This window comes from Pristis pectinata, chromosome 3 (genome assembly GCF_009764475.1).
Source record: "Pristis pectinata isolate sPriPec2 chromosome 3, sPriPec2.1.pri, whole genome shotgun sequence".
NCBI classification, from domain to species: domain Eukaryota; kingdom Metazoa; phylum Chordata; class Chondrichthyes; order Rhinopristiformes; family Pristidae; genus Pristis; species Pristis pectinata.
The window spans coordinates 1757871-1892113 of NC_067407.1; the positions used below are offsets into that span (position 1 = coordinate 1757871).

General features: G+C 46.8%; 2 protein-coding genes across 5 annotated transcripts; both read left to right on the forward strand.

Annotated features, from left to right (window-relative positions):
- Nucleotides 1–3910: 3910 nt before the first annotated feature.
- On the forward strand, nucleotides 3911–49661 carry acadm (acyl-CoA dehydrogenase medium chain). Of its 2 annotated transcripts, none has more exons than XM_052011901.1 (12): nucleotides 3911–3998; nucleotides 19213–19321; nucleotides 22563–22660; nucleotides 24277–24346; nucleotides 26569–26669; nucleotides 31075–31155; nucleotides 31245–31375; nucleotides 35497–35605; nucleotides 40014–40154; nucleotides 41100–41195; nucleotides 42419–42667; nucleotides 49284–49661. In XM_052011901.1, the coding sequence occupies exons 1-12, from the start codon at nucleotides 3981–3983 to the stop codon at nucleotides 49353–49355; spliced, it is 1275 nt and encodes a 424-aa protein (XP_051867861.1). In that variant the 5' UTR covers nucleotides 3911–3980; the 3' UTR covers nucleotides 49356–49661. The 2 variants fall into 2 exon arrangements, with proteins under 2 accessions (XP_051867861.1, XP_051867860.1); XM_052011900.1 differs by lacking the exon at nucleotides 3911–3998 and adding an exon at nucleotides 5021–5065.
- Nucleotides 49662–62782: 13121 nt separating this feature from the next.
- rabggtb (Rab geranylgeranyltransferase subunit beta) lies at nucleotides 62783–105714 on the forward strand. Of its 3 annotated transcripts, XM_052011905.1 has the most exons (10): nucleotides 62824–62840; nucleotides 76853–76960; nucleotides 82299–82369; nucleotides 84079–84276; nucleotides 89974–90079; nucleotides 93822–93874; nucleotides 94448–94558; nucleotides 97805–97930; nucleotides 101356–101505; nucleotides 102662–105705. In XM_052011905.1, exons 4-10 carry the CDS (start codon nucleotides 84088–84090, stop codon nucleotides 102800–102802), a joined length of 876 nt encoding a protein of 291 aa, XP_051867865.1. In that variant the 5' UTR covers nucleotides 62824–62840; nucleotides 76853–76960; nucleotides 82299–82369; nucleotides 84079–84087; the 3' UTR covers nucleotides 102803–105705. The 3 variants fall into 3 exon arrangements, with proteins under 3 accessions (XP_051867862.1, XP_051867865.1, XP_051867864.1); XM_052011902.1 differs by lacking the exon at nucleotides 82299–82369 and having other exon boundaries at nucleotides 62783–62840; nucleotides 102662–105714; XM_052011904.1 differs by lacking the exons at nucleotides 62824–62840; nucleotides 82299–82369 and adding an exon at nucleotides 62934–62955.
- The last annotated feature ends 28529 nt before the right edge of the window (nucleotides 105715–134243 follow it).

Sequence of the window (134243 nt, forward strand, 5' to 3'; positions counted from 1 at the left end):
TTTGTGCACTAACATTTTAGAGTCTGTTCGGATGTCATGATCATGAAAGACTCTTGTTCAGAGACGGCCAAAAGCTGTTCCAGCGCATTTAAGATGACGAACGTCTGCCGAAACAAATCTTCTACTCCTAGCTTAAAGTAGGCAAACGTAAAAGAGGCAGACAACAGAAGAGATTCAAAGACGTCTTAAAAGCCAACATGAAGGAATGTAACATCGACATCAACAATTGGGAAACCAGTGCTAAGGACAGGAAACTCTGGCAAACCATCATCCGAGAAGGAACAGCAACCTTCGAAGCTGACAGATGTGCAGAATTAGAGAAAAAGAGAAGAAAATGGAAAGAGAGGCAGCCACAACCAAAGCCCGATCTGCCGTCTGGAACTACCTGTCCTGAATGCGGAAGAACTTTCAGAGCCAAGATTGGACTCATAGGCCACTTGAGAGCCCATAAATAGATCAACGGAATGAAGACCATCATCCTCGTCCTCCAGGGATAGCCACGACGACTAGCATGGATAGAAGATTGGCTGACTGGCAGAGGCAAAGAGTGGGAATAAAGGGGACCAGTGACTAGTGGTGTTCCCCAGGGATCAGTGTTGGGTCCGCTACTTTTCACGTTACATGTTAATGATCTGGATGACGGAATTGAGGGCTTTGTGGCCAATTTTGCAGATGATACAAAGATAGGTGCGGGGACAGGTAGTGTTGAGGAAGCAGGGAGTCTGCAGAAGGACTTGGACAGGTTGGGAGAATGGGCAAAGAAGTGGCAGATGGAATACAGCATAGGGAAGTGTACGGTCGTGCACTTTGGTAGAAGGAATAAAGGCGTAGACTACTTACTAAACAGGGAGTGAATTCGGATGTGCAAAGGGACTTGGGAGTCCTAGTGCAGGATTCCCTAAAGGTTAACTGTGTAATGAATTGACCTGCACGAACGGTATGCAAGACAAGTTTTTCACTGTACCTCGGTACAAGTTACAATAATAAACCAATACCAATACTTGCAGGTTGAGTCGGTAGTAAGGAAGGCAAATGCAATGTTAGCATTCATTTCGAGAGGACTGGAATATAAAAGCAAGGATGTAATGCTGAAGCTTTATAAGGCGTTGGTCAGACCACATTTGGAGTATCGTGAGCAGTTTTAAGCCCCATATGTAAAGAAAGATGTGCATTGGAGAGGAGGTTTATGAGAATGATCCCGGGAATGAAAGGGTTAACATATGAGGAGCGTTGGTTAACATATGAGGAGCGTTTACTGGCTCTGGGCCTGTACTCACTGAAGGATGAGGGGGGGGATCTCATTGAAACCTACCGAATATTGAAAGGCCTGGATAGAGTGGATGTGGAGAAGGTGTTTCCAGTAGTGGGAGAGTCTAGGACCAGAGGGCACAGCCTCTGAATAGAAGGACATCCCTTTAGAACAGAGATGAGCAGGAATTTCTTCAGCCAGAGGGTGGTGAATCTGTGGAATTCATTGCCATAGACGGCTGTGGAGGCCAAGTCATTGGGTGTATTTAAAGCAGAGGTTGACAGGTTCTTGATTAGCAAGGGCATGAAAGGTTATGGGGAGAAGGCAGGAGAATGGGGAAATCAGAGATTTAATAGGGAAAAATAAATCAGCCATAATCGAATGGCAGAGCAGACTCGATGGGCCAAATGGCCTAATTCTGCTCCAATGTCTTATGATCTTATGACCATCCACCTTATCTGTGTCCCTCATATTTCTGTAACCCTCTGTAATGTCACCCCTCAGCGTCCTTTGCTCCAGGGAAAACAGTCCCAGACTCTCCTCACAGCTCAAGCCCCCCAGTACCGATAACATCCATGTGAACCTCCTCTGAACCCTCTCTCATTAAATCACATCTTTCCTATAATGTGGCACCAACATCTTGTACAACAGTGCATGACATGCCCATTCCTGTACTCAATGCCACAGCTGATGAAGGCAAACGTGCCATATACGTCCTTCACCATCTGTCTACCTGTGTCACCACCTTGAGGGAGTCATGTACTTGTTCCCCTAGGTCTGGCTGTTCAATAACAAGAGAATGCCGATGCTGAAATCTGGAGCAAATTCTAGAGGAACTCAGCCGGTCAAGCAGCATCTGTGGAGGAAAAGGGATAGTTGACATTTCAGGTTGAGACCCTTCTTCTGGACTAACACTGCTGGAAACTCTGAGTTCCTCCAGCAGTCTGTCAGAAGCTTTGAAGGTGAAGGTTAGAGCTAACCAAAGGGGGCGGTCTACAGCCACAGAAGGGGGAGACCCCCTTCCCCGTCAGTGGCTGTGATTCAAATCCCAGCACAGAGACGGGGTTCAGGGCATTGACTACATTGAAGCTCCATGACTCCCTTGTCCCTCCCCACGTGACCTGCCACCTATTCCCCACCCCTTCCCTTTATTCCATGGTCCATGCCCTCTCCTTCAACCCTTTGCTTCTTCTGCCTATCACCTCTCAGCTTCTTACATCTCCCCATCCCCACCCCACCCCCACCCCCAGCTCCATTCCCAGCCCGTCCCCACCCCAACCCCCACCCCCAGCCCCATCCACACACCCACCCTGACCCCCATCCCCACCCACACCCCTATCCCCAGCCCATCCCCACACACACCCATATCCCACCCCATCCCAACCCCCACCTATAGCCCACCCCAATCTCCACATCCCCACCCCATCCCCACCTATAGCCCACCCCCACCCATATCCCAACCCCATCCCCACCCCCACCTATAGCCCACCCCCACCCATATCCCAACCCCATCCCCACCCCCACCTATAGCCCACCCCAATCCCCACATCCCAACCCCATCCCCACCCCAACCTATAGCCCACCCCCACCCATATCCCAACCCCATCCCCACCCCCACCTATAGCCCACCCCAATCCCCACATCCCAACCCCATCCCCACCCCCACCTATAGCCCACCCCCACCCCCACCCATAGCCCACCCCCACCCCCACCCATAGCCCACCCCAATCCCTACATCCCAACCCCACCCCCATCTATAGCCCACCCCCACCCATATCCCAACCCCATCCCCACCCCCACCCATAGCCCACCCCAGTCCCACATCCCAACCCCACCCCACCTATAGCCCACCCCCACCCCCAGCCCATCCTCACCCCCACCCCCCTCACCTACCTTCCCCCCTTCTCACCTGGACTCACCTATCCCCTGCCAGCCTCTGCTCCACCTCCTCCCCCGACATTCCAGCTTCTCCCCTCTTCCCTTCCAGTCCCGATGAAGGGTCTCGGCCCGAAACGTCGACTGTTTACATCCCTCCACAGATGCTGCCCGACCCGCTGAGCTCCTCCAGCATGTTGAGCGCGTTGCTCCGGATTCCAGCGTCTGCAGAAACTCCGGTGTCTCCGCCTTCGCGTTGCCTGTGAATGCGATCCAGAGGGGCGGGGCTTCTACCCGAGGCTTCCCTTCAGGGGCGGGGCTTTACCCAAGGCTTCCCTTCAGGGGCGGAGCTTCTACCCGAGGCTTCCCTTCAGGGGCGGAGCTTCTACGCGAGGCTTCCCTTCAGGGGCGGGACTTCTACCCGAGGCTTCCCTTCAGGGGCGGGGCTTCTACCCGAGGCTTCCCTTCAGGGGCGGAGCTTCTACCCGAGGCTTCCCTTCAGGGGCGGGGCTTCTACCCAAGGCTTCCCTTCAGGGGCGGAGCTTCTACCCGAGGCTTCCCTTCAGGGGCGGGGCTTCTACCCGAGGCTTCCCTTCAGGGGCGGGACTTCTACCCGAGGCTTCCCTTCAGGGGCGGGGCTTCTACCCGAGGCTTCCCTTCAGGGGCGGGGCTTCTACCCAAGGCTTCCCTTCAGGGGCGTAGCTTCTACCAAAGACTTCCCTTCAGGGGCGTGGCCTGTCCCAAACGTGTTCCCTTCAGGGGCGGGGCTTCTACCCCAGGCTTCCCTTCAGGGGCGGGACTCCCCCCCCGCCGAGACGGCGTCATTCGGGCTGTCAGCAGACGGCCTGAGGCTACGATGTGGCGGCGGGCGGAGGTGAGGCGCAGCCAGGCCTCGGGACGGAGGCCGGAGGCCCCGTTACTGCTCAGGGGCGGCGCTCCCGCTCTGTGAGGCCGTGTCCGCGGGGTCCAGGGCACAACTGAGGGAGCGCCGCACTGTGGGGGGGCGGTGAGGGAGCGCCGCACTGTGGGGGGGCGGTGAGGGAGCGCCGCACTGTGGGGGGGCGGGGAGGGAGCGCCGCACTGTGGCAGGGGCGGTGAGGGAGCGCCGCACTGTGGGGGGGCGGTGAGGGAGCGCCGCACTGTGGCAGGGGCGGTGAGGGAGCGCCGCACTGGGCGAAGGGCGGTGAGGGAGCGCCGCACTGGGCGAAGGGCGGTGAGGGAGCGCCGCACTGGGCGAGGGGCGGTGAGGGAGCGCCGCACTGCGGGAGGGGCGGTAGTGAGGGAGCGCCGCACTGCAGGGGGGTGGTAGTGAGGGAGCGCCGCACTGTGGGAGGGGCTGTAGTGAGGGAGCGCCACACTGCAGGGAGGGGCTGTAGTGAGGGAGCGCCGCACTGTGGGAGGGGCTGTAGTGAGGGAGCGCCGCACTGTGGGAGGGGCTGTAGTGAGGGAGCGCCGCACTGCAGTGGGCGGTAGTGAGGGAGCGCCGCACTGTGGGAGGGGCTGTAGTGAGGGAGCGTCGCACTGTGGGGAGGGGGGTACTGAGGGAGGGTCACACTGGGAGGGTTGGTGCTCAGGGAGCATCGCACTGAGGGAGGGGTGTGAGATGAGTCCCAATCTCTTGTGATCTTTTGACTGTTGGAGTGTAGGAGACTGAGGGGTGATATTACAGAGGTGTATAAAATCAGGAGGGGCATAGATAGGGTGAATGCACTCAGTCTGTTTCCCAAGAACTAGGGGGCACAGGTTTAAGGTGGGAGGGGAGAAATTTAATAGGAACTTGAGGGCAACTTCTTTACCCAGAGGGTGGTCAGTTTATGGAACGAGCTGCCAGAGGAAGTGGTTGAGGCAGGTATATTAACATCATCTAAAGGGATGAAAAACACGAGGAACTCAGCAGGCCAGGCAGCATCCATGGAGAAAAGCAGGCGGTCAACGTTTCAGGTCAGGATCCTCCTTCAAGGAAGGGATTGGGCTATGGGGCGGGGCGGTGTGCAGGGTGGTGTTCAGGTACGAGGATACGAGCTCCGTGGGGCAAGGTGGAGCTTGTATCCTCGTACTTGGACACTGTCCTGTCCCCCCACTCCAATCCCATCCCACCTACGTCCGTGACACATCACAAGCTCTCTAACTCTTCCGTAGCTTGAAGTTCTCCGACATGCGCAACCTCACCTTCACCATGGAGGTCTAGTCCCTATATACCTCCATTCCCCATCATGACAGCCTCACCACCCACCGCTTCTTTCTTGACCAGAGGGGAAGGGAATAGGCAGGTAGTGCAGAGTACCCCTGTGGCCGCTTTGGGGGGGATAACCTACCGGGGAAAATCTGCAGTGACCAGGTCTCTGGCACTGAGCCTGGTTGTGTGATGCAGAAGGGAAGGGGGGAGAAGAGGAGAGCGGTAGTGATAGGGGATTCCATTGTAAGGGGGGGGGGGTAGATAGGAGATTTTGTGGATGTGAAAGAGACTCCTGGATGGTATGTTGCCTCCCGGGTGCAAGGGTCAGAGCATTCTAAAGGGGGAGGGCGAACAGCCAGAAGTCGTGGTAGATATTGGCACCAATCACATGGGTAGGAAAAGAGATGAGGTCCTGAAGAGGGAATATAGGGAGCTAGGTAGGAAGCTGAAAAGCAGGATTGCTGCCTGTGCCACGTGCCAGTGAGGGTAAGTATAGGTTGATTTGGCAGATGAATGTGTGGCTGAGAAATTGATGCAGGGGACAGGGCAGGCATGGTAGTGTAGCGGTTAGCATAACGCTTTACAGCGCCAGCGACCCAGGTTCAAATCCGGCCTCTGTCTGTAAGGAGTTTGTACGTTCGCCCCTGTGTGTCTGCGTGGGTTTCCTCCAGGTGCTCCAGTTTCCTCCCACGTTCCAAAGACATGCAGGTTAGGAGCTGTGGGCATGCTGTGTTGGTGCCGGAAGAGTGGTGACACTTGCGGGCTGCCCCCAGAACACTCTACGCAAAAGATGCATTTCACTGCGTTTCAATGTACATGTGACTAATAAAGAAATCTTATCTCTTCAGATTTGTGGATCATTGGGATCTCTTCTGGGGAAGGAACGACCTGTACAAAAAGGACAGGTTACGCCCAAACTGGAGGGGGACCAATATTTTTGTGGGCAGGTTTGCTAGAGCTGTTGGAGAGGGTTTAAACTGGTTTGGCAGGGGGATGGGAACCAGAGTGATAGGTTAGAGGTTGGTGCATTTATTGTACAAGTAGATGTAGCATGTGGAAAGACTGTGAGAAAAGATAGGCAGTTGAAAGGGCAAAATTGCCGTCAGTTGGATGGGCTGAAGTGTGTCTACTTTAATGTGAGAAGTATCAGGAACAAGGCTGATGAACTTAGAGTGTGGGTAAATACATGGAACTACGACATTGTGGCCATTATAGAGACTTGGCTGTCACAAGGGCAGGAATGGCTTGAGGTCCACGTCCATAGATCCCTCAAGATTGCCGTGCAGGTTGATAGGGTTGTTAAGAAAGCGTATGGTGTGTTTGCTTTCATTAGTCAGGGGATTGGTTAGACCACACTTGGAGTATTGTGTTCAGTTCTAGTGGCCTCATTACAGGAAGGATGTGGAAGCTTTAGAGAGGGTGCAGTGGAGACTTACTAGGATGCCGCCTGGATTGGAGAACATGTCTAATGAGGATAGGTTGAGTGAGCTGGGGCTTTTCTCTTTAGAGAGGAGGATGAGAGGTGACTTGATAGAGGTGTACAAGATGATAAGGGGCATAGATCGAGTGGACAGTCAGAGACTTTTTCCCAGGGCGAAAATGGCTAACACAAGGGGACATAATTTTAAGGTGATTGGAGGAAGGTATAAGGGGGATGTCAGGGGTAAGTTTTTTACACAGAGAATGGTGGGTGCGTGGAATGCACTGCCGGCAGAGGTTGTGGGGGCAGATACATTAGGGCCATTTAAGAGACTCTTAGATAGACACATGAATGATAGAGAAATGGAGGGCTATGTGGGAGGGAAGGGTTAGATAGATCTTAGAGTAGGATAAAATGTTGGCACAACATTGTGGGCCGAAGGGCCTGTACTATGCTGTAATGTTTTAAGATAAGATATCTTTATTACTCACATGTACGTCAAAACACACAGTGAAGTACATCTTTTTGCGTAATGTTCTATGTTTAGAGGGATAAGGGCCAAATGAGGGCAATGGGGTTAGCTTAGGTGGGAATCTTGGTCGGCATGGACCAGTTAGGCCGAAGGGGCTGTTTCCTTGCTGTCTAACTCTATGACTTTATTGCTGGAGGGCTCTCCTATATATTGTCTGGACAATAATTATCCTTTGACCAATATGACTATACTTCCTTTGACTCTATTACCTTGTTCTTTGTGTGAGCTTGTTATATACTAATTAACTGCAATATTTCCAACCATCCTGCACTAGTTGGCACTGTTAAATATCCAATTCGCTGTGAGTTTTCATCTTTCAGTTGACTTTATCTTTCATCTAAATACTGTGTAACAAATAGTTTAAAGACATAAGACCTTTAAACTCTTCAAGTTTGTGTGTAAACAGAATATGTGGCAGAGGGTTGAATCATTCAGGCCAAAGTTCGTGTTGGAATGCGGTAGCTGATCTCAAACAGTGGGTGCAGCCTGTCATTGCTGCAGGCAGTGTTGCCGCCTCACATACCCAGGTTTGATCCTGATCTTTGATCCTGATCTTTGATCCCGTGGTGTCCTCCCACATCCCAAACACACGTAGGTTTGCAGTTGAGGGATAGAATCTAGGGGAAGTTGATGGAAACATGGAATTAGATTTATTATCATTGACTTAGATGGCGTGAAGTGTGTTGGTTTGCAGCAGCAGTACAGTGCAGAGACATCAAATTACTAAAAGTTGCAAAAGTAAAGAGTGCAAAAAGAAAAGGAATAACAGGGCAGTGTTCATGGCTTCGTGGACCATTCAGAAATCTGATGGCGGAGGGGAAGAAGCTGTTCCAGAATTGTTGAATGCAGGCCTTCAGGCTCCTGTACCTCCTCCCTGATGGTAGTAACGAGAAGAGGGCATGTCCTGGATGGTGAGGGTCCTTAGTGATGAATGCCACCTCTTTACGATGTCTTTGATGGTAGAAGGTGGTGTGTCCATGATGGAGCTGGCTGAGTCTACAACCCACTGCAGCCTCTTGCGATCCTGTGTGTTGGAGTGTCCGTACCAGGCTGTGATGCAACCTGTCAGAAAGCTCTCCACTGTACATCCATAGAAATTTGTGAGAGTCTTTGGTGACCTACCAGATCTCAAACTCCTAATAAAGGAGAGCCGCTGGCGTGCCTCTTTGTGATTGCATCAATGTGTTGAGCCCGGGACAGATCCTCTGAGATGTTGACACCCAGGAACTTGAAGCTGCTCACCCTTTCCACCGCTGACCCCTCAATGAGGACTGGTGTGTGTTCTCCCAACTTCCCCTTCCTGAAGTCCACAATCATTTCCTTGGTCTTGCTGACGTTGAGAGCGAGGTTGTTGTTGCGACACCACTCAACCAGCCGATCTATCTCACTCCTGTACACCAGCTCATCGCCATCTGAGATTCTGCCAACAACAATGGTGTCATCGGTGAATTTGTAGATGACACTTGAGCTGTGCTCAGCCCTACAGTCATGAGTGTAGACGGTGTAGAGCAGTGGGGAGAATAGAATGAATTAGTGTACATAGAACACTACAGCACAGTACAGGCCCTTCAGCCCACAATGTTGTGCTGTCATTTTATCCTGCTCTAAGATCTATCAAACCCTTCCCCCCCCCACAGCTCCCCATTTCTCTATCATTCATGTGTCTATCTAAGAGTCTCTTAAATGTCCTTAATGTATCTGCCCTTAGAACCTCTGCTAGCAGTGTGTTCCACATACCCACCACTCTCTGTGTAAAAGAAAACTTACCCCTGACATCCCCCTTATACCTTCCTCCAATCACCTTAAAATTATGTCCCCTCGTGTTAGCCATTATCGTCCAGGGAAAAAGTCTCTGATTTTCCACTCAATCTATGCCTCTTATTATCTTGTACACCTCTATCAGGTCACCTCTCATCTTCCTTCTCTCCAAAAAGAAAAGCCCTAGCTCACTCAATCTATCCTCATAAGACATGCTCTCCAATCCAGGCAGCGTCCTGGTAAATCTCCTCTGTTGTCTACGTGGATTTTAGTAAGGTGTTTGACAAGGTCCCTCATGGGAGGCTCACCCAGAAGATTAAGATGCATGGGATCCACGGTGAGTTGGCCATTTGGAGTCAGAACTGGCTTGCCTGTAAAAGAGGGTAGTGGTTGATGGGACTTACTCTAGTTGGAGATCTGTAACTAGTGGTGTTCCTCAGGGATCCGTACTGGGACCTCTGCTGTTTGTGATGTATATAAATGACCTGGATGAAAACGTACATGGGTGGGTTAGTAAATTTGCAGATGATACGAAGGTTGGTGGTGGTGTTGATAGCATAGAAGACTGGCAAAGGATACAGCAGGACATAGATCAGTTGCAGATATGGGCGGAGAAATGGCAGATGGAGTTCAACCCGGCCAAATATCAAATGTAAAGAGAGAATATGCTGTTAATGGCAAGACCCTTAACAGCGTTGATGAGCAGTGGGATCTTGGGGTCTAAGTTCATAGCTCCCTGAAAGTGGCTACACAGGTTGATAGGGCGGTAAAGACGGTATAGGGCATGCTTGCCTTCATTAGTCAAGGCATTGAGTTCAAAAGTCAGGAAGTTATGCTGCAGCTTTAAAAAACTTTAGTTTGGATGCATCTGGAATATTGCATTCAGTTCTGTTCACCCCATTTAAAGGAAGGAGGCTTTGGAGAGGATGCAGCAAGATGCTGCCTGGATTAGAGGGCATGTGCTATGAGGAGAGATTGGACAAACTTGTGTTGTTCTCTCTGGAGCAGCGGAGGCTGAGGGGAAATCTGATAGAGGTTTATAAGGTTATGAGAGGCACAGATAGAGTAGACAGCCAGTATCTTTTTCCCAGAGTTGAAATGTCTAATACCGGGGGCATGCATTTAAGGTGAGAGGGGGTAAGTTCAAAGAAGATGTGTGGGGCAAGTTTTTTTTAATACAGAGAGTGGTGGGTGCCTGGAATGTGCTGCCTGGGGTGGTGGTGGAGGCAGATATGATAGGGGCATTCAAGAAGCTCTCAGGCACATGGATGTGAGGGAAATGGTAGGATATGGACATTGTGTGGGCAGAAGGATTAGTTTAGTTGGGCATTTTATTACCAATGTAACTGGTTTGGCACAATATTGTGAGTGTATAGAACATACTGCACTCCAAGTCAGCCTCAAGCCCATTATAATTACAGTCAGCCTTGCTTGATCAATGCGTGTGCCTTCCAGAGTTGACTCTGCTTCTTACATCGGGGAAAAATCTGCTGGGTCTTATTGTAGTGAATACTCAAAAATCACAGCATGCAAGCACACTGTGACCTTGACGGATCAGTGAGTCCATGCCTGAGTATCTCGGGCAGCTTGGCGTGACATCAGTGGGGAGGAGTGGGGATGGGGATGGTGTGGCCAGATGCTCTGAACATGTATTTTCCTTCATCTCCTTGACAGCTTTTCCTACAGCTACAGTGGCTGCCATTGAGCTGCTTCTGGATCTGACTCACTCATACTTGTATCGACACAGGAGGAGGCCATTCAGCCCTTTGGTTCCATGCCAGTTCCTATCAGTACCATTTCCCTCTCTCCTTAATTCCCTGCAGGCTCGCGACTTGTTCTCCCTCACACGTGCCCGTAACTACAGGGGTAATTTACAGCAGCTAATTAACATATCAACAGACACGTCTTTGGGATGTGGGAAGAAACCGGAGCACCCGGGGGAATCCCACATGGTAACAGGGAGAGCGTGCAAACTCCACACAGGCAGCACTGGAGGTCGGGATTGAACCAGCTGCATTGCTGTGGGACCCAACACTGATGCAGTAGTTAGTCTGAGCTGGTGCAGATCAGGTGCTAATGAAGCAGAACTGGAGGGGGAGAGAGGAAGTAGTGATAACTTGTAGGTAAACCTTCCACAGTGATGCAGCTGGTTGAACTGCTGGTCCAATCTGGCTAAATGCAGCACACTCCCAACGCGTTAGGAGTAAGAAAATCCTGCTTCCAGCTGCAGGTCTCTTGGAATACCCATGTTTCCCAATCTCCTGATAATAAAACATGCTGGAAGCAGCAGATCAGTGAGCATCTGTGGAAAGAGAAAAGGTTAATGTTTCAGGTCAGTGACATTCCATCATAACTGGGAAGTGTTAGAGAAGGAATTTTGCTGAGAAGAGGAAGGGTGGAAAGAGGTTCAAGCCCAGCAGAGACTGCCTGACACATTTTTATTGATACTGGCTGAGAGAAGGTGGTGAAAGCATGTTAATTGGAATAAAAACAGAAAACGTTGGAAATGCACAGCAGGTCAGGCAGCATCTGTGGAGAGAGAAACTGAGGTAATGAACTGGGAATGAGAGATTTAAAAAAAACAGGTTTTCAGGAGGGATAGACAGGACAAAGGAAATACCTGTGATAGGGCGAGGCCATGGTTGCTATTGAGATAAGTTCTGGGAGTCATCTGGTCAATGGGATACTGGGGAGGTTAGAGAGTGATGATGCAGACTGCAGGTCAGGAAAAGCGTAAAGTGTAGGTGTACTTGTGTAAACTGCAGGTTAAAGTGTAATGTGTTGTTAATAGCAGGGCAGGCAGTGGGATATGCCCAGCAGGGCAGGGTCTACTCATGAGAAAGAAGAACTGAGACGATATCACAGGTGGATGATTTACAGCAGAAACGGCTGGCTCTGATACCCTCAGAGAACGTGAGTTAGCTAAAGTAGCAAAATTCGACTGACTCTGGAAGGTTCCAAAGTGCTCAGACTGCAACAGTGCAGGAGGCCACAGTCAGTTAGTGGGAATGGGATGGGGAACTAGGGAGCAAAAAACAAGCTGCTGGAGGAGCTCAGTGGGTCGGGCAGCATCTGTGGACGCAAAGGAATAGCCGCGATCCTGCAACAGGTTGGGGGAATTAAGGAGGCAGACAACAGGAAGCTCAGGGACACTCCTGCAGACTGGATGCATAGTGATCACCCAATCTGTGTTCAGGTTCTCCACTGTAGAGGAGACTGCATTGTGAACTAACTTGCAGATGATCTGTCTAGAGAATGTGCAAGTCGAGAAGGAAGAGAGGGGTTACAAAAACAACTGTGAGATGCAAAGCACTGCTTTGTTCCAACATAAGCTTAAGGACTGTATCTGGTTTTCCAACGAGACACGTTACAGTCCCCAGAACACACACTGAAGCAACAATTCCAGACAACCAGCCTTTCCAGTATAGCTGGTTCTGATGTAAGGTCATCAACCTGTAATGTTAACTGAGGCTTTTTTTCTCCCTGGCAATACTTCCTAACCTGCAGTCTGTTATCTGAATTTACTTCATATTTTGAGCATCTGAAATTTTTTTCCTTTTCCAACCTCAGTGTTTCCCTCATGGTCCTCGCATGCAATCAGAGAAATCGTTGAGTTATTTATAGAATCTCACAAATGCTTGAAAGTTAACATGCAGGTACTATAGAACATGGGACAGAACAGCACAGGAACAGGTCCTTCGGCCCACCATGTCTGCATCATACCATGGTGCCAGTCCAACTAATCCCATCAACCTGCACATGGTCTGTATCCTTCCCTCCCCTGCCTGTTCAAAGAGTCGCAGAGCAATACAGCATGGATTCGGCCCAACGAGTCCACACCAACCAAGCTGTCCACCTAGCTAGTCCCAACTTCCTGCATTCGACCCATATCCCTCCATGTACCTATCCAAGTGCTTAAATGATACTATTGTACCACTTCCTGTGGCAGCTCGTTCCATGTACCCACCACCATCTGCATGAAAAAATTGCCCCTTGGGTCTCTTTTAAATCTGTCACCTCTCACCTTAAACTATGCCCCCTAGTTTTGGACTCCCCTACCCTGGGGAAAAGACTGTTACCATCCGCCTTACCTGTGACTGTTCATGTGCCTGTCTAAATGCCTCTTAACTGTTGCGCTCGTATCTGCTTCCACCAGTTTCACTCCTCCACTTGTTTTCCTGTAACTTACTCTCTCTGATGTACCCGAATGTAGGTGAGTGACAGGAGAATCAGAGGGGAGTTATAGCAGCCTATTTACCTACCGATCAGCATGCCCTGGGGATCTGGGAGGACACAAGGGCATCTGGAGGAAGTCCAGGCGGTCACAGGGAGAACGTGCAAACTTCACAGAGACAGCACTCGAGGTCACAATCGAACCTCAGGACTGAAGCTGTGTGGGAGCAGCACTAACTGCACTTCGATGGGACAAGGGAAGGATTACATGGAGTCATTCACCTGCACCACTTGGTTCTAAAATCAGATACTCACAGGGATAGACATGTGATGTTTTTGAAAGCACAGTGACACAGCTAGTACAGCCGCTGCCTCACAGCTCCAGAGACCCGGGTTCGATCCTGACCTCCGGCGCTGTCTGTGTGGAGTGTGCACGTTCTCCCTGTGACTGGTGGGTTTCCCCGGGGTCGTCTGGTTTCCTCCCAAATCCCAAAGACTTGCTGGTTGGTAGGTTAATTGGCTGCTGTAAATTGCCCCCAGGTAAGTGTGAGAATCAGTGGGGAAGGAGGCTGGGGAGAAATTGTTAGGAACATAGGGAGAATAAAATGGGGTGGGGTAGAACTGGTGTAAAAACGGATGCTTGGTGTAACTCTCAGTGAGCCAAAGGGCCTGTTTCCATGCTGTATCTCTCTATGATAACGTGACACACTAACCCCATTTTGTTGAATAGTCAAGACTTAGGCCAGACTGCACAAAAATTATGAATACAACCATTCACAAAAATTGCAATACACCTTCATTCACTACCCCATCCTCCCTGCCAAGAAAAGGGCAAGCAAGCCAGATATGAAACAGTGACAGCTCGCACAAAATGAGGGTTGTCCCACCCTGTACAAATACACAAAACGTTCATGAATGTGGGATTTGTAAATGAGTCCTACGCACCAAAACCAACTGTGGGAATCTCAGCTGACATCCAAGTTTAATGCAGCTCAATTTGAATGAAAGGGCTGTGTTGTGATTTGTATGTCTGTACCGTGCAGCCGTCAGCATGGGGTGTTTCCCCAGGGTAGGGGAGTCCAAAACTAGGGGGCGTAGACTTGGGGTGAGAGGGGAAGATTATGGATTAAAGATTAAGCCAGTATATGGAATGAGCTGCCAGAGGAAGTGGTTGAGATGGGTACAATAGTGCCATTGGAGGGGTGGGGCTTAGAGGGATATGGACCAAATGCAGGAAATTGGGACTCGCTGGGTGGGCACTGTGGTCGGCATGGACTGGTTGGGCCGAAGGGCCTGTATCTGTGCTTTATGACTATCCGAAACCGAGCCAGCCTGGGTGTAGCCCATTAACTGCACACATTTGAGCAGCTGGTAGAGGCAATGTGGTAATGGTTACAATGCACAAAGGTAGCAAAGAAATCACCACATTCCAGTAGGTAATAATGTGCTGCACCACACAGATTTCATAACCTACATTCCATCAGACAGGTTAAGTGCGTGGAAAATGGAATTAAAATAGTCATTGCCCCATTTAGAAATGCAAGACAGCTCCGTTATCCATCTACACTGACAGTGTAGCCTCACAACAGTCAGTGAAGTGAGCAGCGGTTCTTTGGTCAAGACATTTCCCCTAATGATCGAAGTGGATACCCTATCCTGTTACAAGGGTTAGCCCAGAACTACTTGTCCTTTTGGGCAGCACAGAGGTATAACTAGTAGAGCTGCTACCTCGCTGCGCCAGAGACCCAGGTTCAACCCTGACCTTGGGTGCTGTTTGCATGTTCTTCCTGTGGCCATGTTGGTTTCCTCTGGGTGCTCTGGTTTCTTCCCACATCCCAAAGGTTGGTAGGTTAATTGAACATAGAACATAGATCAGTACAGTACAGGAACAGGCCCTTCGCCTTGCAGTGTCTCTGTGCTAACCATGATGCCAATCCAAAATAATCCCTTCTGCGTGTATGTGATCCATATCCCTCCATTCCCGGCCCTTTCATGTCCCTGTCTAAAAGCCTCTTAGCAACAGCTATCATATCCGTTTCCACCGCCTCCCCTGGCAGCACGTTCCAGTCACCTACGTGTGTAAAAAAAAACACCTCGCAATCCTCCTTTAAACTTTCCCCCACTCGTATTAAAGCTCTGCCCTCTAGTATTTGACATTTCCACCCTGGGGGAAAAAAACTGACAATCTACCCTCTCTATGCCTCTCATCATTTTATAAACTTCTATCAGGTCTCCCCTCAGTCTCCGACGCTCCAGAGAAAACAAATCAAGTGTGTCCAACCTCTCCTAGCTAATGCTGTCCAATGCAGGCAGCATCCCTTCTGCACTGTCTTCAGAGTCTCCGCATCCTTCCTGTAATGAGGTGACCAGAACTGTAAACAATTCTCCAAGGGTTTTGTGCGACTGCAACTAGCCTTGCCAACTTTTATAAACAACACTCTGACTGATGAAGGCAAGCACACCGCATGCCTTCGTTACCACCCTATGCTCTTGTGTTGCCACTTTCAGGGAGCTATGGATTTGCACTCTGTACATCAATTCTCCTGAGGATCCTGCCATTTGCTTTATATATTCCTCTTGCATTTGACCTCCTAAAGTGCATCACCTCACACTTGTCCAGATTAAACTCCATCTGTCATTTGTCTGCCCAATTTTCCATATAATCTACTACACTTTTGTTCAAATTATATATATAAGGGTCCCAGCACTACTCCTTGCAGAACACCACTGTTCTCAAACCTCCAGTCAGGAAAAAACATCCCTCCAACACTACTCTGTCTTCTGTGCCCAAGCCAATATTTGTTTCCTTTTACTGAAAGAGAGTTAGATTCTCAGAGGAAGCTGCAAATATATAGGGTTCCAGATTACTGCACACCCTGACCCCGAGAACTGTGGCTGTGCTGTCAGAGCAGGTCAATAGATTGTGGATGCTGAGGAATCGATTGAATGAGTTTGAGAAAGAAAGTTGGGCAGAAGTTCAACCATGAACTTAATGAACAGTGGGTCAGGCTCAAGGGGCCTTGTAAGTTAGTCCCACTCTAGTTATCTTGTCCTTGCTTTGAGGTCCTTGTCTTGTTGGAGCTTTGACATTGGTGTCAACACGTTTAACATTGGTCTCATCTGAAGGAACAGTGATTATAACGATGGAATGATACGTCACAGGTGGTGGGTGCATTCAGTCCATCATGGCTGTGTCAGCTCTTTGAAAGAGCTCTCCAATTATTCCCACAATCCTATCTTTTAAATATACAACAAAACAGCAGTGGGGGAGACCACTCAGCCCCTCAGTACTGTCCCACCATTCAATGTGATCCTGGCTGATCTGCACCAGACCGCATCACCATCGGTTCCCTGATCTTTCAAACATTTATCTCCCTCCTCTTTAAATCCCCCCAGTGATCCAGTCTCCACACCCTCTGGGGCAGAGAATCCCACAGATTCCCCTCCCTCTGTGAGAAGAAGTCCCTACACATCTCAGTTTTAAATGTCCACCCCCTAATCCTGTAACTGTGTCCCCTCGTTCGAGACTCTCCCACTGGTGGAAACATTTCCACATCTCCCCTGTCCTGTCCCTTCAGGAACTTGTATCCTTCCAAAAGATGACGCCACACATTTTAGGCACCAATTTTCCGTTGTTCACAGTATTCTTGGTTTGGAGACTGTGCTGGTTCAATCTGTGCACGTATCTGCAAAAGAAGCTTGCATTGTGCAGCACCTTGAACATAAAAGTTGTCCCAAGACACATCCAAGGAGTGCTTATCAAACAAACTGTTATCCGGTCACATTTTCAGGTGGATGGGGAGAGGCTTGGAGAGGGGTGTTTTTATTTGGTCACAGCCCAGTGTTTTTCTCCCATCCCCAATTGTACTTTGAGCAAAGTGCATTGCTAGGTTATTTCAGAGGGCAATTGATTCATTGCTGGGGATCTGAATAATCTCAAAAACTATCATAGCACCAAATTTCCCTGAAGGATATTAGTGGTCCAGTTTGGACTTTGGTTATTTTTACACCAGTTTTAGTTAATTTACTGCATCAGCCCAAGTATCTGCCTGATGGAAACAGTTTCTTATTTCCTGGAGAGTTGGGCAGAGCGAGGGCAGATGGATGTTAATCCAAACAAGTGTGAGGTAATGCACTTTGGGAAGTCCCATTCTGGTATTGGTTTATTATTGTCACTTGTACCGAGGTACAGTGAAAAACTTGTCTTGCATATCGATCGTACAGGTCAATTCATTACACAGTGCAGTTACATTGAGTCAGTACAGAGTGCATTGATGTTGTACAGGTAAAAACAATAACAGTACAGAGTAAAGTGTCACAGCTACAGAGAAAGTGCAGTGCAGTAAGGTGCAAGGTCACAACAAGGTAGATCATGAGGTCAGAGTCCATCTCATTGTATAGGGGAACTGTTCAATAGTCTTATCACAGTGGGGTAGAAGCTGTCCTTAAGTCTGGTGGTACGTGCCCTCAGGCTCCTGTATCTTCTACCCGATGGAAGAGTAGAGAAGAGAGAATGTCCCGGGTGGGTGGGGTCTTTGATTACGCTGGCTGCTTCACCAAGACAACGAGAGGTAAAGACAGAGTCCAAGGAGGGGAGGCTGGTGTCCGTGATGCACTGGGCTGTGTCCACAACTCTCTGCAGTTTCTTGCGGTCCTGGGCAGGGCTGGTGAAAGGGACATTTGGTATGATTACTTTCATAGGTCGAGGTATTGAGTGGAAGAGTTGGGATGTCATATTGCAGTTGTACAAAACATTGCATAGACTACATTTGGAGTATTGTGTCCAGCTCTGGTCACCACACTACAAGAAGGATGTGGTAGCAACGGAGAGAGTGCAGAAGAGATTCGCCAGGATGTTGCCTGGAATGGAGGGCTTTCCTTATAAGGAGAGATTGGATAGGCCAGGTTTGTTCTCACTGGAACATTGGAGGCTGACGGGTGACCTTACAGAGGTTTATAAAATTGAGTGGTGTAGATAGTCTTTTACCCAGGGCAGGGGAGTCTACAGGGCACAGGTTTAAGGTGGTGGGAGAAATTTAAAGGAGATCTGAGGTGTAAGTTTCTCATACAGAGTGTGTTGAATATCTGGAGGGAGCTGCCAGAGGTAATGGCAGAGACAAATTCAGTTACAACATTTAAAATGCATTTGGACAGGTACTTGGATAAGAAAGTTGTGGAGGGATCCAGGCCTAATGCAGGCAGGTGGGATTAGCATAAATAGACCACGGTCGGCATGGACGGGATGGGCCGAAGGGCCTGTTTCTGTGCTGTTTGCGTCTTTGATTCACATGTCTGTTTTGCATTGAAGTGCAAACTGAGGTTTAATAACTTAATCACTCTGTCGGTGTGGCTGGTCCTAAAGAATAGGAAGGAAGGAGAAGAGAGAGGTTCAGGGAGGGAATTTCAGAGTTATGTCAAAGTTGACAGCAGATTTGCCTACACTACAATGTGTGATGTTACAACGTTGGCTGGAAAGAACTTGGAGACATCCTGAGCTAGAAAAGAGGACCATTGGAATTGATTTATTATTGTCACTTGTACCGTGGTACTGTGGAAAACTTGTCTTGCATACTGGTTGTACAGATCAATTCATTACACAGTGCATTGAGGTAGTACAGGGTAAGACAATACAGAATGCAGAGTTTTAGTGTAACAGCTACAGAGAAATTGTTTGCCTGTACTGCACTAAGGTGCAAGGCCATAATGAGGTAGATTGAGGTCAAGAGTCCATCTTATTGTACTTGGGAACCGTTCAATAGTTTTATAACAGTGGGGTAGAAACTGTCCTTGAGCTTGGTGGTACGTGCTTTCAGGCTTTTGTATCTTCTGCCCGATGGGAGGGGGGAGAAGAGAGAATGTCCAGGGTGGGTGGGGTCTTTGATTATGCTGGCTGCTTTACCGAGGCAGCGAGAGGTATAGACAGTCCATGTAGGGGAGGGTGGTTTCCGTGATGAATGCAATACAATTTCTGCTTGGCTCTTCCAATGGGGTGATCCGTGGTGTAATCCGATTTCTGTTTCGTATTGAAGCGTGCGCTGAGGACCAGTCTCTGTGCTCATTTGCGATGCCAGTCGACCAGCAGCCAGGCTTCTGCTGCTGCATCCAGGACAAACCCGGCGCGACATGGATTCAACTTTGGTAAGTTGTCTTCCAAGTAAGTTAACGTCAGCCGGGTGTGTGGGTACTGAGCAGCCGTGCTCTGCTGCAAACAATAAAGTCGAAAGAGCGCCGGGAGCTGGCCAATTAGTCATCGAGCAATACCGTGTGGATACAGGCCCTTCGGCCCAACCAGTCCATGCCAACCACAGTGCCCACCCAGCTAGTCCTAATTTCCTGCATTCGGCCCATATCCCTCCATGTACCTATCCAAGTGCTTCTTAAATGATACTGTTGTACCTGCCTCACCCACTTCCTCTGGCAGCTCATTCCATACACTCACCACCCTCTGGGTGAAAAAGTCGACCCTCAGGTCCCTTTTAAATCTTTCCCCTCTCACCCTAAACCTATGACCCCTAGTTCTGGCCTCCCCTACCCTGGGGAAAAGACTGTTACCGTCCATCTATGCCTTTCATAATTTTAAACACTTTTATAAGGTTGCCCTTCATTTTCCTATGTTCCAAGGAAAAAGACCAAGCCTCAGAATCAGATTTATTATCACTGACATATATCGTGAAATGTGTTGTTTTGCAGCAGCAGTACAGTGCAAGACATAACTATTACTATAAGTTACAAAAATAAATAGTGCAAAAGAGAAAGAACAAGGTAGTGTTCATGGTTCGTTCAGAAATCTGATGGTGGAGGGGAAGAAGCTGTTCCTGAATCGTTGAGTGTGGATCTTCAGGCTCCTGTACCTCCTCCCTCATGGTTGTAACGAGAAGAGGGCATGTCCTGAATGGTGAGGGTCCTTAGTGATGGATGCCACCTTCTTGAGGCACTGCCTCTTGAAGATGTCCTCGATGGTGGGGAGGTTTGTGCCCGTGATGGAGCTGGCTGAGTCTACAACCCTCTGCAGCTTCTGCATTGGAGCCTCCGTACCAGGCGGCGATGCAACCAGTTAGAACACTCTCCACTGTACATCTGTAGAAATTTGCAAGAGTCTTTGGTGACACACCAAATGTCCTCAAACTCCTAATGAGGTAGAGCCACTGACGTGCCTTCCTCATGATTGCATCAATGTGTTGGGCCCAAGATAGGTCCTTTGAGATGTTGACGCCCAGGAACTTGAAGCTGCTCACCCTTTCCACCGCTGACCCCTCAATGAGGACTGGTGTGGTGTTCTCCTGACTTCCCCTTCCTGAAGTCCACAATCAATTCCTTGGTCTTGCTGACGTTGGGGAGAGAGATTGTTGTTCGACACCACTCAACCATCTGATTCTATCTCACTACTGTATGCCTCCTCATCGCCATCTGAGATTCTACCAACGACAGTGGTGTCATCAGCAAATTTATAGATGGCGTTTGAGCTGTGCCTACCACAACCTCTCCCTATAACTCAGGCAGCTTTCAACAAACTGCACTTGTCGGAGTTGAGCTTGAGCTTTGGACCATATATCTACTGCCACCACTGAGACCTCAGTTCCCACCTCTGCAACATTTCTCCCCACTCTCCCAAGATCTGCTGAAGTCCTCATCTGTGCCCTGGTTACAGTTAGACCTGACTATTCCAGTGCACTCCTGGCCGACATCTTTCATTTTACACTCACGAGTATGCATTCATCCGAAACTCTGCTCCCTGTATCCTAACTTGCACCAAGTCCTGACCACTCATTACGCCTCTGCTGGTTTGGCAAGCCACTATTTTAATATCCCATCCCAGTTTTCAAGACCCTCAGTGTTAGGTTTAAGCAACTCCTGATATCCTCTGGTCCGATAAATTCCCCCGAGATCAGAGTGCTCCTCCACTTCAGAGGCCAGAGGTTGTTTTCATTGCTCCACCAATGGTAGCCAGGCCTTCGCGTTCCCTCTCTAAATCTCTCTGCTTTTCTTTCTTGCCTTATGAGAGGGGATCTTATAGAAAGGTATAAAATGATGAAAGGGATAGATAAGATAGAGGCAGGAAGGTTGTTTCCACTGGTTGGTGAGACTAGAACTAGGGAACATAGCCTCAAGATTCAGGGGAGTAGATTTAGGACGGAGATCAGGAGGAACTGCTTTTCCCAGAGAGCAGTGAATCTGTGGAATTCTCTGCCCAGGGAAACAGTAGAGGCTACCTCATTAAATATATTTAAGACACAGTTGGATAGATTTTTGCATGGTAGGGAATTATGGGGAAAAGGCAGGTAGGTGGATCTGAGTCCATGGCCAGATCAGCCATGATCTTAATGAACGATGGAGCAGGCTCGACAGGCCAGATGGCCGACTTCTGCTCCTGTTGTAAGGACACCTCGCAAAATCCAAAACTGCTGGAAACACTCAGCAGGTCAGGCAGCATCTGTGAAAGAGAAATGGACCCAATATTTCAGGTCTGAGACCTTTGACCCGAAACATTAACCCTGTTTCTCTCTCTCACAGATACTGCCTCAGCTGCTGAGTGTTTCCAGCATTTTCTGTATTTATTTCAGATTTCCAGCATCTGCAGCTGTTTGATTTTTGCTTCTTACAACCAACCACTTATGCCAAGTTTTGGTCGTAGTCATAGAGTAATACAGCACAGAAACAGGCCCTTCGGCCCAACTCATCCATACTGACCAGGGTGACAATCTAAGCTAGCCCCTTCTGCCCGAGTTGGCAAGTACAGAAACTTTGTAACCAATCTGTCTTTCCTTGAACCATTCTAGAAAATTCTTTTCTGCACCCTCTTGAGCTTGCATATCCTTCCCACAACAGTCCATTTGTAAGCCTAACCCACATTTGACAGGTCAGACTGAAGACCAGCTAAGGGTGCATAGAATCACTGGCAAAGTGTTGGCTGCAGTATGGTGTGTTATACTGACCCGAGTCATAGAAGGATACAGCTCTTCGGCCCATCGAGTCCCTGCCGACCATCACCTACCCTACGCTGATCCCATTTCATTCTCCCCACATTCCCATCAACTCCCTCCAAATTCTACCCCTCACCCACACTCTAGGGGCAATTTACAATGGTCAATGAGATGTGGGAGGAAACCCACGCCGTCACAGGGAGCATGCAAACTCCACACAGGCAGCGCCAGAGGCCACGTCTCTGGAGCTGTGAGGCAGCAGCTCTACCCACTGTGCCGCCTTCCGTAGTTCAGGATCAATTGTTGGAAAGTGTTTCTGTGCAGCACAGTGTGACGTTTTTACTGTTGGAGGTGCTCTGCAATTGGAAAATGTTGCAGCAAATGCTGAAGCAGCTTCTGTTTAACGTTAGACCAGTGAAAAGACCCCTCACCTCTTGCTTTTACCCTGAATGTTACAGAGCTCACAGCAGAACAGCGAGAGTTCCAGGAGATGGCGCGGAAATTTGCCCGGGAGGAGTTGCTTCCAGCAGCCGCTGAGTATGACAGGACTGGAGAGGTCAGTGATCTGTACTGGGCACTTTCTGTGATCCTGACCTCTGTACATGCACGGCCACTCCCACACAACTCCGCACCGTCCCCCCATCCCACCCTGGACTAATGACCGGGGTGGACATTTGACCTGATGCATTGAAAGGTAAGCACAGGCCGCATCAGTGGAGAACATGGCGTGTGTGATGGGCTGAATTGGTAATTGGTTTATTGTTGTCACATGAATTGAGATACAGTGAAAAGCTTTTGTTTACCTGCCATCCAGACAGATCATTCCACACATGAGTACATCGACATAGTACGAAAGAAGAACAAGAGTGCAAAATGTAGTGTTACAGTTACAGAGAAAGTGCAGTGCAGGCGGACAATAAGGTGCAAGGGCCTAAAGAAATTTGGCATGTCCCCTTTGACCCTCACCAATTTTTATAGATGCACCATAGAAAGCATCCTATCCGGATGCTTCACAGCTTGGTACGGCAACTGCTCTTCCTGGGACCGCAAGAAACTGCAGAGAATTGTGGACATAGCTGAGCACATCATGGAAACCAGCCTCTCTTCCTTGGACTCTGTCTACACTTCTTGCTGCCTCAGTAAAGCAACCAGCATAATCAATGACCCCACCCACCCCGGACATTCCCTCTTCTCCCCCCCTCCCATCGGGCAAAAGATACAAAAGCCTGAAAGCACGTACCACCAGGCTCAAGGACAGCTTCTGTCCTGTTGTTATAAGACTATCGTCCACTAGTACGATAAGATGGACTTTTGACCTCACAATTTACCTCGTTATGACCTTGCACCTTATTGTCTGCCTGCACTGCACTTTCTCTGTAGCTGTGACACTTTACTCTGCATTCTGTATTGTTTTACTTTGTACTACCTCAATGCAGTGTCGTAATAAAATGATCTATTGTAATGAAATGAAATGATGGATGGTATTCAAGACAAGTTTTTCACTGTACTACTGACAGTCATAAACCAGTTTACCAAGGGCCATGACAATTGAGAGATCAAGAGTTCATCTTTAGCATATGAGAGGTCCATTCGGAGTCTTATAACAGCAGGATAGAAGCTGTCCTTGAGCCTGGTCATGTGTGTTCTCAAGCTTTTGTATATTTTGGCCGATGGGAGAAGAGGGAGTTCCCAGGGTGGGAGGGGTCCTTGATTATGTCGGCTGCTTTTCCGAGGCAGCAGGAAGTGTAGACGGAGTCCATGGAGGGGAGGCTGGTTTTCATGATGGACAGGGCTGTGTTCACAACTCTCTGCAAGTTCTTATCTTGGGCAGAGCAGTTGCCGTACCAAGCCGTGATATAACCGAATAGGATGCTTTCTATGGTGCATCTGTAAAAATTGGTGAGGGTCATCAGGGACATGCTGAGTTTCCTTCTGAGGATGTAGAGGTGTTGGTGCGCTTTCTTTGCTGTAGCATCCACGTGGCTGGACCAGAACAAATTGTTGGTGATATTTATACCTGGGAACTTGAATGATCTTTAGCTACACCCTCAAAAACCTGGATAATTCTATGTTGCAAAGTGAATTATTCAGGTTAAAGAATAATGAGATCCAGTGAAGATCTGTGTTGGGGGACAGTGTCACTCTGCTAACAATGCCTTTCCTTCTCTTCAGTATCCTGTTCCACTTATTAAGAGAGCGTGGGAGCTGGGACTGATGAACACACACATTCCTGAGAGTTGTGGTAAGCAGGGAGAGGATGAGGGAAACTTTTAAAAATGGGAAACTGCCGGGAATGTCGATAGAACCATTGTTTTCTGTACAAGGAGCTGTTGGGGTAATGTGTAAAGCAATGAGTCCTCGCCCCCGTCTGGCCCTCGTGTGACTCCAGGACCACCAAGGTGGTTGACTCCTGACCACCCAACAAAATGGCCCGAGAACCGTTTAGTTCAAGGCTACTCGGTGATGGATGTTAGTTTTGCTAATAACATGGGGAGTTCTAGGTCAAAAGTAAGGCTCTTAGTAGGACTCACTGAAGCTAAAGGAGAGGAGACTGATGGGGAGACTAATGGGGAGACCCGTTAGTCAAACTCCATGTATGATAACATGAGGGTCAGATTAACAAGTGAAACCAGAAGAGCTTGAGTTATCAGGACAGGTTGGATGGGCTAGGTCTTTTTTGCTTTGTGCGAAGGAGGCTGAAAGGTAACACGATTGAGGTATATAAAATTGTGAAAGGCATAGATAGACCAGTGTCTGTTTCCCATGTTAGGCGTGAAAACTAGACGGCAGAGGTTTAAGGTGAGAGGGAGGAGGTTTAAGGGGATCTGAGGGGTAACTTCTTCATACAAAGAGTAGTTATTATTTGGAACAAGCTGCCAGAGGAGGCACGCACAGTCACAACATTTAAGAGGCAGCTGGACAAGTACTTGAATGAGCAGGGCAGAGAGGGATATGGAATTAATGTAGGCAGGTGGAATTAGTGTAGATTGGCATGATGGTTAGTATAGATGCAGTGGGCCGAAGGGCTGTTTCCATTCTGTACACCTCTGACTCTGCGAGTCTAGCCCCACCAGAGTGGCGGATTATCAGGTTTTTACAGAGATAACAAATAAAAAAAACTTCATTGACTGTAAAGTATTTTTGCAATGTCCTGCAGAAATGTAACACTTGCAAAGCTGCTTCTATTGAAAAAGAATAGCCAAAGATGGCCTTATTGCGGTCGTTAAGATTATGTGAGTGTTGGTGAGAATAGATGTGGAGGTGTTTCTGATTCTGAGCCAAAGCACCAAAAGGGACCCATCAAGATCTTATCTTGAATCCAGGAAGAGTTTCTGGAGGACCTTGTAGAGAAAGTGTGGTGAGGATGTGGAACTGGGGAACATAGACAAGGAGAGAGAAGTAGAAGGATATGGGGAAGAGGAGAAGGGGAGGGGTGGGGGGAAGGCTTGGGTAGAGCAGAAACATTAACAGAAACCTGTCGGGAAAGTGGATAGAAAATCTGGAGCACTGTTCCCAAAACTCTGAGGCCAAGAATTCATTCAATGCCGAAATTAATGTAAAACTAGAAAATGTTGGAAATACTCAACAGGTCAGGTGGCATCTGTGGGAAGAGAAACAACTGACATTTTATGTCAGAGACCCTTCATCAGAATTGAAGGAGATTTAAAAAAACATTAAGCTGCAGGGAGGGTGAGGAGGGGGGTGTCTCTGATGGGGTAAAACCGGGGTGACCATGGGGTAAAGCTATAAACACAGTTATCTGGTTTTTTATCTCCTTCCCAGTTCTGACAAAGGATCTTTGACCTGAAACACTGATCCTTTCTCTTCCCACAGATGCTGCCTGACCTGCTGAGTGTTTCCTGCATTTTCTATTTTTATTTTAGATTTCCAACATCTGCAGTTTTTTTGACTTTCACCCAAAACTGTGATAGTTTTTCAATAAAACAGAAAATACTCAGCAGGTCAGGCAGCATCCGTGGGGATGGAGACTGTTATTGCTTCAGCTCAGTGATGCCATATATGCTGCCTGACCTGACGAGTGTTTGTAACGTTTTCCCTTTTATTGCAGTATCACTTTAAACTCGGGGCGCCATTTCCCATCATCCCTTTAAACTCACTGGGATCCTTGAAAATTGATCCTAGTGTAAAATCTGGGAAAAAGTGAATCAAAAGCATGTTGTGGATATTAATGAGAGTTAACATCCAATAATCCAGAAAATCTGCAAGTCTAGCCCTACCAAAGTCCAAATAGCACCACCAAAGTCCAGAGAGTGGCGGATTATCAGGTTTTTACAGCTAACAATTTTTTAAAAAAAAGCTTCATTGACTGTAAAGTACTTTTGCAATGTCCTGCAGAACTGTAACACTTGCTTTTAGCCCATAACATTTTCAGCAGCTCCTGTTGAATCTGCTCTCATTGACTGCGTTTCCATCCCCTCCCCTTGTTTTTGTTTTGTCTCCCAGGTGGATTGGGACTGGGTATTTTCGATTCCTGTCTCATAACTGAAGAATTAGCTTATGGCTGCACTGGTATTCAAACTGCAATAGAAGCCAACTCACTGGGGGTAGGTTTGGAAGGTTCTTTGACTTTCTTCCTTCCAGTGAGTAGTGTTGTCACTGTAGCTAACAGATTGGAGGTGGGACAGACTTGTGCCTTAAATTTGCCCATATCTAGTCACTGAATGCCTTGGCTATTTCTGATGCAGATATTTACAGTTGATGTTAAATATAGTTACGGTTAAATATGGTTCATGTGCATAAAATTAGTAAATTGGTTTATTATTGTCACATGTACCATGGTACGGTGAAAAGCTTTGTTTTGCATCCCATCCACACAGATCATTTCATTGCGCAGTACACTGAGGTAGTACAAGGTAAAACAATAACAGAATGCAGAATATTGTGTTACAGTTACAGGGAAAGTGCAGGGCAGGCAGACAATAAGGTGCAAGGCCATAAGGAGGTAGATTGTGAGGTCAATAGTCCATCTTATAAGATTTCTTTATTACTCACATGTACATCGAAACACACCGTGAAATGCATCTTTTGCGAAGTGTTCTTGGGGCAGCCTGCAAGTGTCGCCACACTTCCAATGCCAACATAGCATGGCCACAACTTCCTAACCCGTACGTCTTTAGAATGTGGGAAGAAACCGGAGCATCCATAGGAAACCCATGCAGACACGGGGAGAACGTACAAACTCCTTACAGACAGCGGCCGGAATTGAACCCGGGTCGCTTGCGCTGTAAAGTGTTACGCTAACCACTACACTAGGGGACTGTTCAATAGTCTTAGAACAGCAGGATAGAAGCTGTCCTTGAGCCTGGTGGTATGTGCTTACAATAAGGTGCAAGGCCATGACAAAGTAGATTGTGGGGTTGGTGTTTGACAGGATAGATCCCCCATCTATTCCACTAGCCAGTTATCACCTGTTCCCTTATTTTTGTTAAATAGAGTCATAGAAAGACACAGCAGAGCACTTCGGCCCAACTTCGGCCCAACTTATCCATACCGACCAAGATGCCCATCTAAGCTGGTCTCATTTGCCTGTGTTTGACCTATATCCTTCTAAACCTTTCCTATCCATGTACCTGTCGAGTGTCTGTTAAATGTTAATGTACCTGCCTCAATCACTTTCTCTGGCAGCTCATTCCATATACTCACCACCTCAGGTCCCTTTTTAAATCTTTCTCCTCTCACCTTAAACCTAGTTTTTTGTTCCCTTTCCCTGTGCATTCACCCTGTATGTCCCTCATGATTTTCTACACCTCTATAAGGTTGCCCCTCGGTCTTCTACGCTCCAAGGAATAAAGTCCCAGCCTGCCCAACCTCTCCCTATAAACTCAGGCCCTTGAGTCCTAGCAACAGTAATGTTCTGGGGATCTGAGGAGGATTTCTTTTCACCAGAGGGAGGTTGGAACGTGGAACACACTGCCTGAGGGGATGGGTGAGGCAGAGACTCCCATGACGTTTAACAAGTCCCTGGACCAACACTTGAATCACCAAGGCAGAGAAAGGTATTGATGAAGTGCTGATAAATGGGATTTGTGTAGATGGGTACGTGATGGTTGGCATGGACATGGTGGGCCAAAGGGCCTGTTTCTGTGCTGTGTGACTCTATTCTCAGTTCTCCCTTCTACCAACATAGGCCCCCAAACAGTGTCTCACAGATCAGGTCATATTCCTGTCCTTGACAAATGCACATTCTGTTTTCACTAATTTATTCATTAGCTTCTGGTGTCACAGCAAGCATTAATTGCCCTTGAGAACAAGGTTGCTTATGATGATGAAAATGGGCCATATCAATTGGAATGAAAACCCACCAGTTTCTCTTGCCTCCATTGGTGATCCACATCTTCTGCCCGCTAATACATTTGTTGCCTTGATTCCAGTCGCATCAGTTCTTCTGGTGAAGGTCTTGCTTCGGTGCTCTTGGGGATGGAGTTCCATGGTTAAGATCCAGTGATACATTTCTGAGTTGGAATGACGTGTGCTGCTCGGAGGGGAGCCTGCAGACGTGGTGTCCCATGCACCAGCTGCCCTTGTCCTTCTTGAAGGTAGAGGTCATGGTGTGAGAAGTGTGAGGCTTGCCTTTGAGGAGGACGTCCATACTATTGCTTCTTTCAGCACTAGGATAACCACCGGCGGTCTGGTCTCTTGTTTCATTCCCCGTTTTCTTACCAAAATTTGGTTGTCTTAAAGTTGTACAGCACAGAAGCAGGCCCTTTGTGCACCATATCCATGTTGATCAAGCACCCATCTGCACTAATTCCATTTGCCAGTTGATCTGTAGTCTTCTATGCTATGGCATTTCATGTGCTCATCTAGATACTTCAAGTTTATTGTCATGGGCATGCATACAGTGTGTAAATGCTGTGAAAAGTAGCTTTTTGCAGCAGCAGCACAGTACATTACAAACGTAAGTTAACATAAACTTAAATTACCCTAAATTATACATAACCTTCACAACAAAATAAACATAATAACACTAGTGCAAGTTGTGAGAGAGAAATAAATCTAGTCTGAGATAGTATTAGGGTTTTTCAGGTCGGTTCAAGAACCTGAGGGCTGTGGGGAAGAAGCTGTTATTGAACCTTGAGGTGTGGGTCTTCAGGCTCCTGTACCTCCTGCCTGATGGCAGCATCGAGAAGAGGACCGGATGGTGGGGGTCCCTGATGATGGATGTTGTCTTCCTTGAGACATTGCCTCTTGTAGGTGTCCTTGATGATGGGGAGAGCTGTACCTGTGATGGAACTGGCTGTGTCCACTGTTCTCTGTAGCCTAGAGAAACAAAGGACTGCAGGTGCTGGAATCTAGATGAAAAACACGATGATGCTGGAGGAACTCAGCAGGCCAGGCAGCATCCGTGGAGAAAAGCAGGCGGTCAACGTTTCGGGTCAGGAGCCTTCTTCAGGACTGAAGACAGGAAAAGGGGAAGCCCGATATATAGGAGGGAAAAGCAGAGCAGTGATAGGTGGACAGAAGAGGGGAGGCGGGGTGGGCACAGGGTGGTGATAGGTAGATGCAGGTAAGAGACAGTGATAGGCAGGTGCGGGGGAGGAGGGGAGAGCAGATCCACTGGGGAGTGGGTCAAAGGTAAGGCTGAAAAAACAGGGTAGAAAAGAAAAAGATGGGCTATGAAAGGGAAGAAAAGAAAAGATGAGGCATGTTTGGTCGGGGGGGGGGGTGGGGTTGAGGGGATTACATAAAGTGGGAGAATTCAATGCCATTAGGCTGCAAGGTTCCAAGATGGAAAATGAGGTGCTGTTCCTCCAGTTTGCGCTTGGAATTCTGGCAGTGGAGGAGGCCGAGGACTGACGTGTCTGTGATGGAGTGGGAGGGGGAGGTGAAGTGACCGGCAACTTGAGTTCCTATGCATTGGAGTTTCCATACCAGGCTGTGATGCAACCAGTCAGAATGCTCTCCACTGCACGTCTGTGGAAGTTTATCAGAGTCTTCAGTGGCATGCTAAATCTCCTTGAACTTCTAAGAAAGTAGAGATGTTGATGTGCCTTCTTCATGATCGCATCTGTGTGCTGGACCCAGGATAAATCCTCTGAGATGTTGACACCCAGGAGCTTGAAGCTGTTCACCCTTAGCACTGCAAACCCTTCAATGAGTACTGGTGCATGTTCACCTGACTTCAGCTTCCTAAAGTCCACAGTCAGTTCCTTATTGGATGTTGTGAGGGTCTCTGTTTCCACTACCCCCTCAGGTAGTGCATTCCAATCTCACCATTCCCTGCATGAAAACATTTTTCCTCATATCCCTGCCTTCTGGTCATCGAGAACTCTGCTATGGGGAAAGGGCTTCACTATCCACCCTATCTGTTTTTCAGTCTCAATCAGTTTGCCCCTCAGCCCTCTCTACGCCAAGGATGCTCAGTACAACTGTATTGTCTCTGGACCTCTTTCCCATCAGCACAGCTTGGCCTTGAACTCTCTACCAGTGAAATGGGGCAACACAGTGGTGCAATGGCTAGAGCCATTGCCTCACAGCTCCAGAGACCCGAGTTTAATCCCGACCTCCGATGCTGTCTGTGGGGAGTTTGCACGTTCTCCCTGTGACCACTTTGGTTTCCCCCGAGTGCTCTGGTTTGCCCCCCACATCCAAAGATGTGCGTTCTGTTGGTTAACTTCCTAACCGCACGTTGTTGGGCTGCTGGAGGTTGTCCCTTAGTGTTTATTATTAGCAAGTAAATTGATGGGCCTGTGTGAGGGAGAATAAGTTGCAGAGGTACAGGGAATTAAGGAAAAAGGGGAATGGACCAATGGGGTTGCTCCCCTGGAAACAAGCATGGAATTAATGGGCTGAATGGCCTTCTGTGTAAGTAAGTAATAAAGTTCAGTGATCACTATCTGTGCTTTCAGGGGATTATTGTTAGGGACCATCATTATTAGATTATGATAAATCATTGGGGGACTCTGGAGAAACTGTCTTCCTGTAACCTGAAGCCTCTTTCCTTTTAAGCAAATGCCGGTCATCCTGGCGGGGAACGAGCAGCAGAAGAAGAAGTACCTGGGCCGGATGACCGAAGCTCCGCTGATGTGTGTGAGTTCAGATAATTGTTTGTCAGATCCTTTGCTGCAAGGAAGCGAGCATGCACACCCCTCACTAACTGAGCTCTTCTGTCTGCTCAGGCCTATTGTGTGACGGAGCCAGGTGCCGGCTCCGATGTGGCTGGAATCAAGACCAGAGCCGAGAAGAAAGGCAACGAGTATGTTATCAATGGGCAGAAGATGTGGATCACCAACGGAGGCAAGGCTAACTGGTAGGTCTCCATCCAACTGATAGAAACATGGAAAACCTACAGCACAATTCAGGCCCTTCAGCCCACAAAGCTGTGCCGAACGTGTCCCTACCTTAGAAATTACTAGGCTTACCCATAGCCCTCTATTTTTCTAAGCTCCATGTACCTATCCAAAAGTCTCTTAAAAGACCCTATCGTATCCGCCTCCACCACCGTTTCCAGCAGCCCATTCCACGCACTCACCACTCTCTGAGTAAAAAAAACAACTAACCCTTGACATCTCCTCTGTACCTACTCCCCAGCACCTTAAACCTGTGTCCTCTTGTGGCAACCATTTCAGCCCTGGGGAAAAAAAGCCTCTATCTACCCGATCAATACCTCTCATCATCTTATACACCTCTATCACGTCACCCCTCATCCTCCGTCGCTCCAAGGAGAAAAGGCCGACTTCCCTCAACCTGCTTTCATGCATGCTCCCCAATCCTTGTAAATCTCCTCTGCACCCTCTCTATGGCTTCCACATCCTTCTTGTGGTGATGCAGCCGAACCATGGCAACTTCCATCGCTAACACTGTAAGCAAAAAATCCAGGCAACAGTTTGATGCAGAATGATTCAATTTAATTAAATTTGTACTCCTAGAACTGTACACTGTACAAGGAAGCCATTGGCCCACCATCCCTGTGCCAGCTCTGGCAGAACTCGTCCATTCATTCCTGCTCTTCCTGTCCTTTACCCAGTATTTATAACTTTTACCTTTTAAAGTATTTATCCACCTCTCTTTTGAAAACTGCAATTGACTTGGGCTTTCACAGTGATTTTTGATTTACAAATCTTCAGAATTCCCTGCCCCGTAGGATTTTGGATCCTATGTCAGACAGGAATGTGAACTTGGGAACATGATGACGGTGACGTTGAATGGCAGAGCAGCCCCAAAGGGCTCAGCAGCTTAGTTCAGCTCTGATGCATTTGTCTAATAAAGTGAAGGATGTTCCAGAGAATTGCTTCACTGCAAAACAACCACAGTAATTTGATAGCCCCCATGCCACTCCTGAAATGCTATTGAATGTGTCACTAAGGCATTCTATCTGTCTCTTGCTAGCTGTTGCTTGCACACTCCCCCAGCGTGCCGTCTCGCTCTCGCTGTCTCTGCCTAACTCAAACCCAGTTGTTTTACAGATGTTCTCACATAAAGCTGCCACTCAGCCAGGCCTGGCCATCCTGCAACTCCCGTCCCAAACCAATGCAGTTAAATCTTAATTGACCTCTGAATTGGCCAGACAAGTCCTTCTAGTTCATCAAAACTGAAGAATAAAACCAGGAAATGCCTGGCTGACTGTAAACTACAAGCAGACTAATGCACAAGAAAGGAGCACGCAGTGCACTTGTCCCCACACCACTCCCAATGCCTTCAGCTGTGGCCCAACTGATGCTTTATACCTGTCTAGTATGGCCTCTCTGCTCCTACCTTGTGACTTAGTTGATAAAGACAAGCATCTCCTGGACATCTGTCACCTTGTACACTGTTCTGCTTCCTGTGGGCTCTGCGGACTCTAATCCCTCTGTTCCTCTGCACTGTTTTCCTCCAGTTATCCTCTGTTCCTTGCCTTGTTTGCTCTCCCCGAGTGCATGACATCACACTTCTCCAGACTAATTCCATTTGCCACATTTCCATGTGTCCAACTAACCAGCCCATTGATATGTTTTTTTTTACCCACAGTTCCTCACCACGTAAGAGGCCATTTGGCCCACCAAGTCTGTGCCAGCTCATGAAGCAATCCCATTCCCTCACTATAATTTTCCTTGTGGTTTCCCACATTCCATCAACTCCCCCTAGATTCTACCCTTCACAGGGAGAAACGTGCAAACTCTGCACAGACAGTGCATGGAAGCTGGGATCGAACCCAGGCCTCGGGAGCTGTGAGGTAGCAGCTCTACCAGATGCACCACTGTGCCAGCCTCCTGTATCCTAGGACTTTCTTCTTCACCATCAACCACACTGCCAGTTTTGCTGTTGTCTCCATAATACTTAAACAAGTCCGCACATTTAATGCTAGGCTAACTGACCGTAACTATTCAGTCTTATCTCTGTCTCTTCGTTTTTTTAAAAGCCATCATTAATGGCAGTCCAGCAACACCAAGTCCATGTTGGACAGGACTGGGAAATAATGATCAGAGCCTGCATTTCAGGAATCTGCGATGCATTTTATTATCCAGGATTGATATTTGACACACATTTAAGTTTCTAGTAACTCCTCTCTGTTTGAGGTAGTATGGGATTTAAATTCAGTGACTAATTGGGGGAAAAAATTAGTTATTGTAATTGAAAATCAAAATAAGCGCAGATGTGAGAAATCTGAAATAAAACAGAAGATGTTGGAAACACTCAGCCAGTCAGGCAGCATCTGTGGAGAGAGAATATTTCAGTTCCAAGGACTTTCGTAAGAACTGTTCCCAGTTTGTCATCTCTACTCTAGATATGATAAGGTACCTTTATTAGTCACATGTACATCGAAACACACAGTGAAATACATCTTTTTGCGTAGAGTGTCCCGGGGGCAGCCCGCAAGTGTCGCCATGCTTCCGTCGCCAACATAGCATGCCCACAACTTCCTAACCCATACATCTTTGGAATGTGGGAGGAAACCGGAGCACCCAGAGGAAACCCAAGGATAACCCCAACTTCTCCTGAATCCCCACTGGACCAGACCACACCTCTCTCCAAGACACTTCCAAAGTGGGGATCCAGAAAGAATATTTCCATGAGACAGCTGTGACTGTGAAGTAGGGTGTCCCAGTGAGATGGAGGGGGTTCAGTGACTGGGGTGCAGTCTGTCACTCTTGAGTCAGTTGGGGTGCTGTAGTGAAGGGCATTCATAAAATGAGGAAAATATCTCTAAGAACTGAAGCAAAATGATGAGTTGGATATGGATGATTCAGGACAGCAAGTTCAACATGAAAAAGCAACAAGATGCTGGAGGAACTCAGCAGGCCAGGCAGCATCTGTGGAGAAAAGCAGGCAGTCAATGTTTCGGGTCAGGACCCTTCTTCGGGACTGAAGATAGGAAAAGGGGAAGCCCAATATATAGGAGGGAAAAGCAGAGCAGTGATAGGTGGACAGAAGAGGGGAGGCGGGATGGGGACAGGGTGGTGATAGGTAGATGCAGGTAAGAGACAGTGATGGGCAGGTGTGGGGGAGGAGGGGAGAGCAGACCCACCGGGGGATGGGTCAAAGTTAGAGAGGCAGGCGGCACGGGGGCAGAGGAGCAGAGGAAAAGGAGAGTGAGAAAAAGAGAGGCTAGGAAAGGGAAGGAGAGAAGAGGCAAGATGGGGGGAGCAGTGTTGGTTTACTTGAAGTGGGGGAATTCGATGTTCATTCATTAGGCTGTAAGGTCCCAAGACGGAAAGTGAGGAGCTGTTCCTCCAGTTTGTGTTTGGACTTCTCCTGGCAGCGGAGGAGGCCGAGGACTGACATATCAGTGATGGGGTGGGAGGGGAGTTGAAGTCACAGGCAACGGAGACATAACTGACTGACGTGGCCGTCCCCCCCACCCCATCACTGATATGTCAGTCCTCGGCCTCCTCCGCTGCTGAGAGAAGTCCAAACACAAACTGGAGGAACAGCACCTCATTTTCCGTCTTGGGACGCCTAATGGATGAACATTGAATTCTCCCACACCCTTTCCCCACCCCCCCCCACCCCTACTTTGCCTCTTTTCTTCCCTTTCCTAGCCTCTCTTTTTTCTCCTCACTTTTTTCTCTCTCTCCTTTTCCTCTGCTCCTCTTCCCCCCCCATGCCGCCTGCCTCCATACCCTTGACCCATCCCCCGGTGGATCTGCTCTCCCCTCCTCCCCCGCACCTGCCTATCACTATCTCTTACCTGCATCTACCTATCACCACCCTGTGCCCACCCCGCCTCCCTTCTTCTGTCCACCTGTCACTGCTCCGCTTTTCCCTCCTATATATTGGGCTTCCCCTGTTCCTATCTTCAGTCCTGAAGAAGGGTCCTGACCCAAAATGTTGACCGCCTGCTTTTCTCCACGGATGCTGCCTGGCCTGCTGAGTTCCTCCAGCATCTTGTTTTTTCATCTAGATTCCAGCATCTCTTGTTTTTCTACAGTAAGTTCAACATTTGTTTCCAAGGTACTTCCTCCTGGCTCGCACAAATCCTGATCCCAAAGCGTCTGCGGGCAAGGCCTTCACTGGATTTATCGTGGATGCCGATTCCCCTGGAATCCAAGTTGGAAGAAAGGTATTATTCTGTACGGAGAAGAGCTCAAATTATTTGTTAACTCTTGGCTCTCTCCAATTCTGAGCTTGTGACCACCCACAGTTTTAATCACTTCAACGATGATGACCATGCCTTTGGCTCCCAAGCTCTGGAATCCCTCCCTGCACCTCTCTGCCTGTGTCCCCCTTTCATGTTCACCTCCGTTCTATGCCCCTTAGTTCTCTACTCCTCTGCGAATGAGAACAGTTTCTATCTCCTCTGTCCACACCCCTTCATGATTTTAAATCCCTCCATCAGATCCCCTCACAACCTCCTCTATTCCATGGAGAACAACCCCAGCTTCCCCAGTCTGTTCGTAGAACCAAAGTTCGTCATCACTGGAATTGTTTCCTCTCCAAAGCTTTCATATCTTTCCTGAAATGTGCTCTGAGAACAGGACACGTTCTTTCATTTGTGGCCGGACCAGTGTTTAATAAAGCTGGTTGGTAATAATCTTGCTCTTGTAATCTATCCCTGTAGTTATAAAACCCGGGATCAATGTGACTAGTGCAATATGTGCTTGGGCTTCAGGTATTCATCATGTACGTAAATGATTTGAATGAGGAAACAGAATGTAATAGATTGAAGTTTGTGGACAACTCTAAAGTGACCTCTGAGGAGGATGCAAGGAGGCTTCAAGGTGACTTGGATTGAGCAAGTCAGCAAAAACTTGGCAGATGCAGGAAAATGGATAAATGTGAGCAATACAGCACGGATACAGGCCCTTCGGCCCAACCAGTCCATGCCAACAACAGTGCCCACCCAGCGAATCCCATTTCCTGCGTTCGGCCCATATCCCACAAAGCCCCGCCCCTCCATGTACCTATCCAAGTGCTTCTTAAATGATACTGTTGTACCTGCCTCACCCACTTCCTCTGGCAGCTCGTTCCACACACTCACCACCCTCTGTGTGAAAAAGTTGCCCCTCAGGTCCCTTTTAAATCTTTCCTCTCTCACCCTAAATCTATCCCCCCCTTAGTTTTGGAACCCCCTACCCTGGGGAAAAAAGACTTACCGTCCACCTTGTCTATGCCCCTCATGATTTTATAAACTTCTTTAAGATCACCCCTCATTCTCCTATGCTCCAAGGAATAAAGACCTAGCCTGGCCAACCTCTCCCTGTAACTCAGGCCCTCCAGTCCTGGCAACATCTTCATAAATCTTTTATCTACCTCAGTAGGATAAACAGAAGGACGGTGGATTATTTAAACTGTGTTAGATTGGGAAGTGTTGGTGTACAGACAGACTGGGGCATCCTTGTACATCTGTCACTGAAAGTAAACCATGGAACTGAAGCAGGAAGGGAAGAAGCCGGGTGGTACACTGGCCTTCAAAGCAAGAGGATTTGAGCGCAGGTGTGTTACACAGGACATGCGATGGTGAGACCACACCTGGAGTACTGTGTGTGCTTTTGATTGCCTTGCCTAAGGACATACTTGCTATAGAGAGAGTGCTCAAAGATTCACTAGACTGCTTCCTAAGACGAGAGATTGGATTAACTATTTCACTACTTTTGTATTCACTGTAGGTTACAAAAGTGAGAGGGGATCTAATTGAAACTTTAAAGATTCTGATGGGGCGCAACAGACCGAACGTGGGGAGGATGGGGCTATGACCTTCAGCATGGAGATGAGGGTTTTTTCACTCAGGGTGGTGAACCTGTGGAATTCCCCACCACAGAGGGTAGAGAAAGGATAGCCAGTCCCTCACACTTGCGGTCCTGATGCGGGGTTTCAACCTGAGATATCGACCATCCCTTTCCTCCCACAGATGCTGCTCGACCCACTGAGCTCCTCCAGCAGTTTTTGCTCCAGATTCCAGCATCTGCAGTCTCTTGTGTCCCCAGATCTCTCTGTTGTTTTACCCCTTCTAGAGATGTGACCTCTGGTCTACATTGTAATCGTAAGAGCACTTTGTGTCCCAAAGTATAAACCCCATTCCTCTCCGAATCCCATTATCCTGGCAAAAGCTTTTCCTGTCTGTGCCTTGTGACTAATGTCAATGTAAAGAACGCTGGTAATCAGGCATCCGATTGTTGGGATATCCTGACAGTTCAGCATTGGCTTGCTCATCAGTTGGGAATGTGGCTAAGGCAAGGGTCGTACTCTGAGCCGGTGTGCAGCTGGAGTCTAAAACACCAAGGATCAGGAACATTGGTAAATTTGTAACTGGAGCCAGTGTCTGGAGTTTCCCATGCTGCCTGTAAACTCACTGGGTTCACAGGAAAGGTTATTATTGCACAGTGTAACACGTAAAGGTGAAATGTGTGTTTAGGTATGACAATAGTCCAGAAAATCTTCCAGTCAGCACTGCCACTGTCTGAATAGTGGGACTTGCATCTTTCTCTGATAGGCTAATGATCATAGAATCATACAGTACGGAAACAGGCCCTTTGGCCTAACTTGTCCATGCCGACCAAGATTCCCATCCAAGCTAGTCCCATTTGCCCACGTTTGGCACATATCCATCTAAAGCTTTCCTATCCATGTACCTGTCCAAGTGTATTTTAAATGTTGTAATGTACCTGCCTCAACCACCTTCTCTGGCAGCTCGTTCCATATGTGCACCACCCTCTGTATGAAGAAGTTGCCCCCGAGGTCCCTTTTAAATCTTTCCCCTCTCACCCTATGCCCTCTAGTTTTCGATTCCCTTTCCCTGGGACAAAGACTGAGTGCAGTCACCCTATCTACACCCCTCGTGATTTTATACACCTCTATAAGATCACCTCTCAGTCTCCTATGCTCTAAGGACTAAAGTCCTAGCCTGCCCAACCTCTCCCTATAACTCAGTGCCTCAAGTTAAGATCTCTTTATTAGTCACGTACATCGAAACACACAGTGAAATACATCTTTTGTGTAGTTCTGGCAACATTCTCATAAAGGAGACACAAGAGACTGCAGATGCTGGAAGAACTCAGCGGGTCGAACAGCATCTGTGGGAGGATAGAATTCCTTTCCTTCCACAGGTGGTGCTTGACCTGCTGAGTTCTTCCAACATTCTCATAAATCTCTGCACTCTTTCCAGCTTAATTGTCTTTCCTATAACAGGGTGACCAGAACTGTCCACAATATTTCAGGTGCGGCCTCACCAACGTCTTGTACAACTGCAGCATAATGTCCCAACTCCTATATTCAGTGCCATGATTGATGAAGGCCAGTGTGCCAAACACCTCCTTTACCAGCCTGTCTACCCGTGACACCACTTTCGGAGAACCATGTACTTGTACTCCTCGGTCCTTTTGTTCTATAATATTCTCCAAGGCCAGACTGTTCACTGTGAAAGGCCTACCCTGGTGTGACTTCATGAAATGGACCAAAATCAAAAAATGTGCGTTTAAAATACCTTTCTTCTTATCAAGAAGGCAGCAGTGGGAAACGCTTCAGAAATTTACCTCAGACCAACTTGTGACTGGAGTGTGATATGGCATTGTGACAGGCATTGGCTTAAAATGCAATGTTTAATATTGGCACCATTGAGATGCATTTCAACAGCATCTTTACTGAGCTCAGGATGCCCAAAACATGACAGCCAATGGAATATTTTTTAAAATGTAGATTGTATCAGAATGTTGGGAAACGCAGCTAATTCGCTAATCGATCTACAAATCTTATAATAACCAGATCTTTTTGTCAAATGATGTTAACATTGGGTCATATACAAAACAGAAACAGGCCCTTCGGCCCACCATGTCTATGCCAACCTTTTTGCCCATCTACACTAATCCTTCTTGCCTATTTAAATGTCTATCTGTCTCTTAAACACAGTGTCTGTATCTGATTCCGCCACCTCCTCTGGCAGCGAGTTCCAGATATCACCCGCTCTGTGTGTTTAAAAAAAAACTTGCCCTCAGATCCCCTTTAAAACTCCTTCCTCTCACCTTAACCCTATGCCCTCTTGTTTTTGATACCCCTCCCATGGGGAAAAAGATTGACTGTTGACCCTATCAATGTCTCTCATAATCTTATATACTTCTATTGTCTCCCCTCAGCCTCCTCCCTTCATTCGGGGGAAACAAGCCCGGCCTCTTCAATCTCTCCCCGTGACTGCTGTCCTCCAATCCAGGCAACATCCTGGTGAATCTCCACTGCACTCTCTCCAGTGCAACCACATGCTGACCGGGATGTATACTGTTCATCCTCAGAACATTGCCGGGGCCTTTCCCATTGCCCAGAGTGTTCTCTCAGTGGCACACTGAAGTAGTAGCCTACATTTTTCCCTTCTTTCTTAGGGATAGGACATGAAGGTACAACCTTCTGACTCGGAGACAAGAGTGGTACCAACCAAATCAGACCAACCAGTGGCGTTAATGTCTGTAGCGACGTATGACTGTAAAGTGTAGTGGCATGAGTTCTGTTCTTCATAGCTTCTGATGTACATGTTCTTGCACTAGGAGCTCAATATGGGTCAGCGATGCTCAGATACCAGGGGTATTGTATTTGAAGATGTCCGAGTGCCCTTGGAGAACGTCCTCATTGGAGAGGGAGCTGGGTTTAAAATTGCCATGGGAGCTTTTGATAAAACCAGACCACCGGTGAGTGACCTTAAGTTCTAGTTCAACACTATAGCTATAACCAGAGATCTCACTGCTTCAACTCAGTGGGAATATCAACTAATTTTGAAGAAGAGAATTATATGTGAGTTAACACAATTCTGAATTAGGAGTGGGAGTAGGACGTTGAGCCCCTTGAACCTACTTCACTAATTAATAAGATCATGGCTGACCTTACTGTAATTTCAACTCTGCACTCCTGCCTACCCCAGTCACCTTTTACCCCTTGGCTTACGGAGAACCTGTTTCCCTCTGCCTTAAATATTTCAAAAACTCTAAATTGTATAATGACACAGAAGAGGTGGCAGTGTGGTGCAGGGGGTACATCCTCTGCCTCACAGCTCCAGAGACCCAGATTTGATCCCAAGTTTGCATGTTCTCCCTGTGACCCCGTGGGTTTCCCCTGGATGTTCCAGTTTCCTGCCACACCAGGTAAATCCCTGGATTGGAAGCAGAATAGATTAGTGGGGCGAAATTCCTGTAATCGTGCATGCTCTGTTCTGTCAATGATGCAGCATTCCATCAGGACTGCCCTGTTCAATGGATCACTCCCTCCCCTACTCGCCCCCTCCCTCCCACCATCTTTCTCCCCCCACCAATCTGGCACAGCTGCCCACTCTGTGTGCTTCACTTTCAGACCAGTTTATTGTCCTATACGCCAGGGTGCAACGAAATTCCTTGCTTGTGTGAAGCTCAGTGTACGCGGTAACAATAAATACAGCGACGGACGCAAAACAACAGAATGGGGCAAAGATTGCAGTGGAATCTGAGGTAGTGCAAAAAGAAATGAAGTGACAATAACAGAAGAGGTAGAATTAAGAATCCGAGACCGTGGCAGCACCAGCGGGAAGGGGCTGTGACTGCTTCAGGAGTCAGGGAGTGGCCAGGGTGGCAGATACATTTGAGCGTGCTCCTATCTAATTGCAGGTTGCTGCTGGAGCTGTGGGTTTAGGCCAGAGAGCTGTGGATGAAGCCACCAAGTATGCTCTGGAAAGGAGAACTTTTGGAAGGTTGCTGGTAGAGGTAAGGGCAGGCACCGTGTCAATCGCTTCAGTGTTAATCTCCCACCCTGTTCTCTGCCTCCCTTCTCTTTCCCATCCCATTTCTTCTGTGTTCACCTTCCTCTGCCGGCTCCCCATCCAGCAACATCTCAGACAGAAAACTGGAAAATATTATCATTGCAGTGTGGAACAAGGCCATTCTGCCCCTCAAATTCACATTGCTGCTGTTGTCCAGTCTGTCCTATTGTCCAGGGCACTGCATTCATTCTCTCGTATCCCGATTCTCATCCTCTGTGGTTTCACCTGTTCTCTCTGACCCCATCTGGCCCCTACACCCCTCCCCGTCTCTGTAACCCCCTTCGACCCCTACACCCCTCCCTGTGTCTGTAACCCCCTCCGGCCCCTACACTTCTCCCTGTCTCTGTAACCCCCTCTGGCCCCTACACCCCTCTGAGATCTCTGTGCTCCAGTTCAAGCCTCTTGATTTTAATTACACTCCCACGGGCAGCCGTGCCTTCAGCTGCCTGAGACCCAAACTCTGGAATTCCCTCCTCAATACCCGCTGCATCTTTCTCCTTGTCTAAAACCAACCTCTTCTGTCCGTTTCCTGTAGCTCAATGCCTGATTTTGTCTCGTTATTGCCCCTGTGAAGTTTTTACTTCCATTAAAAGTGCTACAAAGATCCACGTGGTTGTGTGTTTCAGCCACCAGTAATGGGGCAGGTGGGAGGGACATTAGTCAGCTGGACAAGCTGGGAAAGTCAGCGTTCTCATCCTCAGAAATGTGAAGGACAGATTTAATACTGGGGTTTAAAAGTGAAAATGAGGAGAAACTCTCGATAACCAAAGAACTTGCACGTTCTCCCTGTGACCGCGTGGGTTTCCCCTGGGTGCTCCGGTTTCCTCCCACATCCCAGAGACGTGCGGGTCAGGGGGTTAATTGGCTGCTGTAAGTTGCCCCCAGTGTGTGGGTGAGGGGTAGAATCTGGGGGGAGTTGGTGGGAAAATGGGGAGAATAAAATGGGATCAGTGTAGGGTTGGTGTAACTGGGTGGGTGATGGTCGGCATGGACTCAGTGGGCCTGGTTCCATGGTGTATCACTCTATGACACAGGTACTGTGTGATTGGGCTAACACCACACTCAGCTATGGCTTGCTTTTCCCTCTCTCCCCCTTCACCCTACCTCTCCCCCATCTCTCTCACACCTTCACTGCCCCCTCTCCTTTGTCTCTCCCCCACCTCCCAGCATCAAGCAGTTTCCTTCCTCCTGGCAGAGATGATGATGAAGGTGGAACTGGCTCGCCTTGCTTACCAGCGGGCAGCCTGGGAGGTCGACCAGGGGAGGAAGAACACCTATTACGCCTCCATCGCCAAGGCCTTCGCAGGGGACATGGCAAATCAGGTCGCCAGTGACGCCGTCCAGATCTTCGGCGGCAACGGGTTCAACAGTGAATATCCCGTGGAGAAACTGATGCGAGATGCCAAGATCTACCAGGTCAGTGGACGGTCCCGCACCACAGAGTCTACCTGCCGGGTTCCAACACCACTCAGCAGCCGTGTCTGAGCTCACACTTCTGTTTCTGCAGGGCCCCTCACAGAGTCCTGAGGAGCTCTGCAGCCAAGTACTGAGGGAGGGGCGGTACTGAGGGAGGGTCACACTGTGGGAGGGGTAGTACTGATAAAGTGTTGTTCCATTGGAGATGACGTCCTTCATATGGGATGTTAACCACGGCCCTGTCAGCAGATGTGAATTGCACCGCACAATTCTAAAGATTAGTGGAGTGATCCTCACTATCCTGTGACTGTGTTTACCCCTTATCCAACATCACTTAACAATAGTGTCACTTCAGTAAGTAAATCTGTGAGCCATCTGATCTCTCTCCAGCCAACAGCAGAGCACCTGAGCAATTATCTGGTAACACGGTTTGTGGGTGCTTGTGAATTCTAGCTGCTCAAGCAGTTCAGAAGTCCTTCATTGGCTGTGAATCTCTTTAGGATGTCCTAATACAGTAAAATGTAAGCTCTTTTCTATGACAACTGAATTGATGACAACTGAATTGATGACAACTGTGGATGGAGCTCTTTTGAAGATCCAATCATGTGCAGTTTAGGGTTGTTGAATGAAAAGATTGCATTCATTTATACAGCAGAGTTTGATATCTGGCGCTGTCTGTGTGGAGTTTACACATTCTCCCTGTGACCGTGGGGGTTTGCCCTGGTGCTCTGCTTTTCTCCCACATCCCAAAGACGTGCAGGTCGGTGGGTTAATTGGCCACTGTAAATTGTCCCCAGTGTGTGGGTGAGGGGTAGAATCTGGGGGGAGTTGATGGGAATGTGGAGAGAATAAAATAAAAGGATTAGTGCTTGCTGGTCAGCACGGACTCAAGTGGGCCGAAGGGCCTGTTTCCTGGTCTCTCAGTATAACTGTGCATCTACCAGACCCCTGAAGACCCCACCAATGGTGCTTCTGGATAATCCCCCAAATCCACTGGCAGGAGGAGCAAGCCAAGGGCAGCACCCTCTCCCAGCACTGTCACCCCAATTACAGTCGGCTGACTCCAGTGGGCAGGCCACGTCACTCCCCTTCCTGAAACAGGCGCTCCATTCCCAGCTCTGTCACAGGAAGAGTTTACAAAGGAAAATGTCAAGTTCTTAAAGCCTCTCAGAAAGATGTAACATCCTCACTGAATCCTGGAAATCCTTGGGAATATTCTGCATAGCACTGAGTACCTCAGGTCCGGGTTGCTGGGAGCACACAGAAGGTGCCTCGTGCTAAACACCCCACCTACAGAAGAGCCTGCAGGTCCCACACTGGCCTTATCACCCACCTCAGAACCCACAGGGCCAGAACAGAAGCAAATCGTTCTCTTTTGATAAACTAATAAACCCCAGCTAGGGTTTAACCCCAATGGATCACCATAACCTGTTTTTTGTACTTTATTCATTTGTTCATAATGTTATAACAACCTTCTCGTCTTTAAAAGCTTTTATTTACATGTTGAATATAATTTGAAAGCACAACATCTACGCTAGCTAACAGACTACAGGCTAACCTCTCCCTTTTGTCTGAGACTATTATGTTTTCTCAGCCAGTTACTGGTGGGGAGTGTAGTGGTGGGAGGGGTGGGGGGAGGTTGGGTACAATGGTTCGGTTGGAGAAGTAGCATTCTGGGGTTGTGCACCACTGAACTGGTGACACAAGTTCAAATCCCACCACAATTTAAATTCTGGTGATTCAATAGATCTGGAATTTTACATGAGTTAGTCTCGGTAACGATAAGCATGATTGTGATAAAAACCCATCTCATTCACCACCACTCTTCAGGGTAGGAAATCTACCACTGGTCTGGCCTTCAGACCCACCAATGGGGTAGACTTGAGTGCTGCCTCAGTTCAGTGGTAACTAGGAATGAACAATAAATGCTGGCATTGTCAGTGATGTCCCCTTGCCATGACCAAGTTAAGACAAAGTCATCTTGACTCTCCTGTTTGTGTGATCCTGCTGTGTGCACTGGGTACCACACCTCCCAACGTGACAGCAGTAGAGAGGTTTTGAGATGGTGAGAGGTGATGCGTGAAGCCACATTATTCGCCCTTTCTACGTGGCTTCTCAAACGCCGATGGTGGTGGGTCCGAGGGGATCTCTCACTGCTGTCAGTGCCTTTGACGCTCCTGCCTGCTGTTGTCCCCTGGGATGGAACGCTGCACGACTGATTGCTGATGCGCCTGCCGCAGTAGCCTCACTGAATCTGCCGCTGAATCACTGCACACATTGAGATTGAGTGCCATTCCTGAGTGGTGATTAGTCACGTAACCAGACAGTGTGTAATGATGGAGCCTGAAGTACATTGTGGAGATTGTATTTTGTTTCTGCTGGTTTATGGGTTGTTTTACTTCTTTAACACATGGTCTTCCAAAACCCTGCTACCTGTGTCCAAGCACACGTTGTGTCCTGGTGACACAGGAGACTGCAGATGCTGGAATCTTTCTTTTCAATCTTTTTATTAATTTTCAAATTAGTACAAATTTATATATATATATTTCTATGTCTATATATATCTATATATCTATATATAATATATATATAAAACATTAGTAATTCTACATCTGGTGCAGAGAGATCAGGAGAGCAACTATAACAGTTCATATATATAATCACAAGGAGTCAAAAAAAGTAGTCTAGACCTCCCGCTCTCTTATTAAGTGAACATAATACAGAAGGAAAATTGAAAAGAGATTTAATTATATGAAAAAAAAACCCAAATCAAAAAAAAATTAATAATAAACCAAAAGAAACCAAAAACTTCAAAAAAAAAAATTGGGATGATATTTCTTCAATTAAAAAAAAACATTATTGTGTCGTTAACTCCACTCCTCTGTATTCAAGGGTTATTCAGAGAGATCTGAAAAAGGTCAGCTTATATCATATGGAAATATTGAATAAATGGACTCCAAACTTCCTCAAATTTAAGTGAAGAATCAACAGTACCACTCCTAATTTTTTCTAAGTTTAAACATGCTATAGTTTGAGAAAACCACTGAAAAGTGGTGGGGGGGCATTGGATCCTTGCATTTGAACAAAATGGATCGCTTGGCCATTAATCTAACAAAGGCAATCATACGACGAGCAGCAGCAGATAAATGGCGAGATTCCATCATTGGTAACCCAAAAATTGCAGTGATTGGGTGAGGTTGTAAATCAATATTCAATACAGATGAAATAATGTTAAAAATGTCTTTCCAATATTTTTCCAAAAGGGGACAGGACCAAGACATATGTCAGGGAAGCCAACTTTGAATTTCATCTGTCACATATAGGATTTATATGATGACAAAAACAGGCTAACTTGTCCTTGTACATATGGGGCCTGTGAACCACCTTAAACTGTATCAAAGAGTGTCTGGCACACATAGAAGGTGTATTAACTAATTGAAGAATTTTCTTCCATGTCTCTGTGGGTAAAAGTATCTGGAGTTCTCTTTTCCATTCATTCTTAATCTTATCAAGTTCCCCTGGGCATATTTTCATAATCTGATCATAAATTATTGCTATCAGGCCCTTCTGATAAGGATTAAAACCTAAAATTTTTTCCATAATTTCAATTTTATATGGTGTCGGAAAAGAAGGTAAAGTAACTTTTAAAAAATTTCTAATCTGTAAATATCGAAAAAAATGTGATCTAGGCAAATTGTATTTATTAGACAACTGTTCAAAAGATAAAAAACAGTTATCAACGAATAAATCACGGAAACGTTATTCCCTTCATTCTCCATAAAGAAAAAGCTGAGTCAATTCTGGATGGTTGAAAGAAAAAAATTGGATTGAATGGGGCTTGATAAAATAAATTTATTCAATCCAAAAAATTTATGAAATTGAAACCATATCCGTATTGTATGTTTAACTATTGGATTAGTCATTCGTTTACTCAATTTAGTAAGTGCAAAAGGGAATGAAGCTCCTAAAATAGAAACTAATGAAAATCCTTGCACTGATTCACACTCAAGGTATACCCAACGAGGACATTGAATTGCATCTAAATCTTGTGCCCAGAAAATTAAGTATCTAATATTAATTGCCCAATTGTAAAATCTAAAGTTAGGCAAAGCCATACCACCATCCTTCTTTAATTTTTGTAAATATTTCTTACTTAACCTTGGGTTTTTATTCTGCCATATATATGAAAGTATTTTGGAATCAATAGTGTCGATAAAGGATTTTGAGGTAAAAGTTGGAATCGCCTGAAATAGATAGAAAAATTTTGGTAAAATATTCATCGTAGCAGCATTAATTCGGCCAATCAATGATACAGAGAATGGGGACCATTTAGTAAATAATTGTTTAACGTAATCAATTAAAGGTTAAAAGTTAACCTTAAATAAGTCCTTGTGTTTCTTGGTAATTTTAACACCCAGGTACGTAAAGTAATCAGTCACTAATCTAAATGGTAATTGCCTATAAATTGGGACTTCCATGTTTAATGGGAAAAGTTCACTCTTATTAAGATTTAATCTTTAACCAGAGAAAACACTAAACTGAGCAAATAGTGATAATACTGCAGGGATAGATTTCTCCGGGTTAGAGATATAAAGTAATAGGTCATCTGCATAAAGAGATATCTTATGCGTCCCCTTTCCACGAGTGATACCAAATATGTTCCAGATGATGGAATCTGGAGAAACACACAATCTGCTGGAGGAACTCAGCGGGTCAAGCAGCGTCTGTTGGGGGGGATGGAATGCAGGGTTTCGACCTGAAATGTTGACAATTCCTTCTCCCCCACAGATGCTGCTCAGCCCTGCTGAGTTCCTCCAGCAGATTGTTTGTTGCTGAGCATTGTGATCTGTTTGCTCACCTCTCCTTGTATCACCAACCCTCTTCGGCTCCCCGTTTAAACAAGATTCTCCTTGTTTTTAAATCACTCCTTGGCCTCACCGCTCTGGATCTATGCCAATAACTCTGCCAAGTTTAGAAGAATGAGATAAAACAGAAACTGCTGGAAACTCAGCAGGTCAGGCAGCATCTGTGGGGAGAGAAACAGAGTTAGTGTTTCAGGTCCGGAACCCTTTGTCAGAACTCGGGAAGGGAGGAACAAGTTAATGCAGGTAGCAGAGCCCTAAAACATCAACAGTTTCTTTCTCCACATGCTCTGCCTGACCTGCTGAGTATTTCCAGCATTTCCTGTTTTTCAGATTTCCAGCATCTGCAGGTTTTCTGATTCTCATCTCTAGAATGAGAAGGGATCTCATTGAAACATGAAAAATTCTGGCAAGGCATGACAGGGTGGAGGCAGATATGACGTTTCCACCAGATTAGATATCTGAAAGATGGACCACAGCCTTAGAGTAAGTGGTTGGCCATTCATAACTGAGATGGGAAGAAATTTCTTCACCCATCTTTGGAATTCTCTGCCCACTGTAGATTCTCAGTTGCTGAAAATGGTTCAAGACTGAGATAGATAAATTTTTAGGGAAATTGAGGGAATTTTGGAGTTAGTGCAGGGAAGTGTCACTGGGGCTCATTGATCTCATTGAGTGGCGGAGCAGCTGGAGGAACTGTGGTTCTCCTTCAGCTTATGTTCCCTCTCAGCAATGTCCTGCAGAATCAGATTTATTATCACTGACTGACATGAAATGTGTTGTTTTGCGGCAGCAGTACAGTGCAAAGATGTAAGGTTACTATAAATTACAAAAACAAATAGTGCAAAAAAAAGGAATAACGAGGTAGTGTTCATGGACCGTTCAGAAATCTGATGGTGGAGGGGAAGAAGCTGTTCCTGAATCATCGAGCATGGGTCTTCAGGCTCCTGTACCTCCTCCCCGATGGTAGTAACGAGAAGAGGGCATGTCCTGGGTGGTGAGGGTCCTCAGTGATGGATGCCGCCTTCTTGAGGCACCGCCTCTTGAAGATGTCCTCGTTGGTGGGGAGGGTTGTGCCCGTGATGGAGCTGGCTGAGTCTGCAACCCTCTGAAGCCTCTTTCGATCCTCACAACCCTCTGAGGTCTCTGCGTTCCTACAGTTCCAGCCTCTTGGTTGTGGCTCACTTTTACTTGCTGTGCCCACCTGCCTGAGTCCTGAGCTCTGGAATTCCCTCCATAACCACCTCCTCGTGAGGTATTCTGCAAAGCTGTCCTTGCCCAGGGATTGGTCTCTATGGCTGGGTGTCAGACCTTGCTTGAAGCACTTCGATACATTAAGTAACCCAGATTGCTGGCCTAACACAATTTTGCACCATGTTATAAATTACTAACCCATGAATGTTTGTGTTGATTGTTGCTGTAACTCTATACAAATACAGTAAAACTTCGATAATTTGGCATCCTTGGGACATGGGTGGTGTCAGACTGCCTGTTTCCAGACAACTGGATTTTACTGCTTTTAATATCCCCATAATTTTCCAGTGAACCTGTTACATTTAAAGGGAGCATGGGGAACGGGATGCCAGTGAGTTTACGGAGAGTGGAAATGGGGCCCTGGTGAGTTTGAAGGGAGTGGGAAGTGTGGCAAACGTCATCCGGTGGGCCAGATGATAAACCATTTTGATTTCTGCACGGTTGGAATGGCGGGTTATTGGGCTCACTATAAATTGTTCAGCGTGTGGTTTCTTTTGCAGATCTACGAAGGCACGGCTCAAATCCAGAGACTAATCATCGCACGGGAGCACATTGAGAAGTTTCAGCAGTGAGTTACTGACAGCCCACTGGCAAGCAATGTGATGTACCCCTGGTTAAATGCTCAGCTATGCAATTCCAACACTTCCCAACCTTTAGTCTTCCATCCTGCTTTACAGGAAAAGTTTAACCCATTGCCCACTGATCAAAATTTTCTTAGTTTTAACCTTGCTTTGTATCTATTAGCAAGCGCCTCAGTTTGGGTGGTATAAGGAGCACTTTGGAACTGTGAAATTTGGTGAAATTATAAATGTGGAACAAACAAATGATTATTTTAAAAATAAACCACCAGCAAGGTGTTGTTGGAACAATTTTCGGCATTCACGGCTTCCTCCTCTGTTGTCCTCCCTGCTTCCTTGGGCATGGGCTACCCATTGCCCCCTGGTGCCACCTTCATGATCTTCACCAGGTCTTTGCAGCACAAAGAAAGGCCATTTGGGCCATCTTATCCACACCAGCATTTATGGGGGTCTCCTACCCTTCGGAAAATTGTCAGCTGTGGCTTGAGGCAATTCTTTTTGCCTCTGGGTGAGAGGTTGTGGAATTGGGTCCGTCACCAGGGACAGCATGAAGTCTAGGCTGTGGTTTCAATCTGTCGCTGTAGGAGGAGCCACCTCTCGGTGCGGTGTTTACCAGGAGCTGTGTTGACACTCTCGGGTGGGTACAGAAGAACCCTCAGCATTTAAAGAGAAGCAAAGGTGATCCTAGCAGGAATTATTTTTTAGTTGTCATCCCTCATAGTTTTTATCTGGCCATTATACAAGAAAATAGGAGCTGAAGTAGGCCACTCGGCCCCTCAAGCCTACCCCACTGTCAAAGTCAAGTTTATTGTCATATGCACGTGTGCACAGGTGCAATGAAAAACTTACTTGCAGCAGCATCACAGGCACAGAGCATCAGATAAGCGGCATTCACACAAGAAAAACAAATTATACACGATTTTTATAAGAAAGTACACAATTAGAACTAAAAAACCATGGTCCGATTTAGTGCAAAGTGATCACAGTGGTCCCAGTGTTGCTAAACTGTAGTGATTAGGGTTGTGCCGGTTGGTTCAAGAACCAAATGGTTGAAGGGAAGTAGCTGTTCTTGAACCTGGTGGTGTGGGACTTCAGGCTTCTGTACCTCCTGCCCGATGGACCTCCACTTCCATACCATCTCTCACAATCTTGCAAAGTTCCAGAGCAACCCACGGCCTGTGTAGAAATCGAAAAGTACAAAGAACTCGGCCACAGATGTGGGAAACTTAAAATAGATGCAAAATGCAGCGTCAACCAATGTACTGCACAGCCTCAACGCACGGAAACGGGCCCTTCAGCCCAACTGGTCGATGCAATGCCGACCAAGATTCCCATCTAAGCTAGTTCCATTTGCCAGCATTCGGCCCATATCCCTCTGAACCTTTCCTATCCATATACCTGTCCAACTGTCTTTTATAAGTAGTTGTTGTACCTGTCTGATCCACTTCCTCTGGCAGCTCATTCCACGTAGATACCACCATTTGTGTGTAAAAAAAAAGTTGCCCCTCAAGTTCCTACTAAATCTTGCCCCTCTCATCTTAAACCTGTGTCCTCTAGTTCTTGATTCCCCAGCCCTGGGAAGAAGACTTGAGTGCATTCACCCTATCTCTGCCCCTCATGATTTCACCTCTCAGTCTCCTACGGTCCAAGGAATAAAGTCCCAGCCTGTCCAACCTCTCCCTGTAACTCAGTCCCTCAAGTCCTGGCAGCTTCCTTGTGAATCTTTTCTGCAGCTCTCGAGTTAAATCACATCCCTCCTGTAGTAATAACGACCACAACTGCACACAATATTTCCAGACGCATGGCAACCCAACTCTCGTACTCAATGCCCCGTCTGATGAAGGCCAGTGTGCCACACTCCTTCTTCACCACCCTGTTTACCTGTGTCGCCACTTTCAGAGAACTATGTACCTGCACCCCTAGGTCTCCCTGTTCAATTATACTCCCCAGGGCCCTGTTCTGAAGGAACCATTCTCTCTGATCTGCTCTTCGGTCCCCACCAACCACTCGCTGTCCCCTGGCACTTATCCCATTGCAACCACTGGAGGTGCCGCACCAGTCCTTTCACCTCTCCCTCCCTGCCACCCAGGGTCCCTCACGCTGCCTCCAGATGAAGCAGTGAATCACTTACACTTCTTCCAACCTCGTATTCTGCATTCCATGTTCACACTGTGGAGAAACCAGACACAGATAGGGTGATCACTCTGCGGAGTACCTGTGTTCAGTCCACAGGAGTGACCCTGACCCTGTTGCCTGAGACTTGAATTCTCCATCCCATTCCCACTCTGACCTCTGTCTGTGGCCTCCTGCACTGTTACGACATAAACGGCACCTCGTCTTCTGCCTGGAGACTTCCAGACTCAATATCGAATTCTACATCAAGTGCATCACTTTTTCCGTATCAGACCTGACTGGTTCTAATCTGAGTTTAGTCATCCGTAATATTTACTCAGTGTTTCTCTCTCCACAGACACTGCTTCACCTGCATTTTACAGCTTTAAAAGGCCACGTCTGTTTATTAATCTACCTGTCTCGTTAATCTATCAAGAACATGGCGCCATAAACGGGTTCTACCATGGCAATCCTATCCCCAAGTCACTGGAGGCATTTCCTTCGCCCTATCCCTCCCTCCCTACCCTCTCAGCACCTTGAAGCTAATTTGTTTTCACTCTTCCCCAGTTCTAATGAAGGCACTTTAATCTGAAACTTTGACTCTGTTTCTTCCTCCACAGACACTGCCTGACCTGCTGAGAGTTTCCAGCATTTTCTGATTTTGTTTCAAATTTCCAGTATGTGCAGATTTTGAGTTTAATAGAAAGATTCCCGATAAGCAAGAAGATGAAAGGTTACCAGGGAAATAACAGGGATGCAGGGCTGAGTTTACAATCAGATCAGTCACGATTGCCTGAAATGACAGGGCAGGCCCGAGAGTTGAATACCTACTCACATTCCTAATTATAAGATAAGATATCTCTATTAGTCACATGTATATCGAAACACACAGTGAAATACATCTTTTGTGTAGAGTGTTCTGGGGCCACACATCCGGCGCCAACATATCATGCCCACAACTTCCTAACCTGTACGACTTTGGAATGTGGGAGGAAACCGGAGCACCCGGAGGAAACCCACGCAGACACGGGGAGAACGTACAAACTCCTTACAGACAGCGGCGGGAATTGAACCCGGGTCGCTGGCGCTGTAATAACGTTGTGCTAACTGCTGCACTACTGTGCCTGCCTTACACTACCATGCATATGTATCTGTGTAAGTTCATACCTTCTCACTCTTGTAAGTTGATCTCTATCTTGTATGTAAAACAAAATGGAGGATACCAGAGCTGAGATGTTGTGTTTACCAGGAAAAAGTAACAATCTGGAATATGAAGCAACACACACAAAATGCTGAAGGAACTCAGCAGGTCAGGCAGCATCTCTGGAGGGAAATAAACAGTTGACGTTTCAGGTTGAGACCCTTCAACATGAGGGGTGATCTTAAAGAGATCTTTAATTTTCAGGGGTTTGACAGGGCACACAAGGAGATACGGTACAAGGCAGTCACTAACAAAATCAATTGGGATTTCAAGGGAAATGTCTTTCCCCGGAATGTGGGACCTGCTGCCACAGAATAATAGGATACTAGAGTGTATGTAGTATAGTCACATGGCATTCAACTGAATGAAAAGCAGCACAGTGGGTAGGGTCATTGCCTTACAGCTCCAGAGACTCGGGTTCAATCCCGACCTCCAGCGCTGTCTGTGTGGAGTTAGCACGCTCTCCCTGTGACCGCGTGGGTTTCCCCCGGGTGCTCCGGTTTCCTCCCACATCCCAAAGACGTGCGGGTCGGTGGGAGCCGTTGGAGCAGCAGTTCCCTTTCAGGTCCGGTGAGTGTATTTAAAAAGCTTAATAAGTGGAGGGAAACTGAAGGGTTAAGCAGAGCATTGAGTAGTTGATTGGGGGGAGTGTGTACTTGAGGTAATTGGCAGGGACAAATATAAGGAGGGGTAACTGAAGAGGAGAGGCCAGTGTGTGAGTGGCTCAGGGTAAGAGTGGAGCTTTGAGGCTTTGGCAAGCAGAGGCTGAGGAAGAGTTTGCACCCAGAGAGGAAAGGCTGGGTAAGTTCGTTTAATTTAATTAACTTAGGAGTAGGTAGTGATGGCAGCAGTTAGGGCAGTGTGTGCTCCGAATGCAGTATGTGGGAAGTCAGGGACAGCACACTTGTGCCTGATGACTGCACCTGTAAAAGGTGCATCCAGCTGCAGCTCCTGACAAACTGAGTTAGGGAACTGGAGCTGGAGCTGGATGAACTCCGGATCATTCATGAGGCAGAGGCAGAAATAGCAGGAGTTTCAGGGAGATAGTTACCCCTAAAGGTCATGAGGCAGGTAACTGGGTGACTGTCAGGAAAGGGAAGGGGTATAGACAGAAGGAGCAGAGCACCCCTGTGGCCGTTCCCATCAACAATAAGTATACCGTTCTGGATACTGCTGGTGGGGACGACCTACCCGGGACAAGTTGCAGTGGTCGCGTCTCTGGCACCGAGATGGGACCCTCGGCTCAGAAAGGAAAGAGGGAAAAGAAGAGAGCAGTAGTGATGGGGATTCGATAGTTAGGGGGACAGATAGGAGGTTCTGTGGGAGAGATCGAGAATCCCGGATGGCCTGTTGCCTCCCTGGCACCAGGGTCCGTGATATCTCGGATCGAGTTCTCGATATTCTCAGGAGGGAGGGTGAGCAGCCAGATGTCGTGGTCCATGTAGGGACCAATGACGTGGATAGGAAGGAGGAGGAGGTCCTGCAAAGAGAGTTTAGAGAATTAGGTGCAAAGTTGAAGGACAGGACCTCCAAGGTTGCAATCTCAGGATTGCTACCCGTGCCACGAGCTAGTGAGGCTAGAGATAGGAGGATCATGCAGCTAAATACGTGGCTAAGGAATTGGTGCAGGAGGGAGGGCTTCATGTTTCTGGACAATTGGGCTTTGTTCCAGGGAAGGTGGGTCCTGTTCCAATGGGACGGTTTGCACCTGAACTGGAGGGGGACTAACATACTTGCGGGTAGGTTTGCTAGTGCTGCTCTGGGGGGTTTAAACTAGATTTGCAGGGGGAGGGGAACCAGAGTGTTAGAGCAGATAGTGAGGTGGAGGAGGATAAAGGTCATGCGAGGACTGCAGGTATCGACAGAAACCAAAGGCTTGTACGTGATAGAAATGTTCTCAGGTGCATCTATTTCAATGCAAGGAGTATTGTAGGTAAGGCAGATGAGTTTAGGGCGTGGATTGGCACGTGGGATTACGACATTATTGCTATTAGTGAGACTTGGATGCAGGAGGGGCAGGACTGGCAGCTTAATGTTCCGGGGTTCTGTTGTTTCAGACGTGATAGAGGGGGAGGGATGAAAGGGGGAGGAGCGGCATTACTGGTCAGGGAAAATATCACAGCTGTGCGTAGACAGGACAGCCCGGAGGATTCGTCTGCAGAGGCCATATGGGTGGAGCTGAGGAACAGGAAAGGTGTGGCCACACTAATAGGGTTGTATTATAGACCACCCAATAGTCAGAGAGAATTGGAGGAACAAATCTGTAGTGAGATAGCAGACCGATGTAAGAAACAGAAAGTTGTAATAGTCGGGGATTTTAACTTTCCACATATTGACTGGGACTCCCACACTGCGAAAGGGCTGGATGGCTTGGAATTTGTCAAATGTGTTCAAGAAAGTTTTCTAAATCAATATATAGAGGTACCAATGAGAGAGAATGCAATACTTGCTCTCCTATTAGGGAACCAGGCAGGTCAGGTGACAAGTATGTGTAGGTGAGCATTTTGGGTCCAGTGACCATAATATCATTAGTTTCAAGTTAATTATAGATAAGGACAGGTCTGGTCCTCGAGTTGAGGTTCTAAATTGGAGAAAGGCCAATTTTGTGGAAATGAGAAAGGATCTAGGAAGAGTGGATTGGGATAAGTTGTTTTCTGGCAAGGATGTGCTCAGTAAGTGGAAGGCCTTCAAAGGTGAAATTTTGAGAGTGCAGAGTTTGCATGTTCCTGCCAGGATTAAAGGCAAAGTTAACAAGCATAGGGAACCTTGGTTTTCAAGGGATATTGGCGATCTGGTTAAGAAAAAGAGAGAGGTGTATAGCAGGTATAGGCAACTAGGAACAAATGAGGTACTTGAAGAGTATAGAAAATGTAAGAAAATACTAAAAAAAGGAAATCAGGAAGGCAAAAAGACGACATGAGGTTGTTTTGGCAGATAATGTGAAGGTAAACCCGAAGGGTTTCTACAAGTATATGAAGAGTAAAAGGATAGTAAGGGACAAAATTGGTCCCCTAGAAGATCAGAGTGGTCGTCTATGTGAGGAGCCTCAGGAGAAGGGGGAGATCTTAAACAGTTTTTTTTGCATCAGTATTTACTCAGGAAACTGGCATAGTGGATATGGAAGGAAGGGAAACAAGCAATAGTGTCATGGACCATATAGAGATTAAAGAGGAGGAGGTGCTTGCTGCTTTACAGAGAATAAAGGTAGATAAATCCCCCAGGCCTGACGAGATATTTCCTCGGACATTGAGAGAGACTAGTGTAGAAATTGCAGGGGCCCTGGCAGATATATTTAAAATGTCCTTAGCCACGGGTGCAGTGCCGGAGGACTGGAGGGTAGCTCATGTTGTTCCGTTGTTTAAAAAAGGATCTAAAAGTAAACCAGGTAATTACAGGCCAGTGAGTCTGACATCAGTAGTAGGTAAATTATTGGAAAGTGTTGGGAGAGATCGGATGTACAAGCATTTGGACAACCAAGGGCTGATTAAGGATAGTCAGCATGGCTTTGTCCGTGGTAGATTGTGTTTAACGAATCTTGTAGAGTTTATTGAGGGGGTTACCAAGAAAGTAGATGAAGGAAAGGCTGTGGATGTTGTCTACATGGACTTTAGTAAGGCTTTTGACAAGGTCCCACTTGGGAGGTGAGTTCAGAAGGTTCAGACACTAGGTATCCATAGAAAGGTTGTAAACTGGATTTGAAATTGGCTGTGTGGGAGAAGACAGAGAGCGGTAGTGGATGGGTGTTTCTCAGACTGGAGGCCTGTGACTAGTGGTGTGCCTCAGGGATCTGTGCTGGGGCCATTGTTGTTTGTTGTCTATATCGATGATCTAGATGATAATGTGGTAAATTGGATCAGCAAGTTTGCTGATGACACTAAGATTGGAGGCGTAGTGGACAGTGAGGAAGGCTTTCAAAGCTTGCAGAGGGATCTGGACCAACTGGGAGAATGGACCAGAAAATGGCAGATGGAATTTAATGCAGACAAGTGTGAGGTGTTGCATTTTGGAAGGACAAATCAAGGTAGGACATACACAGTAAATGGTCGGGCACTGAGGAGTGCAGAGGAACAAAGGGATCTGGGAGTTCAGATACATAATTCCCTGAAAGTGGCGTCACAGGTAGACAGGGTTGTAAAGAAGGCTTTTGGCATCCTGGTATTCTTAAATCAAAGTATTGAGTATAGGAGTTGGGATGTTATCGTGAGGTTGGTCTGCATGAGGTGAGATGGTCTGCATGAGGTGAGATGGTCTGCATGCCAGGGTACTAAAGGAGGTGGCTCTAGAAATTGTGGATGCATTGGTGATCATTTTCCGATGTTCCTTAGATTCGGGGTCAGTTCCTGAGGATTGGAGAATGGCTAATGTTATCTCACTTTTTAAGAAAGGAGGGAGGGAGAAAACAGGGAACTATCGTCCAGTTAGCCTAACATCTGTGGTGGGGAAGATGCTAGAGTCCATTATTAAGGATGAAATAGCGGCATATTTGGATAGCAATGATAGGATTGGGTCGAGTCAACATGGATTTACCAAGGGCAAATCATGCTTGACTAATCTACTGGAGTTTTTTGAGGATGTAACCAGGAAAATAGACGAGGGAGATTCAGTGGATATTGTATACCTCAACTTTCAGAAGGCATTTGATAAAGTGCCGCACAGGAGATTGGTGGGTAAAATTAGGGCTCATGGAATTGGGGGGCGGGTATTAACATGGATAGGAAACAAAGGGTAGGGGTGAATGGATGTTTCTCAGAATGGCAGGCCGTGACTAGTGGGGTGCCACAGGGCTCGGTGCTGGGACCGCAGCTGTTTACGATCTATGTTGATGATTTAGATGAAAGCATTGTGAATAACATTAGCAAGTTTGCTGATGATACAAAGTTGGGTGGCAGTGCGACATGTGTAGAGGAAGTTAGGAGAATTCAAGGTGATTTGGATAGGTTGGGTAAGTGGGCAGATACTTGGCAGATGAAGTTTAATGTGGATAAGTGTGAGGTTCTCCACTTTGGGAGCAGGAACAGGAAGACAGATTATTATCTGAATGGTGTGGAGTTGGGTAAGGGGGAAATACAAAGGGATCTAGGAGTCCTTGTTCATCAGTCACTGAAAGTGCATGAGCAAGTGCAGCAGGCAGTGATGAAGGCTAATGGAATGTTGGCCTGTATTACAAGGGGAATTGAGTACAAAAGCAAAGAGATTCTTTTGCATTTGTACAGGGCCCTGGTGAGACCACTCCTGGAGTATTGTGTACAGTTTTGGTCTCCAGGGTTAAGGAAGGATATCCTGGCTATAGAGGGCGTGCAGCGTAGGTTTACGAGGTTAATTCCGGGGATGTCGGGACTGTCTTATGCTGAGAGGTTGGAGAGACTGGGATTGTACACGCTGGAATTGAGAAGATTGAGAGGGGATCTGATTGAAACATACAGGATTATTAAGGGATTGGACAAGATAGAGACAGGAAATATGTTCCAGATGTTGGGGAAGTCCAGGACCAGGGGGCATGATTTAAGAATAAGGGCTGGGCCATTTAGGACAGAGGTGAGGAAAAACTTCTTCTCCCAGAGGGTTGTGAATTTGTGGAATGCACTGCCTCAGAGGGCAGTGGAGGCCAATTCTCTGGGCACTTTCAAGAAGGAGCTAGATAGGTTTCTTATAGATAGGGGAATCAAGGGATATGGGGACAAGGCAGGAACAGGATATTGATTGTTGAGGATCAGCCATGATCTCAAAATGGCGGTGCAGACTCGAAGGGCCGAATGGTCTACTTCTGCTCCTATTGTCTATTGTCTATTGTTGTATGATACATTGTTGAGGCCAAATTTGGAGTATTGTGTGCAGTTCTGGTCACCTAACTATAGGAAGGATGTCGGTAAGATTGAAAGAGTGCAGAGGAGATTTACTAGAATGTTGCCGGGTCTTCAGGAGTTGAGTTACAGGGAAAGATGGAACAGGTTAGGACTTTATTCCTTGGAGCGCAGAAGAATGAGGGGAGATTTGATAGAGGTTTACAAAATTGTGAGGGGTATGGACAGAGTTATGCGAGTAGGCTCTTTCCACCTAGATTAGGAGAGATAAGTACGAGAGGACATGGCTTTAGGGTGAAAGGGGAAAGGTTTAGGGGGAACATTAGGGGGAACTTCTTCACTCAGAGTGGTGGGAGTGTGGAACAGGCTGCCATCTGATGTAGTAAATGCGGGCTCACTCTTAAGTTTTAAGAATAAATTGGATAGATACATGGATGGGAGAGGTCTGGAGGGTTACGAACTGGGTGCAGGTAAATGGGACTAGCAGAATAACGTTTTGGCACAGACTAGGAGGGCTGAATGGCCTGTTTTCTATGCTGTAGTGTTCTATGGTTAATTGGCTGCTGTAAATTGTCCCCAGTGTGTGGGTGGGGGGTAGAATCTGGGGGGAGTTGATGGGAATGTGGGGAGAATGAAATGGGATCAGTGTTAGGTTGGTGTAAATGGGTGGGTGATGGTCGGCAGGGACTCGGTGGGCCGAAGGGCCTGTTGCCATACTCTGTGTCTCAATGAAAAGCGAGCTTAAAACTCTGCCAGGAAGGAAACAGAACCTCAGCACCTCGGTGAACAGCAGGAGGGAACGTAGACACTAACCACCTCGGACACATTCCCTGAATCCTGGAAGTGCAGATTGATTTCCAAAATCATTAGGAGTCCAACTGTTGGTGATGGTCATTATTATTTAAGGGAAGCTGAATAAACGTAAGAGGAGGAGGAATCAGAGATAGTTAACAGTGTTATCAATGACTGGCATTTCTACGGCACCCTTCATAACATCCCAAAACACTCACAGCCAGTAAACTATGTAACTGGCAGCAGAGCAGCACACTGAATGGTCCCAGCACATAGATGCAATCACAAGGAAAGCGCCAGCATCTTTACTTCCTCAGGAAGTGAAGGAGCTTCAGCTTGTCACCGAACACTCTAACAAACTTCTACAGGTGTACTGTTGAAAGTGTTCTGACTGGTTGCATCATGGTGAGTCTCTGTGTATGTGCTTCTGAGTTTCACCTTGCAAGAGTCTAAACGAGGCACATTTGCAAATTGTTAATAGATAGATAGATATTTATTAGTCACATGTTCACCGAAACACAAAGTGAAATGAGTCTTTTCGTGTTACTGAGTGTGTTCTGGGGGCAGCCCGCAAGTGTCGCCACACTTTTGGCGCCGACATGGCACACCCGCAACCTCCTAACCCGTACGTCTTTGGAATGTGGGAGGAAACCGGAGCACCCGGAGGAAACCCACGCAGACACAGGGAGAATGCACAAACTCCTTACAGACAGCGGCCAGAATTGAACCCTCGTCGCTGGCACTGTAATAGCGTTACACTAACCACTACACTACCGCACCACCCCACTGATCGCTGATTGGCTAATTAACAGCAGCAAATAAAAGAAAGGCAGGTATAAGCAGAGTGGCCATTGTTGGAGTGGACAGGGTTAGAATGGGGAGACTGAGGCTTTGGCTCGAGGCAGAGGCTAAGGTAAGTCTCTGGTAAGTTACTTCTTTCTTGTTTTGATGTTTCCTTTAATGCCAGGCCAGAGTAGTGAGAATGGCTCCAGGGTCAGTGGTGTGTTCAGCTTGTGAGATATGGAAGTTCTGGGAGACATCCAGTCTCCCTGATAACTACATCTGCACGAGGTGCATCCAGCTGCAGCTCCTTACAGACTGTGTTAGGGAACTGGAGCTGCAGCTGGATGACCTTTGGCTCCTACGGGATACCGAGGAGTACATAGACAAGAGCTACAGGGAAGCAGTCACTCCGAAGCTGCAGGAGGCAGGGAGCTGGGTGACTGTCAGGAGAAGGACGGAGAATAGGCAGGTAGTGCAGAGTTACCCCTGTGGCCGTTCCCCTCAATGACAGGTATATCGCTTTGGATACTGTTGGGGGAAACGACCTACCAGGGGAAAGCTGCAGTGACCAGGTCTCTGGCACTGAGCCTGGTCGTGTGGTGCAGAAGGGAAGGGGGGAGAAGAGGAGGGCGGTAGTGATAGGGGATTCCATAGTAAGGGGGGCAGACAGGAGATTCTGTGGACGTGAAAGAGACTCCCGGATGGTATGTTGCCTCCTGGGTGCCAGGGTCAGGGATGTCTCGGATCGGGTCCACAGCATTCTGAAGGGGGAGGGTGAACAGCCAGAGGTCGTGGTACACAGGTAGGTAAAGAGATGAGGTCCTGAAGACGGAATATAGGGAGCTAGGTAGGCAGCTGAAAAGCAGGAGCTGAAGGGCAGTAATCTCTGGACTGCTGCCTGTGCCACGTGCCAGTGAGGGCAAGAATAGGATGATTTGGCAGATGAATGTGTGGCTGAGGAATTGGTGCAGGGGGCAGGGTTTCAGGCTTGTTGATCATTGGGATCTCTTCTGGGGAAGGTACGACCTGTACAAAAGGGACGGGTTACACCTGAACTGGAGGGGAACCAATATTCTTGCGGGTAGGTTTACTAGAACTGTTGTGGAGGGTTTAAACTAGTTTGGCAGGGGGATAGGAACCAGAGTGATAGGTCAGAGGTTGGTGCAGTTAGTGTACATGTAGATGCAGAGTGTAGAAAGACTGTGAGGAAGGATAGGCAGTTGGAAGGGCAAAATTCCAGTCAGTTGGATGGGCTGAAATGCGAGAAGTATCAGGAACAAGGCTGATGAACTTAGAGCGTGGGAAGTATGTGGAACTACAACGTTGTGGCCATTACAGAGACTTCTCTAACGTTCAGTAACCTCACCCCTTTTTCTTCCTGCCCCACTCATAGAAACATAGAACATAGAAAACCTACAGCACAATTCAGGCCCTTCAGCCCACAAAGCTGTGCCGAACATGTCCCCACCTTAGAAATTACTAGGCTTACCCATAGCCCTCTATTTTACTCAGCTCCATGTACCTATCTAACAGTCTCTTAAAAGACCCTATCGTATCCGCCTCCACCACAGTTTCCGGCAGCCCATTCCATGCACTCACTACTCTCTGAGTAAAAAACTTATCCCTGACATCTCCCCTATACCTATTCCCCAGCACCTTAAACCTGTGTCCTCTTGTGGCCACCATTTCAGTCCTGGGGAAAAGCCTCTATCTACCTGATCAATACCTCTCATCATCTTATACACCTCTATCAGGTCCCCCCTCATCCTCCGTCGCTCCAAGGAGAAAAGGCCAAGTTCCCTCAGCCTGCTTTCATAAGGCATGCTCCGCATTCCAGGCAGCATCCTTGTAAATCTCCTCTGCACCCTCTCTATGGCTTCCACATCCTTCCTGTAGTGAGGTGACCAGAACTGAGCACAATACTCCAAGTGGGGTCTGACCAGGGACCTATATATCTGCAACAATATCTCCCGGCTCCTAAGTTCAATTCCCCGATTGATGAAGGACAATACACCGTATGCCGCCTTAACCACAGAGTCAACCTGCGCAGCCGCTTTGAGCGTCCTATGGACTCGGACCCCAAGATCCTTCCTACAGTGAGGTGACCAGAACTGCTGGCGATACTCTAAATGCAGCTGATCCAGAGTTCTGTAGTATTGCTCCAGATCCCAGCAGCTGCAAAGTTTCTTGTGTCTCTGATTCTGCATTTTGCATCGTTTCAGCCTGTGCTGCCTCGGTGCCCGGTGTAGTGAACGGACCCGAACCATCGGTCCAAGTGACAACAGTTCCTCCCCCCACCTCCCCTCCACCAGGTTCTCCGGCGCAGCCGCAGTAGCGGCCACCTCGCACTGCCCGCCATCTTCCACCAGGGGGTGCATTGTTGCGCATGCCCCATCGTGTGGCACCGAGGGCACCGGCCGAGCGGTGTGGGGTCCTCGGTGCGGGGCAGGCTGTGGGCGGGCAGCCGCGCCGGGGTCCTGCGTGCGGGGCAGGCTGTGGGCGGGCAGCCGCGCCGGGGTCCTGCGTGCGGGGCAGGCTGTGGGCGGGCAGCCGCGCCGGGGTCTTGCGTGCGGGGCAGGGGCGGCGTAGCGCAGGCTGTGGGCGGACAGCCGCGCCGGGGTCCTGCGTGCGGGGCAGGCTGCGGCGCCGGGGTCCTGCGTGCGGGGCAGGCTGTGGGCGGGCAGCCGCGCCGGGGTCCTGAGTGTGGGGCAGGCTGTGGGCGGACAGCCGCGCCGGGGTCCTGAGTGCGGGGCAGCCGAGCGAGAGCCGGGCGGCGGCGGCGGCGGGATGGTGAGGAGCGCGGGAGCGGAATGTTCTGGAAACCGGCGGCGGGGGGCGGGGGGGCTGGTCGTTGTGAGGGGGAGAGGAACAGAGGAGGAGGAGGAAGTGGTGAGGGCAGGAGCAGGTGAGGGAGAGGGGTGGGGAGGGAGAGGGAGGGGTGGGAGAGGGAGGGGTGGGGAGGGCTGAGGGAGGTGTGGGGAGGGGTAGGGAGGGATGGAGGTGTGGGGAGGGGTGGGGAGGGAGGGGGGAGGGGGAGGGGTGGGGGGGGGGGGAGGGGGAGGGGTGGGGAGGGGGAGGGGTGGAGAGGGGGGAGGGAGAGGGGGAGGGAGGGGGGGAGGGGGGAGGGGAGGGAGGGGGGTAGGGAAGGAGGAGGGGGGTAGGGAGGGAAGGAGGAGGGGGGTAGGGAGGGAGGGAGGGAGGGGTAGGGAGGGAGGAGGGGGAGGGAGAGGGGTAGGGAGGGAGGAGGGGAGGGAGGGAGGGGAGGGAGGGGGAGAGGGTGAGGGGGGAGGAGGGTGAGGGAGGGAGGGGGTGGGGTAGGTGGGGGGGATGGAGGGGGGTAGGGGGGGAGGGAGAGGGGTGGGTAGGGAGGGAGGAGGGGGAGGGAGAGGGGGAGGGAGGGAGGGGAGAGGGTGGGGGAGAGGGTGAGGGAGCGAGGTAAGGGTGGGTGAGGGAGGGGGTAGGGGGTGGGTGAGGGAAGGATGGGGTGGGGGCGAGGGGACTAGGGGGTGGGGGAGGAGGGGGGTGGGTGGGTGAGGGGGGAGGAGGGAGGGGGGTAGGGGGTGGGGGGAGGGAGTGGGGAGGAGGGAGGGTGTCGGGGCAGAGAGGGGGAGATAGGGGCAATTAGGGGGAGGCAGCTGGGGGAAGAGCAGGTGGTGGGGGAGGGAGGGTGGGCTAGGGTGTGGGGAGAAGGAGGGGGAGAGGGAGGGAGGTGGGGAGGAGCAGGTGGTAGGAGGGAGGGAAAGGGGAGGGGGTGAGGAGGAGGGGGACTATTGGGTGGGGAGAGGGAGTTACAGGGGAAAGCGTGGTGGGGAGGAGGGGGTTGGGAGGGGGGCTGTGGGTGGGGAGAGGGAATTACAGGGGAAAGGGTGGTGGGGAGGTGGGGTGTGGGGAGGAGGGGGGCTGGGGGGAGGAGGAGCAGGTGGTGGGGGGAGGGAGGAGGGTGGACTCGGGTGTGGGGAGAAAAGGAGGGGGCTATGGGAGGGGCAGGTTGGGGGAGGAGCAGGTGGAGGGGGTTGAGAGAGGTGAGGGAGGAATGGATGGGAGAGTGGCATGTAGGAGGTAGGGAGGAGGGGAGTAAGGAGGTTATTGGGGAGAGAGGAGGTGGTAGGGGGAGGTTTTCAGGGGAGGGATGAGGTTGGGGTGAGGGGGAGGAAGCAGTAGGGAGTGAGACAGGTGGGGGGCAGGGAGGAGGTAGTAGGGGGAGGTTTGCAGGGGAGGGAGGAGATTGACGGGGTGATTGGGGGTGGGATGAGTGGGAGAATCAGGGGCTTTGGAGAGTGGAGGGCAATAGAGAGCAGAGGAAATGAGGGATGTGGGGGGAGAGTGTGAGGTACGAGGTGTTTAGGATGTGGAATTTGAGGGCAGTCAGCGTAGGGTGATGGGGAAGGGAAGAGTTTCACGTAGGGCAGAGGGAGTGGTTGTGGTTGAAGGGGGAGGAATAGGGGTAGTGGGGAGAAAGTGCTGGAAAAGGTAGGAGAGAGAAGGGTATTTGGAAGAAATGGGGAGGATAAGAGAAATAGATTGGGGAAGGGATGCCAGAGGGGTAAAGAATACGAGACTGAAATGCTGGTGTGAGTCAATGGTTGAGTTTGAGGTGGATCAGCTTTGGTGCATTGGGGGTCAGGCTGCTTTTTGTTACTTTCTGCTTTCTGTTCCCTCCTTCTTCCAACTCTGGCTACTCTGTTGTCACGGTGATTGGGGTGGACTCTATCTGGTTCCTCACCAGGATGTTGGTTGAGGATGTGGTGTGCAGAGGGTCTTGCTCCTGTGGTTGGGCTGTGTCTTGAATCTGGGTGAAAGGATGAGATACAAGTCAAGACTTGGCTGATGTTCCAATTCTCAAGTTAGTGTGTTTAACCTTGTGGCTGAGCCTGATTCATTATTTCGAAGAAGAGGGTGGTAGTTAACTGTGGTTTCCTTCCCAATGTTTATTTTCGTCAGTGATGTCATTAAAACAGATATTATATTTTTACAGTTATGAGTATCGCTGACAAAAGTATCATTTATTGTCCATCCTTAACTGCCCTTGGTGGGGGTGAGCTGCCTTGAACTGCTGCAGTGTTTCTGGTGAAGGTGCTCCCACAGTGCTGTTGGGGAGGGATTTAGACCCACTGATGATGATGGACCAGTTGGATGTTTCCAATTGGAGGGAACCTGCAGTGGTGGTGTTCCCATGTATCTGAATACCTTGTTGACCTTTGTGCTGGAGCACAGATTTGGGAGGTGATGTTGGAGTGGCCTGGGTGAGTAACTGCAATGCATGTTGTAGACGGTGTACATTGGAGCCACTGTGTGCCAGTGGTGAAGTGAATGCATACTTTGAGAGGTGGATGGAGTGCTAATCAAGTGAGTGCTTTGTCCTGGATGGTGTGGAGCATCTTGTATTGGAACTGCACTCATCCAGGCAAGTGGAAAATGACTTGTACCTTTTGGATTGTGGAAAGGCTCTGTGATGTCAGAAACTGAAACGCTCATTGTAGGATTCTCAACTCAGTATTTATGTGGCTGGTCCAGTTGAATTGCTGGTTGGTGGTGGACACATTGATAATGCCTGTAAAACTCTAGGGTTGGTGAATAGACTCTCTTGTCTTAGAATGCACAGGAAGAGGCTCTTCGGCCCACCATGTATACCTGGACCAGTTCTTGATGTCTCATAGAGTAAATTGAGTTGGCTGAGAACTGGTTCTCTGATAGGGATCTCAGGAGGAAGCTGCGATGAATCATCCACTAGGTGAGCGTGCTTGTCAAAGCTTTAGCCTTGTACTTAAGGGTTCTGTCATTGTTGAGGATGGGGATGTTCCTGAAGCCACCTCTAATTATTTGTTTAATTGTCCACCACCGTCCATCACTGGACATGGCAGGACTACAGAACTTTGATCGGTTTGATCTTTTTCGGCAGAGATTGTTCCTTAACAGGGATGGAGAGAGTGGTTCCCACATGTAGAGCTGAGGTCGTAATCAGAGCAGCCATGGTCTTGTGGCAGAGTGGGGCCAAATGGCCAGTAACTGCTCCTAGTTCATGAGATTTCTTAGTTTATTTTAATCAGTGCTTGCTATCTGAAAGGTGACAGCCATGTTTGCCTGCATAAGTGGCTACATTAAAGTAATTGGATAGCTGCAAATTACTGGTGGTGTGAAAAGATATTTGAGACAAAAGTACTGAGTATTTTTTTGTTGAATTCCTGGGAAAAGTGCTTCACGTCACAGAATTTCTTTTTATTCTGACGAGCCCAGTGTTTATTGTACTAAGTACCTTTGAGAAGGTGGTGGTTAACAACTGCCTTGTATTGATGCAATCCATGTGGTGAAGATGTTCCCACAGTGTTGAGTAGGAAGGTCTGGGATTTGGACCCATTGATACTACTTCCAAGTTTCAAAGGCATGTCTGATTTTGAGGATTCTTTTGCATGCATCTACTTGTAGTTGAAGTTATAGGTTAAAGAGTTGCTGTTTGTGAGGTAAAGTGATCTTGCTAAAACAGACATCCTAAGGTGCTGGTGAAGGCACGAGGGAACCTGTGCTGCAATCAGTAAAGATCAAGGGAAGGAGTAAACCTGATTGAAACGTACAAGGTCCTGAGAGTTGGCTGTGGAGTGGATGTGAGAACCACTGGTCACTGTTTAAAAGTGAAAGGTCACCCATTCAAGATAGGAGTAAGGTAATTTTTATTGAGGATAGTTGCCTTTGAAACACTTTTCCTCAAAAGGCAGTGGAAGCAGAGTCTTTGAATACAACACAAAATAGTAAGTCACCAGATATGATCGTGGCTGAGCTATGCTGGCCTCAACTCTTCTGTGCCATTTTCCCATAACCCTCCTTAAAACGTTACAGCACAGTACAGGCCCTTCAGCCCATAATATTGTGCCAACATTTTATCCTGCTCTAAGATCTATCCAGTCCTTTCTTCCTACATAGCCCTTCATTTTTCTATCATTCATGTGCCTATCTAAGAGTCTCTTAAATGTCCCTAATGTATCTGCCTCCACCACCTCTGTCGGCAGTGTGTTCCATGCACCCACCGCCCTCTGTGTTTAGTAAAAAAAACTTACCTTTCTCCAATCATCTTAAAATTATGCCCTCTCGTGTTAGCCACTTTCGCCTGGGAAGAAGTCTCTGACTGTCCACTCGATCTATGCCTCTTATCATCTTGTACACCTCTATCAGGTCACCTCTCATCCTCCTTTGCTCCAAAGAGAAAAGCCCCAGCTCACTCAACCTAACCTCATTAGACATGCTGTCCAATCCAGGCAGTATCCTGGTAAGTCTTCTCTGCACCCTCTCTAAAGCTTCCACATCCTTCCTATAATGAGGCAACCAGAACTGAACACAATACTCCCAAGTGTAGTCTGACCAGAGTTCTATAGAGCTGCAACATCACCTCGAGGCTCTTGAACTTCATAACCCAACTAATGAAGGCCAACGCACCATACGCCGCCTTAACAACCCTATCGACCTGTGCGGCAACCTTGAGGGATCTGTGAACATGGAGCCCAAGATCCCTCTGTCCCTCCACACTGCTAATTGTCCTGCCATTAACCTTGTAGTCGGCCTTCATATTCAATCTTCCAAAGTGTATCACTGCACACTTTTCTGGATTGAACTCCATCTGCCACTTCTCAGCCCAGCTCTGCATTCTATCAATATCCTGTTGTAGCCTACAGCAACCTTCTACACTATCCACAACACCACCAACCTTTGTATCATCAGCAAACTTACTAACCCACCCTTCCACATCCTCATCCAAGTCATTTATAAAAATCACGAAGAGCAGGGGTCCCAGAGCGGATCCCCGTGGAACACCATTCCTCGATCTTGCAAATATTTAGCTATTTCAACCTTAAATATATCCAGTGATCCGGCCTCCACCACCCTCAGAGACAGAATTCCGGAGATTCACTACCCTCAGAGAAGAAATTTTCACACATCTCAGTTTGTAGCTATGTCCCCTTATTTGTGACTCTCCCAGTATTGAAGACATCCACCCTGTCGAGCCCTCTTCATGATTCATGTACTATAATGCCTAGATCCCTCTGAACCTCGCTCATTTGTAGTCTCTCTCTGTTTAGATAATCGGCCTTTTGATTCCCCTTACTGAAGTTCAGGAGCTCGCACTTCCCCACATTGACCTCCATTTGTCAGGTTTTCTCTCAATCACTCACTCTATCTATATCCCGTTGCAGAATCACAATGTCCTCATCATAACATGCCCCACCACCTATTCTCATATCATTGGCAAATTTGGAAACCTTGCATTTCATTCCCCCTTCCACGTCATTAATGTAAATAGTAAATAATTGACGACCAGGAATCCCTGGGGTACTCCACAAGTTACGTCCCTCCAGCCTGAAAATGATCCATTTATTTCGAATCTCTATTTTCTATGTGACAGCCGGTTTTCAGTCCATGCTAAATACCTTAATGTATGCATCAGCCTCTTATGTGGCACCTTGACAAATTAGAAACATAGAAAACCTACAGCATATACAGGCCCTTCGGCCCACAAAGTTGTGCTGAACATGTTCCTACCTTAGAAATTACTAGGCTTACCCATAGCCCTCTATTTTTCTCAGCTCCATGTACCTATCCAAAAGTCTCTTAAAAGACCCTATCGTATCCGCCTCCACCATCGCTGCCGGCAGCCCATTCCATGCACTCACCAATCTCTGAGTAAAAAAACTTACCCCTGACATCTCCTCTGTACCTACTCCCCAGCACCTTAAACCTGTGTCTTCTTGTGGCCACCATTTCAGCCCTGGGAAAAAGCCTCTGACTATCCACACGATCAATGCCTCTCATCATCTTATACACCTCTATCAGGTCACCTCTCATCCTCCATCTTTCTGGTTATTCAATTGAAAGCAGGCAGGTGAAATAATCTCCATAGCATACTCAGGGAGAACTGGTTTTGCAAAAGACCAGCCAAAATTATGTAAAATGGGGTCTGGTTAAATGAAGATGTCACCTGTCAAATTTTCAGAAGTGCCTGATTGTTTACCTCGCCTTGTAGACTTTCATCTGCCCGAAATCAGGGACACTCAGGACTGCCCACATCAAAGAGTCATGGAGTGATACAGCACAGAAACAGGTCCTTCAGCCACCGAGACCGGGCCAACCATCAACCCCCCAGTTACACTAATTCTACATTGATCCCATTTTCCCCCCGATTCTCCCCACATTCCCATCACCTCCCCCCCCCCCCCCCCCCCCCCCCCCCCCCCCCCCAAGATTCTACCACTCATGTACACACTAGGAGAAATTTACAGCAGCCAATTAATCTACCAATCGTAGGATGTGGGAGTAAAGAAGAGCACCTGGGGGAAACCAATGAAAAAACATGCAAACTCCACACAGACAGCACCCAAGGTCAGGACTGAACCCAGGACTCTGGCACTATGGGGTAGCAGCTGTGCCACTGTGCCCTCTGTGATATAAAACTGCTGGATCATTGGGACTTTGACCATGTGTAAAGTTACTTGGGCCTGTATGTGTTAGTGTGTACAACTGTGTTCATGAGAGTGTCTGTGTTCCAGTGGAGTTCATTCATCTTACATCAGAAGTTTCTTTATTAAACTATTTAAATAGGCCAATGCCCTAGGATGTTTTTGTTTAAATGGATGACAGCCAACAATTCTCGAGAGGACACTATTGTCTTAATAGTTTGATGAACTACTGTTCAAAATCATGAGGTGCAAACTGTTAAACCAAGGCACAGAGATTTAAGATAATTGCCATACAAAATCAGAGGAGAGTTAAGATCATCTTTTTCAAGAAAAAAATCTGCTGCCTGCTGTTGTGATCCAAAACAGTGCCTGGAAAGTTTGTGTAAGCAGATTTAGCAAATCCAATCTTCTTTTGAAACTTTTCCTTGAAGAGAAATATTGAAAAGTTCTGAGAAAAGTACAGAGCAGTAGGGGAGGGCCTGTTTCAAAGAGCTAGCAAAGGCAGAAGGGCTGAATTGCTTCCATTTACGGGTTTATTCTCATTTAGTTCTTCCTCGCCTCAAGAGCGCAGTTGCAGGCGTGTGTTGCTCCGGAACAAGGCACACATTGCTTCCATGTACCTTGTCTTTCCCCTACCTTTGCAAAGTCTTCCTCTGTTCCTTTAGCACTGAATCAAGGTAAGAAGGGACTCGAGTCGTACTTTTGGAAATCTAAATACACTACATCTACAGGTTCCCCTCTCTGTCAGCTCTCTATCACATCCTCAAAGGATTGGGACAAATGTGTCAAACGAGATTTACCTTTCATAAAACTGTGTTCACCAGGTTTAATTATATTCAGCTTTCCTAGTGATTAGTTATTTCTTCTTTAATTATTGACTCTAGCATTTTGCCAACAACAAATAATAAACTAACTGTCTGCTTTGTCTTCCACCCTTTTTGAACAAGATCTTGCTCAAGTGTTGTCTGTTTTCAAATCGTTTGCAATGTAGCAAATTTTGAAAATGTTCAGCCAATGAGTCCACCATCTCTGCAGCCACTTTCTTTAAAATCTTTGGGTGCAAACCATCGGGTCCTGGTGATTTGTCCACCTTTAACCCTGTGAGTTTCTCTAATACTTTACCCCTTGTGATTGTAATTTTTAGAAGTTATGTGAAATTAGCCCAACTGTTATCCTAGGGATATTTACAGCATTCTCCATGGCGGTCTGCAATTCATTGATTTAACGTGTACCATATCTTTGTTTCCTGTTATTAATTCATCATCATCATTTTCTTGAGAGGTCTCACACCCACCTTAGCTGCCTTCTTGCTATTTATATATCCATTATTGTTTGATTTGCTATTACACACGAGTTTTCTCTCAACATGAATTTTCTCCCTTATGAGCTTTTTAGTTGTTCACTAAAAGCATTTCTTGTGTTAAAGGTTGGAAATCCATCTAATAATGAAGGCAATGCAGGCTTTTTGAACCAGAGATGGATGGAGGGTGGCTGGGGAATAGGAACAAGGGGATGTGGACAGGGTAGGATTAAATGGCAAGAACTGGAGAGGAGGAAAGGATATGGGGATGGGAGCTGCCAGGGCGGGCAGGTGGTTAAGTGTTGCAGATCACCGAGTCAGGATGGTCTACGAATACGAGGACCAATTTGTTACTCCTGCTCCCCAAACCAGGCTCCCCTTCCCTCTCTAGTTGCTGATTAGTCCAGTGGACCCTCTTGTGAGTTTCTCTGAAGTGTCTGCAAATGGTGGTGGTTCTGTGTCTGAGACTGAGCTGTCCAAGCCAGCTGTCTGCGGAGAAGTGAAACAGCTGTCGTTTCAGTCCCCTCCAGACCATCTCTCCCGTTACATTTCACAAAGCTGTCCAACCTCACGGAAATCCAGAGCTTTCACAGGAGAAGGCTTTCACTCTTCTGTTTAGTGACCCACACACTTGAATTTGGAAGTCTGAAACATTATCTTTATTGAAGCAAATAACGTTCTTTGAAAGCTTTGGCAGGATGGTGACTAAGAGGCTGTGTTTGCAGGTTGTGTAGTCGAGATAAGGGGGTGTCATTTAAAACTAGGGAGGAATGTATTTACACAGTGAGTTGTAAATAGGTCATTTGTTCACAGGAATGTGGTTAATGCTGGCAACATCAGTGTTTATTGTTCTCTAATTGTTTGATCAGGGGATACAGTTAAGAGTAAACTACACTGGTAAGTGTGAATCAGAATCAGGTTTATTATCCCTGTCTTACATGATATGAAATTTGTTGTTTTGCAGCAGTAGTACAGTCCAAAGGCATTTTAAAAAAAACTATATATTACAAAATAGTGCAAAAAAAAGGAACAATGAGGTAGTATTCATGGACCATTCAGAAATCTGATGGCAGAGGAGAAGAAACTGTTTCTGAATCATTGAGTGTGGGTCTTCAGGCTCCTGTGCCTCCTCCCCGATGGTAGTAACGAAAAGAAGGCATGTCCTGGATAGTGAGGGTCCTTACTGATAGATGCTGCCACCTTGAGGCACCGCCTCTTGAAGATGTCCTCAATGGTGGGGAGTGTTGTGCCTGTGATAGATCTGGCTGAGTCTACAACCCTCTGCAGCCTCTTGCGATCCTGTGCATTGAAACCTCCATACCAGGCGATGATGCAATCAGTCAGAATGCTCTCCACAGTACATGTAGAGCACTACAGCACAGAAACAGGCCCTTCAGCCCATCTAAGCCATGCTGATTTCATCTGCCTAGTCCCATCTACCTGCACCCATACCATATCCCTCCAAACCCCTCCCATCCATTTATCCAAACCTCTCTTAAATGTTACAACTGTATCTGCATCCACCACTTCCGCTGGCAGCTCGTTCCACACTCGCACCACCCTCTGAGTGAAGTAGTTTCCCTTAAAGATTTCTCCATAGAACACTACAGCACAGAAAACAGGCCATTCAGCCCTTCTAGTCTGTGCCAAAACATTATTCCGCTAGTCCCATTGACCTGCACCCAGTCCATAATCCTCCAGACCTCTCCCATCCATGTATCTATCCAATTTATATTTCACCTTTTACCCTAAACCTATGTCCTCTAGTTCTAGTCTCACCCAACCTTAGGGGAAAAAGTCTGTATTATCTTCACCCTATCTATACCCCTCATAATTTTGTATACCCTCTATAAGATCTCCCCATTCTCCTGCGCTCCAGGGAATAAAGTCCTAACCTATTCAACCTTCCCCTATAACTCGGGTCCTCAAGTCCCAGCAACATCCTTGTAAATTTTCTCTGTACCCTTTCAAGCTTATATCTCTCCTGTAGGTAGGTGACCAGAACCATACACAATGCTCCAAATTCGGCCTCACCAGCATCTTGTACAACTTCAACATAACATCCCAACTTCTGTACTCAATGCCCTGATTTATGAAGGCCAAAGTGCCGAATGCTCTCTTTATGACCCTATCTATGGATCTCTATTCCCAGGTCCCTCTGTTCTACCGCATACCTCAGAGCCTTACCATTCACTATACAACTCTTAACCTGGTTTGTCCTCCCAAAGTGCAACACCTCACACTTGTCTGCATTAAATTCCATTTGCCCTTCTTCAGCCCATTTTCCTAGCTAGGCAAGATTACGCTGCAAGCTTTGATAGCTGCCTTCACTGTCCACATCTATAGAAATTTTCAAGAGTCTTTGGTGACGTACCAAATCTCCTCAACCTCTTAACGAAGTAGAGCTGCTGGTGTGCCTTCTTCGTGATTGCATCAATGTGTTGGCCCAGGACGGATCCTCAGATGTTGACTCCCAGGAACTTGAAGCTGCTCACCCTTTCCACTGCTGACCCCTCAATGAGGACTGGTGTGTGTTCTCTCGACTTCCCCCTCCTGAAGTCCACAATCAATTCCTTGGTCTTGCTGATGTTGAGTATGAGGTTGTTGTTGTGACACCACTCAACCATACGATCTGTCTCACTCCTGTACGCTGTCTAGTTGCCATCTGAAGTTTTACCAACAACTTTGTGTCATCTGCAAATTTAAAAATGGTGTTTGAGCTGTGCTTAGCCACACAGTCATGAGTGTAGAGAGAGTAGAGCAGTGGGCTAAGCATGCATCCTTGAGGTGCATCTGTGTTGATTGTCAGCGAGGATGAGATGTTGCTACCGATCCGCACTGACTGTGGTCTCCCGATGAGGATGGAGGTGCAGAAGCCCAGATTCAGAAGCTTGGTGATTAATACTGAGGGGACGATGGTGTTGAACACCGAGCTGTAATCGATAAACAGCAGCCCGACGTGTTTTGCTGTTGTCTAGGTGCTCCAAAGCAGAGTAGAGAACCAATGAGATTGTGTCTGCTGTAGACCTGTTGTGGCGGTAGGCAAATTGCAGCATGTCCATGTCCTTGCTCAGGCAGGAGTTGATTCTAGCCATAACCAAGTTCTTGAAGCGCTTCATTATGGTAGATGTGAGTGCTACCAGTCGACAGTCATTGAGGCAGCTTACCCTGCTCTTCTTGGGTACTGGTAAGATTGCTGCCCTTTTGAAGCAGGTGGGAACCTCTGACTGCAGCAGTGAGAGGTTGAAGATGTCCTTGAACACTCCAGCCAATTGGTCGGCACAGGTTTTCAGTACTCTCCCATGTACACTGTCGGGGCCTGATGCCTTGTGAGGGTTCACCCTCTTGAAGGATGTTCTAACATCAGTCTCCGAGACAGAGATCACAGGGTTGCCAGATGCTATGGGGATTTGCACAAGTGTGGTGTTATTCTCTCTTAAGCATGCATAAAGGGCGTTGAGCTCATCAGGGAGTGAAGCATCACTGCCACTTTTAATTATGGGGTCACTTATAGGCCATGGGGTATTAGGCCAGCCTGCCAGCACTCCCAAACCTGTGGCCTCCACCTCAGAGGAAAAGGGCAGGAGGTGCATGGGAAAACCACCTTGTCACTTGGAAAAGTATCCCTTTTTCTTTCATCATGACTGGGTCTAGATCCTCAAACTCCCTCCTAATAGCACTATGGGAGGAGCTTCACCAGAAGGATTGAAAGTATCCAGACTGGTTGCATCACAGTCTGGTACGGCAATTTGAATACACAGGAATGCAAGAAGCTGCAGAGTATAGTGAACTCTGCCCAATATGTCACGGGCACATCTCTCCCCACCATCGGGAGTATCTACAGGAGGCGCTGCCTCAAGAAGGCAACGTCCATCATCAAAGATTCCCACCATCCAGGCCGTGCCATCTTCTCGCAGCTCCCATCAGGCAGGAGGTACAGAAACCTGAAGTCCCACACCACCAGGTTCAGGAACAGCTACTTCCCTTCAACCATTCGGTTCTTGAACCAACGAGCAAAACCCTAATCACTACAGTTTAGCAACACCATGACCACTTTGATCACTTTGCACTAAAATGGACTTTTTTCATTCTACTTGTTTTTTTTCTTGAAAAAATTGTGTATAATTTATGTTTAATTTTTGTTTTTCTTGTGAATGCTGCTTATCTGATGCTGTGTGCCTGTGATGCTGCAAGTAAGTTTTCCATTGCACGTGTGCATATGACAAACTTGACTTTGACTTTGCAGCAGTTCAAGAAGGCAGCTAACTAGCATCTTAAAGGTCAATTTGGGATGGGGAATGATTGCTGGCTCAAATCACCAAAAATAAATGAATCTAAATAAAATAAAGGAGCATGGATTGGGATAGGAAAATGGGAGTTGATATTAAAGGCTAGAGCAGGATTGTGGAGTTGTGTGGTGTAACTAGTGCTCCTGGTTTACTCTAAGGAGGCATCAGCACAGAAACAGAGCAAGTGACTTCTGATGGTCTCGGTTAATGTTATCACCCAATGATTATTTAAGATCGGGCCCATCATGCTCTGCAGTGGTACTGGAATCTTGCCATGCACCACTTGGCTGCCATGATTCCCACATTCTTACTATGCCAACCCTCTCTCCACAAAGCCCTTCACTGTGTAAATCTCTCTGGTAATTCCTGATGTGGGCTGAGATAGAAAGGCCAGTCTTTATTTTAGGGTTACACAGCACAAGCCCATCGCATACATGCTGACCATCAACCACTTACACTAATTCCGCACCACAGATAGTTCTGCTACATGATAGTTATGTTCATGAGAAGCCTGGCATTATAGCAGAACAGGCTGTAGTTGCCTTCAAAGCACAGATTTAAATAGGTTGTCCTGATCGCACTATAACCAATGCAGCCCGCATAATGGAAATACTGTTCCCTAATCCATCAAGCGGGTTATAACCAATTCGTGTTATTGGAAGTGCACATTATAGCAGAAATATCTGTAATCCCATTTTATTCTCCCCACATTCCCATCAACTCCCCCCAGATTCTACCACTCACTTAAATACACTAGAGGCATTTCGTGGTGGTCAATCAAGCTGCAAACTCGCACGTCTTTGGGATGTGGGAAGAAACTGGAGCACCCGGGGGAAACCCACACAGTCACAGGGAGAACATGTAAACTCCACACAGCGCCGGAGGTCAGGATCAAACTCAGGTCTCTGGAGCTGTGAGGCCACAGCTGTCCCAGCTGTGTCACTATGCTGCATATTCCACAACTTATTTGTGTAGAGTTCTCATTTATCTGGAGTTCTTCTTTGTGCAGTTATTGCCATCCAGTCTGCATATAGCAGTGGGGCTTCTCTTTCTCTTGTTTCACGTTTTCCCACTTTTTCTCTTGAGATACGTTTTCCCGACACTTTTTGATCCCTTTGTCTATTATGTTTTGTAGCCTGATCTTTGTTCTGATGTATTGGTTTATTATGTCACTTGTACCAAGGTACGGTGAAAAACTTGTCTTGCATACTGATCGTCCAGGTCAATTCATTACACAGTGCAGTTACATTGAGTTAGTACATTGATATAGTACAGGTAAAAACAGTAACGGTACAGAGTCACAGCTACAGAGAAAGTGCAGTGCAATAGTTTTAAAAGAATCACTGATACTTCTTCAAAAATCCTCTGGTTTAAAGTCTCTTGTTTAAAATCTCTTCTGAAAAGGCGCTCCCTGCAGTGCCAGTCTGGATTATGAGAAGCCCTTGGAATGGAAGTTAAGCCATTGAATGTTCAGCATAATAACAGTCACTTAGCCTGTTATCTCTATTTTCCCATGGGGAATATTATTTGACCTCAATTTCAGCTGGCATGCTGCAGCAAGTCAGAAGAGGGTTGTTGAACATTGATTGCATTCCATTCCACCCCTCACACCCCACCACTCTATCCCAGACCCAATATCCGTGTCTCCACTCTTACCTTGTCCGTAGGGTACAACCTCGGCTGGATACTATCACTACCCTCTGAGTTGCTTGCTGTGTGCAAGTTTTGCCTGTGATTTGTTTTTAGACTTCTGATCAGCTTTTTCTCTTGCAGGGCACGCCAGTGAAAGATGTGGTTCTCAAACCTGATGCTCCCACGGTTCTGTTACTAGAGAAACACTCTGATTACATCGCCTCGTATGGATCAAAGAAGGATGATTATGTAGGTACAAAAATAGAATCTTTCAGAACAATGAGCAGTTGAGCCACTCAAACGTTGTCCACCGTTCAATTAGATCATGGCTCATCTGTATCTTGACTCTACCAGCTTGAGTCCCTGATAGATTCATACAGCAGGGAAACAGGCCATTTGGCCCACCACGTCAATGCTGACCAGTGGGCACCCTTCTGTATTAATCCCATCTTTCTGCCCTTGGCCCATAGTCTTCCAAGCTGAGGTGATTCAAGTGCTTGTCCAGACAAGTGCTGTCAGTGACTCTGCTTCCACCACTCTCTTAGGCAGCACATCCCTCGTAGTTTTATATACCTCATTCTGCCTAACAAAACCTGTCAACCTTATTTTTAATTATTCAAATAATCCCCAGCTTTAGCAGATGTTGATCCAAAGAAGGCTCCAGATTTCCATTAACCTTTATGTGAAGAAGTGATTCTTGCTCTCCCTGAACAGTCTAATTCTAAGGTTCTGCCACCTCCCCTCCACCCCGCTACTCCATAGTGACACTTGCGGGCTGCCCCCAGAACACTCTACACAAAAGATGCATTTCACTGTGCGTTTCGATGTACATGTGACTGATAAAGATATCTTATCCTGTTCTGGACTTTACTGCACCCTGTTCTGCACCCTTTAATCCTCCAACTCAATTAGATGAACCCTTAACCTTGAGGTAGAAGTTGTAAACTTCATGTGAATTATGCATTCTGATTGGACTGGATAAAGACATTTTTAAAATGGTGCATGCTTACAGTAAATTATTACATTTCAGGATTATAACTGCAAAGTAAACAGCAGATAATCAATGCATACGATCTTGGCTTCAGAGAGATGTGCCATATGTGTAAATGGATCAGTTCTTTCAATTCAACAATGCTGAAGTGTGTGGGTGGTTACACATCGAGGAATGCCTCCGCCCTGGTTTGCATAGACATAACTATTACAGTATAAAACAATGGAGCATATAACTGAATAGTGTCTTTCAATATTTCGGAATCTCCCAAAGTGTTTCCCAGCTAAAGAACTGAAGTGTAATCACTGCTATAGAACATAGAACAGTACAGCACAGAACAGGCCCTTCAGCCCACAATGTTGTGCCGACGTAGCTATTCCCTCCTATCTACAGTTTGCCCATATCCCTCCATTTTCCTCTCATTCACGTGCCCATCCAAGCCCCTCTTAAAAGCCCCCAATGAATTTGCCTCCACCACCCTATCAGGCAACGCATTCCAAGCATCCACCACTCATTTTAAAAAAAAGTACCCCACGCATCTGTTCTGAAGCTACCCCCTCTCACCTTAAATGCATGCCCTCTGGTATTGGATCGCTCAATAATGGGAAAAAGATATTGCTTGTCCACCCTATCTCTGACCCTCATAATTTTATACACTTCCAACATATCGACCCTCAGCCTCCACTGCTCCAGAGAAAAGAGCCCAAGTTTGTCCAGCCTCTCCTGATAGCACATGCCCTCTAATCCAGGCAGCATCCTGGTAAACCTCCTCTGCACCCTCTCTAAAGCCTCGACATCCTTCCTATAGTGAAGTGACCAGAATTGCACGCAATACTCTAAATGCGGCCCATCCAGAGTTCTATAGAGATGCGTCATAACTTCTTGACTCTGAGTACAGGAATAATGAATTACCTTGAATAATGAAATCAAGCATTTCATAAGCCGCCTTAACCACCCTGTCTACCTGTGTAGCCACTTTCAATGAGCAATGGACTTGCATCCCAAAGTCTCTCTGTTCTTCAACACTGAAGGGTCTTGCCCTTAAGAGTGTACAACCTTTTGACATTAGTCCTATCAAGGTGCAACACCTTACATTTATCTGGGCTAAACTTGGTTTATTATTGTCACTTGTACTGAGGTACAGTGAAAAACTTGTCTTGCATACTGATCGTACAGGTCAATTCATTACACAGTGCAGTTACATTGAGTTAGTACAGAGTGCATTGAGGTAGTACAGGTAAAAACAATAACAGTACAGAGTAAAGTGTCACAGCTACAGAGAAAGTGCAGTGCAGGTAGACAATAAGGTGCAAGGTCACAACAAGGTAGATTGTGAGGTTAGTCCATCTCATCGTATAAGGGAACCATTCAATAATCTTATCACAGTCGGATAGAAGTTGTCCTTGAGCCTGGTGGTATGTGCCCTCAGGCTCCTGTATCTTCTACCTGATGGAAGAGGAGAGAATGACCTGGGTGGGTGGGGTCTTTGATTATGCTGGCTGCTTCACCAAGGCAGCGAGAGGTAAAGACAAGTCCAAGGAGGGGAGGCTGGTTCCTGTGATGCGCTGGGCTGTGTCCGCAACTCTCTGCAGTTTCTTGAGGTCCTGGACAGAGCAGTTGCCATACCAAGCTGTGATGCATCCAGATAGGATGCTTTCTATGGTGGATCAATCTAAGTTGGTGAGTGTCAAAGGGGACATGCCAAATTTCTTTAGCCTCCTGAGGAAGTAGAGGTGCTGGTGAGCTTTCTTGGCCATGGCATCCATGTGATTTGACCAGGACAGGCTATTGGTGATGTTCACTGCCAGAAACTAGACCTCAGCACCGTTGATGTAGACAGGTGCATGTACACTGCACCCTTTCCTGAAGTCAATGACCAGCTCTTTTGTTTTGTTGACATTGAGGGAAAGGTTGTTGTCATGACACCATTCCACTAAGCTCTCTACCTCCTTCCTGTACCCTGTTGTTTGAGATACGGCCTACTATGGTGGTATCATCTGCAAACTTGTAGATGGAGTTAGAGTAGAATCTGGCCACGCAGTCATGAGTATATAGGGAGTAGAGCACTCCATCTGCCATTTCTCTGCCCACATCTGCAGCTGATCTATATCGCACTGTATCCGCCACCAGTCTTCCACACTATTCACAACTCCACCAATCTTGGTATTGTCTGCAAACTTACTAACCCACCCATCAACATATTCATCCAGGTCATTTATGTACATCACAAACAGCAGAGGTCCCATTACAGATCCCTGCAGAACACCACTACTCACAGGCCTCCAGCCTGAATAAGTACCTTCAACCACTGCCCTCTTGTCTTCTGCAAGATACTGACCCCATGCATCCGAATTTTCTTGATTAACCTATTATGTGGGATCTTGTCAAATGCCTTACTGAAGTCCATATAGATGACATCCACAGCTCTGCCTTCATCAATCTCTCTCGTCACCCTGTCAAAAAACTCAACCAGGTTAGTAAGACACGACTTGCCCTGCACAAAGCCATGCTGGCTTTCCCTAATCAAGCCATTGGATTCCCGATGCTCATATATCCTATCTCTAAGAATTTTCTCTAGCAATTTCCCTACAACTGACGTGAGGCTCACCGGTCTATAATTCCCTGGATTTTCCCTTGTTCCTTTCTTAAATAGAGGAACAACATTAGCCACTCGCCAGTCCTCCGGGACCTCACCCGTGGTCAAAGAGGACACAAGGATACTAGTCAAGGCCCCAGCAATTTCCTCTCTCACCTCCCTCAGTAACCTGGGGTATATCCCATCGGGCCCTGGGGACACATACACCTTAATACTGTTTGGGAGACCTAACACTACCTCCTCCTTGACCTCTAAATGCCCTAACATGTTTACGCCCTCAGTTCCAATTTCTGCATCCTGCATGTCCCTTTCCTGGGTAAATACTGAAGAGAAATACTCATTCAGAACCTCACCCACATCCTCTGCATCCAAACATAGATTCCCTTCTGTATCCTTGTGGTCCTACCCTTTTCCTCTTATTCCTCACATAGGTATAGAATGCCTTTGAATCCTACTTGCTAAGGACTTTTCATGGCCCCTCCTGACTTTCCTATTTCCTTTCTTGAGTTCATTTCTAGCTGCTTTATAGTCCTCGCGTTCTCTATCTGATCCTAACTTCTGAAGCTCTATGTATTTGTCTATGATGCAGACAACGGTATGGAGCAAGTACCAACAAACAGCCATGATATGAATGACCAATATTCTGTTTTGGTGACTCTAAGATAAATATTGGTTCAGAACCATGTGAAAAGACCCCTACTTTACAAAGTAACATTGAGGCTTCTTGTACAGTCACCTGAGGGAGCTTACAGGGCCTTGCCTTGACCGAAAAGTGTCACCTGGCCTCTGATTGTGAAGCATGAACCTGGGTCAGGTCTCTGAAATGGAACTGACAGTCGGGAGAGCAACATTTGATATTAGGTGGAATTGGCTTTTGAACACTTTGTTGAAGCCATGCTATAGAAAGCAGAATGTTGTTGGTTGGTGGAAACCACTCCCAAAATGAAATGGCAGCTTCATTTGATTCACAGAAAATGTTGGGTTGTTCATTGCTGCAGTTTGAACATGCTGAGTAGTGAATCACGATTGTTGTGACTTGTAATGAGCCTCGCAGAGATGAGCTGTAGACATAATGGGTATTCAGCACTAGTAGACATGCAGAGGAGATATGTGAGAAGCTCTCAGGGGGCATCTCTTGGGACTTACATTTGCATAGTTTACTTCAATATTTTGGTGCAGACAAATAGTTCCATTGAACTACATGTGTACAATGGGTGCACATCTTTACTGAGAAGACCATCAAACATCTTTGTTGAGACTAAGTAGTTTACAAAGTTCTTAAAGCTCCTGAGGACAAAACCCCAGATGCTCAGAATTAGTGTTTGAGGGCTGACTCTGGGCACACACATTTCAATTATTGATGGACAGAACAAATATGCCTATGACTATTTGATGTACCAAGTGTCAAAATAATCATTCTGAAATGTTCCATGATCTGTGACACATAGCACAAAATATTTTAGCTGAAGATGTCTGATGCCTGGTTTCATTTAGTAGAGTCATACAGCATGGAAACAGGCACTTCGGCCCAACTGGTCCATGCTGACCAAGATTCCCATCTAAGCCAGTCCTGTTTGCCAGTGTTTGGCTCATATCCCTCTAAACTTTCTGTCCAAGTGTCTTTAAATTTTGTTAATGTATCTGCCTCAGTATAGCCCTGTTGCCTATATATTTGACCAATGTCTCATGGTCATGTCAGTTCACAACCCATCTTTCCCGAGCAGCCTCCTGCTGTGGGCCAGTAGCCTGTGCTCTTTAGATACTCCTGATGCAGGGTTTCAACCCGAAACATCGGCAGTTCCTCTTCCCCCCCACAGATGCTGCTCAACCCATTGAGTTCCCCCAGCAGATTGTTTGTTGCGCTATAAATAATAGTTTGTTTTCACAGCTATCCTTTTCATTTGAAAACTGATACTGATTGTGGTTTACTTTGTGAAGACTTGTTCTCAGTAGTGTTAATAACTACTATTCTGCTGACTGTGTCTGCTTCTCCCCAACAGTAACTGTGAATGAATAATGAAGTTGGAAAGGGGAGCAGGAGCTGACTGTGCAGCCCCCATTTTGCCATTCAGTAAGATCACAAGTGACCTGATCTTGGCCTTGTCTTCATTTTCTCTGACCTCCAAAGCACTTAAATTTTCCCAAAGGTCTACTAAATCTTCCTGCTTAAGGTTATGACTCAGCCCCCAGAGCTCAGTATTTCCAGAACTTTGAGGACTCCAATCCATGAATTTGAACAGAACAGCAATAAAATGGCCTTGCACATAACCTGTGATGTCTCTTGGCTAGAATGACAAGAGGAACATGTGTTTGGGAAACAGCAGCGCTCCACTGCATGTTATTGTGTTGTGGATATATTGGCTGTTCTTTTATTGTGACTCATTTGAATCCCCCCCTAATGACATTGTGCAGATACCTTTACCACAGAAGGGATCTTCCCAGAAGACAGCTCACCAACAACACTTTGAGGGACATCCTGGAAAGGGGATAACAATGACTTTTCCAGTGAATCACACCTTTTAAGAACATAGAACGATACAGCACGGGAATAGGCCCTTCGGCCCAACATTTCTGTGCCGACTATGATGCTTATTTAAACTAAACCCATCAGCCTACATGTGGTCTGTATCCCTCAATTCCACCTGCCTGTTCATGTGCCTGTCTAAATGCCCATTGCTATTGTATCTGCTTCCACCACTTCCCCTGGGAACATGTTCCAGGCACCTACCACTGTGTGCAGAAAAAAAATTTGCTCCATAAATCTCCTTTAAACTTTCCCCCTCTCACCTTAAACCTATGCCCTCTAGTATTTGATGTTTCCACCCTGTAAGAAAGACTGATGATCTACCCTATCTATGCCTCTTATAATTTTATCAGGTCTCCCCTCAGCCTCTGTCACTCCAGAGAAAACAACCCAGGTTTGTCCAACTCCTCCTTATAGCTCATACTATCTAATCCAAGCAACAACCTCTTCTGCACCCTCTCCAAAGCCTCCACACCCTTCCTGTAACGTGGGACCAGAACTGCACACAATGCTCCACATGAGGCCTAACCAAAGTTTTATACAGCTGCATAAATTTACATAATGTATAAAGAGGTTTGCTATAATCAGGCATTTTGTTTAATTGGTTTCCTTCCACATCCCAAAGACGTACGGGTTAGGAAGTTATGGGCGTGCTATGTTGGTGCTGGAAGCGTGGCGACACTTGCGGGCTGACCCCAGAACACTCTACTCAAAGATGCATTTCACTGTGTTTCGATGTACATGTGACTAATAAAGATGTCTTATCTTAATCTTAGTGCAGGGATATGGGGAGGGGCTGGGAAGTGGGACTATCCGGTTGCCTTGCTAGGGAGGACAGGATGGGCCAAATGGCCACCTCTTATGTTGTAACCATTCTCTGATGGTCAAAGTTCTGAATTTATCACACGGGAATCTGGTGTTTTATGCATTCATCAATTCTTGCCATATTCTCATCACCTATAATATAAGAGGTAATTTACAGCGGCCAATTAACCCAGCAACCCGCACATCTTTGGGATGTGGGGGGAGAACCAGAGCACCCAGGGAAGCCCACGCGGTCACAGGGAGAACATGCAAACTCCACACAGCAACAGAGGTCAGGATCAAATCCAGGTCCCTGGAGCTCTGACAGTCGCACTAACTACTGTGCCATTGTGCTGTGTGGAGGCGTATTTTTCCATTGTCCTCAATTTTGTTGAATTACAATTGTGTATTGGGAAGCCATCAACCATGAACATTTCCTCTATTGCTGCTAGGAATACTGTATGTCTGAGTACTTACGAATGAGTGGAATCTACTGGGGTCTGACGGTTATGGACCTGATGGGCCAACTGCATCGTATGAATAAAGAGGAAATCCTGCAGTTCGTTAAGTCGTGTCAACACGATTGTGGTGGAGTTGGAGCCAGTATAGGTCACGATCCTCACCTTCTATATACCCTCAGTGCTGTGCAGGTAAGCCTTTTCCTCACAGAGTAGCTATTAAATCAGACCATCTTATTTTGGGTGCAGTGATGTGCATTCTAGTGATCCATTCAGCACGTCATTCGATTTATCAGCATTCTTTTAGTATCACAGAAGTCCTACTTTCCTCCTGATCTTTGTGTTGCATTAGGATTTAATTTCAGCAACAAAAATTTTTTAAACTAAAGTACAAGGTTCTGTTAAGACTTGCTTAGACCTTTCTGGTCTTTACACTTCATAGCCGTCCCCTCTGACCTCTATTACACCCTATTCCATTTTGCCTCATTTGGCTGCCCCTTGTGGATAGTGCTGCTCACCCAACTGTTCACTGCAGTAGCAAGGTCTACATTTTCACCACTCTCTGGGTAAAGAAATTACTCCCACATTCCCTCTTGGATTCTTTATTGACCACCTTGTATTCTTAACTTGTGGCTTTTGGAAGTAGTGATTATGATCACTGAACATGGAACAGTACAGCACAGGAACAGGCCCTTTGGCCCACAATGTCTGTGCTGAACACGATGGCAAATTAAACTAAATCTCTTCTGCCTGAACATGATCCATATCCCTCCATGCCCTGCACATTCATCTGTCTATCTAAAAGCCTCTTAAGTTCCACTATCTGCTTCCATCACTGTGGCAGCCCCTTCCAGGCATCTACCATTCTCTGTGAAAATATATAAAAAAACAACTTACATAGAACAGTACAGGCCCTTCGGCCCACTGTGTTGTGCCAACATTTTATCCTGCTCTAAGATCTATCTAACCCTTCCCTCCCACATAGCCCCCTATTTTTCTATCTCTATCTAAGAGTCTCTTAAATGTCCCTAATGTATTTGCCCCCACAACCTCTGTCGGCAGTGCGTTCCACGCACCCACCACTCTCTGTGTAAAAAAAACTTACCCCTGACATCCCCCTTATATCTTCCTCCATTCACCTTAAAATTATGTCCCCACGTGTTAGCCATTTCTGCCCTGGGGAAAAAGTCTCTGACTGTCACCTCTCATCCTCCTCCTCTCCAAAGAGAAAAGCCCTTCACATCTTGCCCCTCACATCTCCTTTAAACTTTCCCCCTCTCACTGCATCCACATTAATATCACAATTGGTGACCCATATTTTAAAAGCATGTTCCACTGTGCTAAAAAGACAGTCATACAGTATGGAAGTAGGCCTTTCGGCCCACCGAGTCCAAGGTGACCATCAAACACCCAGTTACACTAATCCCAGTTTATTCTCCCCACAAACCAATATAATGCACTAGGCTCACCTTGGATCGGCCACGCCTCACATTTGCCTCACGGAATGAGCACAGTTTCCAGTATCCTGACCCTCCTGTGAGGTGGAGTGGTCAGCAAGCAGCACTGGGCCACAGAGTGCAGCTCATGTTGTCAGGTGGCCTTTTGAACCACCTCTAGTCTTAGAAAGACAAATAATTAAAAATAATTTTACTGAAATTTTGTAACTTATGTAAATGAAATAAAAATAATTGTTTCTTTCTAAACAACAATAAACCACTCCTTTGTAGTGAAGGTCCTTAAACCCAGCTAGGTAAATGGAGCCAAGTTAGATGCACCACCGATGGCAGGTGTGAAGCTGAGGAGCCAGGTAGGCAGTGTAGGTGTTTGTAGCAAAACTGCAGGAGTGGAGGGAGGAGGGCTGGCTGTGGTCAAGTCTGTGGTAGGGAAGGGATTTGTTGCCTTTGCTACCTATTCCAGCACACTTCTGATCAGCGTCTTTCGTTCTACTCCGCCAAGATTTGGCCATCTGAAACTGCGCCGCCCGTATCCTAACTCTCAACGTGCCCCATTCCACCTATGCTTGTGGAGTCGAATTGATTGCCAGTTAAGCAGCACCTTGATCTTAAAACCATTATCCTTGTTTTCACTTCCCTTTCCTCTGCACCTCCGAGGCACTTATTTAAATGAAAGTTCTTTGATCAAATGTAAAGTAAACGCAGTAAATGTTGGAAATGTTCCTCAGCTCAGGCATCATCTGTGAAGTCAGAAACATAACGTTTCACTTTGATGATCTGTCATTAGAACTTCCGTAACTTCTGATAGGGTTGTTAGCCTGAAATGTTAGCTACCTTTCTCCCTCCACAGATGCTGCCCCACCGGAGCTTTTCCGGCATTTTGTAAAATCTCACTTCCAGCTTCTGCATTTGTCTCTGTCCCTCTGATCCAAGCTTTTGGTTATTTATTCGAGTACCTACTTGCGTAGCTTGTTATCTTTTCATCTGAATGTGATGAAGCCTGGGGTCTTTTGCTTTGTGAAAAGAGATGCAAGCTAATTCTTGTGTAAATAGGAAACAACAGAGGTGCCATTACCAACAAGGAGAGTTCTATATGCTGTTAATGTGTAAGGATGCAGAGGAGATAATCAATAGAGTTATGCAAAAGCCGGCATAGCGAGTATAGGGGACTTGAGCCATACTATTACAGAAAGTGAAAAGAGGGTAGAAATTCTTGGTATGTTCAGGAGAACAATTGACTGGTAGGTTCCTGGCCATTGAGATGGATGGCATTGCTGGACAAGTTTCTGGGAATGAGGTGAGCCATTTGATCAGTTTGGTTCCCAGTGAGCTGTGGTTTTAACAGAACTACCTTTCTTCCTTGAAGGAACGCACCTGGACTGCACCCAAATCATATTTTAAGATATGATTTCTTTATCAGTCACATGTACATTGAACAAAATCAATGGGGGTACTTTGAGGGAACAACGATCAGACCATCACAAGGATTAGAATGGGTATGGACTACATTAAGGTTCGGGCAATTTCAGTGGGATGACAGATCTGATCTGAATAAATTGGAGTCAAAGATTAGCAAGCAATGCAGGCATGATAGTGTAGCGGTTAGTGTAACGCTTTACAGCGCCAACGACCCGGGTTCAATTCCGGCTTCTGTCTGTAAGGAGTTTGTATGTTCTCCCCGTGTCTGTGTGGGTTTCCTCCCACATTCCAAAGACGTACGAGTTAGGAAGTTGTGGGCATGCTATGTTGGCGCCGGAAGCGTGGCGATGCCTGTGGGCTTCCCCCAGAACACTCTACGTAAAAGATGCATTTCACTGTGTGTTTCAGTGTACATGTGACTGATAAAGAAATCTTATCTTAAAAGATGATTTGGGCGCAGTCTAGGTGCATTCCTTCAAGGAAGAAAGGTAGTTCTGTTAAAACCAGAGCTCACTGGGAACCAAACTGATCAAGTACAGCAGAAAGAGGTGGCGTTTGACAGATGCCAGGAAAACAACACTGATGAGAACCAGGCTGTTCATAAAATGTTCAGAGAGGAAATGAGAGGCAGAGAGAGTATTGCAAAAGGTTAGTGGCAGGCATGAAACTTTCTCTCTAGTTATGAAATGATCAGATGGGTAATAATAGAGTTGGAGCAAGTCAGGGATATATGTGTGGACAAATCATTGAAGGTTGCAAGACAGATTGAGGAAGCTGCTAATAAGGTACAGTGTACATGATCTGGGCTTTATCAATAAGAGGCATAAAGGATGGAAGTCATGGTGAACCTTTGTAAAATACTGGTCTAGCCTCAGCTGGAGTATTGTGTTCAATTCTGGTCACCATATTAGAGAAAGGGCATTAAAGAGAATCCAGAAAAGATTGATGGGAGTACTTCTTAAGATGGGGGAACTACATTTACAAGGATAGATGCAAGAGGCTGGGACAGGTTTCTTTGGGGCAAGCCAAGGGGAGAAGTGATAAAGTGATGAGAGACAAAAACAAAACGCTGGTTCACGCAGTATCTGTGGAGGCAGAAGGTGTAAATCAACATTTCAGGTTGAGAGCCTGCATCAGGACTGAGAGGGGAAAATGAAGGATTGCCAATATGTAGCAGTATGTAGGGGGAAGGGATAGAGGCTGGTAGGTAATAGGTGGAACCAAATGGGCAGATGGACCAGGTGTGGGCAAGGGAGAGGTGAACAAAGGGAGGAAGAAAACTTGATGGATGGGTGAGTGTGTGTGTGGGAGGAGAATGGGTTAACTGAAATTGGAAAATACAATGTTCATACCATTGGGTTGTGTGCTATACAGGGGGAATATGAGGGGTTGTTCTTCCAATTCGGGATTGGCCTCTCCATAGCATTGGGGAAGGCCAAGGACGGGTGAGTTGGGGGAGTGAGAAGGAGAGTTAAAATGACATGGGCAGAAGCTCCAGATGGCTGTTGTGGACAGCAGAGGTGCTCTATAAAATGGTCAGCTAGTGTGGACTTGGTTTCACCAGTGTAAAAGGGGGCCATGAAATAATGTTGGCGAGTAGGATTTTGGTATATTAGAAGCTAGTGGGTAGCTAAGGAGGGCATAGGACCACTTGGGGTAATGTGTGTGTGGAGCCAGGGGGTATGAGCAAGGTCCCATCTAAATATTTCTCATTGGTATTTGCCAGGGAAAAGGATTGGAGACTCGAGTTAAAGGATGTGTACCCTGATTCTCTGGAGCATGAAGGAGGAAGTGTTCAAAATACTGAAGCAGATTAGGGTGGATAAATCCCCAGGGCTGGATGGGATAAGGGAAATGAGGGAAGAGATTGATGGGGCTCTGACAGAGACCTTTGCATCTTCATGAGTCATGGGTGAGGTCCAGAAGGGTAGGAGATGGCTAATGTACAATGCTTTTATGTTATGTGCATAAATCATTAAAAGGACAGGTTAGGTTGAGTGAACAGTTTTTTAAAGAGAGAATAAGTAGAGGAAGTAAGGACGATGAACATTTCGTCTGGTCACAACTGGGGTATTTTGTCAAGTTGGAGTCAGAGTTATACAGCATGGAAATGGGCCCTTCGGCCCAACTCATCCATGCCAACCAAGATATCTATCCAAGCTATTCCCATTTGTCTGCATTTGGCCCATATTTCTCTAAACTTTTTCTATCCATGTACCTGCCCAAATGTCTTTTAAACGTTGTAATTGTACCTGCCTCCACAGCTTCCTCTGGCAGATTGTTCCATATTCCCACCACCCTCTGTGTGGGGAAAAACTTGCCCCTTGGGTACCCTTTAAATGTGTCCACACTCACCTTAAACCTCTGCCCTCTAGTTTTAGACTCCCCTATCCTAGGAAAAAGACCGTGCCCATCCACATTGTCAACACCTCATGATTTTATAAACCTCTATAAGGTCACCCCAAGGCCTCCTCAGCTCCAGTGGGATAAAAGTTCTGGGCACTAGGAAGGAGGTGAAGGCCTTGGAGACCGTGCAGAAGAAATTTACCAGAATAATTTCTGGGTGATGGACTTTGGTTGTTTTAATAGACTTCAGAAGCTGGGGTTGTTTTCCTGGAAATGGGGTCAAGGGGGTGGGTCTGATTGTGGTATTTAAAATCACAAAGAGTCTCAACGGGAGATTGAGAGAACTTGTTCCCACTGGCAGAAGCATCAAAAACCAGAGGATTGACTAAAAGACCTGATGGTGACCCAAGGGAAAAAAACCTCCTCACAGCAAGTAATTGGGGCTGGGCTGGAATGCACTGCTGGGGAAAGAGGTGGAGGCAAATTTTGTTGTAAAGTTCAAAAGAGAGATGGATAAATATCTGAAAGAGAGGATTTGCAGGGCTTTGGGGAGAGGTGCCACTGGATTACTCTCCATAGAGCTGGTATGGACTCTAGTGGTAAGGCCTCTGCATTCTGTGATTTTTCTTGTGATGCTGTAAATCTGTGACATGATGTGCTTTTTACCTAGATCCTTTCTCTCTATGATAGTCTACATGTTATTGATGTTGATAAAGTTGTTGAATATGTTCAAGGCCTGCAACAAGAAGATGGTTCTTTTGCCGGTGATAAATGGGGTAAGTTAATCCTGACACATCTCTCCACGTGTTTAATAATGTTCCAAACTTTGTTTTTGGGTATGTCAATACAGCTGCTAGTTAATGATGTTGCAGTTTAACCTGTCACAATTACAGTTCACATAGTCCATTCTGTAACTTGCTGTGCGATTTAGGAACACTTACTGCCTTTCAGAGTGAGAAATGATTTCTTCAATTCCATGAGGATTGTTCCTCGTGGTTGTCTCAAGAAACATTGAATATTGGAAGAATCATTGTTGGTGGTTGTGAATTTTGTGGCTTGAAGTGCTGATTAACTGCTTACATATCCAGAGGCTTGAACTATTGATCTGGAGGCTTCCTTATGAATCCCACTGTGGGAATTTAAATTCAAGTAATTAAATACTGGGTTGTTATTGTTCTAAAAATAAGTTAATGCACTTGTCCTTTAGGGCTGGAAATCTGCTGTTCTTCCTGCTCTGCATGTGACTCCAGACCTTCTGAAAGGAGCCCAACCACTTCGAGAGATTTAGCGATGGACAATAAATGTTGTCCAAATCAATGATGATTACATCTAAAAAAAAATAAATCTTTCAAAAGTTCATCACAAAGCTGGTGACTACACATTGATGTTTTGTGAAGTTGGAAGACAGCAGGTCTGGGAGTTTTTAAAACAGCAAATGCTGCAAATACTCAACAGGTCAGGCAGCTGTGGACAGAAACTATCTGCCTCTGACCATTTACTTGGGTTTCACCGGTGGGTTTTTTTAAACTGTATCTAGAGCCATTGAATGTTCAGTTTTGTCAGAACTGTGTTGTTCGATATGCTACAGTGGTTTTGTTACTGCACTAGTGCTAACAATATCTGTACTAAACTCAGTAGCTGTGAGAGAATTTAATGGTGTCGTGGCTTTACGACCTCTGAAATCCCAGAGATTTTGCATTGAGTGAAATAATTTGAAGCATAGCCACTTCTGTAAATAAAAATCGATTATCAGTGAATGTGAGCACAAATAGAAAATAACTAAAAATCCCTCTGGTTGGTTGGAGGAAGGTTTCAATCCTACCTTGTCTGGGTATATAAGTAACTCTAATCTCACACCAACATTGTTTACCCTTAACTGCCTTCTGAAGTCAATTTACCTCTGTTTCAAGGACATCCTGAACAGCTGTTGGTATTATTTTATTGTCACATGTACCTAAATACAATGAAAAGCTAGGCATAATCAATAAATGTGGGCATTGCTGGTGACATATCAGTATTTTGTTCTGCCTTGAAGTCTCGCATCCTGTTTCTGAAAATTTGAGCTACTGGGTACATGGGAATTCCAGCCAGGCTGTTTACTCTACCAGTAAATACTCAGTCTGACCACTTTCCTAAGGGTCAGCAGACAGATGTTGATATTGAAAGAAACAATCCCCAGAGTCTTGAGGATAAACTCTCTGACTTCTGTTCAGGAAGCCACATTTCAGTACTGTCTTATATGCCAAGTGTAAAGATAGTACATGAAGGTCACTTTACTGCAAAGGATGGGAGTTGTGCTGCAGTTGGTTTCCCTACCAAAGTACATTTGCAAGATTTATTGCAGAAAAAAAAAACAAACTGCTGGAGAAACTCAGCGGGTCAGGCAGCATCTTTGGAGGGAAATGTTTCAGGTCGAGGCCATGCATCTGGACTGAAAGATGGAGGGCCGATAGCCAGTATAAAGAGGGAAGGGGTAGAGCAAGGGCTGGCAAGTGATGGGACTGATCCAGGTGGGGAGGGGTGATGGGCTGGGTGAGAGTGTGATCAAAGAGCAGCAGAGATCATGGGGAGCAGTGAGAGTGGGTCTCACAGAACTCCTGTCGAAGAGAGGAGGAAAACTCTTCAAAGCGGGCATTTCTTGCAGTGGAGTAACAAAGTGGAGACACAAGGGGCTGCAGATGCTGGAATTTGTAGAAACACATGCTGCAGGAACTCAGTGGGTCGGGCAGCGTCTGTGGAGGGAAATGATACTGAAAGCCTGTTTTGTGGAGAGCCTAGATCAAGGGGACATGGTGTCAGGTTTAAGGAATTGGTCTTCTAGGACTGAGATGAGAAGAAATTTCCTTTTATGCAGTGTTGTAAACTTTTGGAACATTCAAACCTGGGGTTCTGTGGATGCTGAGTCGTTGGGTATATTGAAGGCTGAGATCAATATAGTTTTATAGATAGATATGTGTGTTGGTGGAGAATGAAAACAGGCAATCAGTCTTGAGCAGTAAATGGTAAAGCAGGCTCCAGCTGTAGTTGCTGCAAATGTTTATGTAAACGATGATTAAATATTTAATTGTTGCTGCTTAGGCAAGTGAGAATGAAACTATAGACACTAATATAAATTGAGATTTTGTATGTTCCTGTATCATTTGTAGTTCCAGTTTGTGTCAGAACTGTCTGGCTCTGAGGTAAGGTTATTGACCTGTAACACTGATTTAGGTTCTCTCTCTACTGATGCTGGCTGATATGCTGCGTATTTCCTATAGTCTCCTTTGTTTAAGATTTCCAGCAGCTGTTTTGCTTGCCATCTGACATTTCCAAGACATGCTTTTGTTTCTCTTTCCTCTAACTGCTGACACCTATAGTTTACTGGATAACCTTGGTCCCTACCCTATCACAGACACTCCATCTGTTCTCACCACCCTCCTCTTTGCAACTTAAAACACTCCTTTTCTCACTTTTCCAGGTTGTTTCTTGTTTCCGTCTCCCCAGATGCTGCCTGACCTGCTGAATATTTGTCATTTTCTATTTTTTCAGATTTTCAGCATTTGCTTTGTATACTGACAAAGCTGAGGTGCTTGTATAAGGCGTGCACTGTGATCAGTCTCTGTAGTGCTCTGCTGCTTGATTCCCATGTCCACGTACTCCAGGAAAATAAGGCGAACAATGCAGAACAGAGTTGTGGACTGATCTCAGGGAGGATGCAAAGGAACAGGCAAGGTGACTCCAGGATGTAAGAGAGTAGGGGAAGATTAACACTGGTAGGGAAGATTAACTCTTCAGTCCCTGAAAGATTGGTGGAAGCAAAACTCCACAGCAAATGGAATCATTTAACAAGCAGCAAGAGACTGAGTAGAGGTGAGGGTTGTATGTAGAGGATGGGGGAGAGGTGCTGTTGGGATTGCAAAGGGTGATAGTTTAAGACTTATTGTCCTTCCCTTGTTGCCCCCTGAGGGCAGGAAAGAGTCAACTCCAATGCTGATTCTGGAGTCACAGAAAGGATGGCAGATTTCCTACCCTGAAGGACACACTAAAACACGAGGTTTTATTATTATGAGGAGCTTTTTCTTTTAAATCCACATTATTTAATTACGCAGTTTAAGTCCCCTAGCTGCCGTAGTGAGATTTGAGCTCTTGATCATTGGTGCAGTGCCTTAACTGCCACACCACAGCCTCCACCGTGCTGGGTAGGCATTGAGCCCTGTTCCTGGCTGACTCTCTACTATCTCATGAGCACGTTCACCTTCGTGTTAGCAGTCGCCTTCAGTGAGTAAAGTGCTGCTTGGTGCAGGCACGCCATTGCTGAAACAAAATATTGTCCTTCTGCTGTGTTTGGGATTTGAACCACCTTTAGCACTTGCCTTTTCAAGGTTCCAGTGCAAATTCACCTCCTGCAAAAGCAGATTGGCTGTCTAAAGCGAGAGTTGAACATTGATCACAAACAATTTTGTTTTTCTGCTGCTGTGCTTAAGGCTGGGTACTGAACATGTTTCTTCATGCCACTGAAAACACTCTTGTCCATTCTAGGTGAAATAGACACCAGATTCTCCTTCTGTGCTGTAGCGACACTGGCACTTCTGGTAAGTACCTGACTTATAATGTGACCACACTGATATCATCACAGACTGGCCTGTACCTTAATTATAAAAGTATTACCCAAATGTGAGGTGTTTTATGAGCATTTTGAAGGGCCATTGTTGGAGTGGAGGGGCTATTAAGATTGATAAGATAAGGTATAGTGGGGGACGTAAGGAGACAATCTACTTGGATGAGAGGAAACGTTTTGCCAAGAAGAGAGTGCAAAAACAAGCTCCAAGGAAACTGGACGTTTAATCTAAATGAGAGTATCAGTGTGGATCCTGATTGTTTGACGTCAATGGGTGCTATGTCATACAGTACTCCGCTTAGCAGCCAGCAGATTCTGAGCTGGATTCCTGCAACATCTGGAGTTGGTGAGTGTAAAACTAGGGTAATGCAAGTATAAAATACAAACAGGTTAGGCAGCATCTGGGGAGAGAAGCAGAGCAGTGACCCTTCAGACTGAGCAGGGTTGGGGAGAGAATTGATTCAATTTAATGTTCAATTTTTTTTTTGAGCCCTTATTGCTGTGTGTGGAGTTTGGGCAATAATACCAGTGCTGGGTTGTTTTCCAGGGAAGACTCGATGCCATTAATGTAAATTCAGCAGCAGAGTTTGTTTTATCCTGCATGAACTTCGATGGAGGATTTGGATGCAGGCCAGGTTCTGAATCTCACGCAGGACAGGCAAGTTGGCATTTGTCTTCAAAAGGAACAGGCTTTTAATCATTGAAACTTTATTCTGCAGTATTTTGTTACCCCCTCATTACAGAGACTCATCACCCTCTGCTGCCAAAAAAACCAATCTGGTGGAGGGACTCAGCTGGTCGAGAGGCATCTGTGGGGGGGGGAGGGAGTCAAAGTTTTGGGGTGAAACCCTGCAACAGGACAGAGTGGAGGAGGAGATGTTCAGTATAAAGAGGAGAGGGGGAGTGGTGAGACAGGGACCGGTAGATGATTAGTGGTCCAAGGAGGGGTGACGGAGCAAGGAACAGGAAGCTGGAGTTGGGAGACTGGAGACAGAGGCAGGTGGGCAATAGGTGGAGACGGCTGCCGGAGGGGGATAAGCAGGAACACAAAGGGTGACCAGTGATGTAATCTGATGAGGAAGGTGATAATGGGAACCGTTAGGGGAGAGCTGAAGGGTAGGTGGATGCAGATTCGACAAGGGAGCTGGAGGACTCTTTCCAGCATTACCACATCCTTTCTACAGTGTGGTGACCAGAACTGCACCCACTATTCCAAATGTGGCCTAACTGATGTCTCGTACAGTTGCAACATGATATCCCAATTCCTACGTTCATTACCCCTGGCTATGAAGGCAAACAAGCTAAATGCTGCCTTCGCTACCCTATCCACCTGTGTGGCCATTTTCAGGGAACTATGAACTTGCATCTCAAAGTCCCTCTGGACCTTGCTTCTCAGGTCCCTGCAGTTTACTGTTCATGTCCTTCCAGTATTCAATGACCCAAAATGTATTGCCTCACATGTCTGGATTAAATTCCATCTGCCACCACTTCACCCAACTTTCCTCACTATCTACAGCTCCACCAAACTTTGTACTGTCGGCAAACTTGAATATCAGAGCAAGTTTGCAAAGGTATTCTCATCCAAGTCATTTATATAAATGACAACCAATGAAGGTCCCAGTGCCAATCCCTGCAGTACACCGCAGGTGATGACTTCCAGTCAGAAAAACATCCCTCCACCACTACCTGCCTTCTATCACCAAGACGTTTGGATCCCTTTTGCCAAAATACCTTGGACCCCATGTGCCCTAACTTTCTGGACCCGCCAGTGGTGCGGCTTGCTAAAGTCCATGTATACCACGTCTGCCACCTTGTCTTCAAGTAACTGCCTCAAAAGAAACATCAGATTTATGAGGCAGGATTTCCATGCAAAAACCACACTGAGCACCCCCAACCCCCCAATCAGTCACTGCCTTTCCAATTGTTCATAAATCCCATCCTTAAGAATTTTTCCAATAATTTTCCTACTACTGATGTAAGGCCTACCGATCTGTGGTTTCCACGCTTGTTCCTACTGCCCTTCTTGTATACAGGAACAACATTAGCTACCCTCCAGTCTTCTGGTACCTCACCCATGGCGAATGATGATGCAAACCTGTCATTCAGGGCCCCAGCAATCTCCTCATAACACCCTGGGAATGAATTTCATCAGGTCCTAGAGATTTGTCTATCTTAATGTGTGTCAATATGTCTAACACTTCTTCCAATGCAGTCATTCCAGACTATCAGCGTACACCTCCCCTAACTCTCCATCCTCCCCATCCTTCTCCCTGGTGAATACAGTTAGGAAATCCCAGTCAACATTTGGAAATTCAGCAGCCAATCTGCACACAGCAAGCTCCTACAAGCATTGATGTGTTTTAGTAATATTGAAGTAATGCAAAGATTAGAAAAGGCACTTGAGCGAAGTCCTACTGTCAGTACTGCGACAGGAACTTTGTGCTTCCTCAGAGTGCAAGTGGTGACTTGGTTTAAAAAGTTCGTCCTCTTCTAGTGCAGTAGTCCCTCAGCACTGAAGCAGAGGCTTCACCCTAGCTAGTGCTCAAGTAGAACATAGAACAATACAGCACAGGAACAGGCCCTTCAGCCCACCATGCCTGAGCTGCTGCAAGCAAGTTTTTCACTGTACCTGTACCTCACTGTATTTGTGCACGTGACAATAAACTCGACTTTGACTTAACTAATCCCACCTGCCTCCCCATGGTCTATATTCCTCCACTGTTCATGTGCCTGTCGAAGTGGCTCTTAAATATTGCTATCATATCTGCTTCTACCACTTTCCCTGGCAGTGAGCTCCAGGCACCTACTATTCTGTGTAAAACAAAACTTGCCTAACAAATCACCTTTCAACTTTCCCCTCTCACCTTGAAGCTGTGCTCTCTAGTATCCATCCTGAGAAAAAGACTCTGCCTCTCTACCCTATCTGTGCCCCTCATAATTCTATCAGGTTGCCCCTCAGCCTCCGCCGCTCCAGAGAAAATGATCTAAGTTTGTCCAAGTTCTCCTTATAGCAACAGCCTAGTGAACTTCTCTTGCCATCTCTCCAAAGCCTCCACTTCCTTCCTGCAATGGGGCGACCACAAATGCACACAGTACTCCATATGTAGCCTAACCAAAGTTTCATACAGCTGCAACATGACTTGCCAAATTTTGTACTCGATTCCCCAACCGATGAAGGCAAGCGTGCTATACACTCTAGAGTCTGCCTTCAACAGACAAGCTCTCGACTTGCCGAGCCAACAGACATCACAGTGTTGTGCATAGAGAAGTGACACGGTGGTGCAACAGCTGCAGAGACCAAGCTTCGGTCCTGACCTTGTGCTCTTTGTGTGTACTTTCTCCTTGGGTTTCTCTTGTGTGGGTTTCCCCTTTTCCTCCCCCATCCCAGAGACAACTGGCCACTAAATGAACAGTTAATGTAGGATAATGGAAAAAGAAATTGAAGGGAAGTTTGAAATTCAAACAGAAAATGCTGGAAATGGGTCAGGCTGCATCTTTGGAAAGCGAGTTAATGTTTCAGGGTCTGTGACCCTTTGTCAGAACCAGGGGAGTTGATGGGCACGCGAGGCATGGGGAATGGGACGTGCTATTGTTTTGTGGGAAGCCAGTGTAAGCCAAGGGGAGTCTCCTGCGTTGCAGTAAATAAACTCAGTTCTGGCCCACATTCAAGGTAATTTATATTGCATTTTCTGCTTCCATCTGTAACTGCTGAGCATTGTTTCTGAATTTTGATAAATTGCATACTTGAATTAAGTGAATGTATATAGTTCCCACTGAATTACCATGTGATCCAAGTAATTAATGTAATGGAATAGATGGTGTGGAATTTGTATGGGTGTATTCTACTTGTTTAGTGGTTTCCTCCAAGACATTGGTCAGTCACAGCCTGTGTTGTCCTTTCTAGATCTACTGCTGCACGGGGTTTCTTGCTATAACAGGCCAGTTGCATCACATCAACGCTGACTTACTAGGCTGGTGGCTTTGTGAGCGGCAGTTACCATCCGGAGGCCTCAATGGACGGCCTGAGAAGGTACCCGTCAGCAATGGTTCTGTTGATGTAGACCAAGAAAAAGTTAATTTTCTTTCCTTGCGAAAGCAGAATCTTTTAGTTATTGGATACAATCCGTTCATCTCTTCCTTTATTGTAAACATTCCAAGCTGATGAAGTATTTCTTTGGAATGTACACTCTCAAAGTTCCCGCAAAGAGCAATGAAGTAATGAATCGGAATCTGTTTGAGGGGTAATCATTGGCTGGGAATGCCTTGCACTCTTGCATTCTTCCAGAAATTTTGTCCTTCCGAGAGGACAGATACCCTCTGGCTCAAAGGGCTGCTTGTCAGACAGCGCTCACCACTACACTGGGTGCCCCAGCCTAGATTTTCAGCTCAAGGCTCTGCGGTGGAACCTCAACCCCACAGAAACCCAGGTCTTAGCTAACACAATAAATCTATCTGGAAGATGTTTCCAAAAATTGGAATCTCTTTTTTTTTGGGCTGAAGTGGGATACTATCAACATTGCTAGCAAGGATTTATTTCCCATATCCAACGCACTCAGTCCTCATTATCTACTGATTTGCTATTCATGGCTCTGTGTACTTGAGGTCAGCCCTAGGATCTATCTTTGTACATTAGCACGTTTGATAACCGATCTATCAGTATACATTTGGAGATTGGTTGCAAGACCACCTGTGTCATGTGATTCCCTGCTGTGTTAAGTGCTGATAGAGTAGTTCACTGTATCCTGTGATTTCAAAATGGGTCACTGCTGGTGTCAGTAAATTCATTAGTAGTAGTTTGGGTAGTGTCATTCCTGTTAGGTATTTAAATATTTTATTGCATTTCAATGTTTTTGAATATAGGGCATCATTATGTTTGTTTGGTGGGGTTGTATAACCATAGAACACTACAGCACAGAAAACAGGCCATTCAGCCCTTCTAGTCTGTGCTCAAACATTATTCCACTAGTCCCATTGACCATATTGCATACAAAGGGGAGGGCCTTGGTTGTATCTATTTTTAACCATGAGAAGTCCTTGCCCTGTGCCTTGTGGATGATGAGAACTTCCTGAGCAGATGGAGTGGTTTTTGTAGTGGTTTAACTCGGCTACTTCGGAGGACAGTTGAGGATTAACCCCACACTGTCACTTCGTACAGTCCCTTGGGATCGAGGATGACTTCCATCCTGGTTCCTTGGGATCCAGGGTGGCCCATGAGGCAAATATGCAGACGCTTCCACAGGTGAGGCAGGAGGTGTCTGAGTGGGCAGCTTGGTGGGTAGTTTGTGAGGTGGTCCTCTCCTACCACTTGTGCAGGGCTTCTGTGTGTTCCTGATGGTCAGCAAGGTGGACTGAAGGGCTTGCTTCTGTGCTGGATGACTTTGGCTCTAAAATACAGCATAACGGGACTAGTTTTTTTGATAACGAATATTAAATGTGAGTCATGTAACATTTATCCTAGTTTTGGTTATTGGCTGAAGACTTTTGATAGCTAATGCAAGGCTGCAGAGTTACAAGGTAGCCAGGAGGGAGCTTAAGAATGGACTTAGGAGAGCTAGAAGGGGGCATGAGAAGTCCTTGGCGAGTAGGATTAGGGAAAACCCTAAGGCGTTCTATACGTGTGTGAAGAACAGGAGGATGACTAGAGTGAGGGTAGGACTGATCAAGGATAAAAGAGGAAACGTGCCTGGAGTCGGAAGAGGTAGGGGAGGTCCTTAATGAATACTTTGCTTCAGTATTCACCAGTGAGAGAGACCTTGATGATTGTGAGGATGGCTTACAACAGGCTGATATGCTAGGGCATGTCGACGTGAGGAAATAGGATGTGCTGGAACTGCTGAAAAACATTAGGATAGATAAGTCACCAGGGCCAGACAGGATATATCCAAGGTTATTACGGAAAGCGAGGGAAGAGATTGCTGTGCCTTTGGTGATGATCTTTGCATCCTCACTGGCCTTAGGAGTAGTGCCAGATGATTGGAGGGTGGCAAATGTTGTTCCTTTGTTTTAGAAAGGGAGAGAAAGGGAGTAGGGATAACCCTGGGAATTACAGACCTGTGAGTCTTACTTCAGTGGTGGGCAAATTACTGGAGAAGATTCTTAGAGACAGGATTTATGGGCATTCGGAGAAGCATAGGTTGGTCAGGGACAGTCAGCATGGCTTTGTGAGGGGCAGGTCGTGCCTCACGAGCCTGATTGAATTCTTTGAGGATGTGACAAAGCACATTGATGAAGGTAAAGCAGTGGGTGTGGTGTACATGGATTTTAGTAAGGCCTTTGATAAGGTTCCTCATAGAAGGCTCATTCAGAAAGTCAGGAGGCATGGGATCCAGGGAAACTTGGCTGTGTGGATTCAGAATTGGCTCGCCCATAGAAGACAGAGGGTGGTGGTAGATGGAACGTATTCTGCCTGGAGGTCAGTGACCAGTGGTGTTCTGCGGGGATCTGTTCTGGGACCCCTGTTCTTTGTGATTTTTATAAATGACTTGGATGAGGATGTGGAAGGGTGGGTTGGAAAGTTTGCTGATGATACAAAGGTTGGTGGTGTTGTGGATAGTGTAGAAGGTTGCTGTAGATTACAACAGGATATTGATAGAATGCAGAGCTGGGCTGAGAAATGGCAGATGGAGTTCAACCCGGAAAAGTGTGAAGTGATACACTTCGGGATATCAAATTTGAAGGCAGAATACAAGGTTAATGGCAGGGCTCTTAGCAGTGTGGAGGAACAGAGGGATCTTGGGGACCACATCCTTAGATCCCTCAAGGTTGCCGCGCAGGTCGATAGGGTTGTTTAGAAGGCATATGGTGTGTTGGCCTTCATTAGTTGGGGTATTGAGTTCAAGAGCCGCGAGGTGATGTTGCAGCACTATAGAACTCTGGTTAGACCTCACTTGGAGTATTGTGTTCAGTTCTGGTTGCCTCATTATAGGAAGGATGTGGAAGCTTTAGAGAGGATGCAGAGGAGATTTAGCAGGATGCTGCCTGGATTGGAGAGCATGTCTTATGAGGATAGGTTGAGTGAGTTAGGCCTTTTCTCTTTAGAGAGGAGGAGGATGAGAGGTGACTTGATAGAGGTCTACAAGATGATAAGAGGCATAGATCGAGTGGACAGTCAGAGACTTTTTCCCAGGGCGAAAATGGCTAACAGAAGGGGGCAAAATTTTAAGGTGATTGGAGGAAGGTACAAGGGGGATGTCAGAGGTGAGTTTTTTTTACACAGAGAGTGGTGGGTGCGTGGTACTGCTGGCTGAGGTGGTGGGGGTGAATACATTAGGAACATTTAAGAGACTTAGCCCTCCATTTCTCTATCATTCATGTGGCTATGTGGGAGGGAAGGGTTAGATAGATGTTAGAGCAGGATAAAATGTCGGCACAACATTGTGGGCCAAAAGGCCTGTACTGTGCTGTAGTGTTCTATGTTTGTGTGTTGTATTCACTGATCTCAATGCCTCCTTACAGTTGCCCGATGTTTGTTACTCCTGGTGGGTTCTGGCTTCTCTGAAGATCATTGGACGGTTGCACTGGATTGACAAGGATAAGTTGTCCACTTTTATCTTGGCCTGTCAGGATGAGGAGACCGGTGGGTTTGCAGACCGGCCTGGAGATGTGGTGAGTGTCCAATAACCAGGGAGGAGGTTGCAGTAGAGGACGGGTAGTCTTTGGGGAGAAGAAAAGGAATTTTAATTACATTGGTGGCATTGTGCATGGCCCTTGGAGGCTGTCATGTTCCAAACATGTAACTATGCATTGCATTTAGAGGCAGGCATGCTGCATTCACACTGCCAGTACCTAGAGCTGGAGAGATCAGTAAAGAATCAAGTGAAGCAGGAATCGGTGCAGAAGAGGCTATTGCTGCCTTGTGTCTGTCCTTTTTGTGAAAACTCTACAAGGCAGGCACGGTGGTATAGCGGTTAGCGTAATGTTATTACAGCGCTAGCGACCCGGGTTCAATACCGGCCGCTGTCTATAAGGAGTTTGTACGTTCTCCCCGTGTCTGCGTGGGTTTCCTCTGGGTGCTCTGGTTTCCTCCCACATTCCAAAGACGTATGAGTTAGGAAGTTGTGGGCATGCTATGTTGGCACCGGAAGCGTGGCGACACTTGCGGGCTGCCCCCAGAACACTATGCAAAAGATGCATTTCACTGCGTGTTTTGATGTACATGTGACTAATAAAGAAATCTTATCTTTACTTGTGGGGCCTTGCGCACAAATTACTTTTTTTCATGCACCCTTTTAGAAAGTGTGTTCAAAATTGCAGAAGCTTATCCTATTTATATCTCTAAATATACTTCTGCATCCTGCACCACCACAGCTCATAGAACAGAACTGTACAGGATAGGGACAGGCCCTTCAGCCCACCACGTTTGCACTGACCACAATGCCACTCTAAGCTATCTGCCTGCACACAGTCTGTATCCCTCCATTCCCTGCCTGCTCCTGTGTCTGTCTGAGGAATTTCGGAGGGTGGTGGAGGCCAGATCGTTAAGTATATTTAAGGTGAAACTGGATAACTGTTTGAAGGATCAAAGAGTTGCAAGCTATGGGGAACTAGTGTGGAAGAGGAGTTGAGGCCAGTGTACAGGTAAATGGTGGGCCAGACTTGAGGGCCCGAGTGGCCTACTCTTATTTTACTGTGTGCTTGTGGATGTGGGAGGAAATCCTTACTGTTTGAGGTCAGAGTATAATTTTTTTTTATATAACTTCATAAAGAAGGTAGAAGTTGTTCAAGTGGTTTCCCAATTAATTGAATGTCTTTTTGTATCTAGGTTGATCCCTTCCATACCTTGTTTGGTGTGGCTGGCCTTTCCCTCATGGGAGACCAGCAGGTCAAGGCGGTGAACCCAGTGTTCTGCATGCCCGAGGATATCCTGCAGAGAATTGGTCTCCAACCGGAGCTTCTGAGCTAAAGGGAATTGGAGATCGGGTCTTAGTGCTGTTTGAAATACGATTATGGACACTCATGATTAGCGTGACTGTGACCAGGGGTACTTGAATGTTTACCCTCATTGGGATTTGGCAATAACTTGCGAGCTATGACTGCTACTAGGATTTGGTTCATTCATTTCCGGTTTCTTGTGTATCAATAGAATGAGGTACTCCTACGGATGATTAGCACTGTGTCATTGCAACCAGTGGTATTTCCCAATGAACCATTTGCAGATGCTACATCTTCCATTGCACAGACTGAATCCTTTTATCTGTTGTAAGTTGTTTTGCCTAATGCTTGTATGAAGTTTGACATTATTCACTATAGCTATGGCTGTGCATTGATTCGGTTGAGCTACAGCCATGAGTGATTTAACTGGCATTTGAAAGGTGAACAGAAGCTAAAGGCTTGAATGGGAATCAACAAAACTACAAATGCTGGCAGTCGCAATAAGAACATAAAATGTGGAAATAGCATCGGAGAGGGAAATGGTTAACATTTCCGGTCCGTGACCCTACATCCGAACAGAGAACCAAGTTAGTGTGGGCAGCAGAAACCTGAAACGTTACTTCTTTCTCTCTCCTCAGATGCTGCCTGATCTGCTGACTGTTTCCAGCATTCTCTGTTTTCACCAAAGACTGTAATGTAGACACTAAATCAGAGTAATTTTTGCAGCACATTGTTTTTATTTTTAGAGATTGGGTGTGGAGCAAATAAGCTTTAATTAATCAGTTGACAACCTTGATGTGGATTGTTCTTGCTCTTTACGAGAGCCTGGAATCATACCCAATCCGAAGTTGTGAGTAAGTAGTTAAGGCTAATGCTTCTATGAGGGAGGGTCACACTGTGAAGGGACGGTAGTGAGGGAATGGTGCACTGTGGGAGCGGTGGTCTGTCAAATTGCCATCTTTTTGATGAATTGTTAAACTAAAAACACTGGGCCAGTGAGACCGTGGGGGATGCTGTTTACGTTTGTGAAGTTTTGGTTTTGTGCTGAACTTTTTGACCTCATGTTCAGCACAGCTTTGTGGGCCGAAGGGCCTGAATTGTGCTGTAGGTTTTCTGTGTCTATGTTTCTATGTTATTTCAAATGAAGAAAACACATTTGCTTTCTTTTCAGTCCCATTCGTGGTCTGAATCTTGGTGCCAGTGAGCAGTTATCTCTTGGTCCTCTCCAAACCACTCAGGCGCAAATATTTTCCTTATGGAAATTTTAAAAAAAAATAATCCTGGAAAGTTTTAATCTCTCTTCGTTGTTCCCCTTTGTGGTCTGTGCTTTATTCTACAACTCTCAAATTGCCTGCAGATTGGAAATGTTTACATTTCATTTCTTGGCACTGATTAATAGCTTTACTGCTCAGAAATTCAGACCTTTGTAATGCCACAAAGAGAGAAGATCGTTTTCACCCTGCAAATTAAAGGTTACTTACAGGATTTGTTTTATTTTCTGTTGGTGGGTTACAGCCAGGGTGCCAGTAATATTCTGAGTTATCACAAGCAAATCTTGGGTGTGAGTGAGGTTAAGGCAGGACTGCTTTCCAACAGGAAACACAGGTTTTTGGATATTTTAAAGAGGTTCTTAACAAAAAACTAACATCAGGGCAGATTATGATGAAAAGCACCCAGCACTGTGGGTGTTGGTGAGGTAACGGGGGTAAGTTGAGTGAATTTAGAACAATAGCGTGGGTTTCCCCCGGGTGCTCCAGTTTCCTCCCACATTCCAAAGATGTGCAGGTCGGTCGGTTAATTGGCCGCTGTAAATGAGGTGAGTGGTGGAAGGGATGGGGATGTGGGTAGAATAGGTTAGAACACAGAGCAGTACAGCACAGGCACAGGCCCTTCAGCCCACCATGTCTGTGCCAAACACAATGCCAAATTAAACTAATCTATTCTGCCTGTACATGATCTATATTCCCTCCGTTCCCTCAATATTCATGTGTCTGTCTAACAGCCACTATCATATCTGACTTCCCCCACCACCCCGGCAGCACATTCCAGGCACCCAGCACTCTTGTTTTCTAAAAAAAAACACTTGCCCTGCACATCTTTAAACATCCCCCCCCCCCCCCCCCCCCCACCTTCAATGCTTGTCCTCTAGTATTTGACACAACAGGTTAGGGGGAGTAGTATTGCACAGACTCAATGGGCCAAATGGCGGTCTCTTGTGTCATAAGGGAATATGGAAATAAAGTGCGGTCATCAGCACTCACCTGCTGGGAATTGATTGGAGATCCTACATGTGGAGTCGTCTGTTGAAATCCAGGTGAAACTGAGGAGAATGGAAAGCTTCATGTGGGAAGATGGTGCTCTCGTGTCAGTAATGTGCAGATCAATGGCTGTGTACACAGGTCAGGCAGTAGGAAACAGCAGCAACCAATGGTTACTTCAGGTCTGGTCTTGGCTGTGGGGAAGTTAGTCACCTCGCTGCTCGCAGGGGAATGTTTCTTGTTGGACTGGGACAGGAAAAAATTAAGATTTATTGTATCTTAAAACCAAATTAATCCTAAATCCTGTGATAAAAGTTCCTGATTCTTTTTTTGAATTCTACGTTCCCTTTACTGTTCTGAATCATGCAAATGGCGCTGCCCCTTGTATAACCTCTGGAAAAATATATTCACATCATCGACATACAGGAAGGTGGGGTCGGAAAAATGTACCAGATTGTGGAATGTTTTTATAATTGTGACTTTAAACTGAAAAATTAGAACTTTGTATTAACACAAACTAAAGAATATTGCTTTAAGTTTTGTCTTTTTAACCTGTTTAACTTCATTGGTTAAATTATATTTATTATGTGAATGTGCCATGATTTGATTACCATTGAGACTTGCAATTAGCTCTAAAAGAGCTTCCTTTGCTATGGATAGTTGAATAAAACACAAATCTGAGCATTACCTTGTATTGAAATGTTTTGACTTCCATTTATCTCCCTGTGGTCCCCAAAGAGGAAATTGACCAGTGTACATCACTAACAATCAATTTTCTTGATCTTTTTTCTTTGTTCTGAACGTCTTGATGACCAACTAGTCTGTTATTTACAGAAATACCAGAATTACAACATTGTAGCCACTAGCTACACACTAAAGAATAAAGACACGGAGTCTGTAGCTTGGAGTCAGAAGTCGACTGACTGATGGGCGCAGTGCGCCTTTAATACTCAAGCTCTTCCCGCGCTGACGTCACACGCGGGTCACCTGACCTTCCCGCACACGGGCTTTCCTAGCCCAACGATGGAGAAGATAGAGGGCACCTCGCCATCTTCCACCCCACCCCCCCCCCCCCCCCCCCCCCCCACAGAACCGGTGATACCATCGCAAAAGCCAGAATTAAATAAACTATGACTTGGGTGGCCTGCCCCTGCGTCGTGCTCACTGGACCACTACAGGTTGGTCCAAGTCTAAATGAGCTGGCTTCAGCCAGTCAATCGTAAACACCTCCTTGCGCCCCCCAATGTCCAGCACAAACGTAGACCCATTGTCCTTGACGACCCAGAATGGCCTTTTGTCCGGCCGCTGCAGCGGTGTTCGGTGTGCACCCCTCCTGACAGACAAATTTACAGTCTCGGAGGGATGTCGGCATACAGGTCGGGGCCTGTCCGTGTCGAGAGGTGGGTATCGGGGCCAGGTTGCCAAGCCGCTCACGCAGCCAGTCAAGCACCGCCGCAGGTTCTTCCTCTGGCCCCCGAGGGGCTGGTAGGAACTCGCCTAGGACGACCAAGGGCGTTCCGTAGACCATCTCCATGGACAAGGCATGCAGGTCCTCTTTTGGCGCGGTGCGTATCCCCAGCAGGACCCAGGGGAGTTCGTCTACCCAGTTGGGCCCCTTAAGGCGGGCCATGAGTGCTGACTTCAGGTGTCAATGGAACCTCTCCACCAGCCCATTGGATTGCGGGTGATAGGCAGTGGTGAGGTGGATCCGGGAACCCCACAAGTCGGCGACGGCTGACCACAGGCCGGAGGTGAATTGAGCTCCCCTGTCTGAGGTGATATGGGCTGGGACACCGAAACGGGCCAGCCAAGTTGACAAAAGGGCCCGTGCACAGGACTGGGTGGAGGTATCTGCGAGGGGAATGGCTTCAGGCCAGCGGGTAAAGCGGTCGACAATCGTGAGGAGGTACCGCACTCCTCGGGAGACTGGGAGGGGGCCGACCAGGTCGACATGGATATGGTCGAACCTCTGGCGGGTAGGTTGAAAATCCTGCAAGGGGGCCTTGACGTGCTGCTGTACTTTCGAGGTCTGGCAGTGAGTGCAGGACCAGGCCCATTCGGAAACCTGTCTACGCAGGCCATGCCAGATGAACTTGTCTGACACCATCTGGACAGTAGTCTGGATGGATGGGTGTACCAAGCCGTGGATGGAATCAAACATCCGTCTGTGCCAGGCAGCTGGGACAATGGGGTGAGGTCTACCTGTGGAGATATCGCAGAGCAGGGTGCATTCACTGGGGCCTACCAGTAGGTCTTACAGTTGCAGGCCCGAGACTGCGGTGCGATAGCTGGGCATCTCCATGTCCGTTTGTTGTGCCTCTGCCAAGGCGCCGAAATCCACCCCCAGGACAAAACTTGGATGGTGGGCCATGACAGTGCACCGCGACCACATTCTTTTTCCTGGACAGATGGCGGACGTCAGTGGTGAACTCGGAGATGTACGACAAGTGCCGCTGCTGCCCTGCTGACCAGGGATCTGAGACCTTGTTGAAGGCGAAGGTCAACGGCTTGTGGTTGGTGAAAGCTGTAAACAGCCTGCCCTCCAAGAAGTATCGGAAGTGGCTGATGGCCAGGTACAATGCCAACAGCTCGCGGTCGAAGGTGCTATATTTGAGCTCTGGTGGTCGAAGGTGTCCACTGAAGAACGCCAGCGGTTGCCAACGCCCTTCGATGAGGCATCCTGTGCTGGAGGCATCGACCATGAGGGCAGTCGGGACATCCGTACGAGGATGCACCAACATGACCGCGTCCGCCAAGGCCTGCTTGGTTTCGACAAACGCGGTGTCAGCCTCCTCTGACCAAACAATGTCCTGACAGGAGAGCAAACAACGGGCGCATGATGCGGGCCACAGATGGTGTGAACTGGTGATAAATGTTTACCATACCGAGGAATTCCTGCAGGCGCTTGATGGAGGTGAGTCTGGCGAAATGGCGGATGGCATCGACCTTCGCAGGTAGGGGCTTGGCGCCGTGTTTGTCGATCCAATGGCCCAGGAAATCGATTGTCTCCAGCCCGAACTGGCATTTGACCGGGTTGATGGTCAGGCCGAAATCCCTCAGGCGAAGAAACAGAGTTGGCGGAGGTGCGTGAGATGTTCCTGGCAGCTGCTGCTGGCGATCAAGGTGTCGTCGAGGTACATGAAGATGAAGTCAAGGTCGCGCCCAACCGTGTCCATCAGTCGTTGGAAGGACTGAGCAGTGTTCTTGAGGCCAAAGGGCATCCGGACGAATTCAAAGAGGCCAAAAGGTGTGATCAGCGCCGTCTTTGGAATGTCGTCCAGATGCATCAGGATCTGGTGATAGCTACGGATGAGGTTGACCTTGGGAAAAAATGGACCGACCGTGCAGGTTGGCAGCAAAGTCCTGAATATGCGGCATGGGGTACCGGTCCGGGGTAGTTATGTTGTTCAGGCGTCAGTAATCACCGCAGGGTTGCCAGCCTCCGGCTGCCTTGGGGACCATGTTCAGTGGAGAGGCCCATGGGCTGTCTGACCTGCGGATGATCCCCAACTCCTCCATCTTCCTGAATTCCTCCTTCGCTAGGCGGAGCTTGTCCGGGGGGGGGGGGGGTTAGCCGTCGGGCGCGGGCATGGAGGGGTGGGCCCTGGGTGGGGATATGATGCTGGACGCTGTGCTTGGGCAAGGTGGTGGAGAACTGGGGCGTTAGTACAGACGAGAACTCTTGCAAGGACCCTGGCAAACTTGTTGGTCGACGTGGTGATGGAGTCAAAGTGTGGGGCCGGTAGCTTGGCCTCACCCAATGAGAACGTTTGGAAGGTCCTGGCATGTACCAAACGCTTACCGCGCAGGTCAACCAGCAGACTGTTGGCACGAAGGAAGTCTGCCCCGAGGAGTGGTTGCGCAACGGCGGCCAGGGTGAATGTCCAGGTAAAGTTGCTGATGTCGAACTGGAGGTGCACCGAATGGGTGCCAAAGGTCCGGATGGCGCTGCCGTTGGTGGGTCTGAGGGCAGGTCCTGGTGTGCAGTTGCGAGTCTTGTGGCTGTTGGGAGGCATGAAGCTGACCTCAGCCCCGGTAACCACCAGGAAGCGACGGCCAGAACGCCTGTCCCACACATGCAAGAGGCTATCCGGGTGGCCAGCCGCCATAGCCATCAGCGGCGGCTGGCCCTGGCATTTCCCAGAAACCATGGTGGCCGGCACCTGCAGGTGTCTGCGCCCCACCACTGGTGGTAGAAGCACCATTGGTCGGTCGGTGTCTCAGACCTGGTGGCGGGTGGGGTGTGGTCGATTGCTGGGTCTGGTCTGCTAGGCCGCTGGGTACGTGGCGTGGCAATGCACTCGACAGACGCCCCGCTCTCCTTCGCCCGCCAAAGGACATCAGCACGGGCGGCCACCTTCCGGGGGTCGCTAAAGTTGGCATCCGCCAGGAGCAGGTGGATGTCATCAGGTAACTGCTCCAGAAAGGCCTGTTCAAACATCAGGCAGGGTTTGTGGCCATCTGTTAGGGCCAACATCTTGTTCATGAGCGCAGAGGGGGGTCTGTCACCCAACCCATCGAGGTGGAGGCGGCAGGAGGCCCGTTTATATCACGAAAGGCTGAAAGTCTCAAGAAGGAGGGTCTTGAACTTATCATACTTCTCCTCCTCTGGGGGCGCCTGGATGAAGTCCTCGACCTGGGCTGCGGTGTCTTGGTCAAGGGCGCTTGGTGTCGTCCCTGGTGATCTGGCGAATCTGGAACTGGGCCTCGGCCTGGTCGAACCAGACATGGAGCCGGAGGGTCCAAGAGCTGGGCAGTTTAAGGGCTACTGTCTGTACCTCCTGTTGCGCAGACATCGTGGGTCCAAAAAACGTTTGGGTCCGTCGGGGTCACCAATGTAGCGACTAGCTACACACTAAAGAATAAAGACACGGAGTCTGTTGCTTGGAGTCAGAAGTCGACTGACCGACAGGGGCGCAGTGCGCCTTTAATACTCAAACTCTTCCCGCGCTGACGTCACGCACGGGTTACCTGACCTTCCTGTGCGCGGGCTTTCCTAGCCCAACGATGGAGAAAGAAGGAGGGCCCCACGCCATCTTGGGTCGGGGCCTCCGATGACGCTTGGGAGCCGGTTCAATACCGGTAAGGTGAGTCGCCACATTTATATTGTGCCTTAATATATGAGCAAACCACAGAGCACAGCAGCGTGGTGTGGCGGGCAAAGCCGCTGCCTCACAGCTCCAGAGACCTGGGTTCAATCCCAACCTCCGGTGCTGTCTGTGTGGAGTTTGCATGCTCTCCCTGTGACCGCGTGGATTTCCCCTGGTGTTCTGGTTTTCTCCCACATCCCTAAGATGTGTGGGTCGGTGGGTTAATTGACTGCTGTAAATTGAGCCCCCCCCCCAGTGTGTGGGTGAGGGGTAGAATCTGGGGACAGTTGATGGGAATGTGGGGAGAATAAAATGGGATCAGTGTAGGGTTGGTGTAAATGAGTGGGTGATGGTCGGCATTGGACTGCATGGGCCAAAGGGCCTGTTCCCTGCTGTGTGACTATTACTAAATATAGCGCTCACTGTGCGTGCTGGCATTTCCTCAGAACTTTCCAACATCTGTTTAAAATTGCTTTTGCAGTTCCAGTGAAAATTCGTCACTTTGGCATTTTAATTGTTTTCCTCTCCCAACAGATTAGGATTTGTCAGCGTCTGTAGTGTTTAGCTTTTGATTCACTGTGCCATCATAATGTTGGAGGTAGTTAGAGTGGGTTCCACAATTGTCCCCAAACCCTCATAATGGGGTCTCTCGATGGGCAGTTGTCAACTCAACTCAGTGGTCCTTGCCCTACATATTGTATCCAGGATTCCCACTCCTGCAGGTTTGTCCTGGAGTCTGCCAGAATTGGAGGCTAATTTGCAACGTTCCTTAAAGCAGGCATAAGATATCTTTATTAGTCACATTGGTATTGGTTTATTATTGTCACTTGTACTGAGGTACAGTGAAAAACTTGTCTTACAAACCGATCGTACAGGTCAATTCATTACACAGTGCAGTTACATTGAGTTAGTACAGAGTGCATTGATGTAGTACAGGTAAAAACAATAACAGTACAGAGTAAAGTGTCACAGCTACAGAGAAAGTGCAGTGCAATAAGGTGCAAGGTCACAACAAGGTAGATCGTGAGGTCAGAGTCCATCTCATTGTGTAAGGGAACCATTCCATAGTCTTATCACAGTGGGGTAGAAGCTGTCCTTAAGTCTGGTGGTACGTGCCCTCAGGCTCCTGTATCTTCTACCCGATGGAAGAGGAGAGAAGAGAGAATGTCCCGGGTGGGTGGGGTCTTTGATTATGCTGGCTGCTTCACCAAGACAATGAGAGGTAAAGACAGAGTTGAAGGAGGGGAGACTGGTGTCCATGATGCGCTGGGCTGTGTCCACAACTCTCTGCATTTTTTTGCGGTCCCAGGCAGACCAGTTGCCGTACCAAGCCGTGATACATCCAGATAGGATGCTTCCTATGGTGCATCTGTAAAAGTTGATGAGAGTCAAAGGGGACAAACCAAATTTCTTTATCCTTCTGAGGAAGTAGAGGCGCTGGTGAGCTTCCTTGGCCGTGGCTTAGGTCAACTACAGTAGAAGGGAAGCCATGATTCCTGAAAACAGAGGACACTTCAGATGTTCTGGAATGGAAAGGGGCAGGCACGGTGGTGTAGCGGTTAGCACAACACTATTACAGCACCAGCGACTCGGGTTCAATTCCGATCGCTGTCTGTAAGGAGTTTGTACGTTCTCCCCGTGTCTGCATGGGTTTCCTCCGGGTGCTCCAGTTTCCTCCCACAGTGGGGTAGAAGCTGTCCTTGAGCATGGTGGTATGTGCCCTCAGGCTCCTGTATCTTCTACCCGATGGGAGAGGAGAGAGAGATACAGGAGCCTGAAACACACAGTGAAATGCATCTTTTGCGTAGAGTGTTCTGGGGGCAGCCCGCAAGTGTTACCACGCTTCCAGCGCAAACATAGCATGTCCACAACTTCCTAACCCGTACGTCTTTGGAATGTGGGAGGAAACCGGAGCACCCGGAGGAAACCCACGCAGACACGGTGTAGTAGGAGAGCACATGGCTGTCAGGTGACAGTAACAACACTGACCCCTCTGGTCTGCAGACAGCATTGCTCCTCGGATCAGAAGTGACACCACTGTCAGTCAAGGTTTGGCTCCACCCCACCCATCAGGTGTGGGCATAGGGATTGGCCCTGGAGAGCACCTTTGTTCCTGAACCTGTCTGACCATTGGCCTGTCTAAATCACCTGGCCAGGCTCCACCCAGCACTAGTGTTGCACATTCCTGGCCCTTCCTCTTTTGACTCCCCCAGGAATAGTGAGACGACGCTACAGAGACCACTGGTAAGAGTGTGCACCACCATGTGGTTTGGGAGCGTCTTAGTCAGATTCCAGGGAGTGTTAGAGCCAATGCTTGTCTGGGTCAAGGTATTCAGGCATTGAAGTGTTTATCCCTTGATAAGCTGTATCTTGTTTATTGTGTGTGTGTGTGTGTGTGTGTGTGTGTGTGTATCTCATCCTCATTGCAATTCCCCCCTCACGTTCGCAGTCCCCTGTGTGTGAGTGTGCATCCGTTCCCATTCATTCTGTCCCCACGTTTGCCTTTGTGATTAAACTACTTTTAAAATCCAAAGCCTGTGTCCAGAACCCTCCATCTTTAAGATTCCAAAAGAACCTTTTCACACAACACATGGGGAGAACATACAAACTCCTTACAGACAGTGGCTGGAATTGAACCTGGGTTGCTGGTGCTGTAATAACGTTACACTAACTGCTACACTACCAAGCTATCAGAACTTTAAGAATAGGGCTTTCTAATTTTCTCAAATGTTGTTTGGTAAATTAAAATAATTGGAGATGTACTAGAAGAGACATTTTGAAGATGCAAATCAAACTGAATTGGTCTATTTGGCCCCATGCCTGGTCCATTGGTCAATTAGATCATGACTGAGGAGGTTGCAAGGGACCTGAAAGATTTTAAAACCATGAAGGATATAGATGGAGAGAAACTTCCCATTTGTGGAGGGACATGGTTGAGAGTGATTTGTAAAAGTGAAATCACAAGATCACAAGACAAAGGAGCAGGAGTAGGCCATTCGGCCCATCGAGGAAATCAGGAAACATTTCCGCAGAGTGGTTAAGTCTGGAGGGCACTGCGGTGTGGGTGGGGGGAGGTGGTGTAAAAGTGAGGCAGATTCAATTGCAATGTTCAAAGGGGAGATTCTGATTCACTTATTGTCATTTACACCAGGGTGCAATGAAATTCCTTGCTCACGTGGAGCTCAGAGTAAACAGTGTACTTGGTGGTAATAAATACAGCAGTAAGTACAGAATGGCCTGAGTTTGGCCCGTATCCCTTTAAACCTTTCCTATCCATGTACCTGTCCAGTGTCTTTTAAATGTTGTCATTGTACCTGCCTCACCCACTTCCTCTGGCAGCTCGTTCCACACACCCTCCACCCTCTGTGTGGAAAAACTTGACCCCTGGGTCCCCATTAAATCTTTCCCTCCTCATCCTAAACTCCCCTACCCTGGGAACAAGACGGTGATCACTCACCTTATCTGTGCCCTTCATGATTTTATAAACCTCTATAAGATCACCTCTCCGGGGAAAACTGTCTCAGCCGATCTAGTCTCTCCTGGAAATCTGAAATGAACAGAAAGTGCCCGAAATCCTCAGTGAGTCGTCAGCGTCTGTAGAGGGAAACAGTTAATGGTTGATAAATTGAAGGTGAGAAATGAATTGGAGATGTGCGGGGTGAGGGAACGTCTGTGATTGGCTGGAAACCTAGGTTGCCCAGGTAATACAGATCCTCCTCGTGCTGTCTTAGAGAGGTGATGGATGCTTGCTAATCGCATCTGATCCGTGTGTAAATCGAGGGAGAAAAATGAGGACAGAAAGGTGAAAAGAAAGGTGCTGAAACTGGGAGATGTAGAACACAGACGCCACCGTAACGCTGGAAATACCAGCAGGCCAGGCAGCATCTGTGGAGACAATAACAAGGACCCTTTGCCAGAACTGGAAAAGAACGGAAACAAAATTCAAGTTGCAGAGAGGGTGAGGGAGAAATGGAGAGGACATGGAGAACAGCACAGACAGGGTTGGACCAGACTGGCTGTGGTGAAACACTCTTTAGGAAGCCACAAATGAGGAAGTTAGAGTGAAAATAGATAAAAGGAGATGTCAGAACCGTGAAATGCATGTCAGAGCTACTGCTGAGGCCCGAAACCAAAAGGAGAATGTGCGGAATATCCAGCAGGCCAGGCAGCATCTATGGAGAGAGGAAAACTGTGTTACTATTATAGATGGATCATCTATAGAACTGGCCCGTTCAGATAGAAAGGGGAGGTACCTGAAGTCAGAGAACTCGAGTACTGCAAGCTGCAACATTTCCAGACGGAAGATGAGATGTTGTTCCTTGAGTTTCCATTGGCTCTTGTTATAACAGTTCAGGAGGCCACCGAGATAAACATCAGAACGGGAGTATGATGGTGAATTCAGGTAACAGGAAGCCCAGGATCACCCTGTGGATTGACAGCCCGTTCTCCACAAAGCGATCACCAATCTGCATTTGGTCAGAGTGTCACACAGCACAGAAGCAGGCCCTTCGGGCCACCACCCATGCTGACCATGCAGTACTGATCTGCACTAATCCCATTTAGCAGCACTTGGCTTCTCTGCCTTGGTGATTCAAGTGCTTGTTGAGATACTTAAATGTTGTGAGAGTCTCTGCATCCTCAGATCCCCTCTAAACTCGTACTCCTTACCCGATGCCTCCTACCCCTTAGCCTGAACCTAGTCCTCTGGTTTTAGACACCTCTGCCACTGAGGGTAGCTTCCCACTGTCAACCCTGTCTTGAATATGGCAGGATTCTGGAGAGTGTGGAGGAGCAGAGGGATCTGGGGGTCCATATCCACAGATCACTGAAAGTTGCCTCACAGGTGGAGAGGGTAGTTAAGAAAGCTTATGGGGTGTTAGCTTTCATTAGTCATGGGGCTGAGTTGAAGAGCCGCGAGGTAATGATGCAGCTCTACAGAACTCTGGTTAGACCACACTTAAGAGTACTGTGTCCATTTCTGGTCACCTCGTTATAGGAAGGATGTGGAGGCGTTGGAGAGGGTGCAGAGGAGATTTACCAGGATGCTGCCTGGTTTAGAGAGTATGCATTATGAGGAGAGACTAAAGGAGCTAGGGCTTTACTCATTGGAGAGAAGGAGGATGAGGGGAGACATGATAGAGGTATACAAAATATTAAGAGGAATAGATAGAGTGGACAGCCAGCGCCTCTTTCCCAGGGCACCAATGCTCAATACAAGAGGGCATGGCTTTAAAGTAATGGGTGAGAAGTTCAAAGGAGATATCAGAGGGAGGTATTTTACCCAGAGAGTGGTTGGGGCATGGAATGTGCTGCCTGGGGTGGTGGTGGAGGCAGGTACATTGGTCAAGTTCAAGAGATTGTTAGATAAGCATATGGAGGAATTTAAAATAGGGGGATATGTGGGGGGAAGGGGTTAGATAGTCTTAGGCGAGGTTTAAAGGTCAGCACAACATGGTGGGCCGAAGGGCCTGTATTGTGCTGTTTTGTTCTATGTTCAATGATATAGAACAGTACAGCACAGGAACAGGTTTTTCTCTCCAGTGCAGAGGAGACCACACTGTAAACACAGAATGCAATACACTAGACTGGAAGAAGTGACAGCGAATCGCTGCTTCACCTGGAGCGACTGTTTGGGTCCCTGGATGGGGGGAAGGGGTGAAAGAACAAGTGTTCCATCATCTGTGGTTGCATGGGAAGGGGAGCAGTGCTCGGGGTGGGGGGGTCAGAAGAACGGTCCAGGGAATTGTGAAGGAAAGGGTCCCTTCTGAATGCAGGGAGGGGCGGGGAAGATCTCGTTGATATTTTTCCAACATGCTCTGTGTGGTTTCAATTCACAGCAAGACTTCTGACAGGGCTTTTCCCCGTCTCTGTTTATTCTCCCTCTCAGTGTCTCTAATGGCTGTCATCAATCTATTAACGACTCTGGCCTCACCCTCTCAGAGACGTTCCTCTTGTTCTATCTATCCCTCCCACACCCTCTCTGTAACTTTAAACCATTTGTTTTCTCTCTTTCCTAGTTCCAATGAAAAGCCTTGGACCTGAAACATTAACTGTTTCTCTCTCCACTGACGCTGCCTGATCTGCTGGGTGTTTCCAGCACTGTCTGTTTTTATTTCAGATTTCCAGAGTCTGTGGTTCCTCGATTATCAGGCCCTGGATGGGCCCTGGTTCAATGAATGCAGAAGGGCACGCCGGATGCAACAGTGGGTGCAACTAAACATGTTGTGACAGTCTGTGAAGCTGCAACTCAGGACTGCATGGGTGCTATGTAGCAAAAACAACATGTGATCAACAGCGCTAAGACAGCTCACATCCAACAGACCCGATCAAAGCTTTCTGGTCCTGCCACATCTAGTTGTCAATGGCAGCAGACAATTAAAGAGCTAAAGAGAGAAGGAAGAGCCCAGATCATTCTCACTGTTAGTGATGACAGGGATCAGTGTGTGAGTGGCTTGAGACAAGAACGAAGAACATTGCCACATTCAGCTGGAAGTGCTCAGTGGGTGATCCATCTCTGCTCCCTCTTACACCCCCACCGTCACAGAACCAGTCTTCATCCAATTCGGTTCAATTCCTTTTCAGGACGTGAGCATTGCTGGCACGTCAGCATTTATTGCCCATCCCCAGCTACCCCTGAGAAGGTGGGACTGAGCCACCTCCTTCATCAGCAGTCCTTCTGGTGAAGGGGCCCCCACGGTGCTGTTGGGGAGGGAGTTCTGGGGTTTAGACCCAGTGACAGTGAAAGAACAGCAACACCTTTCCAAGTCAGGGTGGTGTGGGACTGGGAGGGGAACCTGTAGGCGGTGGTGTTCACCTGCACCTTGTCCTTGGTGGGAGAGGGGGTGGGTTTGGGAGGTGCTGTCGGAGTAGCCTGGGTGAGTGACTGCAGTGCATACTGCGGATGGTACACACTGCAACCACTGTACGCCAGTGAGGGAGGGAGGGTTTAGGGTGGTGGATGTCAATCATGCAGACTGCTTTATCCTGGATGCTGTCAACTTCTTGAGTGTTTTGAAGCTGCACTCATCCAGGCAAGTGGAGAGTGTTCCATCACACTCCTGATTTGAGTCTTGTAGGTGGGGGAAAGGCCTTGGGAAGTTAGGAGGTGAGTCACCCACTGTAGGATCCCCAGCCTCTGACTTGCTCCTGTAGCCATGGTCTTCATGTGGCTGTCCAGCTGAGGTTCTGGTCAGTGGTGACCCCCAGGACATTAATGGTGGGAGGACTCAGATGGCAATGTCATTGAATGTCAAGGGTCAATGGCTAAGCCCTCAGTTTCCTGGCACTTTTGTGGCACACATGTAACATATTGGCCTGAATGAGTCCAGGTCGTGCTGCACGAAGGCATGGGCTGCTTCATTTGTTGAGGAACTGTGAATAGAATTGAACATTGTGCAATCATCAGCAAACGTCCGCACGATGGACGGAAGGTCGTTGATGAAGCAGCTGAAGATGGTTTGGCCTGGAACACTGTCCTGGGGACCTTCTGCAGTGATGTCCTGAGGCTGGGATGATTGACCTCCAAGAACCTCAATTATCTTCCATTGTGCAAGGTCAGACCAACACTGGAGTGTTTTCCCTTCAATGAGTTCAGATTTACTAGGGCTCCTTCACTCCACATGATAGCAAGAAACAACTAAGAGCACTGGACCCAGCAAAGGCCACAGGACCAAACATCCCTGCTATCATTACCTGTGCTCCAAAACTGCTGCGCCTTTAGCTAACCCATTCCAGTGCAGTTAAAACACAGTTATCCACCCAAAAAATTGCCTGGGTATCTATGTTCACAAAAAGCAGAACAAACCTAATCTGGTTAACTACCACCCAATCTGTCTCCCCTCCATCACCAATAGACTGATGGAAGGTGTTGACAACGGTGCTGTCACCTGTTCTGCTCAACCCTCCTCACTGATGCCCAGTTTGGGTTTCACCAGGACCACTTTGTTACAGATCTCAGCCTTGGTCCAAACATTGAACCAAAGGGCCCAATCCCAGTGATAAGGTGAGAGTGACTGCCCTTTCATCAAAGAGCCTTGGCAAAACTGCAGTTAATGGGCATCAGAAAGAATCATAAAAACGTAAGAATTAGGAGCAGGAGTGGGCCGCCTGGCCTCTCCTCCAACTTTCATCAAGACTGGTATTGGTTTATTATTGTCACTTGTACCAAGGTCCAGTGAAAAGCTGTCTTAAAAACTGATCATACAGGTCAATTCATTACACAGTGCAGTTACATTGAGTTAGTACAGAGTGCATTGATGTAGTACAGGTAAAAACAATAACAGTACAGAGTAAAGTGTCACAGCTACAGAGAAAGTGCAGTGCAATAAGGTGCAAGGTCACAACAAGGTAGATTGTGAGGTCAGAGTCCATCTCATTGTATAAGGGAACTGTTCAATAGTCTTATCACAGTGGGGTAGAAGCTGTCCTTAAGTCTGGTGGTACGTGCCTCCAGGCTCCTGTATCTTCTACCCGATGGAAGAGGAGAGAAGAGAAAATGACCCAGGTGGTGGGGTCTTTGATTATGCTGGCTGCTTCACCAAGACAATGAGAGGTAAAGACAAGAGTCCAAGGAGGGGAGGCTGGTGTCCGTGATGCCCTGAGCTGTGTCCACAACTCTCTGCAGTTTCTTGCGGTCCTGGGCAGAGCAGTTGTCATACCAAGCCGTGATACATCCAGATAGGACGCTTTCTAATGGTGCATTTGTATAAGTTGGTGAGTGTAAAATGGGACAAACCAAATTTCTTTAGCCTCCTGAGGAAGTAGAGGCACTGGTGAGCTTTATTGGCCTTGGCATCTATGTGATTTGACCAGGACAGGCTGTTGGTGATGTTCACACCCAGGAACTTGAAGCTCTCAACCCTCTTGACCTCAGCACCATTGATGTAGACAGGTGCATGTACACTGCCCCCTTTCCTGAAGTCAATGACCAGCTCTTTAGTTTTGTTGAAATTGAGGGAAAGGTTGTTGTCATGACACCATGTCACTAAGCTCTCTATCTCCTTCCTGTACTCCGACTCATTGCTGTTTGAGATACGGCCTACAACGGTGGTATCATCTGCAAACTTGTAGATGGAGTTAGAGCAGAATCTGGCCACACAGTCATGAGTGTATAGGGAGTAGAGTAGAGGGCTGAGGACGCAGCCTTGTGGGGCACCAGTGTTGAGAATAATCGTGCCGGAGGAATTGCTGCCTATCCTCACTGATTGCGGTCTGTTTGTTAGAAAGTCAGGGATCCAGTTACAGAGGGAGGTGTTGAGTCCTAGGTCTCGGAGTTTGGTGACAAGCTTGCTTGGGATTATTGTATTGAAGGTGGAGCTGTGGTCAATAAACAATAGTCTAACGTAGGTGTCTTTACTGTCCAGATGCTCCAGAGCTGAGTGTAGGGCCAGGGAGATGGCATCTGCTGTAGACCTGTTTCACCGATAGGCGAATTGCAGTGGGTCGAGGTTGTCTGGGAGGCTGGAGCTGATGCGTGCCATGACCAACCTCTCAAAGCACTTCATGATGGTGGATGTCAGAGCCACTGGTCGGTCATCATTAAGGCATGTTACCTTGCTTTTCTTTGGTACCGGGATGATAGTGGTCTTAAAACAGGTGGGAACCTGAGATTGAAGCAGGGAGAGGTTAAATATCTCCGCAAATACTTCTGCCAGCTGATCAGCACAAGATCTGAGCACACAGCCCGGGACACCATCTGGGCCAGGTGCTTTCCTCATGTTCACTCTCCGGAAGGCTGATCTTACGTCCTCCACTGTGATCACAGATCGTGGTATTAGTGGATTTTGGGGGAAATTAGTAGATGTGCTGAATTTACACAAAGTCCCACACAAGGCTGGATCACATGAAAGAGGGGATAATGTACTGACATGGACTGAGAATTAATTATTGGATAGAAAGCCAAGAGTTGGAATAAATGGGTCGTTCTCAGGTTGTCAGGCTGTGACCTGTGGTGTACGGCAGGTATCGGTGTTGGGTCCCAGATACTCACAAGCTACATCAATGATTTGACTGAGGGGGCAAAATGTTATGTTTCCACGTTTGCTGATGATACAAAACTCAGTGGGATTGTGAAGAGAGGAGGAGGTAAAGAGGCTTCAGGGGGATATGGACGAACTGAGTGAATGGGCGAGAAAGTAGGAGAAAACATAATGCAATTAGAAGGTCATCCACTTTGGTGCAGGAAGCAGAGAATATTTAAAATATTGAGAGACTGGGAAATGCTGATGTTCAAAGGGAGCTGGGTGTGCAGTAGGGTTTGAGTTCAGGTTTCTTGCCACAACTGTACAGGGTGTTGGTGAGATCACACCTGGAGTAATGTGCACAGTTTTGGATCTTTATCTGAAATAGGATGTACTTCACATGGAGGGAGTGCAGCAAAGATTCACAACTAGTTTGAGGGATGGTGGCATTGCAGTACGAGGAGAGATTGAGTAGATTAGACCTGTATTCTTGAGAGTTTAGAAAAACAAGAGAAAATTTCATTGAAACTTAACAAGGATTGAGAGGGCAGAGATGGGAAGGTTGTGTGACCTGATTGAGGAGTCTCAAACTGAAGTCACCATCTTAGGGGACGGAGAGTTTAACTGGACAACTGTAACCATCTGCATAAAGAAAGTCTAACTACTTTCTGGTTGACCAGAAACTCGTCCGGACCATCCTGATAAATACCATGGCCACAAGAGCAAGTCAGAGGCTGGGGATCCTGCAGTGAGTGACTCCCCTCCTGACACTACAAGGCCTTTCCCCCATCTACAAACACAAATCAGGATTGTGATGGAATATTTTCCACTTGCCGGGATGAATGCAGCTCCAACACTCAGGGTCAACAGTGTCAGGGACAATGCAGTCCACTTGATTGGCACCGCGTCCACAATGTTCACTCTCTCCACCACATAAATCCTGAAACTCCCTTCCCAACAGCACTGCAGGAGTACCTTCACCAGAAGGACTGAAACAACTTGAGGAGGAGGCTCACCCCAACCTTCTCAAGGACAGAAGGGAGAGGCAGTAAGTGCTGGCCTTGATCTGGAAAAATCAATAAATTAGAAATAAAGTTACCTGAGCCCACCAATGAACCAATCATAACTGGGCAGAATCCCTTCACTGTAATCGTGACACCTCTTCATTTCTGGGTTCACTCAAGTAGATTTGGCATGTCCTGTTTAGATGAGTAAATGTGCTACATGAGATGTGGGAGGAAACTGGAGCACTGGGGGAAACCCACATGGCCACAGGGAGAACGTGTAAACTCCACACAGACACCATCGGAGGTTGGGCTTGAACCTGGAGCTCTGGCACTGAGGCAGCAGCACTACCCGCTTCAACACTGCTGCCCATATTGAGTAGCAAGGTCGGTAGTTAGACTATCTTTATGCAGATGGTTAGTTGTCCAGTTAAACTCTCCGTCCCCAAGCTACCATAGCTGATGCAATATTTTCCATTGAAATAGTTATCCAATTAAGGAATCCCCCTCAGGATAGTAAATCTGTTGTCTGTAACTAAAATAAAAACAGGAAATGCTGGAAGCACTCAGCAGGTCAGGCAGATGCTGTCTGACCTGAATGTCACCAGCATTTCTGTTTTTATTTCAGGCTCCCAGCATCTGCAGTTTTTTGTTTTTCAGCTGCTGCCCTGAGCCCGCCTGGTTGTGGGCGGTCTTGAACCACAGTAATGTGATTTACTCTAAGGGTCTAAAGTCCCTTGGCACAGCGGGTAGAGCTGCTTTCTCACAGCTCCGGAGATCTCCGACCTCCGATGCTGTCTGTGTGGATTTTACACGTTCTCCCTGTGACCGGGTGGGTTCCCTTTGGGCGAATATAGAACAATATGGCACTGGACAGGCCATTCGGCCCACGATGTTGTGCTGATCTTGATGCCAATTTATACTAAATGTCCTCCTCCTGTGTATCATCCATACCCCTCCATTCCCTTCATATTCATGTGTCTATCTAAAAGCCTCTTAACTTCCACCAAACTGCCTGCTTCCACTACTAACCCATTCCAGGCACCCACCACTCTTTGTGTAAAAAAACTTACCCCTCATGTTGCCTTTAAACTTCCCCCCTCTAACCTTAAAAGCATGTCCTCTGGTGTTTGACATTTCTACCCTGGCGAACAGATTCTGACTGTCGACCCTATCTATGCCTCTAATAATTTTAAAACCCTCTTGTCAGGTCTCGCCTCTGACGCTCCAGGGAGAACAACTCAAGTTTGTCCAACTTTTCATTATGGCTCATACCCTCTAATCCAGGCAGCATCCTGGTGAACCCCTTCTGCACCCTCTCCACAGCCCCCACACCCTTCCTGTAATGGGGCAACCAGAAATGCACACATTGCTCCCAAGCATGGTCTGACTAAGGTTTTATACAGCTGCAGCATGACTTCCTTACTCTTGTACTCAACACTATTACCAATGAAGTCAATCACGCCCAACACCTGCTTTACCACCTTATCCACTAGCTTACCCGCTGTCAGTGAACAGTGGACCTGGACCCCAAGATCCTGTGCCTCAATGCTATTAAGGGACCTACCATTAACTGTATACTTTCCCCTTTCATTTGACCTCCCAAAGTACAACACCTCACACTTGCCCAGATTAAACTTCATCTGCCACTTCTCTGCCCATTTTACCAGTGCTCCGGTTTCTTCCCACATCCTAAAGAAATGTGGGTTGATGGGTTAATTGGTCGCTGTAAATTGCATGTGGGTGGGGGTAGAATCTGGGGGGAGTTGATGGGAATGTGGGGAGAATGAAATGGGATCAGTGTAGGATTAGTGTAAATAAATAGTTGACGTGTACTCAATGGGCTGAAGGGCCTGTTTTCCTACTCTATCTCTCTGTGGCTCTATTATAGAGTCACATAGCATGAAAACAGGCTCTTTGGCCCAACTGGTCCATGCCCATCCAAGCTATTCCCATTTGTCTGCATTTGGCCCATATTCCTCTCAGCCTTTCCCATCCATGTACCTGTCCATGTACCTTTTAAATGTTGTAATGTACCTGCCTCAACCACTTCCTCTGGCAGCTCGTTCCATATACCCACCACCCTCTGTGTAAGAAAGTTGCCATTCAAGTTCCTGTTAAATCTTTCCCCTCTCATTTTAAACCTATGCCCTTGATTCCCCAACCCTGGGAAAAAGACTGAGTGCATTCACCCTATCTATGCCTCTCATGATTTTATACATCTCTGTAGGGTCACCTCTCAGTCTCCTACACTCTAAGGAATGAAGTCCCAGCCTGTCCAACCTCTCCCTATAACTCAGTCCCTCAAGTCCTGGCAACATCCTTGTAAACCTTGTCTGCACTATTTCCAGTTTAATAACATCTTTCCTGTAGTAGGGTGGCCAAAACAACAATGGGCCTAGCACCGACCCCTGTGGAACACCGCTAGTCACGGGCCTCCAGTCCGAAACAACCTTCCACCATCACCTGCTGCTTCCTGCCATCAAGCTAATCGTGCACCTAATTGGCCAGCTCTCCATGGATTCCATGTGATCTACCCTTCCAGAGCAGCCTACCAGGTGGAACCTTATCAAAGGCCTTACTGAAGTCCATGTTAACCACATGTAGTGCCCTGTTGTCATCAGCCTTCCTGGTCACTTCATCAAAGAACTCAATCAAGTTCATAAGACATGATGTCCCATTCACAAAGCCGTGCTGACTACCTCTAATCAACCTCTGTCTTTCCAGATGCATGTATATCTTGTCCCTCAGAATCCTCTCTGGTAACTTACCTACCACAGATATTATGCTTACTGGTCTATAGTTCCAAGATTTTTTTGGCAGCCCTTCTTAAATAAAGGCACAACATTGACTACCCTCTAGGCTTCCAGCATCTCACCCGTGGCTAACAAAAGATTAAAATGGGATCAGTGTACAATTAGTGTAAATGGGACAACTTGATGGGCAACTTTTTAACACGGAGGGTGGTGCGTATATGGAACGAGCTGCCAGAGGAAGTGGTTGAGGCAGATACAATAACAACTTATAATTGGGCACAGGGACTACGGCCACTTAAGGTAACTCACCACCACTATCACCAAGAGGACAAGGGATGCCAATAAACGCTCTGATTTCAGCAGTGCACCTTTTTATGAATGAATAAGAAATATTTTAAAATTTGTAATGGTATGTGTTTTCACTTTTCACTGTTCTAAACATTAATCTGACTTCAGCCAATGATTATTTATTGGGAAAGGAGTATTTCCTCATCTTTACTTCTTTTGCCAATCAGCTGTGTTCTATTTTCTCTCTGCCAGGAGAAACAGTTTCTTAAAGTCCTCTGTAATTTTATAACCCTCAACAAATCTCCCTGTAAATCTCAGTCAACGTTTCAGGTCAGAGACCCTTTGTTAGAATTCTTTCCCGTTCTCCACACACATTGCCTGACCCGATGAGTGTTTCCAGCTTGGCGACACTTATGGGCTGCCCCCAGAACACTCTACGCAAAAGATGCATTTCACTGTGTGTTTCAATGTACATGTGACTGATAAAGAAATCTGATCTTATCCTGGAGTATCTCCTCTGCACTCCTATAGTATTGCCACTGGAATAGCATGAGTTAAATTCTTTTGAAAAGTCTTTTTCAAAACCAACCTTTATTAAATTCCTTTAGAGTGCATCAGTTGAAACTTATCCAGGTTTTGTCACAAACCAGCAACAAAAGAAACACACTGAGCATGATTCAGTGTTAAAAACTATTTTATTAATCACTACTTATGATAATACGTAAAATAAAAGTTAAAATGTTAGTATGTTAGAATTCAAAAATGTTAAACCTCGAACGTTAACCCCAAAACTAAACTCGTCGTGTGTGTGTGTGACAAAGTCCAAAACTCCCAGTTCCGGAATGGTTCTTAAAGTTCAGTTCCGCAAGCCATAAGGTGAAACATGAGCAAGGGCTTCTTCAACAACCACCGTTGTCTGAAGATAAGATGTAGATGTAGAAAAACATAGAGAGAGTACATATGAAATCCAAATGTTCCAGGATGGAACCCAAACGACACTTCAGTGTTTACTCGGTAGTGACTTCCTCACCCCGAAAAGCATCCGAACCGTGGTCGTCCACACACAAATACCTGTTTCCTTCTACAGGTCAGCAACAAAGTGAACTCCACCGGATTACTTCCAACTTCCATACATGGATTTCAGTGGCAAACACAGTTATTGTTTCTCATCCATCGATAGAGAAAACAAGCAGGCTGGTGTCTCTCTCCCTTCTCTCTCTCTCTTCTTCTTCTTCTTCAACAACGTCATTACGTCCTTTATCTTCTATTGACGTAAGCACGCCCCACACACACATACACACACACTCTCTATCTTAAAGGGACTTTCACTGAGTCCGTAACACCTCCCACCTAAAAAAAAAATTTTCCCAAGAAAATTTTAACCACGCATACAGTTAGTAATGTTAATAATTATCATTCTACACAACTACAGACTATCAGATTAGTACAGATACATGTTTCCCATTTAACATCGGGAAAGACAATCAGCAATCACATTATCTTTGCCTTTAATGTGAGTTATCATGAGATCAAACTCTTGCAAAATTAAACTCCAGTTTAACAGCCTTCTGTTCTTGTTTTTGACTCGGCTCAGAAACACCAATGGGTTATGATCTGTATACACAGTCAATGGTTTCTGAGCGGTGCAAACATATACATTGAAATGTTGCAAGGCTAAAACAAGCGACAGTAATTCTTTCTCTATGGTGGAATAATTCTTTTGATGCTCATTAAATTTCTTTGAAAAGTAAGCTACAGGATGGTCAATATCATCAAGGTCATCCTTCTGCAACAACACAGCTCCTGCAGCTTCATCACTGGCATCTACTGCTAATGAAAATGGCTTTTCAAAGTCAGGTGTTCTGAGCACAGGATGGTAGCATAAAATGGCTTTCAGCTTCTTAAATGCTTCTTGACAAGAATCTGTCCAAACAAACTTTACTCCCTTCTTCAGAAGATTAGTTAGGGGAAGAGCAATATCAGCAAAACTTTTACAAAATTTTCGATAATATCCAACCATTCCCAAAAATCTTCTAACAGTCCTCGTACCTGTGGGAATAGGGAACTCAGATATTGCTTGAACTTTTGCCTGAACAGGAGCTTGCTTGCCTTGACCTACAACATAACCAAGATACGTCACAGTGGCATGGCCAAATTCACTTTTAGCCAAGTTAACTGTAAGGTTAACCTTGGAAAGTCTTTCAAACAACCTTTCTAACGCAGAGATGTGATCTTCCCAAGTATCATTCCCAGTCACTAAGTCGTCAATGTAGGCATCTGTATGTTTTAACCCATGAATCACTGAATTAATCATTCTTTGAAATGTTGCCGGAGCATTTTTCATTCCAAATGGCAAAACATTGTATTCATACGATCCAGAAGGGGTTACAAAGGCTGAAATTTCCCTTCCTCTTTCTGTTAATGGAACACACCAGTACCCTTTTAATAGGTCAATCTTTGTAAGAAATTTTGCCTTTCCCACTCTGTCTATGCAATCATCCACTCTAGGAATAGGGTAAGCATCTGACTTTGTTACAGCATTCACTTTCCTGTAATCTGTGCAAAATCTAACAGTTCCATCAGGTTTAGGTACAATAACACAGGGCGAACTCCAATTTGAAGTAGAATGTCTAATAATATCATTTTCCAACATGTATTTTATTTCCTGATCAACAAGTTTACTTTTTTCCACATTCATTCGATATGGGTGTTGTTTGATTGGTTTTGCATCCCCAACATCAACATCATGGGTAATTATCGATGTTCTGTTTGGAACATCTGGGAACAGATTTTTAAATTTTAAAATTAATTCTCTCATCTGTTGTTTTTGTGAAACTTGTAAATGGTCCAACTTCGTTTCAAGGTTCTCCAGGATATTTTGGTTTTTTAGTTTCGATGGAACAACATTTGGTCTAAATTGGCCTTCCTCAACATCAACATCAGGCATTCTAGAAACAACCTTTTCACCATCCACCAAGGCCACAACTGAATCCCTCTCATAATAAGGTTTTAGCATGTTTACATGACAGAGTTGTGTTTTCTTGCGTCTATCTGGTGTTTTGATTATATATGTTAGATCAGTCACTCGAGATTCAATAACATAGGGTCCAGAAAAGCGAGCTTGCAAGGGATTATTTTGGCTAGGGAAAAATACCAACACCTTTTGCCCCACTGCGAATGTCCTAGGCCGAGCACGTCTATCAAAATATGTCTTCATTCTTATCTGGCTTGTTTTCAGATTCTCTCTCGCTAGCTGGCAGACTCTCTCCAACCGAGTTTTAAATTTTTGGACATAGTCCAACAGACTCAAGTGAACTTCCTCATTAACCCATTGCTCTCTTAACAACTCCAAAGGTCCTCTCACCCTATGTCCAAACACAAGCTCAAACGGACTAAATCCGATTGACTCCTGGATCGATTCTCTAACGGCAAACAAAAGTAAATGGATACCTTCGTCCCAATCCTTGGTGTTTTCAAAGCAATAAGTCTTCAGCATATTTTTGAGAGTAGAATGAAATCTCTCCAGAGCTCCTTGAGATTCTGGGTGATATGCAGATGATACAATCTGCTTTGCTCCCAGCTCATAGACTATTTGTTGAAAAATTTTTGACATAAAATTACTACCTTGATCAGATTGGATTTCTTTTGGCAAACCAAACAAGGTAAAAAATTTTACAAGAGCCTTTGACACCGTCTTGGCCTTAATATTTCTAAGGGGTATTGCCTCTGGAAATCTAGAAGTGGCACACATGATGGTTAACAAATACTGATTTCCAGTCTTAGACTTTGGTAAGGGGCCAACACAGTCCACAATCACCTTCGAAAAGGGTTCACCAAAAGCAGGAATTGGTTTCAAAGGAGCCACAGGGGGTTTTTGATTTGGTTTACCTACCATCTGACATGTGTGGCAGGTTCGACAAAACATCACCACATCTTTTCTCAAACCAGGCCAATAGAATTGTTTCAAGATCTTCCCTACAGTTTTATTCACACCAAAATGACCACCCAAAGGCATACTATGGGCCAGGTTTAAAATCTCATCCCTATAAACTTTTGGAACAACAACCTGATGAATAACTTCCCATTCCTCAGTAACAGGAACATGAGGAGGTCTCCATTTCCTCATTAACACTCCATTTTTGACATAGTATCCAATTGGCACTTTTTCAATCTCCTCACATGAGAGAGCTTTTCCTTTCAATTCTGTCAACTCAGGGTCCTTTGTCTGTTCCACCATAAAATCCTTCCTCGACAAAGACAAATCTTTAAATTCAGGCTCACTATAAGGATGTTGATCCTCCAGTGAAGACAGAAAAGTCTCAGATAAGGCATCAAAATTTTCTTCCTGTTTAGGACTGTCACAAGGAACTACATCAGACTGCACCGGACTGTCTGTCTTGGCTAATTCTCTAGCTCTAGCTCGAGTCACCGCACATGATGGGTAAACATCTGGATCATTCTCAGACTCATCAATCCTTGGTTTGGTCGTTAACCGTACCACAGGAACACTTTCTCCATCTGCAAGGTCATTTCCCAATAACAAAGAAACTCCTTCCACTGGCAAACTAGGTCTTATCCCTATCTCGACTGGTCCTTCTACGAACTTTGACTTTAAAATCACCCTGTGAAAAGGGACAGACATGGTCTCACCTGTAACGCCTCGTATTAGATTTACCTCACCAGTGTCACTTTCTTCACCAAAATTTAAAACACTGTCCAGCAAGAGAGATTGACTAGCCCCAGTATCTCTAAGAATTTTCACTGGCACCTGGGGTGACTCATCATTCAGTGAAACAAAACCCTCTGATACATACGAACGGAATTCTTTTCTCACCTTCTCCAACTTTTCCGCTTTTCCCTCTTTCAAGGACTGGTCTTTAACAGCATCTCCTAAACCTTTTTGATTTTTAATTGCCTGAAAGCAAACATTGGGCCCAGCTTCCTTCTTTTTCTTCAAAAGGGCACAATTAGATATCACGTGGCCAGGTTTCCTACAGTAATAACAAGTACGCTCAACAGGTTTCTCCAGCCCTGGCTTCTTTTCATCTTTTCCTTTTTGATTACCTCCCAATTTAATCTCCAGTTTACCTGGATTGTCTTTGTAACTCTTTTGAAAGGTTTTAGGTTGTCCCCATTTTGATTTATGGGTTAAAGCATAATCATCTGCCAACCTAGCAGTTTCTTGTAAAGTTTCCACTGCCTTTTCATTTAAATATGTTGTTAATTCAGCTGGAACACATCTTTTAAAGTCTTCCACTAGTATCAATTCTGTCAATTTATCATAATCCCCATCTACATTTTTAGCCAGGCACCATCGTTCAAAACATATTCTCTTTCCATTGGCAAATTCCATATAAGTCTGATCTGCAGATTTCCTCAAGTCTCTGAATTTTTGTCTATAAGCCTCAGGGACCAATTCATAGGCCTTCAAAATAGCTTGTTTTACCTTGGTATAATCAGCTGCATCCTCAACAGACAAAGCAGAATAAGCTTTTTGAGCTTTACCTTTAATCACACTCTGTACCATAAGAGCCCATCCTTTCCTTGGCCAGTTTGAACTCACAGCAACCTTTTCAAAATGTTGGAAATACTGATCAACCTGATCTTCTTCAAATGGAGGGACTAATCGAACCTCCCTGCTGGCTGAAAAACCATCATCAGAATCAGATTCCGAACTCCTACGCTTCATTTGTAACTCATGCTGCCTCTGTTTTTCCTTCTCCTCTGCCTCAAACTTTAACCGAATTAGTTCCCGTTCCCGTTCAGCCTCTAACTTCATCCGAGTTATCTCTCGTTCCCGTTCAGCCTCTAACTTCATCTGAGTTATCTTTTGTTCGGCCTCTAATTTATTTTGCTCTCGTTCAGCCTCTAATCTCTTTTCCTCTTGTTCGGCCTCTAATTTCTTTTGTTCTCGTTGAGCTTCTAATTTATTTTGTTCTCGTTCGGCCTCTAATCTCTTTTCCTCTCGTTCAGCTTCTATCTTTAACTGGGTTTGTTCTCGTTCAGCCTCTATCTTTGCCAGCTGCACCTGTGCCTCAGAAATTGCTATTTCACTGCCAGGAAACTGTTTTAACACTTCCTTCTCAAACACCTTCTTTTCCACATAATGGCCAGCTATCAATCTCTGAATATCTGCCTTTCTCATAGACTGCTTTACTTCTGTAAGGTTTAGCCTGGTAGCAATCTTTATCAAATCATCCTTTTTCGCCACCTCCAATCCCTTTTGGGTTGGTGACTCCAAAAATGCCTTAATATCCATTGCTGCTGGTTTCCACACACACAAGCCAATTAAAAAGAATTTATCAGACCTCCCTCAAAAATCTTTGGATTGAATCCCGAACAAATCTCGTCAATCTGGGGTACAATCCCAGACGACACTCGTTAACCTTGGGAACTATCCCGGACCAGCCCCCAATTTTGTCACAAACCAGCAACAAAAGAAACACACTGAGCATGATTCAGTGTTGAAAACTATTTTATTAATCACTACTTATGATAATACGTAAAATAAAAGTTAAAATGTTAGTATGTTAGAATTCAAAAATGTTAAACCTCGAACGTTAACCCCAAAACTAAACTCGTCGTGTGTGTGTGTGACAAAGTCCAAAACTCCCAGTTCCTGAATGGTTCTTAAAGTTCAGTTCCGCAAGCCATAAGGTGAAACATGAGCAAGGGCTTCTTCAACAACCACCGTTGTCTGAAGATAAGATGTAGATGTAGAAAAACATAGAGAGAGTACATACGAAATCCAAATGTTCCAGGATGGAACCCAAACGACACTTCAGTGTTTACTCGGTAGTGACTTCCTCACCCCGAAAAGCATCCGAATCGTGGTCGTCCACACACAAATACCTGTTTCCTTCTACAGGTCAGCAACAAAGTGAACTCCACCGGATTACTTCCAACTTCCATACATGGATTTCAGTGGCAAACACAGTTATTGTTTCTCATCCATCGATAGAGAAAACAAGCAGGCTGGTGTCTCTCTCCCTTCTCTCTCTCTCTTCTTCTTCTTCTTCTTCTTCTTCTTCAACAACGTCATTACGTCCTTTATCTTCTATTGACGTAAGCACACCCCACACACACATACACACACTCTCTATCTTAAAGGGACTTTCACTGAGTCCGTAACAGTATCAGCAGTGGGTTTCCAACTAAGTATTAGGATGTCTCTTCCCATACAAGATCATGCTCAACTTGTGCACTTTCCAATTGCCAGTTCTGATCAATTCTTTCCAGAGCTTTAGAAACAATTCTGCTGTCAAAACTGGCATATGAAGTCCATCTGGCCCATCAAAACTGTTCCAACATTTGAAAGATCGTGACTGATCTTCTACCCCAACCTCGTTCTAACTTACACAGTCTCCATATACCTTGTGTCCAAAGCTTTACTGCTATAAACATCTGAGCTCCATCACACTCTGGGACAAAGGCTCAAGGTTCATAAACAATCAGGTAAAGAAATTTCTCCTTCCTCCGTCTGAAATGGATAGCTTCTTACCTGCAGACTGTGCCCTGTAGTTATGATACTTCAGGCCAGGGGAAGGCACTCTCTTAACATCTACCCAGGCAATTCCCATGTTCCTTTGTAATGAATTCAGGGGGAATTGAACAGAATGTGTGGACAATAAAATGGGATTAGTGTAGGTGAGTGCTTAATGGTTGGTGTAGAGGGCCAAAGGGTCTTTTTCCATGCTGTATCTCTCAATCATTTTATAGGAAGCCATTTGGTCCATTAAGTCCATGCTGGCTCATAGAGTAAGCCCATTCCCCACCAATTTTCTCTGTAACGTGTTCTCCTCCCCGTCATTGCCATCAACTCCCTCCAAGTTCTACTCTACACCCACACACGGGGGGCAATTTACAGCAGCCAATTAACCCACTGACCTGCACGTCCTTGGGATGTGGGAGGAAACCGGAGCACCCGGGGGAAACCCACCAGTCGGACAACTTGACCTGCAGTTTGCAACTGATCACATTTCTCCACTAACCTCTAAAAGCCCCATTAGATATCTTTTAAGATATCTTTATTAGTCACATGTACATCGAAACACAGTGAAGTACATCTTTTGCGTAGAGTGTTCTGGGGGCAGCCCGCAAGTGTCGCCACACTTCCGGCGCCAACATAGCATGCCCACAACTTCCTAACCCGTACGTGTTTGGAATGTGGGAGGAAACCGGAGCACCCAGAGGAAACCCACGCAGACACGGGGAGAACATAACAAACTCCTTACAGACAGCGGCCGGAATTGAACCCAGTTCACTGGCGCTGTAATAGCGTCATGCTAACTGCTAAACTACTGTGGCAACCCATCCCCAACTGCAACCTTGGCCTCAACCCATCACAGATTGTCCTATCCAGCCCTCTCCCCTGCATCTTCAAACTATCTTCCTCTGTCTCCCATTTCTGACAAAGAAAGAGTCTTCATCCTGAAATGTTAACTCCGTTTCTCTTTTCACAGATGCTACCCATCCTCTTGAGTGTTTCTGACATTCTCTGTTTTTGTTTTAGATTTCCAGCATTTGCATTTTTTTAAATAATCATTTACTGTGCATATTAATCTAAGAGGGACTGATTGACAGAAATCTGGAATGGGGAAGAGTTAAAATCTCTCTCTGGCCAACCCAGGTGTCAAGGGGGCTGTCCTATAAGGAAAGATTAAGCAGATTGAGCCAAAATACACTCTGTAATTTCAAAGAATCAGAGGTGATTGCACCAAAACATTTAAGAAACTATGATGAACCTGTTGTATCTGGAATGTTCTCTCTACCTTAGGCAGAACATTGTAAAGGAGGAAATGCAACAAAGGTTCACCAACTAGATTTCTGGGACTGTGAGTTTGTTCCAAAGACTATGGCCTGTGAATGCAATGTCAGCCTTACAGGACTGCTTTGAAAACATGGACTGGAGAATGTTTAGAGAAGCAGCCACCTATGACCATACCATCAATCTGGAGGAGTATGCAGCTGCGGTGACTGACTACATCAACAAGTGCACTGATGATATCACTGTCATCAAAACCATCACCGCATGTGCCAACCAGAAGCCATGGCTGACAGCAGAGATACATCAACTGTTGAAAACTCGAGACGCTGCCTTCAGGTCAGGTGATCTGGCAGCCCTCAGGACAGCGAGGGCCAACCTGTCCCATGGCATCAGGGAGGCAAAGAGGAGTTATGCCTAGAAGATCCAGGGCTACTTCTCTGATACCAAGGACGCAAGACGTCTGTGGTAAGGCATTCAGGCCATCATGGATTACAAGCCCTCACCTCGCACTTGTGACAATGATGCCCCCCCCCTCCCAGATGCACTGAACGACTTTTAGGCTGGGTTTGATGTATTTAACAATGAACCTGCAAGCAAGACACCTCCACCGCTCAACAACCAGGTGCTTTGTCTGTCCTCAGCTAGTGTGAGGAAGATATTATCCAGGGTTGACCCTCGGAAATCAGCGGGACCTCGCAGACCAGCTGGCAGATGTATTCACCAACATCTTTAATGTTTCTTTGAGCCAAGCAGTTGTCCCCATATGTTTCAAATCTACCACCATTATACCAGTGCCTAAAAAGATGCCTCTAACCTATTTAAATGACTACCGCCCCGTGGCACTGACTTCAGTCGTCATGAAGTGCTTTGAGAGGTTAGTCTGGCAACACATCAAACCCATTCTCCCTCCTTCACTGGACCCCCTTCAGTTTGCATACCGCCCCAATCGGTCAACTGAAGATGCAGTGTCCTTTGCCCTCCACTTGGCTTTGTCTCACCTAGATCAAAAGGGCACGTTAGGATGCTCCTTATAGACTTCAGCTCTGCCTTTAACATTATCATCCCACAGAACCTTATAAGGAAGCTACACCTACTGGGCCTTAGCACCTCCACCTGCAATTGGATTCTGGACTTCCTCTCTGAATGGCCACAGTCAGTTCGTATTGGAAATACCATCTCAAAAATCACCAGGCTGAGCACTGGAGCCCCTCAGGGCTGTGTGCTCAGTCCACTGCTGCTCACACTGCCGACCCATGACTGTTCTGCCAACGCAAGCTCCAACCATATCATCAAGTTTGCTGATGGTACAACAGTGGTGAACCTCATCAGCAGGAACGATGAAACAGCTTA

Bases quoted from the DNA above. Each gene is read 5' to 3' on its own strand.
- acadm (XM_052011900.1), top strand. From the start codon at position 5,036: ATGGAGAAAAGCAGGCGGTCAACGTTTCAG. The intron at 31,156-31,244 runs GTGAGTTCAGAT...CTGTCTGCTCAG, and splicing joins CCGAAGCTCCGCTGATGTGT to GCCTATTGTGTGACGGAGCC. The intron at 31,376-35,496 runs GTAGGTCTCCAT...TTTGTTTCCAAG, and splicing joins AACGGAGGCAAGGCTAACTG to GTACTTCCTCCTGGCTCGCA.
- rabggtb (XM_052011902.1), top strand. The intron at 84,277-89,973 runs GTAAGCCTTTTC...CTTTTTACCTAG, and splicing joins ATACCCTCAGTGCTGTGCAG to ATCCTTTCTCTCTATGATAG. The intron at 97,931-101,355 runs GTACCCGTCAGC...GCCTCCTTACAG, and splicing joins TCAATGGACGGCCTGAGAAG to TTGCCCGATGTTTGTTACTC.